Source organism: Mustela nivalis (assembly GCF_964662115.1).
Source record: "Mustela nivalis genome assembly, chromosome: 3".
Taxonomy (NCBI): domain Eukaryota; kingdom Metazoa; phylum Chordata; class Mammalia; order Carnivora; family Mustelidae; genus Mustela; species Mustela nivalis.
Window position 1 is genome coordinate 19,140,226 of NC_139022.1, and position 144,179 is coordinate 19,284,404.

Below are 144,179 nucleotides of genomic sequence, written 5' to 3' on the forward strand. Positions count from 1 at the left end.
CATGTTTACTATTGTTTTGACTATTACTTGAAACCTATAGTAGTACTTGGGATATGTGTTGTGTATTCTGTGAACATGTGCTATTTTTAGATTAGATAATTCCTGTCTCGAACCCCTGTTAATTTGTTTGCTTTTGTTTATTTGATAGTGCTTTCAGTAAATGGATATATCTGAAAAATTGCAAAGCCATTATTAAAATAAGTTATTATTATATATAGCATGGAATTGCACATTCCTCCTTTGAATCCGACAGAGCTTCACCATATCCTTAACAATTTGGGAAAAACATGCTATTATTTTTCTTCATAAAAATTCTCCTGTTAGGCTGTGATGGTTGTCATCAGCAGTAACTCCTCTGAAGGCTTTGTCAAAAGAGTTGAAAAAAATTGGAAAGGTGTGAATGAAGCTGTTTGCTGAATATAAAGAAAAGAGCATTGAAGTACAATTCACACTCTTACTTCTCCTTCTATGCTTTCAGATGTTTGACATTTGAAAATTTTGCTTCTAGAAGAGATGCCCTATATAATTCTTACTTTAAGGAGCAAGTTGCTTTTATAATTTTTTTTATTATTCTACCATTCAAGTATTTCCATTTAAATTAAATTCAAAACCATTAAAAAAAATAAAAAGTGCAGCCAGTATTCAATTCCTGGGCTAAATAATTTTAGAAAGCTTTGTGTTATTGAACCTACGGGGTATTTCTGTAGTTTTAACTCTTTCTTTCTGTGATTTTTCCCATTAGTCACATAAGTGACTGCAATATAACAGACATTGAGGATAAAGGACTGAATAGAACAATCCTTGGCCTCATGAAGTTGAGAATCTAGCAAGGGAGTCAAACAATTCAATCATTCAGAGACAATTTATTGAGTGCCTGGCCTAAGATGAGCACAGCAAAACCCCATCCCAGAGGAATCATTTTTTTTAAGAGTTCTACCTTATTTTTTTCAAGATTTTATTTATTTATTTGACAGAGAGAGTAGGCAGAGAGGCAGGCAGAGAGAGAGAAGAGGAAGCAGGCTCCCTGCTGAGCAGAGAGCCCGATGCGGGACTCGATCCCAGGACTCTGAGATCATGACCTGAGCCGAAGGCAGCAGCTTAACCCACTGAGCCACCCAGGTGCCCCCCAGAGGAATCATTTTAATGGGAGAGATAGATAATAGGGAAGCCAACTTTAAAAAGAAAAAAAATCGTACTGGTTTTTCTTTAATAGTGATGCATATTTGAACTAAATAAGCACATTTTAATAAGAGCAGTGATTGAGAAGAGGTTTTGTAACTGAGTGGTCTGAAAGGGCCTCTCTGAAAAAGTCTGTTTTGAACAGATTTCTGAATAATATCAGCCAGGAAGCTGCGTAAAAATCTCAGGGATGGGTGATTTTTCCAGTCAAAAAACTGTAAAGGCTCCAAAGTCACAATACAGCTGTAAGTTTCTCTAATAAAGTAACTTTCTACAAAGAATGAGAAGAAATAACTAACCCAGGTTTGAAAGAAAAGGGACAGACTTTCTATGGAATTCATATTTAATTAAAGCTCTAAAGGACAAAAATACAATAGAGCAAAATTCTGGTCCCTCTGATATATCTAATGAAAGTTCATAAACAAGGTGTGGGTAGCAAAGAGTGTGTGGGAATGTTGGTAAGGACAGTGGGGAAGAGTCATCCGTGAACATGTTCTTAAATGAAGCAATTCTTGTGTTGTTTTAAAGGGTAACTTGGAGTTTGCCTAAGTGATTAGAGAAGGATGCCTCGGCTTATGGAAGTTCAAAGCCATAAAGATGTGACAAACTACTGCAGATATTTTCATGTATATTTGTTGTTGCTTCTAGTAATGGTGATCTAAAAACTCCTACTTAAGACAACTTAAAAATCCAGACAAAATAGCTTTAAAAGTTAAAAATATCAGAATGATTATAAAAATAAGTGAGGGATTACTGGGCCAAAATACGAAACACAATGAGAGCCTAGAGATATATGCCCTGAAGCCATTTTAGCTATGAGAGCATTAGAAACTGCTAAAACACACTGAGCTGTGTTTTTAATAGACACTTGATACTAGAGAAAAAAAAATTCAAAATCCAGCAGCAATCAAATTTGAGGACTTTGGTACAACCCAAATTTAAGTTGAGATCCCCAAAGCACAAGGAGAAGCAGAAATAAGACTAGAGCCTACCTTGCCTTCTGTGTAAACTGAGAAAGTCAACCACTGAATTTGGAGTATGATTGTCTTGTAGAGTCTCAGATATAAGAGAAAATCCTGCCAGGGAGGACCATACCATTATTATAGCTCTTAATTATTCCTACTCAATAAGAGTTTCAAATATAATGTCTTGAACATACCAAAATGTAACAAAGCACACAAAGAAAAACCATTAACAAGATTTGATAGACAAAATGGGATTAAGTATGATATTAAAATGATCAATAAAGATTGTAAAATGGCTTGAGTACTCTGCTCAAAGAAATGAGAGGGGAAGCAAATTGAACAAAAAACTGAAACTAAAAAATGATATTGAGAAAGATTTTATAAATGAACCAAATGGATACTCTAGAACTTTAAAGATATGACAGCCAATTTAAGATACCACAGGGGTGCCTGGGTGGCTCACTTAATTAAACCTCCAATTCTTTTTCCTTTTTTTTTTAACACCTTAATTTTATTTTATTTCTTTCATTTTGGCTCAGGTCATGATGTCAGGGTTGTGAAATAGAGCCCAGAGATGGGCTCTGTGCTGAGCCTGGAGCCTGCTTAAGATTCTTTTCCCTTCTTTTTCTATCCCTTCCTGCGCTCTCACTCGCTCGCTCTCTCTTGCTTGCAAATAAATAAATAAATAGATAGATAATAGACAAAGCAAAATAAAAGCAGATTATGAAAATAAATATAAAGTTTTTGAAATGAAAGCAAGTTCAAAATAAAATAGAGAAGACCTACACAGCTAAAAGTTCATTCAGGAAATCTATTATTAAAGAAGTCAGTATGACACAATGTTAAGATATCAAAAGATTGGAGCATGTACTTTACAGAATGGGTAATCCAAATGGCCACTCATAGGTAAAAACTGTTTATCTTTACTATGAATCTGGAATTAAATTAAATTTTAAATGAATTAAAACCTAAAATGACATACTATTACACACTTACTATATTGGGCAACAGTAAAATTGTCTTGCAAGGATTTGAAAGAATGAAAGTGCCCATAATAAAAACATTTGAGGTAAGTTGGACAATATTTAGAAAACTTAAAAATAAAAATAAAGATTTGGTCCATTCCTAGAAATACAACATGGAACTTAATGAATATTTTCACCAGGATATGCAAACAGATGATTATAGCTATTTCATTCATAACGGCAGATCAGTAGTGGTCTAATTGCACAATGTTACATTAAATAAGAGAGAATATTAACAAACTAGGAGGAGGGGCTAGGTTGTTATCATAAACAGATCTTCTATGGTGCTGATTATGTTTTATTTCTCAAAATCTTTAAGTTAAAAAAGTTTTCAAATTTATATCTAGATAGATAGATGATAGATGGACATATCCCAGAAGCTGCAATGCTAGTCTAAGACCAGGCTTTCAAGGGCTTTTCTATACTCTACTAAATACTTGAAACCATTCATTATATCATAGCTCAGTGTTCAAATCTCCATTTGTTTCCTCAGTTTCCTAATATTTATCTTAAGGTGACCTGATGCAGACTTTTGATGACCTTTGTCTAAATATTTCTATTTTCACAAAGTCCTTTTTAAGACTGAGAGACTAAAACTTAGAAAAATACTCTGATTGTTATCTCACTAGGGTGGAAAATATATAGTTACCCATTAACTAATGATATCCATGTCTACATTAGATCCATGACATTTTTAATTCTTGGGAGCTTTTGGTTAAATGAATTTTTAAGCTTCCTTTAAATGAAGCTTTAAGCCATCACCACATGAATAAAATTAAAGAACTAAATGAAAACAGGCCAAGTATTTACAGAGTAATAGAATGTGCAGTGGAAAGAGTACAATTCTGAAATCATAAAGCCTAAATTAGTGTGATGCATCTTTACTAGCCATGTAATCATAAACCAGTTATCTAAATGTGTTAGCCTCAGTTTTTCACCCATGAAATGGTGATGATAATACTTATTATGCAGAGTTGTTGTGTGGATGTGATGAAGCATGGAGCATGAGAGTCTCATATTCCATGCTAAAATGATAGCTATTTTTATACTTATAATAATTCTAATAATAGTAATTAAATTGTTCAAAATGGTAATATTCATTTATATTGAGGCATTGTATTGACTATTCATAGACACATTTACCAAAATAAATTTCATTTTACGTTACCCCCTCTGAGGATATGTATTCCCTAATTCAATATGAATCTCATTATGAATAATAATTATCATAATAAATATGCTGATTTTTCTTCTATTTATTTTTAGGGAAGTATCCTTTACTGTTGAACATAAAGAAACTTAAGCAAGTCTGTCTTATTCAAAATTTGCATGCTGCTTTCTTATGAAACTAGATTATAGAGTTGTATGAAATAAATTCATGCAGTTAAGACATTTGGAAAACTGGGTGGTCAGTTTAGTATTTCAAAAGAAGATTTTAAATTTAAACCTTAAAACTGAGCTCTTTCAGCCTTATTTATAGACCATACTTTATGCTTCCTAAGTACTCCTTCATTGTAAACTAAGTAATAGTTTTTGTCACAGTGTATATAATGAAAATGGATTTTATATTCTATTATTTCAGAGTTAGTTGCAGTTTCTACTTCCTTACTTCCTTCTTTGAAAAATAGATTAATTCTACAAAAAGTTTTTGCCAGCTTTATTGAAAAAAAATCGACATATTATAATTTGTAAATTTAAGAAATGATTTCTTATAACATTGCAAACTTTTAACATTGTGTAAATTTTGTACAATTTGATAAATCGGTATACATCTTTATTGCAATATAATCTACATAAAAATGTTAATACATCTACTATCTCGTATAGTTGCCACTGTTTTTTATGCATGTATCGTAAGGAATTTTAAGATCTACTCTCTTAGCAACTTCTATGTATATAGTATAGTAGAGATAAACTTTAGAGGTCTTGTGGGTTTTGTTTTAGACCGCCTCAATAAAGTGATTATCTCAATAAACTAAGTCAAATTATTATTATTATTATTATTTTTTGGTTTCCCAGTGCATATAAAAAATAAACACTATACTGTACTGTTCAAAAGCATTATGTTTTTAAAGAAAAACAATGTATATACCTTAAGTAAACTAGTTCTGAGTTTTCAGTGGGTCATAATTACTGATCACAGATCACCATAACAAATACAATAATAATGAAAAAACTTGAAATATTGCAAGAATTACCAACATGTGACAGAGAGACACAAAATGAACAAATGGTGTTAGAAAAATGGTGGCAGCAGACCTCTTTTATACAAGATTGCTATAAACTTTCAACTTGTAAGAATGTGATATATGCAAAATTTAATAAAGGGAAGCACAATAAAAAAAGTATGTATATTTTATTAACTATGATCATCATGCTGTACATTAGATCCCCAGAACTTTTTCGTATTATAGTTGCAAGAATGCACACTTTGACCACCTTACTCCACCCCAGGTTCACCCCTTGTCAACTCAACTCTAAGTTTCCATTAGTTTGCCTTTTCCTCAGATTCTGTATGTAAGGGATATCACAATACATAAATTTAAAAAATATATAAAATCTTTGAAATATTTCACTTAGTATAACACCTTCAAGATCCATCCATGGTATTGTAAATGGCAGTATTTCTTAATTTTTCATGGGTAAGTAGTATTCCATAGTGTATATTTACCATACTTATTTTATTCATTCATTTATTAATGGATACTGAAGTTATTTCCATCTCTTGCTTAGAGTTAATAATTTTATAATAAACATAAGAGTGCAGATATGTCTTTGAACAGTGACTTCGTTTCCTTTAGATATATTCCTAGAAGTGGGATTAATGAATCATATGGTAATTTTACTTTTAATAATATGAATAGTCTCCATACTGTTTTCCATACAAATTTATATCCCTATCACAGTGCATAAGTTCCCCATTTTCCCTAATATTTACCAAAATTTCTGGTAGTATATATTCTAATAGGTAGTAATATCTTGCTGTGTTTTTCAGAGGTAAACAACAACAACATCATAATGACTTTGCCCTGAGTTTTTTACATTGAGCACTTTTTAATGCTCCTGTTGGTCATTTATATAACTTTTTTGAAAAAAAAAGTCTATTGAGATCCTTTTGATATTTTTTTAATTATATATTTTTTCTATTTGTATCTGTTGGTTATTAACCTCTTTTCAGATATAAGATTTGTAAGTATTTTTTTACATTCTGTGGATTGTGTTTTCATTCTCTCTCTCCCTTTTTTTTGGCAATGCAGAAACTTTAGTTTCATGTAATACGATTTATTTATTTTTGCTTTTTTTGCTTGTGTTTTTGGTCTGGTATCCAAAAAACTATTGGCAAGACCAATGTCAAGGAGAATTTTTCCTATGTTTTCCTTTAGGAAATGTAGTTTCATGCATCACCTTTAAGTCTTTAATCTATTTCAAGTTAAGCCTTATGAGTGATATAAGGTTCCAGTTTCATACTGTTTATGTGACTATTCAGTTTTAAATATCATTTATTGAACAGACTATCTTAACCCATTACATATGTTGGCCCCTGTCAAATATTAGGTGACTGTATGAAAGGATTTATTTCTGTTCTACTTGTTTATTGCTCTGTTTTTATGCCAGTATACTTTATTGTTTTGAGCATGAGGGCTTTGTAGTATAGTTTCAAATCAAGAAGTGTAATTTCTCTTCTTCATTCTTTCTCAGAACTGCTTTGATTATTTGTTGTCTTTTATGGTCTCATATAAATTTTAGGATTCTTTACTTACTTCTGTAAAAAAATAATATTGGATTTTATAAAGATTTTTAATTTATTTATTTGACAGAGAGAGATGACAAGCAGGCAGAGAGGCAGGCAGACAGAGAAGAGGAAGCAGGCTTCCTGCTGAGCAGAGAGCCTGATGCGGGGCTCGATCCCAGGACCCTGGAATCATGACCTGAGTCGAAGGCAGCGGCTTAACCCACTGAGCCACCCAGGCGCCCCTAACATTGGATTTTTGATAGGAATTGGATTTACAGATGGTTTTCAGTAGTATGGACATTTTAACAATGTTAATTCTTACCATTTATAAATATGAGCTATCTTTCCATTTGTGTCTCCTTCAATTTCTTTATCAATGTCATAGTTTATGGAGTACAGATCTTTCATCTTCTTAGTTAAATCTATTCCTAAGTATTTTATTATTTTTGATGCTATTGTGAATTAGATTGTTTTCTTTATTTTTTCAGGTAGTTCATCATTAGAATGTTAAAATGCTCCTGTCTTTTGCTTACTTTGGCTTACTTTGGATGATATGAAAAACAGGGAAGCATTCCATTTTAAAAAAATGAAACAAAACAAAATTCTTGTCTTTTATATATTGATCTTGTATTTGGCGGCTTTACTAAATTTGTTTATTCAAATTTTTTTTTGTAAAGTTTTTAGGATTTTTAACATGTAAGTCTTCCCCAGGGACAGGTGGCCAAGGAGCTGCTGTCTCCTTGGGCCCAGAGGCTCAGGACAGGCATGCTTTCTGCCCCGACTCCTTCCTAAGAGTGGAGCATGCGCACTTCTCTACACATCCCCTCCTTTCTCTGTAGCAGAAAGGCTTCCGTCTCTGCACAGGGAGCAGGTGGCACTTGCATTACCACCGGCCGCTGTGCCTGCCGGGTCTGGCTCTCCTGTTTCGCAACCGTTTCCAGAGCAGAAAGCCAACGACTCCTGCTCTTCTCCCTGGGCAGCGTGCTGCAACTTCTACAGACATGCTCCTGGGGAGCACAGTGATAGACGTGTCCCTTTCCTTAAGGCTCTTTCCACAGGCGCAACCGCGCTTCTCTCTCAGGCCAAGGGGTTCTAGGGCAAAGAGGATTTTGCTCCATGCGGGTATCTTCCACCGTGCTGCGGAGACGAGCTCAGGCAAGCAGCAGCAGCATCCCCAAACCCAAATCACATTTCCCAACGAATGCTGTGATTTCCCAGGGTAGATGACAAGGAAAGAGGCTTTCGCTGTATGCGGGTTTCTCCAGCCGCGAGACTGGGCTCAGGCAAGCAGCAGTAGCCCGCAGAACATTTCTCAGAGAATGCTGTGCATTCTCAGAGACTTTGGCTTGGAGCGAACAGCACTTCACCACTGCTTCCTCAGCAAGGCTTCAGTCGCGTCAGGGAAGCAGAGCTGCGGGAGAGCTGGTGCCTTTTGGCCCTTGCTTTCCCGGGGTCCATGTTCGCCTCCTGGGTTCACCCTGCCAGGCCGAATTAAGCAGACACAGCCACAACCCTGCAGTAGCGTGCGGAGCCTAAAATGGCAACCAATGCACACTATCATCTCCCGGTGTAGGCATCGCTTGGCCTTTTACTCTGGCGCTCAGGCGTTCACGCGGACTAGCCCAGTGCTTTCCCCACAGGAAAGGAGACGTGACAGGATGCCTGCACACTGCCCGTGCACTAAATAGGGAGCTTTCGGGGACTGTCCTCACCCCATCCCCTTAAACCCCATGCCACCTCCAAGCTTCCACATCCTGAAGGAAGACGGCATCTGACTCCCTGTTATTTCAGGGAGCTGTTTCTGCGAGTTCAGCGTAGGCTCCTGGTGGCTAGCGCATGTCTTCCCCAGGGACAGGTGGCCAAAAAGCTGCTGTCTCCTTGGGCCCAGAGGCTCAGGACAGGCATGCTTTCTGCCCAGACTCCTTCCTAAGAGTGGAGCACGCGCCATGCCCTACACATCCCCTCCTCTCTCCGTAGCAGAAAGACTTCCGTCTCTCTGCACAGGGAGCGGGTGACACTTGTATTGCCACCGGCCGCGGTGCCTGCCAGGGCCGGCTCTCCTGTTTCCCAACCGTTTCCAGACCAGAAAGCCAACGTCTCCTGCTCTTCTACCTGGGCAGCGTGCTGCACCTTCCACAAACATGCTCCTGGGGAGTGCAGTGATAGACGTGTCCCTTTCCTTAAGGCTCTTTCCACCGGCGCAACCGCGCTTCACTCTCAGGCAGAGGGGTGCTAGGGCAAAGAGGATTTCGCTCCATGCGGGTGTCTTCCACCATGCTGCGGAGACTAGCTCAGGCATTAAGCTGCAGCATCACACACATCCGATTCGGATTTCCCAACGGATGCTGTGCTTTCCTAGAGGTGATGACCGGGCAAAGGGGTTTCGCTGTATGCGGGTTTCTCCCACCTCGAGACTGGGCTCAGGCAAGCAGCAGAAGAGATCGCAGAACCGACTCTGATTTCCCAGCGACTGCTATGCTTTCCCAGAGGTTTTCAACTTGGCAGGAACCGCACTACGCTGCTGTCCTCAGCAAGGCTTGGTCTTTCACTCTTTCGCGGCAGGGAAGAAGAACAGCGGGAGAGCTGGTGCCTCGTGGGCCTTGCTTTCCCGAGCTCCAAGACCGCACCTGGCGTTCACCTTGCTAAGCCGAACTAAGCAGACACAGTCACAGCCCTGCATCAGCTTGCGTGGCCTAGCATGGCACTCTATGCCTATTACCATCTCCTGGAGTAAGTATGGCTTTGCCTTTTGCTCCGGCGCTCTGGCAGACTCGGGGTCTAGGCCAGTGCCTTCAGCACAGGAGAGAGGTGGCGACAGGATCCCTGCACACGGCCCGTGCACTTGGATGGGGAACTGTGGGGGACAGTCTCCACTTCTTCCCCTGCACACCCCTGCCACCCACATCGCTGCCACATCTTGGCGGAAGACGGCATCTGACTGCCCGTTTCCCCATGGGGTTGTTTCTGCGAGGTGCGGGCATGGCACCTGGTGGCAAACCCACGACTCCCTTGGGACAGGTGGCCAAGGAGATGCTGTCCCCTTGGGACGGGAGGCACAACACAGGCCTGCCTTCTGCCCAGACTCCTTCCTCAGAGGATAGCACGCGCCCCTGCGCTAGTCGTCCTCTCATGACTCCTTAGCAGCCAGGCTTCCATCTCTCCGCACAGGGAGCGGGTGACACTTGTCTTGCTACCGGCCTGCTGTTCGTGCCATGGCAGCCTATCCTGCTTCCCGAGCGTTTCCCGATCCCAGACCAAGGGCTCCTTCTCTTCCCCGCGAGCGGCGTGCGGCGCCTTCCCCACACTTGCTCCTGGGGAGCGCGGTGACAGACGTGTGCAACCACGCTTCCCTCTCAGGCAGAAGGGGTGCTAGGGCAGAGTATTTTGCTCCATGCGGGTATCTTCCACCGTGCTGCGGAGACGAGCTCAGGCAGGTAGCAGCAGCATCCCCAAACCCAAATCACATTTCCCTACAAATGCTGTGATTTCCCAGTGTAGATGACAAGGCAAAGAGGCTTTCGCTGTATGCGGGTTTCTCCAGCCGCGAGACTGGGCTCAGGCAAGCAGCAGTAGCCCGCAGAACATTTCTCAGCGAATGCTGTGCTTTCTCAGAGGCTTTGGCTTGGAGCGAACAGCACTTCGCCGCTGCTTCCTCAGCAAGGATTCAGACGCGTCAGGTAAGCAGAGCTCCGTGAGAGCTGGTGCCTTTTGGGCCTTGCTTTCCCGGGCTCCATGTTTGCCTCCTGGGTTCACCCTGCCAGGCCGAATTAAGCAGACACAGCCACAACCCTGCAGTAGCGTGCGGAGCCTAGGATGGCACCCAATGCACACTATCATCTCCCGGTGTAGGCATCGCTTGTCCTTTTACTCTGGCGCTCAAGCGTTCTTGCGGACTAGTCCAGTGCTTTCCCCACAGGAAAGGAGACGTGACAGGATCCCTGCACACCGCCCGTGCACTAAATAGGGAGCTTTCGGGGACTGTCCTCACCCCATCCCCTTAAACCCCATGCCACCTCCAAGCTTCCACATCCTGAAGGAAGACGGCATCTGACTCCCTGTTATTTCAGGGAGCTGTTTCTGCGAGTTCAGCGTAGGCTCCTGGTGGCTAGCGCATGTCTTCCCCAGGGACAGGTGGCCAAAAAGCTGCTGTCTCCTTGGGCCCAGAGGCTCAGGACAGGCATGCTTTCTGCCCAGACTCCTTCCTAAGAGTGGAGCACGCGCCATGCCCTACACATCCCCTCCTCTCTCCGTAGCAGAAAGACTTCCGTCTCTCTGCACAGGGAGCGGGTGACACTTGTATTGCCACCGGCCGCGGTGCCTGCCAGGGCCGGCTCTCCTGTTTCCCAACCGTTTCCAGACCAGAAAGCCAACGTCTCCTGCTCTTCTACCTGGGCAGCGTGCTGCACCTTCCACAAACATGCTCCTGGGGAGTGCAGTGATAGACGTGTCCCTTTCCTTAAGGCTCTTTCCACCGGCGCAACCGCGCTTCACTCTCAGGCAGAGGGGTGCTAGGGCAAAGAGGATTTCGCTCCATGCGGGTGTCTTCCACCATGCTGCGGAGACTAGCTCAGGCATTAAGCTGCAGCATCACACACATCCGATTCGGATTTCCCAACGGATGCTGTGCTTTCCTAGAGGTGATGACCGGGCAAAGGGGTTTCGCTGTATGCGGGTTTCTCCCACCTCGAGACTGGGCTCAGGCAAGCAGCAGAAGAGATCGCAGAACCGACTCTGATTTCCCAGCGACTGCTATGCTTTCCCAGAGGTTTTCAACTTGGCAGGAACCGCACTACGCTGCTGTCCTCAGCAAGGCTTGGTCTTTCACTCTTTCGCGGCAGGGAAGAAGAACAGCGGGAGAGCTGGTGCCTCGTGGGCCTTGCTTTCCCGAGCTCCAAGACCGCACCTGGCGTTCACCTTGCTAAGCCGAACTAAGCAGACACAGTCACAGCCCTGCATCAGCTTGCGTGGCCTAGCATGGCACTCTATGCCTATTACCATCTCCTGGAGTAAGTATGGCTTTGCCTTTTGCTCCGGCGCTCTGGCAGACTCGGGGTCTAGGCCAGTGCCTTCAGCACAGGAGAGAGGTGGCGACAGGATCCCTGCACACGGCCCGTGCACTTGGATGGGGAACTGTGGGGGACAGTCTCCACTTCTTCCCCTGCACACCCCTGCCACCCACATCGCTGCCACATCTTGGCGGAAGACGGCATCTGACTGCCCGTTTCCCCATGGGGTTGTTTCTGCGAGGTGCGGGCATGGCACCTGGTGGCAAACCCACGACTCCCTTGGGACAGGTGGCCAAGGAGATGCTGTCCCCTTGGGACGGGAGGCACAACACAGGCCTGCCTTCTGCCCAGACTCCTTCCTCAGAGGATAGCACGCGCCCCTGCGCTAGTCGTCCTCTCATGACTCCTTAGCAGCCAGGCTTCCATCTCTCCGCACAGGGAGCGGGTGACACTTGTCTTGCTACCGGCCTGCTGTTCGTGCCATGGCAGCCTATCCTGCTTCCCGAGCGTTTCCCGATCCCAGACCAAGGGCTCCTTCTCTTCCCCGCGAGCGGCGTGCGGCGCCTTCCCCACACTTGCTCCTGGGGAGCGCGGTGACAGACGTGTGCAACCACGCTTCCCTCTCAGGCAGAAGGGGTGCTAGGGCAGAGTATTTTGCTCCATGCGGGTATCTTCCACCGTGCTGCGGAGACGAGCTCAGGCAGGTAGCAGCAGCATCCCCAAACCCAAATCACATTTCCCTACAAATGCTGTGATTTCCCAGTGTAGATGACAAGGCAAAGAGGCTTTCGCTGTATGCGGGTTTCTCCAGCCGCGAGACTGGGCTCAGGCAAGCAGCAGTAGCCCGCAGAACATTTCTCAGCGAATGCTGTGCTTTCTCAGAGGCTTTGGCTTGGAGCGAACAGCACTTCGCCGCTGCTTCCTCAGCAAGGATTCAGACGCGTCAGGTAAGCAGAGCTCCGTGAGAGCTGGTGCCTTTTGGGCCTTGCTTTCCCGGGCTCCATGTTTGCCTCCTGGGTTCACCCTGCCAGGCCGAATTAAGCAGACACAGCCACAACCCTGCAGTAGCGTGCGGAGCCTAGGATGGCACCCAATGCACACTATCATCTCCCGGTGTAGGCATCGCTTGTCCTTTTACTCTGGCGCTCAAGCGTTCTTGCGGACTAGTCCAGTGCTTTCCCCACAGGAAAGGAGACGTGACAGGATCCCTGCACACCGCCCGTGCACTAAATAGGGAGCTTTCGGGGACTGTCCTCACCCCATCCCCTTAAACCCCATGCCACCTCCAAGCTTCCACATCCTGAAGGAAGACGGCATCTGACTCCCTGTTATTTCAGGGAGCTGTTTCTGCGAGTTCAGCGTAGGCTCCTGGTGGCTAGCGCATGTCTTCCCCAGGGACAGGTGGCCAAAAAGCTGCTGTCTCCTTGGGCCCAGAGGCTCAGGACAGGCATGCTTTCTGCCCAGACTCCTTCCTAAGAGTGGAGCACGCGCCATGCCCTACACATCCCCTCCTCTCTCCGTAGCAGAAAGACTTCCGTCTCTCTGCACAGGGAGCGGGTGACACTTGTATTGCCACCGGCCGCGGTGCCTGCCAGGGCCGGCTCTCCTGTTTCCCAACCGTTTCCAGACCAGAAAGCCAACGTCTCCTGCTCTTCTACCTGGGCAGCGTGCTGCACCTTCCACAAACATGCTCCTGGGGAGTGCAGTGATAGACGTGTCCCTTTCCTTAAGGCTCTTTCCACCGGCGCAACCGCGCTTCACTCTCAGGCAGAGGGGTGCTAGGGCAAAGAGGATTTCGCTCCATGCGGGTGTCTTCCACCATGCTGCGGAGACTAGCTCAGGCATTAAGCTGCAGCATCACACACATCCGATTCGGATTTCCCAACGGATGCTGTGCTTTCCTAGAGGTGATGACCGGGCAAAGGGGTTTCGCTGTATGCGGGTTTCTCCCACCTCGAGACTGGGCTCAGGCAAGCAGCAGAAGAGATCGCAGAACCGACTCTGATTTCCCAGCGACTGCTATGCTTTCCCAGAGGTTTTCAACTTGGCAGGAACCGCACTACGCTGCTGTCCTCAGCAAGGCTTGGTCTTTCACTCTTTCGCGGCAGGGAAGAAGAACAGCGGGAGAGCTGGTGCCTCGTGGGCCTTGCTTTCCCGAGCTCCAAGACCGCACCTGGCGTTCACCTTGCTAAGCCGAACTAAGCAGACACAGTCACAGCCCTGCATCAGCTTGCGTGGCCTAGCATGGCACTCTATGCCTATTACCATCTCCTGGAGTAAGTATGGCTTTGCCTTTTGCTCCGGCGCTCTGGCAGACTCGGGGTCTAGGCCAGTGCCTTCAGCACAGGAGAGAGGTGGCGACAGGATCCCTGCACACGGCCCGTGCACTTGGATGGGGAACTGTGGGGGACAGTCTCCACTTCTTCCCCTGCACACCCCTGCCACCCACATCGCTGCCACATCTTGGCGGAAGACGGCATCTGACTGCCCGTTTCCCCATGGGGTTGTTTCTGCGAGGTGCGGGCATGGCACCTGGTGGCAAACCCACGACTCCCTTGGGACAGGTGGCCAAGGAGATGCTGTCCCCTTGGGACGGGAGGCACAACACAGGCCTGCCTTCTGCCCAGACTCCTTCCTCAGAGGATAGCACGCGCCCCTGCGCTAGTCGTCCTCTCATGACTCCTTAGCAGCCAGGCTTCCATCTCTCCGCACAGGGAGCGGGTGACACTTGTCTTGCTACCGGCCTGCTGTTCGTGCCATGGCAGCCTATCCTGCTTCCCGAGCGTTTCCCGATCCCAGACCAAGGGCTCCTTCTCTTCCCCGCGAGCGGCGTGCGGCGCCTTCCCCACACTTGCTCCTGGGGAGCGCGGTGACAGACGTGTGCAACCACGCTTCCCTCTCAGGCAGAAGGGGTGCTAGGGCAGAGTATTTTGCTCCATGCGGGTATCTTCCACCGTGCTGCGGAGACGAGCTCAGGCAGGTAGCAGCAGCATCCCCAAACCCAAATCACATTTCCCTACAAATGCTGTGATTTCCCAGTGTAGATGACAAGGCAAAGAGGCTTTCGCTGTATGCGGGTTTCTCCAGCCGCGAGACTGGGCTCAGGCAAGCAGCAGTAGCCCGCAGAACATTTCTCAGCGAATGCTGTGCTTTCTCAGAGGCTTTGGCTTGGAGCGAACAGCACTTCGCCGCTGCTTCCTCAGCAAGGATTCAGACGCGTCAGGTAAGCAGAGCTCCGTGAGAGCTGGTGCCTTTTGGGCCTTGCTTTCCCGGGCTCCATGTTTGCCTCCTGGGTTCACCCTGCCAGGCCGAATTAAGCAGACACAGCCACAACCCTGCAGTAGCGTGCGGAGCCTAGGATGGCACCCAATGCACACTATCATCTCCCGGTGTAGGCATCGCTTGTCCTTTTACTCTGGCGCTCAAGCGTTCTTGCGGACTAGTCCAGTGCTTTCCCCACAGGAAAGGAGACGTGACAGGATCCCTGCACACCGCCCGTGCACTAAATAGGGAGCTTTCGGGGACTGTCCTCACCCCATCCCCTTAAACCCCATGCCACCTCCAAGCTTCCACATCCTGAAGGAAGACGGCATCTGACTCCCTGTTATTTCAGGGAGCTGTTTCTGCGAGTTCAGCGTAGGCTCCTGGTGGCTAGCGCATGTCTTCCCCAGGGACAGGTGGCCAAAAAGCTGCTGTCTCCTTGGGCCCAGAGGCTCAGGACAGGCATGCTTTCTGCCCAGACTCCTTCCTAAGAGTGGAGCACGCGCCATGCCCTACACATCCCCTCCTCTCTCCGTAGCAGAAAGACTTCCGTCTCTCTGCACAGGGAGCGGGTGACACTTGTATTGCCACCGGCCGCGGTGCCTGCCAGGGCCGGCTCTCCTGTTTCCCAACCGTTTCCAGACCAGAAAGCCAACGTCTCCTGCTCTTCTACCTGGGCAGCGTGCTGCACCTTCCACAAACATGCTCCTGGGGAGTGCAGTGATAGACGTGTCCCTTTCCTTAAGGCTCTTTCCACCGGCGCAACCGCGCTTCACTCTCAGGCAGAGGGGTGCTAGGGCAAAGAGGATTTCGCTCCATGCGGGTGTCTTCCACCATGCTGCGGAGACTAGCTCAGGCATTAAGCTGCAGCATCACACACATCCGATTCGGATTTCCCAACGGATGCTGTGCTTTCCTAGAGGTGATGACCGGGCAAAGGGGTTTCGCTGTATGCGGGTTTCTCCCACCTCGAGACTGGGCTCAGGCAAGCAGCAGAAGAGATCGCAGAACCGACTCTGATTTCCCAGCGACTGCTATGCTTTCCCAGAGGTTTTCAACTTGGCAGGAACCGCACTACGCTGCTGTCCTCAGCAAGGCTTGGTCTTTCACTCTTTCGCGGCAGGGAAGAAGAACAGCGGGAGAGCTGGTGCCTCGTGGGCCTTGCTTTCCCGAGCTCCAAGACCGCACCTGGCGTTCACCTTGCTAAGCCGAACTAAGCAGACACAGTCACAGCCCTGCATCAGCTTGCGTGGCCTAGCATGGCACTCTATGCCTATTACCATCTCCTGGAGTAAGTATGGCTTTGCCTTTTGCTCCGGCGCTCTGGCAGACTCGGGGTCTAGGCCAGTGCCTTCAGCACAGGAGAGAGGTGGCGACAGGATCCCTGCACACGGCCCGTGCACTTGGATGGGGAACTGTGGGGGACAGTCTCCACTTCTTCCCCTGCACACCCCTGCCACCCACATCGCTGCCACATCTTGGCGGAAGACGGCATCTGACTGCCCGTTTCCCCATGGGGTTGTTTCTGCGAGGTGCGGGCATGGCACCTGGTGGCAAACCCACGACTCCCTTGGGACAGGTGGCCAAGGAGATGCTGTCCCCTTGGGACGGGAGGCACAACACAGGCCTGCCTTCTGCCCAGACTCCTTCCTCAGAGGATAGCACGCGCCCCTGCGCTAGTCGTCCTCTCATGACTCCTTAGCAGCCAGGCTTCCATCTCTCCGCACAGGGAGCGGGTGACACTTGTCTTGCTACCGGCCTGCTGTTCGTGCCATGGCAGCCTATCCTGCTTCCCGAGCGTTTCCCGATCCCAGACCAAGGGCTCCTTCTCTTCCCCGCGAGCGGCGTGCGGCGCCTTCCCCACACTTGCTCCTGGGGAGCGCGGTGACAGACGTGTGCAACCACGCTTCCCTCTCAGGCAGAAGGGGTGCTAGGGCAGAGTATTTTGCTCCATGCGGGTATCTTCCACCGTGCTGCGGAGACGAGCTCAGGCAGGTAGCAGCAGCATCCCCAAACCCAAATCACATTTCCCTACAAATGCTGTGATTTCCCAGTGTAGATGACAAGGCAAAGAGGCTTTCGCTGTATGCGGGTTTCTCCAGCCGCGAGACTGGGCTCAGGCAAGCAGCAGTAGCCCGCAGAACATTTCTCAGCGAATGCTGTGCTTTCTCAGAGGCTTTGGCTTGGAGCGAACAGCACTTCGCCGCTGCTTCCTCAGCAAGGATTCAGACGCGTCAGGTAAGCAGAGCTCCGTGAGAGCTGGTGCCTTTTGGGCCTTGCTTTCCCGGGCTCCATGTTTGCCTCCTGGGTTCACCCTGCCAGGCCGAATTAAGCAGACACAGCCACAACCCTGCAGTAGCGTGCGGAGCCTAGGATGGCACCCAATGCACACTATCATCTCCCGGTGTAGGCATCGCTTGTCCTTTTACTCTGGCGCTCAAGCGTTCTTGCGGACTAGTCCAGTGCTTTCCCCACAGGAAAGGAGACGTGACAGGATCCCTGCACACCGCCCGTGCACTAAATAGGGAGCTTTCGGGGACTGTCCTCACCCCATCCCCTTAAACCCCATGCCACCTCCAAGCTTCCACATCCTGAAGGAAGACGGCATCTGACTCCCTGTTATTTCAGGGAGCTGTTTCTGCGAGTTCAGCGTAGGCTCCTGGTGGCTAGCGCATGTCTTCCCCAGGGACAGGTGGCCAAAAAGCTGCTGTCTCCTTGGGCCCAGAGGCTCAGGACAGGCATGCTTTCTGCCCAGACTCCTTCCTAAGAGTGGAGCACGCGCCATGCCCTACACATCCCCTCCTCTCTCCGTAGCAGAAAGACTTCCGTCTCTCTGCACAGGGAGCGGGTGACACTTGTATTGCCACCGGCCGCGGTGCCTGCCAGGGCCGGCTCTCCTGTTTCCCAACCGTTTCCAGACCAGAAAGCCAACGTCTCCTGCTCTTCTACCTGGGCAGCGTGCTGCACCTTCCACAAACATGCTCCTGGGGAGTGCAGTGATAGACGTGTCCCTTTCCTTAAGGCTCTTTCCACCGGCGCAACCGCGCTTCACTCTCAGGCAGAGGGGTGCTAGGGCAAAGAGGATTTCGCTCCATGCGGGTGTCTTCCACCATGCTGCGGAGACTAGCTCAGGCATTAAGCTGCAGCATCACACACATCCGATTCGGATTTCCCAACGGATGCTGTGCTTTCCTAGAGGTGATGACCGGGCAAAGGGGTTTCGCTGTATGCGGGTTTCTCCCACCTCGAGACTGGGCTCAGGCAAGCAGCAGAAGAGATCGCAGAACCGACTCTGATTTCCCAGCGACTGCTATGCTTTCCCAGAGGTTTTCAACTTGGCAGGAACCGCACTACGCTGCTGTCCTCAGCAAGGCTTGGTCTTTCACTCTTTCGCGGCAGGGAAGAAGAACAGCGGGAGAGCTGGTGCCTCGTGGGCCTTGCTTTCCCGAGCTCCAAGACCGCACCTGGCGTTCACCTTGCTAAGCCGAACTAAGCAGACACAGTCACAGCCCTGCATCAGCTTGCGTGGCCTAGCATGGCACTCTATGCCTATTACCATCTCCTGGAGTAAGTATGGCTTTGCCTTTTGCTCCGGCGCTCTGGCAGACTCGGGGTCTAGGCCAGTGCCTTCAGCACAGGAGAGAGGTGGCGACAGGATCCCTGCACACGGCCCGTGCACTTGGATGGGGAACTGTGGGGGACAGTCTCCACTTCTTCCCCTGCACACCCCTGCCACCCACATCGCTGCCACATCTTGGCGGAAGACGGCATCTGACTGCCCGTTTCCCCATGGGGTTGTTTCTGCGAGGTGCGGGCATGGCACCTGGTGGCAAACCCACGACTCCCTTGGGACAGGTGGCCAAGGAGATGCTGTCCCCTTGGGACGGGAGGCACAACACAGGCCTGCCTTCTGCCCAGACTCCTTCCTCAGAGGATAGCACGCGCCCCTGCGCTAGTCGTCCTCTCATGACTCCTTAGCAGCCAGGCTTCCATCTCTCCGCACAGGGAGCGGGTGACACTTGTCTTGCTACCGGCCTGCTGTTCGTGCCATGGCAGCCTATCCTGCTTCCCGAGCGTTTCCCGATCCCAGACCAAGGGCTCCTTCTCTTCCCCGCGAGCGGCGTGCGGCGCCTTCCCCACACTTGCTCCTGGGGAGCGCGGTGACAGACGTGTGCAACCACGCTTCCCTCTCAGGCAGAAGGGGTGCTAGGGCAGAGTATTTTGCTCCATGCGGGTATCTTCCACCGTGCTGCGGAGACGAGCTCAGGCAGGTAGCAGCAGCATCCCCAAACCCAAATCACATTTCCCTACAAATGCTGTGATTTCCCAGTGTAGATGACAAGGCAAAGAGGCTTTCGCTGTATGCGGGTTTCTCCAGCCGCGAGACTGGGCTCAGGCAAGCAGCAGTAGCCCGCAGAACATTTCTCAGCGAATGCTGTGCTTTCTCAGAGGCTTTGGCTTGGAGCGAACAGCACTTCGCCGCTGCTTCCTCAGCAAGGATTCAGACGCGTCAGGTAAGCAGAGCTCCGTGAGAGCTGGTGCCTTTTGGGCCTTGCTTTCCCGGGCTCCATGTTTGCCTCCTGGGTTCACCCTGCCAGGCCGAATTAAGCAGACACAGCCACAACCCTGCAGTAGCGTGCGGAGCCTAGGATGGCACCCAATGCACACTATCATCTCCCGGTGTAGGCATCGCTTGTCCTTTTACTCTGGCGCTCAAGCGTTCTTGCGGACTAGTCCAGTGCTTTCCCCACAGGAAAGGAGACGTGACAGGATCCCTGCACACCGCCCGTGCACTAAATAGGGAGCTTTCGGGGACTGTCCTCACCCCATCCCCTTAAACCCCATGCCACCTCCAAGCTTCCACATCCTGAAGGAAGACGGCATCTGACTCCCTGTTATTTCAGGGAGCTGTTTCTGCGAGTTCAGCGTAGGCTCCTGGTGGCTAGCGCATGTCTTCCCCAGGGACAGGTGGCCAAAAAGCTGCTGTCTCCTTGGGCCCAGAGGCTCAGGACAGGCATGCTTTCTGCCCAGACTCCTTCCTAAGAGTGGAGCACGCGCCATGCCCTACACATCCCCTCCTCTCTCCGTAGCAGAAAGACTTCCGTCTCTCTGCACAGGGAGCGGGTGACACTTGTATTGCCACCGGCCGCGGTGCCTGCCAGGGCCGGCTCTCCTGTTTCCCAACCGTTTCCAGACCAGAAAGCCAACGTCTCCTGCTCTTCTACCTGGGCAGCGTGCTGCACCTTCCACAAACATGCTCCTGGGGAGTGCAGTGATAGACGTGTCCCTTTCCTTAAGGCTCTTTCCACCGGCGCAACCGCGCTTCACTCTCAGGCAGAGGGGTGCTAGGGCAAAGAGGATTTCGCTCCATGCGGGTGTCTTCCACCATGCTGCGGAGACTAGCTCAGGCATTAAGCTGCAGCATCACACACATCCGATTCGGATTTCCCAACGGATGCTGTGCTTTCCTAGAGGTGATGACCGGGCAAAGGGGTTTCGCTGTATGCGGGTTTCTCCCACCTCGAGACTGGGCTCAGGCAAGCAGCAGAAGAGATCGCAGAACCGACTCTGATTTCCCAGCGACTGCTATGCTTTCCCAGAGGTTTTCAACTTGGCAGGAACCGCACTACGCTGCTGTCCTCAGCAAGGCTTGGTCTTTCACTCTTTCGCGGCAGGGAAGAAGAACAGCGGGAGAGCTGGTGCCTCGTGGGCCTTGCTTTCCCGAGCTCCAAGACCGCACCTGGCGTTCACCTTGCTAAGCCGAACTAAGCAGACACAGTCACAGCCCTGCATCAGCTTGCGTGGCCTAGCATGGCACTCTATGCCTATTACCATCTCCTGGAGTAAGTATGGCTTTGCCTTTTGCTCCGGCGCTCTGGCAGACTCGGGGTCTAGGCCAGTGCCTTCAGCACAGGAGAGAGGTGGCGACAGGATCCCTGCACACGGCCCGTGCACTTGGATGGGGAACTGTGGGGGACAGTCTCCACTTCTTCCCCTGCACACCCCTGCCACCCACATCGCTGCCACATCTTGGCGGAAGACGGCATCTGACTGCCCGTTTCCCCATGGGGTTGTTTCTGCGAGGTGCGGGCATGGCACCTGGTGGCAAACCCACGACTCCCTTGGGACAGGTGGCCAAGGAGATGCTGTCCCCTTGGGACGGGAGGCACAACACAGGCCTGCCTTCTGCCCAGACTCCTTCCTCAGAGGATAGCACGCGCCCCTGCGCTAGTCGTCCTCTCATGACTCCTTAGCAGCCAGGCTTCCATCTCTCCGCACAGGGAGCGGGTGACACTTGTCTTGCTACCGGCCTGCTGTTCGTGCCATGGCAGCCTATCCTGCTTCCCGAGCGTTTCCCGATCCCAGACCAAGGGCTCCTTCTCTTCCCCGCGAGCGGCGTGCGGCGCCTTCCCCACACTTGCTCCTGGGGAGCGCGGTGACAGACGTGTGCAACCACGCTTCCCTCTCAGGCAGAAGGGGTGCTAGGGCAGAGTATTTTGCTCCATGCGGGTATCTTCCACCGTGCTGCGGAGACGAGCTCAGGCAGGTAGCAGCAGCATCCCCAAACCCAAATCACATTTCCCTACAAATGCTGTGATTTCCCAGTGTAGATGACAAGGCAAAGAGGCTTTCGCTGTATGCGGGTTTCTCCAGCCGCGAGACTGGGCTCAGGCAAGCAGCAGTAGCCCGCAGAACATTTCTCAGCGAATGCTGTGCTTTCTCAGAGGCTTTGGCTTGGAGCGAACAGCACTTCGCCGCTGCTTCCTCAGCAAGGATTCAGACGCGTCAGGTAAGCAGAGCTCCGTGAGAGCTGGTGCCTTTTGGGCCTTGCTTTCCCGGGCTCCATGTTTGCCTCCTGGGTTCACCCTGCCAGGCCGAATTAAGCAGACACAGCCACAACCCTGCAGTAGCGTGCGGAGCCTAGGATGGCACCCAATGCACACTATCATCTCCCGGTGTAGGCATCGCTTGTCCTTTTACTCTGGCGCTCAAGCGTTCTTGCGGACTAGTCCAGTGCTTTCCCCACAGGAAAGGAGACGTGACAGGATCCCTGCACACCGCCCGTGCACTAAATAGGGAGCTTTCGGGGACTGTCCTCACCCCATCCCCTTAAACCCCATGCCACCTCCAAGCTTCCACATCCTGAAGGAAGACGGCATCTGACTCCCTGTTATTTCAGGGAGCTGTTTCTGCGAGTTCAGCGTAGGCTCCTGGTGGCTAGCGCATGTCTTCCCCAGGGACAGGTGGCCAAAAAGCTGCTGTCTCCTTGGGCCCAGAGGCTCAGGACAGGCATGCTTTCTGCCCAGACTCCTTCCTAAGAGTGGAGCACGCGCCATGCCCTACACATCCCCTCCTCTCTCCGTAGCAGAAAGACTTCCGTCTCTCTGCACAGGGAGCGGGTGACACTTGTATTGCCACCGGCCGCGGTGCCTGCCAGGGCCGGCTCTCCTGTTTCCCAACCGTTTCCAGACCAGAAAGCCAACGTCTCCTGCTCTTCTACCTGGGCAGCGTGCTGCACCTTCCACAAACATGCTCCTGGGGAGTGCAGTGATAGACGTGTCCCTTTCCTTAAGGCTCTTTCCACCGGCGCAACCGCGCTTCACTCTCAGGCAGAGGGGTGCTAGGGCAAAGAGGATTTCGCTCCATGCGGGTGTCTTCCACCATGCTGCGGAGACTAGCTCAGGCATTAAGCTGCAGCATCACACACATCCGATTCGGATTTCCCAACGGATGCTGTGCTTTCCTAGAGGTGATGACCGGGCAAAGGGGTTTCGCTGTATGCGGGTTTCTCCCACCTCGAGACTGGGCTCAGGCAAGCAGCAGAAGAGATCGCAGAACCGACTCTGATTTCCCAGCGACTGCTATGCTTTCCCAGAGGTTTTCAACTTGGCAGGAACCGCACTACGCTGCTGTCCTCAGCAAGGCTTGGTCTTTCACTCTTTCGCGGCAGGGAAGAAGAACAGCGGGAGAGCTGGTGCCTCGTGGGCCTTGCTTTCCCGAGCTCCAAGACCGCACCTGGCGTTCACCTTGCTAAGCCGAACTAAGCAGACACAGTCACAGCCCTGCATCAGCTTGCGTGGCCTAGCATGGCACTCTATGCCTATTACCATCTCCTGGAGTAAGTATGGCTTTGCCTTTTGCTCCGGCGCTCTGGCAGACTCGGGGTCTAGGCCAGTGCCTTCAGCACAGGAGAGAGGTGGCGACAGGATCCCTGCACACGGCCCGTGCACTTGGATGGGGAACTGTGGGGGACAGTCTCCACTTCTTCCCCTGCACACCCCTGCCACCCACATCGCTGCCACATCTTGGCGGAAGACGGCATCTGACTGCCCGTTTCCCCATGGGGTTGTTTCTGCGAGGTGCGGGCATGGCACCTGGTGGCAAACCCACGACTCCCTTGGGACAGGTGGCCAAGGAGATGCTGTCCCCTTGGGACGGGAGGCACAACACAGGCCTGCCTTCTGCCCAGACTCCTTCCTCAGAGGATAGCACGCGCCCCTGCGCTAGTCGTCCTCTCATGACTCCTTAGCAGCCAGGCTTCCATCTCTCCGCACAGGGAGCGGGTGACACTTGTCTTGCTACCGGCCTGCTGTTCGTGCCATGGCAGCCTATCCTGCTTCCCGAGCGTTTCCCGATCCCAGACCAAGGGCTCCTTCTCTTCCCCGCGAGCGGCGTGCGGCGCCTTCCCCACACTTGCTCCTGGGGAGCGCGGTGACAGACGTGTGCAACCACGCTTCCCTCTCAGGCAGAAGGGGTGCTAGGGCAGAGTATTTTGCTCCATGCGGGTATCTTCCACCGTGCTGCGGAGACGAGCTCAGGCAGGTAGCAGCAGCATCCCCAAACCCAAATCACATTTCCCTACAAATGCTGTGATTTCCCAGTGTAGATGACAAGGCAAAGAGGCTTTCGCTGTATGCGGGTTTCTCCAGCCGCGAGACTGGGCTCAGGCAAGCAGCAGTAGCCCGCAGAACATTTCTCAGCGAATGCTGTGCTTTCTCAGAGGCTTTGGCTTGGAGCGAACAGCACTTCGCCGCTGCTTCCTCAGCAAGGATTCAGACGCGTCAGGTAAGCAGAGCTCCGTGAGAGCTGGTGCCTTTTGGGCCTTGCTTTCCCGGGCTCCATGTTTGCCTCCTGGGTTCACCCTGCCAGGCCGAATTAAGCAGACACAGCCACAACCCTGCAGTAGCGTGCGGAGCCTAGGATGGCACCCAATGCACACTATCATCTCCCGGTGTAGGCATCGCTTGTCCTTTTACTCTGGCGCTCAAGCGTTCTTGCGGACTAGTCCAGTGCTTTCCCCACAGGAAAGGAGACGTGACAGGATCCCTGCACACCACCCGTGCACTAAATAGGGAGCTTTCGGGGACTGTCCTCACCCCATCCCCTTAAACCCCATGCCACCTCCAAGCTTCCACATCCTGAAGGAAGACGGCATCTGACTCCCTGTTATTTCAGGGAGCTGTTTCTGCGAGTTCAGCGTAGGCTCCTGGTGGCTAGCGCATGTCTTCCCCAGGGACAGGTGGCCAAAAAGCTGCTGTCTCCTTGGGCCCAGAGGCTCAGGACAGGCATGCTTTCTGCCCAGACTCCTTCCTAAGAGTGGAGCACGCGCCATGCCCTACACATCCCCTCCTCTCTCCGTAGCAGAAAGACTTCCGTCTCTCTGCACAGGGAGCGGGTGACACTTGTATTGCCACCGGCCGCGGTGCCTGCCAGGGCCGGCTCTCCTGTTTCCCAACCGTTTCCAGACCAGAAAGCCAACGTCTCCTGCTCTTCTACCTGGGCAGCGTGCTGCACCTTCCACAAACATGCTCCTGGGGAGTGCAGTGATAGACGTGTCCCTTTCCTTAAGGCTCTTTCCACCGGCGCAACCGCGCTTCACTCTCAGGCAGAGGGGTGCTAGGGCAAAGAGGATTTCGCTCCATGCGGGTGTCTTCCACCATGCTGCGGAGACTAGCTCAGGCATTAAGCTGCAGCATCACACACATCCGATTCGGATTTCCCAACGGATGCTGTGCTTTCCTAGAGGTGATGACCGGGCAAAGGGGTTTCGCTGTATGCGGGTTTCTCCCACCTCGAGACTGGGCTCAGGCAAGCAGCAGAAGAGATCGCAGAACCGACTCTGATTTCCCAGCGACTGCTATGCTTTCCCAGAGGTTTTCAACTTGGCAGGAACCGCACTACGCTGCTGTCCTCAGCAAGGCTTGGTCTTTCACTCTTTCGCGGCAGGGAAGAAGAACAGCGGGAGAGCTGGTGCCTCGTGGGCCTTGCTTTCCCGAGCTCCAAGACCGCACCTGGCGTTCACCTTGCTAAGCCGAACTAAGCAGACACAGTCACAGCCCTGCATCAGCTTGCGTGGCCTAGCATGGCACTCTATGCCTATTACCATCTCCTGGAGTAAGTATGGCTTTGCCTTTTGCTCCGGCGCTCTGGCAGACTCGGGGTCTAGGCCAGTGCCTTCAGCACAGGAGAGAGGTGGCGACAGGATCCCTGCACACGGCCCGTGCACTTGGATGGGGAACTGTGGGGGACAGTCTCCACTTCTTCCCCTGCACACCCCTGCCACCCACATCGCTGCCACATCTTGGCGGAAGACGGCATCTGACTGCCCGTTTCCCCATGGGGTTGTTTCTGCGAGGTGCGGGCATGGCACCTGGTGGCAAACCCACGACTCCCTTGGGACAGGTGGCCAAGGAGATGCTGTCCCCTTGGGACGGGAGGCACAACACAGGCCTGCCTTCTGCCCAGACTCCTTCCTCAGAGGATAGCACGCGCCCCTGCGCTAGTCGTCCTCTCATGACTCCTTAGCAGCCAGGCTTCCATCTCTCCGCACAGGGAGCGGGTGACACTTGTCTTGCTACCGGCCTGCTGTTCGTGCCATGGCAGCCTATCCTGCTTCCCGAGCGTTTCCCGATCCCAGACCAAGGGCTCCTTCTCTTCCCCGCGAGCGGCGTGCGGCGCCTTCCCCACACTTGCTCCTGGGGAGCGCGGTGACAGACGTGTGCAACCACGCTTCCCTCTCAGGCAGAAGGGGTGCTAGGGCAGAGTATTTTGCTCCATGCGGGTATCTTCCACCGTGCTGCGGAGACGAGCTCAGGCAGGTAGCAGCAGCATCCCCAAACCCAAATCACATTTCCCTACAAATGCTGTGATTTCCCAGTGTAGATGACAAGGCAAAGAGGCTTTCGCTGTATGCGGGTTTCTCCAGCCGCGAGACTGGGCTCAGGCAAGCAGCAGTAGCCCGCAGAACATTTCTCAGCGAATGCTGTGCTTTCTCAGAGGCTTTGGCTTGGAGCGAACAGCACTTCGCCGCTGCTTCCTCAGCAAGGATTCAGACGCGTCAGGTAAGCAGAGCTCCGTGAGAGCTGGTGCCTTTTGGGCCTTGCTTTCCCGGGCTCCATGTTTGCCTCCTGGGTTCACCCTGCCAGGCCGAATTAAGCAGACACAGCCACAACCCTGCAGTAGCGTGCGGAGCCTAGGATGGCACCCAATGCACACTATCATCTCCCGGTGTAGGCATCGCTTGTCCTTTTACTCTGGCGCTCAAGCGTTCTTGCGGACTAGTCCAGTGCTTTCCCCACAGGAAAGGAGACGTGACAGGATCCCTGCACACCGCCCGTGCACTAAATAGGGAGCTTTCGGGGACTGTCCTCACCCCATCCCCTTAAACCCCATGCCACCTCCAAGCTTCCACATCCTGAAGGAAGACGGCATCTGACTCCCTGTTATTTCAGGGAGCTGTTTCTGCGAGTTCAGCGTAGGCTCCTGGTGGCTAGCGCATGTCTTCCCCAGGGACAGGTGGCCAAAAAGCTGCTGTCTCCTTGGGCCCAGAGGCTCAGGACAGGCATGCTTTCTGCCCAGACTCCTTCCTAAGAGTGGAGCACGCGCCATGCCCTACACATCCCCTCCTCTCTCCGTAGCAGAAAGACTTCCGTCTCTCTGCACAGGGAGCGGGTGACACTTGTATTGCCACCGGCCGCGGTGCCTGCCAGGGCCGGCTCTCCTGTTTCCCAACCGTTTCCAGACCAGAAAGCCAACGTCTCCTGCTCTTCTACCTGGGCAGCGTGCTGCACCTTCCACAAACATGCTCCTGGGGAGTGCAGTGATAGACGTGTCCCTTTCCTTAAGGCTCTTTCCACCGGCGCAACCGCGCTTCACTCTCAGGCAGAGGGGTGCTAGGGCAAAGAGGATTTCGCTCCATGCGGGTGTCTTCCACCATGCTGCGGAGACTAGCTCAGGCATTAAGCTGCAGCATCACACACATCCGATTCGGATTTCCCAACGGATGCTGTGCTTTCCTAGAGGTGATGACCGGGCAAAGGGGTTTCGCTGTATGCGGGTTTCTCCCACCTCGAGACTGGGCTCAGGCAAGCAGCAGAAGAGATCGCAGAACCGACTCTGATTTCCCAGCGACTGCTATGCTTTCCCAGAGGTTTTCAACTTGGCAGGAACCGCACTACGCTGCTGTCCTCAGCAAGGCTTGGTCTTTCACTCTTTCGCGGCAGGGAAGAAGAACAGCGGGAGAGCTGGTGCCTCGTGGGCCTTGCTTTCCCGAGCTCCAAGACCGCACCTGGCGTTCACCTTGCTAAGCCGAACTAAGCAGACACAGTCACAGCCCTGCATCAGCTTGCGTGGCCTAGCATGGCACTCTATGCCTATTACCATCTCCTGGAGTAAGTATGGCTTTGCCTTTTGCTCCGGCGCTCTGGCAGACTCGGGGTCTAGGCCAGTGCCTTCAGCACAGGAGAGAGGTGGCGACAGGATCCCTGCACACGGCCCGTGCACTTGGATGGGGAACTGTGGGGGACAGTCTCCACTTCTTCCCCTGCACACCCCTGCCACCCACATCGCTGCCACATCTTGGCGGAAGACGGCATCTGACTGCCCGTTTCCCCATGGGGTTGTTTCTGCGAGGTGCGGGCATGGCACCTGGTGGCAAACCCACGACTCCCTTGGGACAGGTGGCCAAGGAGATGCTGTCCCCTTGGGACGGGAGGCACAACACAGGCCTGCCTTCTGCCCAGACTCCTTCCTCAGAGGATAGCACGCGCCCCTGCGCTAGTCGTCCTCTCATGACTCCTTAGCAGCCAGGCTTCCATCTCTCCGCACAGGGAGCGGGTGACACTTGTCTTGCTACCGGCCTGCTGTTCGTGCCATGGCAGCCTATCCTGCTTCCCGAGCGTTTCCCGATCCCAGACCAAGGGCTCCTTCTCTTCCCCGCGAGCGGCGTGCGGCGCCTTCCCCACACTTGCTCCTGGGGAGCGCGGTGACAGACGTGTGCAACCACGCTTCCCTCTCAGGCAGAAGGGGTGCTAGGGCAGAGTATTTTGCTCCATGCGGGTATCTTCCACCATGCTGCGGAGACGAGCTCAGGCAGGTAGCAGCAGCATCCCCAAACCCAAATCACATTTCCCTACAAATGCTGTGATTTCCCAGTGTAGATGACAAGGCAAAGAGGCTTTCGCTGTATGCGGGTTTCTCCAGCCGCGAGACTGGGCTCAGGCAAGCAGCAGTAGCCCGCAGAACATTTCTCAGCGAATGCTGTGCTTTCTCAGAGGCTTTGGCTTGGAGCGAACAGCACTTCGCCGCTGCTTCCTCAGCAAGGATTCAGACGCGTCAGGTAAGCAGAGCTCCGTGAGAGCTGGTGCCTTTTGGGCCTTGCTTTCCCGGGCTCCATGTTTGCCTCCTGGGTTCACCCTGCCAGGCCGAATTAAGCAGACACAGCCACAACCCTGCAGTAGCGTGCGGAGCCTAGGATGGCACCCAATGCACACTATCATCTCCCGGTGTAGGCATCGCTTGTCCTTTTACTCTGGCGCTCAAGCGTTCTTGCGGACTAGTCCAGTGCTTTCCCCACAGGAAAGGAGACGTGACAGGATCCCTGCACACCGCCCGTGCACTAAATAGGGAGCTTTCGGGGACTGTCCTCACCCCATCCCCTTAAACCCCATGCCACCTCCAAGCTTCCACATCCTGAAGGAAGACGGCATCTGACTCCCTGTTATTTCAGGGAGCTGTTTCTGCGAGTTCAGCGTAGGCTCCTGGTGGCTAGCGCATGTCTTCCCCAGGGACAGGTGGCCAAAAAGCTGCTGTCTCCTTGGGCCCAGAGGCTCAGGACAGGCATGCTTTCTGCCCAGACTCCTTCCTAAGAGTGGAGCACGCGCCATGCCCTACACATCCCCTCCTCTCTCCGTAGCAGAAAGACTTCCGTCTCTCTGCACAGGGAGCGGGTGACACTTGTATTGCCACCGGCCGCGGTGCCTGCCAGGGCCGGCTCTCCTGTTTCCCAACCGTTTCCAGACCAGAAAGCCAACGTCTCCTGCTCTTCTACCTGGGCAGCGTGCTGCACCTTCCACAAACATGCTCCTGGGGAGTGCAGTGATAGACGTGTCCCTTTCCTTAAGGCTCTTTCCACCGGCGCAACCGCGCTTCACTCTCAGGCAGAGGGGTGCTAGGGCAAAGAGGATTTCGCTCCATGCGGGTGTCTTCCACCATGCTGCGGAGACTAGCTCAGGCATTAAGCTGCAGCATCACACACATCCGATTCGGATTTCCCAACGGATGCTGTGCTTTCCTAGAGGTGATGACCGGGCAAAGGGGTTTCGCTGTATGCGGGTTTCTCCCACCTCGAGACTGGGCTCAGGCAAGCAGCAGAAGAGATCGCAGAACCGACTCTGATTTCCCAGCGACTGCTATGCTTTCCCAGAGGTTTTCAACTTGGCAGGAACCGCACTACGCTGCTGTCCTCAGCAAGGCTTGGTCTTTCACTCTTTCGCGGCAGGGAAGAAGAACAGCGGGAGAGCTGGTGCCTCGTGGGCCTTGCTTTCCCGAGCTCCAAGACCGCACCTGGCGTTCACCTTGCTAAGCCGAACTAAGCAGACACAGTCACAGCCCTGCATCAGCTTGCGTGGCCTAGCATGGCACTCTATGCCTATTACCATCTCCTGGAGTAAGTATGGCTTTGCCTTTTGCTCCGGCGCTCTGGCAGACTCGGGGTCTAGGCCAGTGCCTTCAGCACAGGAGAGAGGTGGCGACAGGATCCCTGCACACGGCCCGTGCACTTGGATGGGGAACTGTGGGGGACAGTCTCCACTTCTTCCCCTGCACACCCCTGCCACCCACATCGCTGCCACATCTTGGCGGAAGACGGCATCTGACTGCCCGTTTCCCCATGGGGTTGTTTCTGCGAGGTGCGGGCATGGCACCTGGTGGCAAACCCACGACTCCCTTGGGACAGGTGGCCAAGGAGATGCTGTCCCCTTGGGACGGGAGGCACAACACAGGCCTGCCTTCTGCCCAGACTCCTTCCTCAGAGGATAGCACGCGCCCCTGCGCTAGTCGTCCTCTCATGACTCCTTAGCAGCCAGGCTTCCATCTCTCCGCACAGGGAGCGGGTGACACTTGTCTTGCTACCGGCCTGCTGTTCGTGCCATGGCAGCCTATCCTGCTTCCCGAGCGTTTCCCGATCCCAGACCAAGGGCTCCTTCTCTTCCCCGCGAGCGGCGTGCGGCGCCTTCCCCACACTTGCTCCTGGGGAGCGCGGTGACAGACGTGTGCAACCACGCTTCCCTCTCAGGCAGAAGGGGTGCTAGGGCAGAGTATTTTGCTCCATGCGGGTATCTTCCACCGTGCTGCGGAGACGAGCTCAGGCAGGTAGCAGCAGCATCCCCAAACCCAAATCACATTTCCCTACAAATGCTGTGATTTCCCAGTGTAGATGACAAGGCAAAGAGGCTTTCGCTGTATGCGGGTTTCTCCAGCCGCGAGACTGGGCTCAGGCAAGCAGCAGTAGCCCGCAGAACATTTCTCAGCGAATGCTGTGCTTTCTCAGAGGCTTTGGCTTGGAGCGAACAGCACTTCGCCGCTGCTTCCTCAGCAAGGATTCAGACGCGTCAGGTAAGCAGAGCTCCGTGAGAGCTGGTGCCTTTTGGGCCTTGCTTTCCCGGGCTCCATGTTTGCCTCCTGGGTTCACCCTGCCAGGCCGAATTAAGCAGACACAGCCACAACCCTGCAGTAGCGTGCGGAGCCTAGGATGGCACCCAATGCACACTATCATCTCCCGGTGTAGGCATCGCTTGTCCTTTTACTCTGGCGCTCAAGCGTTCTTGCGGACTAGTCCAGTGCTTTCCCCACAGGAAAGGAGACGTGACAGGATCCCTGCACACCGCCCGTGCACTAAATAGGGAGCTTTCGGGGACTGTCCTCACCCCATCCCCTTAAACCCCATGCCACCTCCAAGCTTCCACATCCTGAAGGAAGACGGCATCTGACTCCCTGTTATTTCAGGGAGCTGTTTCTGCGAGTTCAGCGTAGGCTCCTGGTGGCTAGCGCATGTCTTCCCCAGGGACAGGTGGCCAAAAAGCTGCTGTCTCCTTGGGCCCAGAGGCTCAGGACAGGCATGCTTTCTGCCCAGACTCCTTCCTAAGAGTGGAGCACGCGCCATGCCCTACACATCCCCTCCTCTCTCCGTAGCAGAAAGACTTCCGTCTCTCTGCACAGGGAGCGGGTGACACTTGTATTGCCACCGGCCGCGGTGCCTGCCAGGGCCGGCTCTCCTGTTTCCCAACCGTTTCCAGACCAGAAAGCCAACGTCTCCTGCTCTTCTACCTGGGCAGCGTGCTGCACCTTCCACAAACATGCTCCTGGGGAGTGCAGTGATAGACGTGTCCCTTTCCTTAAGGCTCTTTCCACCGGCGCAACCGCGCTTCACTCTCAGGCAGAGGGGTGCTAGGGCAAAGAGGATTTCGCTCCATGCGGGTGTCTTCCACCATGCTGCGGAGACTAGCTCAGGCATTAAGCTGCAGCATCACACACATCCGATTCGGATTTCCCAACGGATGCTGTGCTTTCCTAGAGGTGATGACCGGGCAAAGGGGTTTCGCTGTATGCGGGTTTCTCCCACCTCGAGACTGGGCTCAGGCAAGCAGCAGAAGAGATCGCAGAACCGACTCTGATTTCCCAGCGACTGCTATGCTTTCCCAGAGGTTTTCAACTTGGCAGGAACCGCACTACGCTGCTGTCCTCAGCAAGGCTTGGTCTTTCACTCTTTCGCGGCAGGGAAGAAGAACAGCGGGAGAGCTGGTGCCTCGTGGGCCTTGCTTTCCCGAGCTCCAAGACCGCACCTGGCGTTCACCTTGCTAAGCCGAACTAAGCAGACACAGTCACAGCCCTGCATCAGCTTGCGTGGCCTAGCATGGCACTCTATGCCTATTACCATCTCCTGGAGTAAGTATGGCTTTGCCTTTTGCTCCGGCGCTCTGGCAGACTCGGGGTCTAGGCCAGTGCCTTCAGCACAGGAGAGAGGTGGCGACAGGATCCCTGCACACGGCCCGTGCACTTGGATGGGGAACTGTGGGGGACAGTCTCCACTTCTTCCCCTGCACACCCCTGCCACCCACATCGCTGCCACATCTTGGCGGAAGACGGCATCTGACTGCCCGTTTCCCCATGGGGTTGTTTCTGCGAGGTGCGGGCATGGCACCTGGTGGCAAACCCACGACTCCCTTGGGACAGGTGGCCAAGGAGATGCTGTCCCCTTGGGACGGGAGGCACAACACAGGCCTGCCTTCTGCCCAGACTCCTTCCTCAGAGGATAGCACGCGCCCCTGCGCTAGTCGTCCTCTCATGACTCCTTAGCAGCCAGGCTTCCATCTCTCCGCACAGGGAGCGGGTGACACTTGTCTTGCTACCGGCCTGCTGTTCGTGCCATGGCAGCCTATCCTGCTTCCCGAGCGTTTCCCGATCCCAGACCAAGGGCTCCTTCTCTTCCCCGCGAGCGGCGTGCGGCGCCTTCCCCACACTTGCTCCTGGGGAGCGCGGTGACAGACGTGTGCAACCACGCTTCCCTCTCAGGCAGAAGGGGTGCTAGGGCAGAGTATTTTGCTCCATGCGGGTATCTTCCACCGTGCTGCGGAGACGAGCTCAGGCAGGTAGCAGCAGCATCCCCAAACCCAAATCACATTTCCCTACAAATGCTGTGATTTCCCAGTGTAGATGACAAGGCAAAGAGGCTTTCGCTGTATGCGGGTTTCTCCAGCCGCGAGACTGGGCTCAGGCAAGCAGCAGTAGCCCGCAGAACATTTCTCAGCGAATGCTGTGCTTTCTCAGAGGCTTTGGCTTGGAGCGAACAGCACTTCGCCGCTGCTTCCTCAGCAAGGATTCAGACGCGTCAGGTAAGCAGAGCTCCGTGAGAGCTGGTGCCTTTTGGGCCTTGCTTTCCCGGGCTCCATGTTTGCCTCCTGGGTTCACCCTGCCAGGCCGAATTAAGCAGACACAGCCACAACCCTGCAGTAGCGTGCGGAGCCTAGGATGGCACCCAATGCACACTATCATCTCCCGGTGTAGGCATCGCTTGTCCTTTTACTCTGGCGCTCAAGCGTTCTTGCGGACTAGTCCAGTGCTTTCCCCACAGGAAAGGAGACGTGACAGGATCCCTGCACACCGCCCGTGCACTAAATAGGGAGCTTTCGGGGACTGTCCTCACCCCATCCCCTTAAACCCCATGCCACCTCCAAGCTTCCACATCCTGAAGGAAGACGGCATCTGACTCCCTGTTATTTCAGGGAGCTGTTTCTGCGAGTTCAGCGTAGGCTCCTGGTGGCTAGCGCATGTCTTCCCCAGGGACAGGTGGCCAAAAAGCTGCTGTCTCCTTGGGCCCAGAGGCTCAGGACAGGCATGCTTTCTGCCCAGACTCCTTCCTAAGAGTGGAGCACGCGCCATGCCCTACACATCCCCTCCTCTCTCCGTAGCAGAAAGACTTCCGTCTCTCTGCACAGGGAGCGGGTGACACTTGTATTGCCACCGGCCGCGGTGCCTGCCAGGGCCGGCTCTCCTGTTTCCCAACCGTTTCCAGACCAGAAAGCCAACGTCTCCTGCTCTTCTACCTGGGCAGCGTGCTGCACCTTCCACAAACATGCTCCTGGGGAGTGCAGTGATAGACGTGTCCCTTTCCTTAAGGCTCTTTCCACCGGCGCAACCGCGCTTCACTCTCAGGCAGAGGGGTGCTAGGGCAAAGAGGATTTCGCTCCATGCGGGTGTCTTCCACCATGCTGCGGAGACTAGCTCAGGCATTAAGCTGCAGCATCACACACATCCGATTCGGATTTCCCAACGGATGCTGTGCTTTCCTAGAGGTGATGACCGGGCAAAGGGGTTTCGCTGTATGCGGGTTTCTCCCACCTCGAGACTGGGCTCAGGCAAGCAGCAGAAGAGATCGCAGAACCGACTCTGATTTCCCAGCGACTGCTATGCTTTCCCAGAGGTTTTCAACTTGGCAGGAACCGCACTACGCTGCTGTCCTCAGCAAGGCTTGGTCTTTCACTCTTTCGCGGCAGGGAAGAAGAACAGCGGGAGAGCTGGTGCCTCGTGGGCCTTGCTTTCCCGAGCTCCAAGACCGCACCTGGCGTTCACCTTGCTAAGCCGAACTAAGCAGACACAGTCACAGCCCTGCATCAGCTTGCGTGGCCTAGCATGGCACTCTATGCCTATTACCATCTCCTGGAGTAAGTATGGCTTTGCCTTTTGCTCCGGCGCTCTGGCAGACTCGGGGTCTAGGCCAGTGCCTTCAGCACAGGAGAGAGGTGGCGACAGGATCCCTGCACACGGCCCGTGCACTTGGATGGGGAACTGTGGGGGACAGTCTCCACTTCTTCCCCTGCACACCCCTGCCACCCACATCGCTGCCACATCTTGGCGGAAGACGGCATCTGACTGCCCGTTTCCCCATGGGGTTGTTTCTGCGAGGTGCGGGCATGGCACCTGGTGGCAAACCCACGACTCCCTTGGGACAGGTGGCCAAGGAGATGCTGTCCCCTTGGGACGGGAGGCACAACACAGGCCTGCCTTCTGCCCAGACTCCTTCCTCAGAGTGGAGCTCACGCCCCTGCCCTAGTCATCCCCTCATGTCTCCTTAGCAGCCAGCCTCCATCTCTCCGCACAGGGAGCGGGTGACACTTGTCTTGCTACCGGCCTGCTGTTCGTTCCATGGCAGGCTATCCTGCTTCCCGAGTGTTTCCCGATCCCAGTCCAAGGTCTCCTTCTCTTCTCCAGGGGCGGCGTGCTGTGCCTTCCCCACACTTGCTCCTGGGGAGCGCAGTGTCACACGTGTGCAACCACGCTTCTCTCTCAGGCAGAAGGGATGCTAGGGCAAACAATATTTCTCTCCATGCAGGTATCTTCCACCGTGCTGCGGAGACTAGCTCAGGCATTCAGCTGCTGCATCCCACACATCCGATTCTGATTTCCCAATGAATGCTGTGCTTTCCCAGAGGAGATGCCCGGGCAAAGAGGCTTTTGCTGTATGCGGGTTTCTCCCACCGAGAGACTGGGCACAGGCAAGCAGCAGAAGAGCCCGCAGAACCGAATTCTGATTTCTCAGCAAATGCTCTTCTTTCGCAGAGGCTTTGGCTTGAAGCGAACAGCACTTCGCCGCTGCTTCCTCAGCAAAGCTTCAGTCATGTCAGGGAAGAAGTGCTGCCAGAGAGCTGGTGCCTTTGGGGCCTTGCTATCCCGGGTTCCAAGTTCCCATCCTGGGTTCATTCTGCCAAGCTGAAATAAGCAGACACAGCCTCGACCCTGCGTGGCCTAGGATGGCACTCTGCTCACAATGCCATCTCTCAGCATATGCACGGCCGGCCCTTTTGCTCTGGCGTTCAGGTGGACAGGGGACTAGGCCAGTGCCGTCTCCATCCTTGAGGAGACGTGAGAGGAGCACTGCACATCGCCCGTGCCCTGGAATGGGGAGTAATCGGTAACTGTCCCTGTTTCCCCGGGACATCCCCTGCCTCCGCCAATGCTGCCACATCCTGGAGGAAGACGTCATCTGATTGCCCGTTCCTCCAGGAGGTGTTTCTGCGAGTTCAGGGCTGGGAGCTTGGTGACAAGCCCACGTCTGCCCTCTGGACAGGTGGCCAAGGTGATGCTTTCCACTTGGGACCAGAGGCACAGGAAAGGCCTTCCTTCTGCCCAGACTCCTTCCTCAGATTGGAGCACGTTCCCCGGCCCAATCGCCCCCTCAAGTCTCCTTAGCAGCCAGGCTTCGTCTCTCTGCACAGGGAGTGGGTGACACTTGTCTTGCCACCGGCCCGCTGTTCCTGCCAGGGCCAGCTCTCCAGCTTCGCGACCATTTCCCGACCACAAGGCCAATGGCTCCTTCTCTTCTCCTGGGAAGCTTGCTGCACTTTCCCCAGACAGGCTCCTGGGGAGCCCAGTGACAGACATTTCCCCTTCCTTAAGGCTCTTTCCACAGGCGCAACCACAGTTCTCTCTCAGGCAGTGGGGATGCCCAGGCAAAGAGGATTTCGCCCCATGCGGGTTTATTACACCGTGCTGTGGGGTCTTGCTCAGGCAAGCAGCAGCAGCGTCCCACAGACCCGACTCTGATTTCCCAAAGAATGCTGTGCTTTCCCAGAGGAGATGCCCAGGCAAAGACCCTTTCGCTGTATGACGGTTTCTCCCGCCGTGCTGCGAATACTAGGCTAAGGCAAGCAGCAACAGCAGCCCACAAAAACGACTCTGATTTCCCAGCGACTGCTATGCTTTCACAGAGGTTTTTAGCTTGGCGCGAACGGCACTTCGCTGCTGCTTCCTCAGCAAGGCTTTCGGTGTTTGCTCTGTCGCATCAGGGAAGAAGAGCTGCGGGAGAGCTGGTCCCTCTTGGGCCTTGCTTTCCCGGGCTCTATGTTGGCACCCTGGGTTCATCCTGCCAGTCCGAACTAAGCAAACACAGCCACAACGCTGTACCAGCGTGCGTGGCCTAGGATGGCACTCAATGCACACTACATTCTCTCAGTGTGGGCAACAACCCTGTATCTGACTGACTTGTTAATTCTGGGAATGTCTTGCAGATTAATTTGCTTGCCAGAGGTGGTTCCTCTAATTGATGTCTAAGAACCCTAATTAGTTAAGAAAACTTTTTTTAACATTTTCATTGCTATTTATTATTATTATTATTATTATTATTGCTAATATCTCTATTATAAATAATTTACAAGGGCATCTTTCTGACAAAAGACAAAGAGCTGGCTACTAGTAGAAAAAGTACATTTGACTCTGTCAGTGAAAGTGGTAAAGGGATTTGAGAAAATAAGGCAAAGCACTGGAATTATGTGTTAAACTTTAAATATTATAGACACATTTACTTAATTTCTAATACCGTTGTTGCTTATAATTAAATAAGATGTTTTCCATGAACCACGCATTACAGCAAATATATTGTTTATACAGATTAAATTTTCATCAAAAGGGACGCCTGGGCGGCTCAGTTGGTTAAGCAGCTGGCTTTGGCTCAGGTCATGATCCCAGCATCCTGGGATCGAGTCCCACAATGGGCTCCTTGCTCGGCCGGGAGCCTGCTTCTCCCTCTGCCTCTGCCTGCCATTCTGTCTGCCTGTGCTTGCTCTCTCGCCCACTTTCTCTGATAAATAAATAAAATCTTAAAATAAATAAATAAATTTTCATCAAAAAATAGTAAGTGTATTTTATTGTAGGATCATGATCAGCACTTTGCAGATGAGAAAAGTGAAATTTAGAAAAGTATGTCTCTTCAAATCCCTCATACAATATCTGGCCTAGATAGAAGGATATACTATCACAATTGAGGAAGATAATTGAGATTACTTAAAATGATAAACTTTACTGTATAGGGTTTTTAAAAGTTTGCCACAGATTCAGATTCTTTTAAAATATATATCTATTTTGTGTAAAGAGAATGCACTGAGAAGTAAAAAGAAAGTGATATATCAGTGCTACCAACTAATGGCTATAATATCATCACCTTATTTATGAACAATGAAACAGTGTGCAATATTTAAATAAATTTAAATAAATTCCTATTTATTTTATATATTTATAAATTTAAATAAATTCCTATTTATTTATTATTAAAGAAATTCCCCTACAAAGAGTATGTTTTGAAGGTTGCTAGCAGGAAAGTGTTGTACTTCATGGATGTAATCAGAAAATGTGATCTAAAAGTCTGCTTTCAAGGGCGCCTGGGTGGCTCAGTGGGTTAAAATTCTGCTTTCAAGAAGCTATAACAGTAAGTACTGAGCATTAGCTATTATATGCTATGGATGAATAACTGAAATCTACATTTGAAACTAATGGTACACTATATGTTAACTAATTGAACTTTAAAAAGTTAATAAAAAAACACGATTTTGTAAAAGAATATTCCCAACAGGCTCATTTGCTTTAAAATACTCACTCTGTAATGAGAGTCATTACTTTTGTCCAGCAAATTCTTACATCACTGTTTATCCCTTCCCTGCTTTATCCCTTCCCAGTATCAATAAAGGCTCACTTGGATTACCTAGAAGCCATGAGAAAGCTTGTAATAGATCTGGCTGGTTTTCACCAGCAATTTGACCACCATGTGCACAGGGAAGTCTATTGATAAAGGCTTTATTGCAATAAGTTGCAAATACATGGATGATTTTGAATTCTCTTTCTTGAGGTCTTGTTTCATGATAATAAATTTAGGGTGGCTTATTGGAATGGATGTTATTAACATATTTTCATAGTTCTAAGTACATGGAATTGTAAAATAGATTAATGAATGTGGCATTACTGACAACCGTCCTCATTTTGAAATCAAATTAGAGTGTACTGAGCTGAGGAGGCAAAGCAGATTTGGGATTATGAGTGAAATAATTTTAAAAAGTCTTAGGGGTATGATCAGACTATTGGGTAATTCAGTAGAAAAATATCAACTGATTGAGATTCTGTGTTCCCTGATTTCAGAGAGACGTTAAGATAAATAAGTAGCACGAGGAGACTAGGAAGCCAAACATAAGTGATACTTTTGTGCCAGGGTGTGTATACATCTGTTTATCTTCTTGCTTTACCACTAAGGTTGCTCCTAGAGGAGAGTTTAAATATGTGTTGGAGCTAATCTCTGTGGATTACACAAGAAACCACATCCTACAGCTCTCCCTGAAACACCGCTTATGATTTCAATGTAATTTGGTTTTTGCATTTTTAGAAATAACAAAATACTTTGCAAACTCATCTACTTTATTACCACCACAAGTGAGTCAGCTGACTCCACATTTTAACACAGTGACAGTCACAGAGGAATGGAGGAGTGAGTAGAGTTATCGATATATGTGCTTTAAAGAAGTATGACAGGGTAGCAGCTATTTCCAGGAACCAAAACATGGGTCAGCAGCTGTGCAGGAAAAGTGATGGAATAAATGACTCATTTCAGAGGAGTTCTATAACATATTAGTTCTATAATGTATCTTCAGCACCCAATTACCCGCTTTGATCTAAAGATAAGGATTTACAGTTAAGATCCCATTTATGATTCGTCTGGTAGGGTCTGAATCACGTTTACTATTGTTTTGACTATTACTTGAAACCTATAGTAGTACTTGGGATATGTGTTGTGTATTCTGTGAACATGTGCTATTTTTAGATTAGATAATTCCTGTCTCGAACCCCTGTTAATTTGTTTGCTTTTGTTTATTTGATAGTGCTTTCAGTAAATGGATATATCTGAAAAATTGCAAAGCCATTATTAAAATAAGTTATTATTATATATAGCATGGAATTGCACATTCCTCCTTTGAATCCGACAGAGGTCCACCATATCCTTAACAATTTGGGAAAAACACGCTATTATTTTTCTTCATAAAATTTCTCCTGTTAGGCTGTGATGGTTGTCATCAGCAGTAACTCCTCTGAAGGCTTTGTCAAAAGAGTTGAAAAAAATTGGAAAGGTGTGAATGAAGCTGTTTGCTGAATATAAAGAAAAGAGCATTGAAGTACAATTCACACTCTTACTTCTCCTTCTATGCTTTCAGATGTTTGACATTTGAAAATTTTGCTTCTAGAAGAGATGCCCTATATAATTCTTACTTTAAGGAGCAAGTTGCTTTTATAATTTTTTTATTATTCTACCATTCAAGTATTTCCATTTAAATTAAATTCAAAACCATTTAAAAAAATAAAAAGTGCAGCCAGTATTCAATTCCTGGGCTAAATAATTTTAGAAAGCTTTGTGTTATTGAACCTACGGGGTATTTCTGTAGTTTTAACTCTTTCTTTCTGTGATTTTTCCCATTAGTCACATAAGTGACTGCAATATAACAGACATTGAGGATAAAGGACTGAATAGAACAATCCTTGGCCTCATGAAGTTGAGAATCTAGCAAGGGAGTCAAACAATTCAATCATACAGAGACAATTTATTGAGTGCCTGGCCTAAGATGAGCACAGCAAAACCCCATCCCAGAGGAATCATTTTTTTTAAGAGTTCTACCTTTTTTTCAAGATTTTATTTATTTATTTGACAGAGAGAGTAGGCAGAGAGGCAGGCAGAGAGAGAGAGGAGGAAGCAGGCTCCCTGCTGAGCAGAGAGCCAGATGCGGGACTCGATCCCAGGACTCTGAGATCATGACCTGAGCCGAAGGCAGCGGCTTAACCCACTGAGCCACCCAGGTGCCCCCCAGAGGAATCATTTTAATGGGAGAGATAGATAATAGGGAAGCCAACTTTAAAAAGAAAAAAATCGTACTGGTTTTTCTTTAATAGTGATGCATATTTGAACTAAATAAGCACATTTTAATAAGAGCAGTGATTGAGAAGAGTTTTTGTAACTGAGTGGTCCGAAAGGGCCTCTCTGAAAAAGTCTGTTTTGAACAGATTTCTGAATAATATCAGCCAGGAAGCTGCGTAAAAATCTCAGGGATGGGTGATTTTTCCAGTCAAAAAACTGTAAAGGCTCCAAAGTCACAATACAGCTGTAAGTTTCTCTAATAAAATAACTTCTGACAAAGAATGAGAAGAAATAACTAACCCAGGTTTGAAAGAAAAGGGACAGACTTTCTATGGAATTCATATTTAATTAAAGCTCTAAAGGACAAAAATACAATAGAGCAAAATTCTGGTCCCGCTGATATACCTAATGAAAGTTCATAAACAAGGTGTGGGTAGCAAAGAGTGTGTGGGAATGTTGGTAAGGACAGTGGGGAAGAGTCATCCGTGAACATGTTCTTAAATGAAGCAATTCTTGTGTTTTTTAAAGGATAACTTGGAGTTTGCCTAAGTGATTAGAGAAGGATGCCTCGGCTTATGGAAGTTGAAAGCCATAAAGATGTGATAAACTACTGCAGATATTTTCATGTATATTTGTTGTTGCTTCTAGTAATGGTGATCTAAAAACTTTTACTTAAGACAACTTAAAAATCCAGACAAAATAGCTTTTAAAGTTAAAAATATCAGAATGATTATAAAAATAAGTGAGGGATTACTGGGCCAATACGAAACACAATGAGAGCCTAGAGATATATGCCCTGAAGCCATTTTAGCTATGAGAGCATTAGAAACTGCTAAAACACACTGAGCTGTGTTTTTAATAGACACTTGATACTAGAGAAAAAAAATTCAAAATCCAGCAGCAATCAAATTTGAGGACTTTGGTACAACCCAAATTTAAGTTGAGATCCCCAAAGCACAAGGAGAAGCAGAAATAAGACTAGAGCCTACCTTGCCTTCTGTGTAAACTGAGAAAGTCAACCACTGAATTTGGAGTATGATTGTCTTGTAGAGTCTCAGATATAAGAGAAAATCCTGCCAAGGAGGACCATACCATTATTATAGCTCTTAATTATTCCTACTCAATAAGAGTTTCAAATATAATATCTTGAACATACCAAAATGTAACAAAGCACACAAAGAAAAACCATTAACAAGATTTGATAGACAAAATGGGATTAAGTATGATATTAAAATGATCAATAAAGATTGTAAAATGGCTTGAGTACTCTGCTCAAAGAAATGAGAGGGGAAGCAAATTGAACAAAAAACTGAAACTAAAAAATGATATTGAGAAAGATTTTATAAATGAACCAAATGGATACTCTAGAACTTTAAAGATATGACAGCCAATTTAAGATACCACAGGGGTGCCTGGGTGGCTCACTTAATTAAACCTCCAATTCTTTTTTCTTTTTTTTTTTAACACCTTAATTTTATTTTATTTCTTTCATTTTGGCTCAGGTCATGATGTCAGGGTTGTGAAATAGAGCCCAGAGATGGGCTCTGTGCTGAGCCTGGAGCCTGCTTAAGATTCTTTTCCCTTCTTTTTCTATCCCTTCCTGCGCTCTCACTCGCTCGCTCTCTCTTGCTTGCAAATAAATAAATAAATAGATAGATAATAGACAAAGCAAAATAAAAGCAGATTATGAAAATAAATATAAAGTTTTTGAAATGAAAGCAAGTTCAAAATAAAATAGAGAAGACCTACACAGCTAAAAGTTCATTCAGGAAATCTATTATTAAAGAAGTCAGTATGACACAATGTTAAGATATCAAAAGATTGGAGCATGTACTTTACAGAAAGGGTAATCCAAATGGTCACTCATAGGTAAAAGCTGTTTATCTTTATTATGAATCTGGAATTAAATTAAATTAAATTAAAAATAAATTAAAACCTAGAATGGCATACTATTACACACTTACCATATTGGGAAACAGTAAAAATGTCTTGCAAGAATGTGAAAGAATGACAGTGCCCATAATAAAAACATTTGAGGTAGGTTGGACAAAATTTAGAAGACTTAAAAATTAAAAAAAAATTTGGTCCATTCCTGGAAATACAACATTGAATTAAATGAATATTTTCACCAGGATATGAAAACAGATAATTATAGTTATTTCATTCATAACGGCAGATCAGCAGTGGTCTATTTGCACAATGTTACATTAAATAAGAGAGAATATTAACAAACTGGGAGAAGGGGCTAGGTTGTTATCATAAACAGATCTTCTATGGTGCTGATTATGTTCTATTTCTCAAAATCTTTAAGTTAAAAAATTTTCAAATTTATATCTAAATAGATAGATAGATAGATGATAGATAGACAGATATCCCAGAAGCTGCAATGCTAGGCTAAGACCAGGCTTTAAAGGGCTTTTCTATATTCTACTAAATACTTTAAACCATTCATTATATCATAGCTCAGAGTTCGAATCTTCATTTGTTTCCTCAGTTTTCTAATCTTTATCTTAAGGTGACCTGATGCAGACTTTTGATGACCTTTGTCTAAATATTTCTATTTTAACAAAGTCCTTTTTAATACTCAGAGACTAAAACTTAGAAAAACACTCTGATTTTTATCTCACTAGAGTGGAAAATATATGGTTACCCATTAACTAATGATATCCATGTCTACATTAGCTCCATGACATTTTTAATTCTTGGGAGCTTTTGGTTAAATGAATTTTTTTAAGCTTCCTTTAAATGAAGCTTTAAGCCATCACCACATGAATAAAATTAAAGAACTAAATGAAAACAGGCCAAGTATTTACAGAGTAATAGAATGTGCAGTGGAAAGAGTACAATTCTGAAATCATAAAGCCTAAATTAGTGTGATGCATCTTTACTAGCCATGTAATCATAAACCAGTTATCTAAATGTGTTAGCCGCAGTTTTTTCACCCATGAAATGGTGATGATAATACTTATTATGCAGAATTGTTGTGTGGATGTAATGAAGCATGGAGCATGAGAGTCTCATATCTAATTCACACTAGCATCAAAACTAATATAATACTTAGGATAAGATTTAACTAAGACTATGAAACATCTGTACCCCATAATCTATGACATTGATAAAGAAATTGAAGGAGACACAAATGGAAAGATAGCTCATATTTATGAATGGTAAGAATTAACATTGTTAAAATGTCCATACTACCGAAAACCATCTGTAAATTCAATTCCTATCAAAAATCCAATGTTAGGGGCACCTGGGTGGCTCAGTGGGTTAAGCTGCTGCCTACGGCTCAGGTCATGATCCCAGGGTCCTGGGATCGAGCCCCGCATCAGCCTCTCTGCTCAGCAGGAAGCTCCTACCTCTTCTCTCTCTGCCTGCCTCTCTGCCTGCTTGTCATCTCTCTCTCTCAAATAAATAAATAAATAATCTTTTAAAAAATCCAATATTGTGTTTTTTACAGAAGTAAGTAAAGAATCCTAAAATTTATATGAGACCATAAAAGACAACAAATAATCAAAGCAGTTCTGGGAAAGAAAGAAGAAGCGAAATTACACTCTTGATTTGAAACTATACTACAAAGCCCTCATGCTCAAAACAATAAAGTATACTGGCATAAAACAGACCAATAAACAAGTAGAACAGAATTGAGAGTCCAGAAATAAATCCTTTCATACAGTCACCTAATATTTGACAGGGGCCAACATATGTAATGGGTAAAGATAGTCTGTTCAGTAAATGATATTTAAAACTGAATAGTCACATAAACAGTATGAAACTGGAACCTTATATCACTCATAAATCTTAACTTGAAATAGATTAAAGACTTAAATGTGATGCATGAAACTAAATTTCCTAAAGGAAAACATAGGAAAAATTCTCCTTGTCATTGGTCTTGCCAATAGTTTTTTGGATACCAGACCAAAAACACAAGCAAAAATAAATAAATGGTATTACATCAAACTAAATTTTCTGCATTGCCAAAAAAAAAGGGGGGAATGAAAACACAATCCACAGAATGAAAGAAAATACTTACAAAACTTATATCTGAAAAGAGGTTAATAACTAACAGATACAAAAAGAAAAAAATATATAATTAAAAAAATAGCAAAAGGATCTCAATAGACTTTTTTTTCAAAAAAGTTATATAAATGACCAACAGGAGCATTAAAAAGTGCTCAACGTAAAAAACTCAGGGCAAAGTCATTATGTTGTTGTTTTTGTTTACCTCTGAAAAACACAGCAAGATATTACTACCTATTAGAATATATACTACCAAAAAATTAAAACTAACAAATTCTGGTAAATATTGGGGAAAATGGGGAACTTATGCACTGTGATAGGGATATAAATTTGTATGGAAAACAGTATGGAGACTATTCATACTATTAAAAGTAAAATTACCATATGATTCAGTAATCCCACTTCTAGGGATATAGCTAAAGGAAACGAAGTCACTATTCGAAGACATCTCTGCACTCTTATGTTCATTATAAAATTATTAACTCTAAGCAAGAGATGGAAATAACTTCAGTATCCATTAATGGATGAATGAATAAAATAAGTATGGTAAATATATACTATGGAATACTACTTAACCATGAAAAATTAAGAAATACTGCCATTTACAATACCATGGATGGATCTTGAAGGTATTATACTAAGTGAAATATTTCAAAGATTTTATATATTTTTTAATTTATGTATTACGATATCCCTTACATACAGAATCTGAAGAAAAAGCAAACTAATGGAAACTTAGAGTTGAGTTGACAAGGGGTGAACCTGGGGTGGAATAAGGTGGTCAAAGGGTACAAACTTGCAACTATAATAGGAAAAAGTTCTGGGGATCTAATGTACAGCATGATGATCATAGTTAATAAAATATACATACATTTTTTATTGTGCTTCCCTTTATTAAATTTTGCATATATCACATTCTTACAAGTTGAAAGTTTATAGCAATCTTGTATAAAATAGGTCTGCTGCCACCATTTTTCTAACACCATTTGTTCATTTTGTGTCTCTCTGTCACATGTTGGTAATTCTTGCAATATTTCAAGTTTTTTCATTATTATTGTTTTTGTTATGGTGATCTGTGATCAGTATTTATGACCCACTAAAAACTCAGAACTAGTTTACTTAAGGTATATACATTGTTTTTCTTTAAAGACATAATGCTTTTGAACAGTACAGTATAGTGTTTATTTTTTATATGCACTGGGAAACATAATTAATTTTTTGCACTGGGAAACTAAAAAATAATAATAATGATTTGACTTAGTTTATTGAAATAATCACTTTATTGAGGCGGTCTGGAACAAAACCCACAAGACCTCTGAAGTTTATCTCTACTGTACTATATACATAAAAGTTGCTAAGAGAGTAGATCTTAAAATTCCTTACAATACATGCATAAAAAACTGAGGCAACTATATGAGATAGTAGATGTATTAACATTTTTATGTAGATTATATTGCAATGCAGATGTATACCAATTTATCAAATGGTACAAAATTTACACAATGTTAAAAGTTTGCAGTGTTATAAGAAATCATTTCTTAAATTTACAAATTATAATATGTCAATTATTTTTCAATAAAGCTGGAAATAACCTTTTGTAGAATTAATCTATCTTTCAAAAGAGGAAGTAAGGAAGTAGAAACTGCAACTAACTCTGAAATAATAGAATACAAAATCCATTTTAGTTATATACACTGTGACAAACACTATTAGTTAGTTTACAATGAAGGAATACTTATGAAGCATGAAGGATGGTCTATAAATAAGGCTGAAAGAGCTCAGTTTTAAGGTTTAAATTTAAAATCTTCTTTTGAAATACTAAACTGACCACCCAGTTTTCCAAACATAAATGTCTTAACTGCATGAATTTATTTCATACAACTCTATAATCTAGTTTCATAAGAAAGCAGCATGCAAATTTTGAATAAGACAGACTTGCTTAAGTTTCTTTATGTTCAACAGTAAAGGATACTTCCCTAAAAATAAATAGAAGAAAAACCAGCATATTTATCATGATAATTATTATTCATAATAAGATTCATATTGAATTAAGGAATATATAGCCTCAGAGGGGGTAAAGTAAAATGAAATTTATTTTGGTAAATGTGTCTATGAATAGTCAATACAATGCCTCAATATAAATGAATATTATCATTTTGAACAATTTAATTACTATTATTAGAATTATTATAAGTATAAAAATAGCTATCATTTTAGCATGGAATATGAGACTCTCATGCTCCATGCTTCATTACATCCACACAACAATTCTGCATAATAAGTATTATCATCACCATTTCATGGGTGAAAAAACTGCGGCTAACACATTTAGATAACTGGTTTATGATTACATGGCTAGTAAAGATGCATCACACTAATTTAGGCTTTATGATTTCAGAATTGTACTCTTTCCACTGCACATTCTATTACTCTGTAAATACTTGGCCTGTTTTCATTTAGTTCTTTAATTTTATTCATGTGGTGATGGCTTAAAGCTTCATTTAAAGGAAGCTTAAAAAAATTCATTTAACCAAAAGCTCCCAAGAATTAAAAATGTCATGGAGCTAATGTAGACATGGATATCATTAGTTAATGGGTAACCATATATTTTCCACTCTAGTGAGATAAAAATCAGAGTGTTTTTCTAAGTTTTAGTCTCTGAGTATTAAAAAGGACTTTGTTAAAATAGAAATATTTAGACAAAGGTCATCAAAAGTCTGCATCAGGTCACCTTAAGATAAATATTAGAAAACTGAGGAAACAAATGGAGATTCGAACTCTGAGCTATGATATAATGAATGGTTTAAAGTATTTAGTAGAATATAGAAAAGCCCTGTAAAGCCTGGTCTTAGCCTAGCATTGCAGCTTCTGGGATATCTGTCTATCTATCATCTATCTATCTATCTATTTAGATATAAATTTGAAAATTTTTTAACTTAAAGATTTTGAGATATAGAACATAATCAGCACCATAGAAGATCTGTTTATGATAACAACCTAGCCCCTTCTCCCAGTTTGTTAATATTCTCTCTTATTTAATGTAACATTGTGCAAATAGACCACTGCTGATCTGCCGTTATGAATGAAATAACTATAATCATCTGTTTTCATATCCTGGTGAAAATATTCATTTAATTCAATGTTGTATTTCCAGGAATGGACCAAATTTTTTTTTAATTTTTAAGTCTTCTAAATTTTGTCCAACCTACCTCAAATGTTTTTATTATGGGCACTGTCATTCTTTCACATTCTTGCAAGACATTTTTACTGTTTCCCAATATGGTAAGTGTGTAATAGTATGCCATTCTAGGTTTTAATTTATTTTTAATTTAATTTAATTTAATTCCAGATTCATAATAAAGATAAACAGCTTTTACCTATGAGTGGCCATTTGGATTACCCTTTCTGTAAAGTACATGCTCCAATCTTTTGATATCTTAACATTGTGTCATACTGACTTCTTTAATAATAGATTTCCTGAATGAACTTTTAGCTGTGTAGGTCTTCTCTATTTTATTTTGAACTTGCTTTCATTTCAAAAACTTTATATTTATTTTCATAATCTGCTTTTATTTTGCTTTGTCTATTATCTATCTATTTATTTATTTATTTGCAAGCAAGAGAGAGCGAGCGAGTGAGAGCGCAGGAAGGGATAGAAAAAGAAGGGAAAAGAATCTTAAGCAGGCTCCAGGCTCAGCAAAGAGCCCATCTCTGGGCTCTATTTCACAACCCTGACATCATGACCTGAGCCAAAATGAAAGAAATAAAATAAAATTAAGGTGTTAAAAAAAAAAGGAAAAAGAATTGGAGGTTTAATTAAGTGAGCCTCCCAGGCACCCCTGTGGTATCTTAAATTGGCTGTCATATCTTTAAAGTTCTAGAGTATCCATTTGGTTCATTTATAAAATCTTTCTCAATATCATTTTTTAGTTTCAGTTTTTTGTTCAATTTGCTTCCCCTCTCATTTCTTTGAGCAGAGTACTCAAGCCATTTTACAATCTTTATTGATCATTTTAATATCATACTTAATCCCATTTTGTCTATCAAATCTTGTTAATGGTTTTTCTTTGTGTGCTTTGTTACATTTTGGTATGTTCAAGACATTATATTTGAAACTCTTATTGAGTAGGAATAATTAAGAGCTATAATAATGGTATGGTCCTCCCTGGCAGGATTTTCTCTTATATCTGAGACAATCATACTCCAAATTCAGTGGTTGACTTTCTCAGTTTACACAGAAGGCAAGGTAGGCTCTAGTCTTATTTCTGCTTCTCCTTGTGCTTTGGGGATCTCAACTTAAATTTGGGTTGTACCAAAGTCCTCAAATTTGATTGCTGCTGGATTTTGAATTTTTTTTCTCTAGTATCAAGTGTCTATTAAAAACACAGCTCAGTGTGTTTTAGCAGTTTCTAATGCTCTCATAGCTAAAATGGCTTCAGGGCATATATCTCTAGGCTCTCATTGTGTTTCGTATTGGCCCAGTAATCCCTCACTTATTTTTATAATCATTCTGATATTTTTAACTTTAAAAGCTATTTTGTCTGGATTTTTAAGTTGTCTTAAGTAAAAGTTTTTAGATCACCATTACTAGAAGCAACAACAAATATACATGAAAATATCTGCAGTAGTTTATCACATCTTTATGGCTTTCAACTTCCATAAGCCGAGGCATCCTTCTCTAATCACTTAGGCAAACTCCAAGTTACCCTTTAAAACAACACAAGAATTGCTTCATTTAAGAACATGTTCACGGATGACTCTTCCCCACTGTCCTTACCAACATTCCCACACACTCTTTGCTACCCACACCTTGTTTATGAACTTTCATTAGGTATATCAGCGGGACCAGAATTTTGCTCTATTGTATTTTTGTCCTTTAGAGCTTTAATTAAATATGAATTCCATAGAAAGTCTGTCCCTTTTCTTTCAAACCTGGGTTAGTTATTTCTTCTCATTCTTTGTCAGAAGTTATTTTATTAGAGAAACTTACAGCTGTATTGTGACTTTGGAGCCTTTACAGTTTTTTGACTGGAAAAATCACCCATCCCTGAGATTTTTACGCAGCTTCCTGGCTGATATTATTCAGAAATCTGTTCAAAACAGACTTTTTCAGAGAGGCCCTTTCGGACCACTCAGTTACAAAAACTCTTCTCAATCACTGCTCTTATTAAAATGTGCTTATTTAGTTCAAATATGCATCACTATTAAAGAAAAACCAGTACGATTTTTTTCTTTTTAAAGTTGGCTTCCCTATTATCTATCTCTCCCATTAAAATGATTCCTCTGGGGGGCACCTGGGTGGCTCAGTGGGTTAAGCCGCTGCCTTCGGCTCAGGTCATGATCTCAGAGTCCTGGGATCGAGTCCCGCATCTGGCTCTCTGCTCAGCAGGGAGCCTGCTTCCTCCTCTCTCTCTCTGCCTGCCTCTCTGCCTACTCTCTCTGTCAAATAAATAAATAAAATCTTGAAAAAAAGGTAGAACTCTTAAAAAAAATGATTCCTCTGGGATGGGGTTTTGCTGTGCTCATCTTAGGCCAGGCACTCAATAAATTGTCTCTGTATGATTGAATTGTTTGACTCCCTTGCTAGATTCTCAACTTCATGAGGCCAAGGATTGTTCTATTCAGTCCTTTATCCTCAATGTCTGTTATATTGCAGTCACTTATGTGACTAATGGGAAAAATCACAGAAAGAAAGAGTTAAAACTACAGAAATACCCCGTAGGTTCAATAACACAAAGCTTTCTAAAATTATTTAGCCCAGGAATTGAATACTGGCTGCACTTTTTATTTTTTTAAATGGTTTTGAATTTAATTTAAATGGAAATACTTGAATGGTAGAATAATAAAAAAATTATAAAAGCAACTTGCTCCTTAAAGTAAGAATTATATAGGGCATCTCTTCTAGAAGCAAAATTTTCAAATGTCAAACATCTGAAAGCATAGAAGGAGAAGTAAGAGTGTGAATTGTACTTCAATGCTCTTTTCTTTATATTCAGCAAACAGCTTCATTCACACCTTTCCAATTTTTTTCAACTCTTTTGACAAAGCCTTCAGAGGAGTTACTGCTGATGACAACCATCACAGCCTAACAGGAGAAATTTTATGAAGAAAAATAATAGCGTGTTTTTCCCAAATTGTTAAGGATATGGTGGACCTCTGTCGGATTCAAAGGAGGAATGTGCAATTCCATGCTATATATAATAATAACTTATTTTAATAATGGCTTTGCAATTTTTCAGATATATCCATTTACTGAAAGCACTATCAAATAAACAAAAGCAAACAAATTAACAGGGGTTCGAGACAGGAATTATCTAATCTAAAAATAGCACATGTTCACAGAATACACAACACATATCCCAAGTACTACTATAGGTTTCAAGTAATAGTCAAAACAATAGTAAACGTGATTCAGACCCTACCAGACGAATCATAAATGGGATCTTAACTGTAAATCCTTATCTTTAGATCAAAGCGGGTAATTGGGTGCTGAAGATACATTATAGAACTAATATGTTATAGAACTCCTCTGAAATGAGTCATTTATTCCATCACTTTTCCTGCACAGCTGCTGACCCATGTTTTGGTTCCTGGAAATAGCTGCTACCCTGTCATACTTCTTTAAAGCACATATATCGATAACTCTACTCACTCCTCCATTCCTCTGTGACTGTCACTGTGTTAAAATGTGGAGTCAGCTGACTCACTTGTGGTGGTAATAAAGTAGATGAGTTTGCAAAGTATTTTGTTATTTCTAAAAATGCAAAAACCAAATTACATTGAAATCATAAGCGGTGTTTCAGGGAGAGCTGTAGGATGTGGTTTCTTGTGTAATCCACAGAGATTAGCTCCAACACATATTTAAACTCTCCTCTAGGAGCAACCTTAGTGGTAAAGCAAGAAGATAAACAGATGTATACACACCCTGGCACAAAAGTATCACTTATGTTTGGCTTCCTAGTCTCCTCGTGCTACTTATTTATCTTAACGTCTCTCTGAAATCAGGGAACACAGAATCTCAATCAGTTGATATTTTTCTACTGAATTACCCAATAGTCTGATCATACCCCTAAGACTTTTTAAAATTATTTCACTCATAATCCCAAATCTGCTTTGCCTCCTCAGCTCAGTACACTCTAATTTGATTTCAAAATGAGGACGGTTGTCAGTAATGCCACATTCATTAATCTATTTTACAATTCCATGTACTTAGAACTATGAAAATATGTTAATAACATCCATTCCAATAAGCCACCCTAAATTTATTATCATGAAACAAGACCTCAAGAAAGAGAATTCAAAATCATCCATGTATTTGCAACTTATTGCAATAAAGCCTTTATCAATAGACTTCCCTGTGCACATGGTGGTCAAATTGCTGGTGAAAACCAGCCAGATCTATTACAAGCTTTCTCATGGCTTCTAGGTAATCCAAGTGAGCCTTTATTGATACTGGGAAGGGATAAAGCAGGGAAGGGATAAACAGTGATGTAAGAATTTGCTGGACAAAAGTAATGACTCTCATTACAGAGTGAGTATTTTAAAGCAAATGAGCCTGTTGGGAATATTCTTTTACAAAATCGTGTTTTTTTATTAACTTTTTAAAGTTCAATTAGTTAACATATAGTGTACCATTAGTTTCAAATGTAGATTTCAGTTATTCATCCATAGCATATAATAGCTAATGCTCAGTACTTACTGTTATAGCTTCTTGAAAGCAGAATTTTAACCCACTGAGCCACCCAGGCGCCCTTGAAAGCAGACTTTTAGATCACATTTTCTGATTACATCCATGAAGTACAACACTTTCCTGCTAGCAACCTTCAAAACATACTCTTTGTAGGGGAATTTCTTTAATAATAAATAAATAGGAATTTATTTAAATTTATAAATATATAAAATAAATAGGAATTTATTTAAATTTATTTAAATATTGCACACTGTTTCATTGTTCATAAATAAGGTGATGATATTATAGCCATTAGTTGGTAGCACTGATATATCACTTTCTTTTTACTTCTCAGTGCATTCTCTTTACACAAAATAGATATATATTTTAAAAGAATCTGAATCTGTGGCAAACTTTTAAAAACCCTATACAGTAAAGTTTATCATTTTAAGTAATCTCAATTATCTTCCTCAATTGTGATAGTATATCCTTCTATCTAGGCCAGATATTGTATGAGGGATTTGAAGAGACATACTTTTCTAAATTTCACTTTTCTCATCTGCAAAGTGCTGATCATGATCCTACAATAAAATACACTTACTATTTTTTGATGAAAATTTATTTATTTATTTTAAGATTTTATTTATTTATCAGAGAAAGTGGGCGAGAGAGCAAGCACAGGCAGACAGAATGGCAGGCAGAGGCAGAGGGAGAAGCAGGCTCCCGGCCGAGCAAGGAGCCCATTGTGGGACTCGATCCCAGGATGCTGGGATCATGACCTGAGCCAAAGCCAGCTGCTTAACCAACTGAGCCGCCCAGGCGTCCCTTTTGATGAAAATTTAATCTGTATAAACAATATATTTGCTGTAATGCGTGGTTCATGGAAAACATCTTATTTAATTATAAGCAACAACGGTATTAGAAATTAAGTAAATGTGTCTATAATATTTAAAGTTTAACACATAATTCCAGTGCTTTGCCTTATTTTCTCAAATCCCTTTACCACTTTCACTGACAGAGTCAAATGTACTTTTTCTACTAGTAGCCAGCTCTTTGTCTTTTGTCAGAAAGATGCCCTTGTAAATTATTTATAATAGAGATATTAGCAATAATAATAATAATAATAATAATAAATAGCAATGAAAATGTTAAAAAAAGTTTTCTTAACTAATTAGGGTTCTTAGACATCAATTAGAGGAACCACCTCTGGCAAGCAAATTAATCTGCAAGACATTCCCAGAATTAACAAGTCAGTCAGATACAGGGTTGTTGCCCACACTGAGAGAATGTAGTGTGCATTGAGTGCCATCCTAGGCCACGCACGCTGGTACAGCGTTGTGGCTGTGTTTGCTTAGTTCGGACTGGCAGGATGAACCCAGGGTGCCAACATAGAGCCCGGGAAAGCAAGGCCCAAGAGGGACCAGCTCTCCCGCAGCTCTTCTTCCCTGATGCGACAGAGCAAACACCGAAAGCCTTGCTGAGGAAGCAGCAGCGAAGTGCCGTTCGCGCCAAGCTAAAAACCTCTGTGAAAGCATAGCAGTCGCTGGGAAATCAGAGTCGTTTTTGTGGGCTGCTGTTGCTGCTTGCCTTAGCCTAGTATTCGCAGCACGGCGGGAGAAACCGTCATACAGCGAAAGGGTCTTTGCCTGGGCATCTCCTCTGGGAAAGCACAGCATTCTTTGGGAAATCAGAGTCGGGTCTGTGGGACGCTGCTGCTGCTTGCCTGAGCAAGACCCCACAGCACGGTGTAATAAACCCGCATGGGGCGAAATCCTCTTTGCCTGGGCATCCCCACTGCCTGAGAGAGAACTGTGGTTGCGCCTGTGGAAAGAGCCTTAAGGAAGGGGAAATGTCTGTCACTGGGCTCCCCAGGAGCCTGTCTGGGGAAAGTGCAGCAAGCTTCCCAGGAGAAGAGAAGGAGCCATTGGCCTTGTGGTCGGGAAATGGTCGCGAAGCTGGAGAGCTGGCGCTGGCAGGAACAGCGGGCCGGTGGCAAGACAAGTGTCACCCACTCCCTGTGCAGAGAGACGAAGCCTGGCTGCTAAGGAGACTTGAGGGGGCGATTGGGCCGGGGAACGTGCTCCAATCTGAGGAAGGAGTCTGGGCAGAAGGAAGGCCTTTCCTGTGCCTCTGGTCCCAAGTGGAAAGCATCACCTTGGCCACCTGTCCAGAGGGCAGACGTGGGCTTGTCACCAAGCTCCCAGCCCTGAACTCGCAGAAACACCTCCTGGAGGAACGGGCAATCAGATGACGTCTTCCTCCAGGATGTGGCAGCATTGGCGGAGGCAGGGGATGTCCCGGGGAAACAGGGACAGTTACCGATTACTCCCCATTCCAGGGCACGGGCGATGTGCAGTGCTCCTCTCACGTCTCCTCAAGGATGGAGACGGCACTGGCCTAGTCCCCTGTCCACCTGAACGCCAGAGCAAAAGGGCCGGCCGTGCATATGCTGAGAGATGGCATTGTGAGCAGAGTGCCATCCTAGGCCACGCAGGGTCGAGGCTGTGTCTGCTTATTTCAGCTTGGCAGAATGAACCCAGGATGGGAACTTGGAACCCGGGATAGCAAGGCCCCAAAGGCACCAGCTCTCTGGCAGCACTTCTTCCCTGACATGACTGAAGCTTTGCTGAGGAAGCAGCGGCGAAGTGCTGTTCGCTTCAAGCCAAAGCCTCTGCGAAAGAAGAGCATTTGCTGAGAAATCAGAATTCGGTTCTGCGGGCTCTTCTGCTGCTTGCCTGTGCCCAGTCTCTCGGTGGGAGAAACCCGCATACAGCAAAAGCCTCTTTGCCCGGGCATCTCCTCTGGGAAAGCACAGCATTCATTGGGAAATCAGAATCGGATGTGTGGGATGCAGCAGCTGAATGCCTGAGCTAGTCTCCGCAGCACGGTGGAAGATACCTGCATGGAGAGAAATATTGTTTGCCCTAGCATCCCTTCTGCCTGAGAGAGAAGCGTGGTTGCACACGTGTGACACTGCGCTCCCCAGGAGCAAGTGTGGGGAAGGCACAGCACGCCGCCCCTGGAGAAGAGAAGGAGACCTTGGACTGGGATCGGGAAACACTCGGGAAGCAGGATAGCCTGCCATGGAACGAACAGCAGGCCGGTAGCAAGACAAGTGTCACCCGCTCCCTGTGCGGAGAGATGGAGGCTGGCTGCTAAGGAGACATGAGGGGATGACTAGGGCGGGGGCGTGAGCTCCACTCTGAGGAAGGAGTCTGGGCAGAAGGCAGGCCTGTGTTGTGCCTCCCGTCCCAAGGGGACAGCATCTCCTTGGCCACCTGTCCCAAGGGAGTCGTGGGTTTGCCACCAGGTGCCATGCCCGCACCTCGCAGAAACAACCCCATGGGGAAACGGGCAGTCAGATGCCGTCTTCCGCCAAGATGTGGCAGCGATGTGGGTGGCAGGGGTGTGCAGGGGAAGAAGTGGAGACTGTCCCCCACAGTTCCCCATCCAAGTGCACGGGCCGTGTGCAGGGATCCTGTCGCCACCTCTCTCCTGTGCTCTCCCCGAGTCTGCCAGAGCGCCGGAGCAAAAGGCAAAGCCATACTTACTCCAGGAGATGGTAATAGGCATAGAGTGCCATGCTAGGCCACGCAAGCTGATGCAGGGCTGTGACTGTGTCTGCTTAGTTCGGCTTAGCAAGGTGAACGCCAGGTGCGGTCTTGGAGCTCGGGAAAGCAAGGCCCACGAGGCACCAGCTCTCCCGCTGTTCTTCTTCCCTGCCGCGAAAGAATGAAAGACCAAGCCTTGCTGAGGACAGCAGCGTAGTGCGGTTCCTGCCAAGTTGAAAACCTCTGGGAAAGCATAGCAGTCGCTGGGAAATCAGAGTCGGTTCTGCGATCTCTTCTGCTGCTTGCCTGAGCCCAGTCTCGAGGTGGGAGAAACCCGCATACAGCGAAACCCCTTTGCCCGGTCATCACCTCTAGGAAAGCACAGCATCCGTTGGGAAATCCGAATCGGATGTGTGTGATGCTGCAGCTTAATGCCTGAGCTAGTCTCCGCAGCATGGTGGAAGACACCCGCATGGAGCGAAATCCTCTTTGCCCTAGCACCCCTCTGCCTGAGAGAGAAGCGCGGTTGCGCCGGTGGAAAGAGCCTTAAGGAAAGGGACACGTCTATCACTGCACTCCCCAGGAGCATGTTTGTGGAAGGTGCAGCACGCTGCCCAGGTAGAAGAGCAGGAGACGTTGGCTTTCTGGTCTGGAAACGGTTGGGAAACAGGAGAGCCGGCCCTGGCAGGCACCGCGGCCGGTGGCAATACAAGTGTCACCCGCTCCCTGTGCAGAGAGACGGAAGTCTTTCTGCTACGGAGAGAGGAGGGGATGTGTAGGGCATGGCGCGTGCTCCACTCTTAGGAAGGAGTCTGGGCAGAAAGCATGCCTGTCCTGAGCCTCTGGGCCCAAGGAGACAGCAGCTTTTTGGCCACCTGTCCCTGGGGAAGACATGCGCTAGCCACCAGGAGCCTACGCTGAACTCGCAGAAACAGCTCCCTGAAATAACAGGGAGTCAGATGCCGTCTTCCTTCAGGATGTGGAAGCTTGGAGGTGGCATGTGGTTTAAGGGAATGGGGTGAGGACAGTCCCCGAAAGCTCCCTATTTAGTGCACGGGCGGTGTGCAGGGATCCTGTCACGTCTCCTTTCCTGTGGGGAAAGCACTGGACTAGTCCGCAAGAACGCTTGAGCGCCAGAGTAAAAGGACAAGCGATGCCTACACCGGGAGATGATAGTGTGCATTGGGTGCCATCCTAGGCTCCGCACGCTACTGCAGGGTTGTGGCTGTGTCTGCTTAATTCGGCCTGGCAGGGTGAACCCAGGAGGCAAACATGGAGCCCGGGAAAGCAAGGCCCAAAAGGCACCAGCTCTCACGGAGCTCTGCTTACCTGACGCGTCTGAATCCTTGCTGAGGAAGCAGCGGCGAAGTGCTGTTCGCTCCAAGCCAAAGCCTCTGAGAAAGCACAGCATTCGCTGAGAAATGTTCTGCGGGCTACTGCTGCTTGCCTGAGCCCAGTCTCGCGGCTGGAGAAACCCGCATACAGCGAAAGCCTCTTTGCCTTGTCATCTACACTGGGAAATCACAGCATTTGTAGGGAAATGTGATTTGGGTTTGGGGATGCTGCTGCTGCCTGCCTGAGCTCGTCTCCGCAGCACGGTGGAAGATACCCGCATGGAGCAAAATACTCTGCCCTAGCACCCCTTCTGCCTGAGAGGGAAGCGTGGTTGCACACGTCTGTCACCGCGCTCCCCAGGAGCAAGTGTGGGGAAGGTGCCGCACGCCGCTCGCGGGGAAGAGAAGGAGCCCTTGGTCTGGGATCGGGAAACGCTCGGGAAGCAGGATAGGCTGCCATGGCACGAACAGCAGGCCGGTAGCAAGACAAGTGTTACCCGCTCCCTGTGCGGAGAGATGGAAGCCTGGCTGCTAAGGAGTCATGAGAGGACGACTAGCGCAGGGGCGCGTGCTATCCTCTGAGGAAGGAGTCTGGGCAGAAGGCAGGCCTGTCTTGTGCCTCTGGTCCCAAGGGGACAGCATCTCGTTGGCCACCTGTGGAAGGGCAGACGGGCTTGCCCCCAGGTGCCATACCCGCAACTCGCAGAAACAACCCCATGGAGAAATGGCCAGTCAGATGCCGTGTTCCACCAAGATGTGGCCACGTTGTGGCTGGCAGGGGGTGTGCCGTGGAAGGAGTGGTGACAGTCCCCCACAGTTCCCCATCCCGGTGCACGGGCCGTTTGCATGCATCCTGTTTCCTCCTCTCTCCTGTGGTGAAGGCACTGGCCTAGTCCCCGAGTGTGCCTGAGCGCCTGAGCAGAAGGCAAAGCTTTACCATCACCAGGAGGTTGTAATAGGCATAGAGTGCCATGCTAGGCCAGGCTCGCTGCTGCAGGGCTGTGACTGTGTCTGCTTAGTTCGGCTTAGCAAGGTGAACCCCGGGCGCGAACTTGGATCCCAAGAAAGCAAGGCCCAAGAGGCACCAGCTCTCCCGCGGCTCTTCTTCCCTGCTGCGATAGAGCGAACGACCAAAGCCTTGCTGAGGAAGCAGCAGCGAAGTGCGATTCGTGCCAAGCTGAAAACCTCTACAAAAGCAGAGCAGTCGCTGGGAAATCAAAGTCGATTCTGAGGAGGCAGCAGCGAAGTGCTGTTCGCTCCAAGCCAAAGCTTCTGCGAAAGCACAGCATTCGCTGAGAAATGATCTGCGGGCTGTTGCTGCTTGCCTGAGCCCAGTCTTGCGGTGGGAGAAACCCTCATACAGCGAAAGCCTCTTTGCCGGGGCATCCCTTCTGGGAAAGCACAGCATTCTTTGGGAAATCAGAGTCTGGTCTTTGGGATGCTGCCTGCTGCTTGCCTCCGCTAGTCTCCACAGCACGGTGGACTAAACCCGCATGGAGCGAAATCCTCTTTGCCTGGGCATCCCCTCTGCCTGAGAGAGAAGCGCGGTGGCACCTGTGGAAAGAGCCTTAAGGAAAGGGACTCGTCTGTCACTGCAGAGCGACGGAAACCTGCCTGCTAAGAGACAGGAGGGGTAGATTAGGGCAGGGGAAAGGGCTCCACTCTGAGGAAGGTGTCTGGGCAGAAAGCATGCCCGTCCTGACCTTTGGGCACAAGGAGACAGCAGCTCCTTGGCCACCTGTCCGTGGTGGAGACATGGGCTTGCTACCAGGTGCCTACCCTGAAGTCGAGAAACAACTCCCAGAAAGAACTGGCCATCAGATGCCTTCTTCCTCCAGGATGTCGAAGCTTGGAGGAGGCATGGGGTTTAAGGGGAAGGAGTGGGGACAGTCCCCCAAAGCTCCCTATTCAGTGCACACAGCGGTGTGCAGGGATCCTGTCACCTCTCCTTTCCGGTGGGGAAAGCACTGGCCTAGTCCCCGAGTCCGCCTGAGCGCTAGAGTAAAAGGCCTAGCGATGCCTAAACCGGGAGATGGTAGTGTGCATAGAGTGCCACCCTAGGCTATGCACGCTACTTCACGGTTGTGGCTGTGTCTTCTTAGTTCAGCCTGGCAGGGTGAACCCAGGACTCGAACATGGAGCCCGGGAAAGCAAGGCCCAAGAGGCACCAGCTGACCTGCAGCTCTTCTTCCCTAACGCGACTGAAGCCTTGCTGAGGAGGCAGCGGCGAAGTGCTGTTCGCTCCAAGCCAAAGCTTCTGTGAAAGCACAGCATTCGCTGAGAAATGATCTGCGGGCTGCTGCTGCTTGCCTGAGCCCAGTCTTGTGGTGGGAGAAACCCGCATACAGCGAAAGTCTCTTTGCCTGGGCATCTCCCCTGGGAAAGCACAGCATTCGTTGGGAAATCAGAGTTGGGTTTGTGGATGCTGCTGCTGCTTGCCTGAGCTCGTCTCCGCAGCACGGTGGAAGATACCCGCATGGAGCGAAATACTTTTTCCCTAGCATCCCCTCTGTCTGAGAGAGAAGCATGGTCGCACACGTCTGACACCGCGGTCCTCAGGAGCACATGGGGGAAGGCACAGCACGCCGCCCCCAGAGTAGAGAAAGAGCCTCTGGCCTTAGGGTCGGGAAAATTGAACAGCCACATGCAGAAAAATGAAATTCGACCATTTCCTTACACCATACATGAAAATAGACTGGAAATGGATGAAGAAGCATAATGTGAGAAAGAAATCCATCAAAATCCTTGAGGAGAGAACAGGTAGCAACCTCTTTGACCTCAGCAGCAGCAACTTCTTCCTAGGAACATCGCCAAAGGCAAGGGAAAAAAGGGCAAGAATGAACTCTTGGGATTTCATCAGATCAAAAAGGTTTTGCCCAGCAAAGGAAACAGTTAACAAAGCCAAAAGATGACTGTCAGAAGTTATCTGGGAGAAGATATTTGCAAATGACATACCAGGTAAAGAACCAGTATCCAAAATCTATAAAGAGCTTATCAAACTCAACACCCTAAGAACAAATAATCCAATGAAGAAATGGGCAGAGGACATGAACAGACATTTCTGCAAAGAATACATCCAAATGGCCAACAGACACATGAAAAAAAGCTCCACATTACTCGGCATCAGGGAAATACAAATCAAAACCAGAATGAGATACCACCTCACACCTTTCAGAATGGCTAAAATGAACAAGTCAGTCAATGACAGATGCTGGCGAGGATGTGGAGAAAGGGCAACCCTCCTACACTGTACGTGGGAATGCAAGCTGGTGCGACCACTCTGGAAAACAGCGTGGAGGTGCCTCAAAAAGCTGAAAATAGAACTAGCCTATGACCCAGTGATTGTAGTACTGGGTACCCTACAGATACAAACGTGGCATTCTGAAGGGGCACATGCACCCAAATGTTTATAGCAGCAATGTCCACAATAGTTAAACTATGGAAAGAACCTAAATGTCCTTCAACAGATGAATCAATAAATAAGATGTGGTATATATGTACAATGGAATACTATGCAGCCATCAAAAAAAATGAAATCCTGCTATTTGTGATGACGTGGATGGAACTAGAGGGTATTATGCTTGGCAAAATAAATCAATCTGAGAAAGACAACTATCCTATGATCTCCCTGATATGATGAAGTGGAGATGCAACATAGGCGGTTTCGGGAGTACGAAAAGAAAAATACAAGAAGATGGGATTGGGAGGGAGACAAACCATAAAAGACTGAATCTCACAAAACAGACTGAGGGTTGCTGGGGGGAGGTGTGTTGGGAGAGGATGGTGGGGGTATGGACATTGGGGAGGGCAGGTGCTATGTGAGTGATGGTGAGTGCTGTGAAATGTGTAAACCTGGTGATTTACAGACCTGTACCGCTAGGGATAAAAACACATTATATGTTTATAAAAATTTTTAAAAAAATAATTTAAAAAATCCATTAAAGAGAAACCACATATTGCAAGCCCAGAGCTAATCTCATATTCAATCAAAAAAGTTTGAAAGTTTTCCCCTTAAAGATCAGAAAAAAGACAAGTGTGTCCACTTTCACTACTCTCATTTGACATAGTACTGGATGTCTAGCCAGAGAAACAAGGAACACAAAGAAATAAGAGACTCCAAATAAAAAAGGAAGAAGTAAAATTTTCTTTTTTTGGATAACATGAACTTACATGTTAAAAATCCTAAAAACTTTACAAAAAAAAATTTGAATAAACAAATTTAGTAAAGCCGCCAAATACAAGATCAATATATAAAAGACAAGAATTTTGTTTTGTTTCATTTTTTTAAAATGGAATGCTTCCCTGTTTTTCATATCATCCAAAGTAAGCCAAAGTAAGCAAAAGACAGGAGCATTTTAACATTCTAATGATGAACTACCTGAAAAAATAAAGAAAACAATCTAATTCACAATAGCATCAAAAATAATAAAATACTTAGGAATAGATTTAACTAAGAAGATGAAAGATCTGTACTCCATAAACTATGACATTGATAAAGAAATTGAAGGAGACACAAATGGAAAGATAGCTCATATTTATAAATGGTAAGAATTAACATTGTTAAAATGTCCATACTACTGAAAACCATCTGTAAATCCAATTCCTATCAAAAATCCAATGTTAGGGGCGCCTGGGTGGCTCAGTGGGTTAAGCCGCTGCCTTCGACTCAGGTCATGATTCCAGGGTCCTGGGATCGAGCCCCGCATCAGCCTCTCTGCTCAGCAGGAAGCCTGCTTCCTCTTCTCTGTCTGCCTGCCTCTCTGCCTGCTTGTCATCTCTCTCTGTCAAATAAATAAATTAAAAATCTTTATAAAATCCAATATTATTTTTTTACAGAAGTAAGTAAAGAATCCTAAAATTTATATGAGACCATAAAAGACAACAAATAATCAAAGCAGTTCTGAGAAAGAATGAAGAAGAGAAATTACACTTCTTGATTTGAAACTATACTACAAAGCCCTCATGCTCAAAACAATAAAGTATACTGGCATAAAAACAGAGCAATAAACAAGTAGAACAGAAATAAATCCTTTCATACAGTCACCTAATATTTGACAGGGGCCAACATATGTAATGGGTTAAGATAGTCTGTTCAATAAATGATATTTAAAACTGAATAGTCACATAAACAGTATGAAACTGGAACCTTATATCACTCATAAGGCTTAACTTGAAATAGATTAAAGACTTAAAGGTGATGCATGAAACTACATTTCCTAAAGGAAAACATAGGAAAAATTCTCCTTGACATTGGTCTTGCCAATAGTTTTTTGGATACCAGACCAAAAACACAAGCAAAAAAAGCAAAAATAAATAAATCGTATTACATGAAACTAAAGTTTCTGCATTGCCAAAAAAAAGGGAGAGAGAGAATGAAAACACAATCCACAGAATGTAAAAAAATACTTACAAATCTTATATCTGAAAAGAGGTTAATAACCAACAGATACAAATAGAAAAAATATATAATTAAAAAAATATCAAAAGGATCTCAATAGACTTTTTTTTTCAAAAAAGTTATATAAATGACCAACAGGAGCATTAAAAAGTGCTCAATGTAAAAAACTCAGGGCAAAGTCATTATGATGTTGTTGTTGTTTACCTCTGAAAAACACAGCAAGATATTACTACCTATTAGAATATATACTACCAGAAATTTTGGTAAATATTGGGGAAAATGGGGAACTTATGCACTGTGATAGGGATATAAATTTGTATGGAAAACAGTATGGAGACTATTCATATTATTAAAAGTAAAATTACCATATGATTCATTAATCCCACTTCTAGGAATATATCTAAAGGAAACGAAGTCACTGTTCAAAGACATATCTGCACTCTTATGTTTATTATAAAATTATTAACTCTAAGCTAGAGATGGAAATAACTTCAGTATCCATTAATGGATGAATGAATAAAATAATTATGGTAAATATACACTATGGAATACTACTTACCCATGAAAAATTAAGAAATACTGCCATTTACAACAGCATGGATGGATCTTGAAGGTGTTATACTAAGTGAAATATTTCAAAGATTTTATATATTTTTTAAATTTATGTATTGTGATATCCCTTACATACAGAATCTGAGGAAAAGGCAAACTAATGGAAACTTAGAGTTGAGTTGACAAGGGGTGAACCTGGGGTGGAGTAAGGTGGTCAAAGTGTGCATTCTTGCAACTATAATACGAAAAAGTTCTGGGGATCTAATGTACAGCATGATGATCATAGTTAATAAAATATACATACTCTTTTTATTGTGCTTCCCTTTATTAAACTTTGCATATATCACATTCTTACAAGTTGAAAGTTTATAGCAATCTTGTATAAAAGAGGTCTGCTGCCACCATTTTTCTAACACCATTTGTTCATTTTGTGTCTCTCTGTCACATGTTGGTAATTCTTGCAATATTTCAAGTTTTTTCATTATTATTGTATTTGTTATGGTGATCTGTGATCAGTAATTATGACCCACTGAAAACTCAGAACTAGTTTACTTAAGGTATATACATTGTTTTTCTTTAAAGACATAATGCTTTTGAACAGTACAGTATAGTGTTTATTTTTTATATGCACTGGGAAACCAAAAAATAATAATAATAATAATAATTTGACTTAGTTTATTGAGATAATCACTTTATTGAGGCGGTCTAAAACAAAACCCACAAGACCTCTAAAGTTTATCTCTACTATACTATATACATAGAAGTTGCTAAGAGAGTAGATCTTAAAATTCCTTACGATACATGCATAAAAAACAGAGGCAACTATACGAGATAGTAGATGTATTAACATTTTTATGTAGATTATATTGCAATAAAGATGTATACCGATTTATCAAATTGTACAAAATTTACACAATGTTAAAAGTTTGCAATGTTATAAGAAATCATTTCTTAAATTTACAAATTATAATATGTCGATTTTTTTTCAATAAAGCTGGCAAAAACTTTTTGTAGAATTAATCTATTTTTCAAAGAAGGAAGTAAGGAAGTAGAAACTGCAACTAACTCTGAAATAATAGAATATAAAATCCATTTTCATTATATACACTGTGACAAAAACTATTACTTAGTTTACAATGAAGGAGTACTTAGGAAGCATAAAGTATGGTCTATAAATAAGGCTGAAAGAGCTCAGTTTTAAGGTTTAAATTTAAAATCTTCTTTTGAAATACTAAACTGACCACCCAGTTTTCCAAATGTCTTAACTGCATGAATTTATTTCATACAACTCTATAATCTAGTTTCATAAGAAAGCAGCATGCAAATTTTGAATAAGACAGACTTGCTTAAGTTTCTTTATGTTCAACAGTAAAGGATACTTCCCTAAAAATAAATAGAAGAAAAATCAGCATATTTATTATGATAATTATTATTCATAATGAGATTCATATTGAATTAGGGAATACATATCCTCAGAGGGGGTAACGTAAAATGAAATTTATTTTGGTAAATGTGTCTATGAATAGTCAATACAATGCCTCAATATAAATGAATATTACCATTTTGAACAATTTAATTACTATTATTAGAATTATTATAAGTATAAAAATAGCTATCATTTTAGCATGGAATATGAGACTCTCATGCTCCATGCTTCATCACATCCACACAACAACTCTGCATAATAAGTATTATCATCACCATTTCATGGGTGAAAAAACTGAGGCTAACACATATAGATTACTGGTTTATGATTACATGGCTAGTAAAGATGCATCACACTAATTTAGGCTTTATGATTTCAGAATTGTACTCTTTCCACTGCACATTCTATTACTCTGTAAATACTTGGCCTGTTTTCATTTAGTTCTTTAATTTTATTCATGTGGTGATGGCTTAAAGCTTCATTTAAAGGAAGCTTAAAAATTCATTTAACCAAAAGCTCCCAAGAATTAAAAATGTCATGGATCTAATGTAGACATGGATATCATTAGTTAATGGGTAACTATATATTTTCCACCCTAGTGAGATAACAATCAGAGTATTTTTCTAAGTTTTAGTCTCTCAGTCTTAAAAAGGACTTTGTGAAAATAGAAATATTTAGACAAAGGTCATCAAAAGTCTGCATCAGGTCACCTTAAGATAAATATTAGGAAACTGAGGAAACAAATGGAGATTTGAACACTGAGCTATGATATAATGAATGGTTTCAAGTATTTAGTAGAGTATAGAAAAGCCCTTGAAAGCCTGGTCTTAGACTAGCATTGCAGCTTCTGGGATATGTCCATCTATCATCTATCTATCTAGATATAAATTTGAAAACTTTTTTAACTTAAAGATTTTGAGAAATAAAACATAATCAGCACCATAGAAGATCTGTTTATGATAACAACCTAGCCCCTCCTCCTAGTTTGTTAATATTCTCTCTTATTTAATGTAACATTGTGCAATTAGACCACTACTGATCTGCCGTTATGAATGAAATAGCTATAATCATCTGTTTGCATATCCTGGTGAAAATATTCATTAAGTTCCATGTTGTATTTCTAGAAATGGACCAAATCTTTATTTTTATTTTTAAGTTTTCTAAATATTGTCCAACTTACCTCAAATGTTTTTATTATGGGCACTTTCATTCTTTCACATCCTTGCAAGACAATTTTACTGTTGCCCAATATAGTAAGTGTGTAATAGTATGTCATTTTAGGTTTTAATTCATTTAAAATTTAATTTAATTCCAGATTCATAGTAAAGATAAACAGTTTTTACCTATGAGTGGCCATTTGGATTACCCATTCTGTAAAGTACATGCTCCAATCTTTTGATATCTTAACATTGTGTCATACTGACTTCTTTAATAATAGATTTCCTGAATGAACTTTTAGCTGTGTAGGTCTTCTCTATTTTATTTTGAACTTGCTTTCATTTCAAAAACTTTATATTTATTTTCATAATCTGCTTTTATTTTGCTTTGTCTATTATCTATCTATTTATTTATTTATTTGCAAGCAAGAGAGAGCGAGCGAGTGAGAGCGCAGGAAGGGATAGAAAAAGAAGGGAAAAGAATCTTAAGCAGGCTCCAGGCTCAGCACAGAGCCCATCTCTGGGCTCTATTTCACAACCCTGACATCATGACCTGAGCCAAAATGAAAGAAATAAAATAAAATTAAGGTGTTAAAAAAAAAAAGAAAAAAGAATTGGAGGTTTAATTAAGTGAGCCACCCAGGCACCCCTGTGGTATCTTAAATTGGCTGTCATATCTTTAAAGTTCTAGAGTATCCATTTGGTTCATTTATAAAATCTTTCTCAATATCATTTTTTAGTTTCAGTTTTTTGTTCAATTTGCTTCCCCTCTCATTTCTTTGAGCAGAGTACTCAAGCCATTTTACAATCTTTATTGATCATTTTAATATCATACTTAATCCCATTTTGTCTATCAAATCTTGTTAATGGTTTTTCTTTGTGTGCTTTGTTACATTTTGGTATGTTCAAGACATTATATTTGAAACTCTTATTGAGTAGGAATAATTAAGAGCTATAATAATGGTATGGTCCTCCTTGGCAGGATTTTCTCTTATATCTGAGACTCTACAAGACAATCATACTCCAAATTCAGTGGTTGACTTTCTCAGTTTACACAGAAGGCAAGGTAGGCTCTAGTCTTATTTCTGCTTCTCCTTGTGCTTTGGGGATCTCAACTTAAATTTGGGTTGTACCAAAGTCCTCAAATTTGATTGCTGCTGGATTTTGAATTTTTTTTCTCTAGTATCAAGTGTCTATTAAAAACACAGCTCAGTGTGTTTTAGCAGTTTCTAATGCTCTCATAGCTAAAATGGCTTCAGGGAATATATCTCTAGGCTCTCATTGTGTTTCGTATTTTGGCCCAGTAATCCCTCACTTATTTTTATAATCATTCTGATATTTTTAACTTTAAAAGCTATTTTGTCTGGATTTTTAAGTTGTCTTAAGTAGGAGTTTTTAGATCACCATTACTAGAAGCAACAACAAATATACATGAAAATATCTGCAGTAGTTTGTCACATCTTTATGGCTTTGAACTTCCATAAGCCGAGGCATCCTTCTCTAATCACTTAGGCAAACTCCAAGTTACCCTTTAAAACAACACAAGAATTGCTTCATTTAAGAACATGTTCACGGATGACTCTTCCCCACTGTCCTTACCAACATTCCCACACACTCTTTGCTACCCACACCTTGTTTATGAACTTTCATTAGGTATATCAGAGGGACCAGAATTTTGCTCTATTGTATTTTTGTCCTTTAGAGCTTTAATTAAATATGAATTCCATAGAAAGTCTGTCCCTTTTCTTTCAAACCTGGGTTAGTTATTTCTTCTCATTCTTTGTAGAAAGTTACTTTATTAGAGAAACTTACAGCTGTATTGTGACTTTGGAGCCTTTACAGTTTTTTGACTGGAAAAATCACCCATCCCTGAGATTTTTACGCAGCTTCCTGGCTGATATTATTCAGAAATCTGTTCAAAACAGACTTTTTCAGAAGGCCCTTTCAGACCACTCAGTTACAAAACCTCTTCTCAATCACTGCTCTTATTAAAATGTGCTTATTTAGTTCAAATATGCATCACTATTAAAGAAAAACCAGTACGATTTTTTTCTTTTTAAAGTTGGCTTCCCTATTATCTATCTCTCCCATTAAAATGATTCCTCTGGGGGGCACCTGGGTGGCTCAGTGGGTTAAGCCGCTCCCTTCAGCTCAGGTCATGATCTCAGAGTCCTGGGATCGAGTCCCGCATCGGGCTCTCTGCTCAGCAGGGAGCCTGCTTCCTCCTCTCTCTCTCTGCCTGCCTCTCTGCCTACTCTCTCTGTCAAATAAATAAATAAAATCTTGAAAAAAATAAGGTAGAACTCTTAAAAAAAATGATTCCTCTGGGATGGGGTTTTGCTGTGCTCATCTTAGGCCAGGCACTCAATAAATTGTCTCTGAATGATTGAATTGTTTGATTCCCTTGCTAGATTCTCAACTTCATGAGGCCAAGGATTGTTCTATTCAGTCCTTTATCCTCAATGTCTGTTATATTGCAGTCACTTATGTGACTAATGGGAAAAATCACAGAAAGAAAGAGTTAAAACTACAGAAATACCCCGTAGGTTCAATAACACAAAGCTTTCTAAAATTATTTAGCCCAGGAATTGAATACTGGCTGCACTTTTTATTTTTTTTAATGGTTTTGAATTTAATTTAAATGGAAATACTTGAATGGTAGAATAATAAAAAAAATTATAAAAGCAACTTGCTCCTTAAAGTAAGAATTATATAGGGCATCTCTTCTAGAAGCAAAATTTTCAAATGTCAAACATCTGAAAGCATAGAAGGAGAAGTAAGAGTGTGAATTGTACTTCAATGCTCTTTTCTTTATATTCAGCAAACAGCTTCATTCACACCTTTCCAATTTTTTTCAACTCTTTTGACAAAGCCTTCAGAGGAGTTACTGCTGATGACAACCATCACAGCCTAACAGGAGAAATTTTATGAAGAAAAATAATAGCGTGTTTTTCCCAAATTGTTAAGGATATGGTGAAGCTCTGTCGGATTCAAAGGAGGAATGTGCAATTCCATGCTATATATAATAATAACTTATTTTAATAATGGCTTTGCAATTTTTCAGATATATCCATTTACTGAAAGCACTATCAAATAAACAAAAGCAAACAAATTAACAGGGGTTCGAGACAGGAATTATCTAATCTAAAAATAGCACATGTTCACAGAATACACAACACATATCCCAAGTACTACTATAGGTTTCAAGTAATAGTCAAAACAATAGTAAAAATGATTCAGACCCTACCAGACGAATCATAAATGGGATCTTAACTGTAAATCCTTATCTTTAGATCAAAGCGGGTAATTGGGTGCTGAAGATACATTATAGAACTAATATGTTATAGAACTCCTCTGAAATGAGTCATTTATTCCATCACTTTTCCTGCACAGCTGCAGACCCATGTTTTGGTTCCTGGAAATAGCTGCTACCCTGTCATACTTCTTTAAAGCACATATATCGATAACTCTACTCACTCCTCCATTTCTCTGTGACTGTCACTGTGTTAAAATGTGGAGTCAGCTGACTCACTTGTGGTGGTAATAAAGTAGATAAGTTTGCAAAGTATTTTGTTATTTCTAAAAATGCAAAAACCAAATTACATTGAAATCATAAGCAGTGTTTCAGGGAGAGCTGTAGGATGTGGTTTCTTGTGTAATCCACAGAGATTAGCTCCAACACATATTTAAACTCTCCTCTAGGAGCAACCTTAGTGGTAAAGCAAGAAGATAAACAGATGTATACACACCCTGGCACAAAAGTATCACTTATGTTTGGCTTCCTAGTCTCCTCGTGCTACTTATTTATCTTAACGTCTCTCTGTAATCAGGGAACACAGAATCTCAATCAGTTGATATTTTTCTACTGAATTACCCAATAGTCTGATCATAGCCCTAAGACTTTTTAAAATTATTTCACTCATAATCCCAAATCTGCTTTGCCTCCTCAGCTCAGTACACTCTAATTTGATTTCAAAATGAGGACGGTTGTCAGTAATGCCACATTCATTAATCTATTTTACAATTCCATGTACTTAGAACTATGAAAATATGTTAATAACATCCATTCCAATAAGCCACCCTACATTTATTATCATGAAACAAGATCTCAAGAAAGAGAATTCAAAATCATCCATGTATTTGCAACTTATTGCAATAAAGCCTTTATCAATAGACTTCCCTGTGCACATGGTGGTCAAATTGCTGGTGAAAACCAGCCAGATCTATTACAAGCTTTCTCATGGCTTCTAGGTAATCCAAGTGAGCCTTTATTGATACTGGGAAGGGATAAAGCAGGGAAGGGATAAACAGTGATGTAAGAATTTGCTGGACAAAAGTAATGACTCTCATTACAGAGTGAGTATTTTAAAGCAAATGAGCCTGTTGGGAATATTCTTTTACAAAATCGTGTTTTTTTATTAACTTTTTAAAGTTCAATTAGTTAACATATAGTGTACCATTAGTTTCAAATGTAGATTTCAGTTATTCATCCATAGCATATAATAGCTAATGCTCAGTACTTACTGTTATAGCTTCTTGAAAGCAGAATTTTAACCCACTGAGCCACCCAGGCGCCCTTGAAAGCAGAAATTTAGATCATATTTTCTGATTACTTCCATGAAGTACAACACTTTCCTGCTAGCAACCTTCAAAACATACTGTTTGGTAGAGGAATTTCTTTAATAATAAATAAATAGGAATTTATTTAAATTTATAAATATATAAAATAAATAGGAATTTATTTAAATTTATTTAAATATTGCACACTGTTTCTTTGTTCATAAATAAGGTGCCTTGTCCGGGATTCTGTATCACATCACAACATGTCTTCTGTTATTTCCTTCTTGCAAGCTAGTTTTGTTTTCTCGATCTAAAAAAATCAACAATCATTGTGTATTTCAATTCCCATTTTCCTCAAATGCATTGATTCTTCTTATCTATTACTCTTTTCTCATACTCAGTGTCTTTGTCTTTATGGGGTTTGTACTTTGCTTTTCCCCATCCTTTACTGCCATTATATAATCAAATCTAATAACTTCTTAGAGAAAGTTAAAAATTCCTGCATAGCCACACGTGAATATAAAGTCACTGATTTTTAGCAAACCTAGAAGATAGTCAGACATCCATTCAATTTCTTTTTTTTAAAGATTTTATTTATTTATTTGACAGAGAGAGATGACAAGCAGGCAGAGAGGTAGGCAGAGAGAGAGGAGGAAGCAGGCTTCCTGCTTAGTAGAGAGCCCGACTTGGGGCTTGGTCCCAGGACCCTGGGATCATGACCTGAGCCAAAGACAGTGGCTTAACCCACTGAGCCACCCAGGCGTCCCTCCATTCAATTTCTTAACTGAGTCTCAAATGCATCCTGAGTTCTAACCTAAACCTAAGTTCTACTTCTTACACGTTGTTCTATGACCAAATCCTTTCTGTTCAGTATTTTGTAACATTTAAATATTAATCAATTGATGCTTTGTCTGTGTATTTCTATGATAATAATTTGAATACTGTAGATTTATTGTTATATTTATAGATTTATAATCAAAGTTTCATCAGTTGAAGTTTTTGGAAATTTCAGATATAATGATTAACCTAAAATGATACTGCCTCAAATCCCTCTGATATCAAGGCCCAACACTTGATTATAGCCAAACCTGTGGTGGATAGTTCCATGGGAAATTGCAGTTACTTAACACTGATAGCATCTCGTGTTCTCTCTCTCATTTTAGAATGTCTCCAACACAACCCAAAAGTGTAGGAGAGTTAATGTCCTCTGAGGACAGCTCTCAGTGAAGTGGAAATAAGAGCCATAGATAAAATTGTCAGTTTTCAGGTCTTCATGAGGACAACTTAAAGAAGTTTCTCAGGACCTTTCAGTAAAAGCAAGCCTTCATTTTCTATCCACAACAATTATATCAACAATGTACCTCTTTGACAAAGTTGTTTCTTCACTGTATCACTTTCCCATTCTTTTCTACCTTGGATAATCTCTCAGATAAACTAACAGTACTCAAATCCTTTGTCCTACTCTTTGCTCTCAGGATAAATGGAGCCAAAAGACTTAGATTAATATCAAGTTCTGAATGGGATCTTAGAGCTATTTCTGTCCAGATTTTCATAAACATAGGGACATTTGAATTATCAGGCTATAAATAAGTTCTAAATGGAGGGGGCAAAAGCAAAAAGTAGAAATTTTTATGTTTGATTTTTAATCATGATTAAAAAGAATGTTAGTACATTATAAAAGTGTGGATCTTTGTAAAACAATGTCATAATGTAAGAAATAGGTTGCATAGTCCTTTTGGGAATATTAAACCAAGTGTTCAGGTGCCATCTAATTTCTTGTTTAATCCAGAACTTTGGTGTGCATTATCTTGAGGAATAGAATTTTGAAGTCCAGACAGACTAACAGAAAACTGACCCAAATGTGTGTGTTTATATTTCTGCTTTTGTTGTAAAAATCAAAGTGTGATTGCTGGTTTAAAATGGTAAAACTAATAATGTTCATGGACTCTATTATAAATTTTCTAATTGTATAGGAAGAATCCAAGAAACATATAATTAATTGATTTGCAAATCCTCAAAGAGCTACAGGAACAGGTAGTGGTATGTTCTGATTCAACAGCATCATAATGCAGCATTTTATGTGTGTGGCTAATGGATATTTTCATGAATGTTTGCTAGCTAGTCAGCCAATACAGAGAAATATTAGGTAGGGTAATTACTCACAGTTGTGTTTAATAAAATGAGAGAAAATTATCAAATGACACTAATAATAATAATCCTATAGCAGGCTAAATAATTCAATGATAATTACAAGTATTAATCTACCTTTCTTCCCTGATTATGACTCTTCTCTCCTTTATCATAATGGGAGTAGCAGATTGTCTGCAATGAATTGTGAAAACCCAGCAGTGACTTTGGCAGTGAAGGCCTCCCATCAATTTTGATAGGTTAAAATGATTCTGGATGGTTTGGGCAAATGTGTCATTTTTTTTTCTCTGTGTGTAATAAAAGAAAGAAGCAATAATAAATTCTTGCTGTTATTCCATGGAGCCAATAAAATCATACTGCCAACAAGAGGCTGTTGACACCGTAAGTGTGGTTAACTGTCTTGAAATAATAGGCCTCGAAATAAAATTCCAATATTTCACATAACCTCTTTTTTTTTAAAGAACAAAAACAAAACAAAACAAAGAAACTATACTGCTTACATTTAGGGCCCTGCTGTTGTGTAACTATTTTTGAACATGTCTACTGTAAGTGTATATATATATATATTTTTTCTGTTCAATGAATTCATTTAGAGATAAATTTAGATTGCAAATTATTTGGGGGGAGGCATGGTATTTGTGGCTAGTCTTACAAGTAAAAAGGACTAAAAGAAAGAAGAAAAACATTTTTTATTACAGCATATTTACATCTTCCAAAGTACTTATTTACTTTCATACTGACTAATGTATAATACTGTACACAAAGAAAGAAGTTAAATGAGTTATAATTCAGTCGAAGTATAGCTGGCCATTTTAAAACTTACCACTGAATCTTTCTGGTATGAAATGTGATATCTGGTGATCTGGTCCAGTTCATTACATCAGGTCATTTGTATGCTCTTATTACCATTGTGATAGCATAGCACATTTTATAACCCAGACATTTTACAATGGAACTATGATGCATGTATTTTCAAAAGTATAGACATACATGAAGCTATGAGGTCAAAAAAGATGAATGTCCGTAGTACCATATAGACTAAACAAATAAAAATGTCCAAGGCTCTGAGTGAGATTTATGAATATTGTATAAGATTAGGCCAACATGTGGTTTTGATATAAATCATCTGTTCTTAAATTAGAATTCCAATCGTTGAGTACAGTGTTGAAAATGGCAGATAGATTTTAGCTATCTTTGCTCAGTAGGGAAAATGGAAAAATGTTTAGTTTGGTCAGATTTTCACTTAACTTCTGAAAAATCTTACGTTTGAGAGAACCCTTCTGAAATAAGAATCCTTAAAGACATAACCCCTTTGGCACAAGTTTTCAAGAAACTTGTTGGATGTTGTAGACAATTATATGGCACACGTACTGTTCTAGATGTTTCATGCCAATAATATGTAAGCCATACCAAGGCTACATATACATATAGAGATGTTCCTCAGCTTACAAGGGGGCTATGTACAGAGAAACACATAAAAAACTGAAAATGCATTTAATACCCCTAAACTATCAAATATCATAGCTTACCTTAAGCTTATTTCAACATACTCAGAACACTTACATTTGCCTGCATTTGGGCAAAATCATCTTAAGCAAAGCCTATTTTATAACAAAGTATCAAATATCACATGCAATTTATTAAACATTACACTAAAAAAAAGAAGAATGGTTATATATAGAATGGTTGTAAGAATATCAGGTGTTCACCCCTGTAATCTTCTAGCTGACTGGGAGCTGTGGCTCACTGCCCCTGCCCAGCATCACAAGACGGCACCATACCACATGTCACTGGCCCTTTTTATAAAGACCCAAATTCAAAATTCAAAGTACAGTTTCTACTGAATCACTTTCACTTTCACATCTTTGCCAAATATATTGTAAGTTGAATCATTGTAAATCAGGAGCCATCATATTTGAAAGTTAAATCACAGTCACCCGTATACACACAAAAAAAGGCCTTCATGTAGGGCCATCTATGTATCTCTAAACAACATAGCATGACCTATCAACAGCAAAAAATGGATGTGAAGGGGACAATTGCTTTGTGTCAGTACTATGAGCAGTAACCTACATGGCCTTACTCACCTAGCAGAACTCCAGAGCTAGCTGATGGCAAGGAATTTTACAAATGTTTGCTGAACAGCTTAAGCACTATTATTTTTAAATTAGTGTGCATATCTGTTTTCTAAAGATATGTTAATTTATTTTATTGACTTATTACAAAACCAAATAATTTCCTCTTATTTAAGTGGCAGGTAAATAGAATTCTTTTTAATTTAAATCAAATGGCTTTTTAGGGAAAATATACTAAAAATTCTGAAACTTGTATTGCTTATGAATCTTTTATTGGAATCCTTATCAAGTTGTATTTTTCAAGTTTTTCCTAAATAATCTTCAATGAATTGAAAATATTTTTTGGATTTTATTCAAGGCTATTAACTCACAATTTCACTTTGTTAAATATAGTGCTAAACGTTCAACCAAAACGTTGTGTCTTTTTTTTTTCCACTACCACATCCTCCATCTACTGACTGGATTCTCTCCCCAACTAGCACATATATACCATTGTCTATCTTTAGGATAAGTAAGGGTCATCTTTTGTCTTTATTCTATTCCTCGCATGCTTCTGAACTTGTTGAATTTTAATATAGTCACACCATAAGCATCACATATTTGATTCCCCTTTCAATAGTAAACAGTGCACAACCAGAGCATACCTTCAAAGCTATCAATAGACTTACTCTGATATATTATTTTTGTATTTTTGTAAATTAAAATAATTAAATTATAGAACAAGACTTTCAGGTGGTAGGTGTTGTAAGTTTTACCCAAACTGACTTTTGTCAAACTCGTTTTTGTCATCATATATGACAAGTAGTTTTCTCACGTTTGTTTTTAGAATATCCTTGTATAATGAATATTTACACTGATATCTAGTATAAAAATCTTGCAATTTATTTTAGAAACATTAAAATATTGAAAATCAATCTATTTCTTTGATTCATTAAAGACATTTTTGGCTTGTTTCCAGTACTTTCTTACTGGTTAAAAAATGAATTTGAAGTAGTCTGAATTTCATTATTATATGGCACTTTCCCTTTGATGAATACAAAGACGATATTCTATATTAGCTATCTGAGAAGAATTTGTTTTTTTAATTTTATTTATTTGTGAGTGAGAGAGAGCACAAGCAGGGGGAGCAGCAGGGTGAGGGAGAAGCAAACTCCCGGCTAAGCAGGGATTCTGTTGCAGAACTGAGTCCCAGGACCCTAAGATCATGACCTGAGCTAAAGGCTCAGGCGTTTAACTGACTGAGCCACCCAGGTGTCCCAATCTGAGAAGAGTTCTGTATGTTATTCCTATTAATATGCAGTTTAAAGTCTAGGTGATTAACTTAATATTTTAGTGGCTATTACATAGATAGCAGAGAGTAAGAAAGAAATAGTAAATCAACCATATTCTATGCATTCTAAATGAAAATAATTAATCAATCATAATAAATCCTTCTATTTATGGAATATCAACTTATAAGCTTTCCTCCATATGAACAATGCCAAATACCAGAATAAAGGGTCATCTAATACAAATAAAGGATAGAATTAAAGAATTCTGGTAAGCCATTTAATTTTGAAAAATGGTGCTATATTGTTGCTGAGTTGTGGTTTTCAGTTACATAATATCTGATAAGTGTAGAAGTAACATGAGTGTTACGTGAGATGAGAAATGGTTTATAATTAAGATAATTTTAAAAGTACAGATAAATACAAATTTGTAAACATAGCATTATGGAGGAATAAAAATAAATGATAGCTACACACTCTAAAGTGAATAAATCTTGGAAAGTTAATAGAGAAGTAAAACAAGGGCAGTGCAAAAAGTATGGTACATTTTTATGAAGTTCAAACAAATTCTGTGAAACCATAGATGGACTTAAAGATACTATTATGTATCAAATATTGTAAAAATTAAGCAAGGAAATAGCAAACATAAAATAACCAAAGCATACAAACTTGGGTAGATACAATAGGTGTGATCATGTTCTACTTCAAAAAGAGATGAGTTAATAGATAAATAGAAGTAACTAGACTTTTTAGAAGTTAATAAAACTTTGCCTGTCATTTCTTAGTAATATAAAATATATGGTTTTCTAACAAAAACGTTTATCTTAAAAATATTTAAAAATAAATTTCAGGCTACTCATAAGGTTATATTTACTTTTCCACTGAAGGAAAAGCTGGTTGTTGTAGTTGTAGTTGTTTGTTTGTTTTAGTCTCCTCCTGGTTTTTATTATTATAATGTGGAATAAGGAATGTTAGATTGAAAAGTGAATTATTTTATAGACAAAATCATTACTTGATTCACCTCCTGGTACAGCAGATGGAACTCCTGAAAATATGCCCTTTTGCCTTACAGAAGAGTAACAGTTATGCTTACTTCTGAAACATACTTGGTGGTGGCCCTAAATAGTGACACCATAGTAAACATTTTGAATATTTGCAATTAATTTTTATAGTCATAGGGCTCCAAAAGGCACTGCTGGTATCTTAGCAGGTATTTCAATAAAGCTAAAAGTTGCCTGACTGTTTAAAAATATTAACAAGGCACAAAACGGCAGAAGTATTGTCCTCAGATATTATTTTTTCCATATGCTCCTGATTCCAGACATGACAAGTTATTTTTTTAAAATTTTTTTATAAAAGATTTTATTTATTTATGTGACAGAGATCACAAGTAGGCAGAGTCAGGCAGAGAGAGAGGAAGAAGCAGGAACCCTGATGAGCTGAGAGCTCAATGTGGGACTCGATCCAAGGATCCTGGGATCATGACCTGAGCCGAATGCAGAGGCTTTAACCCACTGGGCCACCCAGGCGCCCCCATGACAAGTTATTTTTGATAGATATATATACAATGTATTTTCCAGTTATAAGAAAAATGGTTCTGCTATTTTTAAACTTTTTTAAAAATGACATAATTTTTTAAATTAAAATATTATGTTTTAATGTTTTAATTTTATTTTCTTTTTTTTAAAGATTTTATTTATTTATTTGAAAGACGGAGATCACAAGTAGGCAGAGAGTCAGGCAGAGAGAGAGAGAGAGGGAAGCAGGCTTCCTGCGGTGCAGGGAGCCCGATGCGGGGCTCGATCCCAGGACCCTGAGATCATGACCCGAGCCAAAGGCAGCAGCCCAAACCACTGAGCCACCCAGGCCCCCCAATGATTTACTGTTCAATATACTACTTAGAATATAAAACCTATTCCATTTGGTAAGATATTTACCATTTAAAAAATGGTAATTTTCTCATAGTGTGTTCCCCTCACATTGCTTTATTTTGAATAAAAAAATTTCACAATAAACATAACTGATGCTTTCCTTTTGATTGTCCCTCTGTTGGTCATACTGTATATGAGCCATGACAATTAGTTTTACAAAATTTATTCATGTTTGTTGATATGTTTTATCATCACTAATTTTCCCTTTCTTATCTAGATTCCCCAGCTTTCAGACAGGTGGACACTTCAATAAACCATACCCAAGGGATGTATCAAGTACTTCTTAGACATCTCTCAGATCCTTGAGGTCTCATTTTACCTAGGGATTTGCAAAAGGTTCTGCCAGAGGCACCACTGTGACAACTGATGACCCTGGTCTATCTCCTGCTAAGCTCAAGAGGTCACTGGTTTCCAAGTTTATCTATACAATTAATGCATTCCAGCAAGTTCTTTGTTTTTTAATATTAACAAACTTACTTTAAAGTTTATATGAAGAGGCAAAGACTCACAATAGTCAACATAGTGTTGAAGAAGAACAAAGACTGAGGACTGACTTCAAAGTTTACCATAACGATGGGGCACCTGGGTCGCTCAGTGGGTTAAGCCTCTACCTTCGGCTCAGGTCATGATCCCAGGGGCCTGGGATCGAGTCCTGAATTGGGCTCTCTGCTCAGCAGGGAGCCTGCTTCTACTCATCTCTCTCACTGTCTGTCTCTCTGCCTATTTGTGATCCCTCTCTGTGAAATAAATAAATAAAATCTTTTAAAAAAAGTTGACCATAACGATAATTGTAAGCAAGATATTGTAATACCACAGAAAGACTAGATTAAAGGAACAGAATATATATTATCAATTATATTTTATATTTAATATAAAATCAAAAGCAATACAAGAGAGCAAAATACAATCTTTTAAACAAATGGTTCTGGAGTAATGGTGAAGCTAAATGTAAAAATATAAAATAAAAATAAAATAAAATAATAAAATAAAATAAATCCAGGCAGATATCATACACTCTTCACAAAAATTAACTGAGATTGGATTATAACCCTAAACATGAAACATGTAGAAGGTAATATAGAAGAAAATTTAAATGACCTTGGTTTTGGCAATAACTTTAGCTACAAAAGCCCAAGCACTGAATTTTAAAGTGTCTACTCTGTGAAACACAATGCCAAGAGAATGAAAAGGCAAAGCACAGACTATGAGAAAAAATTTGCAAAATACACATCTGGCAAAGGACTGTTAATCAAAAATACACAAAGACCCCTTAAAACTCAACAATGGGGGAAAAACCTGATTAAAAATGAGCCAAAGACCTTAGCAGATACCTCACAAAAGAAAATATTACAGATGGCAAATAAGCATATAAAAAGATGCTTCACATCATATGTCAGCAGGAAAATGCAAATTAAAACAAAAAAGAGACCCCCGTACATACCCAGAATTCAGAACACTGAAAACAGAACACGAAATGTTGGTGAGGATGTGGAGAAACAGGAATGTTCTTCCATGTCTATTGAGAATAAAGAATGGAAAAAACTTGGCAGTTTCTTACAAAACTAAACATATTCTTGCCAGATGATTCAGCAGTAGCAGTTCTTGGTATTTATCCAAAGAAGATGAAATCTATACCCACAAAGAGGTCTATAGTACTTTTATTCATAACTGACAAAAGCTTGGAAGCAACCAAGATATCCTTCCATAGGTGCAAGGTCAAATAAAGTGTGGTACATGCAAACAATGGAATATTATTTAATGCTAGAGAAATGAATTACCAAGCCATGAAAAGATATGGATATAAATATTTAATAAATATTTGATTTTAGGCTTCTACCAGTCTATCAATAGTATTAGTATATTTTAACAGTGAATGCTCAGCATTCATGAATTTACCTAATAAAATATTTTGGGTTCAATATTTAAAATACTTCAACCTCTATGATTATATTCCTAATAATTTTGAATTGGGGTAAATAAACCTTAACTTTTTGTAACTTGTTTCAATATGCAAAAGAGCTCAATGAAATTTTAGAAAATAAAAATTTTCAAAAAAAGTTTAGTTTACTATTGCCAAATAATTTAAAACTTTATCTTATATTCAAATACATATATTTTTCTAAATTGATTTATAGGCTACTAAAACCAAAAACTATTAGTTATACTAGATTTCATATCATGCCATCAATGCCAGAAAGCCATCTGTTGATGACTTGTCTTAAACAGAGTTAAGATGGGCGTTATTACAATGCAAGATGGAAACAAAGATAGTATAACAATTGAGTGTTGCATAACTTTTCTGTTTTGATCAAGTTACTAATCTACAAAAGGCTTTTATCGGTGACAGACTTGGGAATTTAACAAAACTTTTAAACTAGCATGTGCGACTCATTCCTAGAAAACAACACAATCAATAACAATTTAGATTAAATCATGACTATTTCTCCATTTGAATAAAAAAGGTAACAACCCCAATAAGTTTATTGAACGTGAAAAGTTGAAATGCTGTAATGCTCCTAAGGAATCAAATGATCCAGTCATGAATTACAAAAAAATGATATAAATACCAAAGTGTTTGTATAATTGTAATGTACAACTGCCCATTATCGTTCAATAGTGTAGGCTTGTACAAGAACTCTATAAAAGAACTCCACTTCTAAACTGTGGAAAATATGTTCCCTTTCTCCCTATATACAACTATTAAGCCATTCATTTAGCTTTTAAAATATCCACTTAATACAGGCTTTTTACTCATTTGAACCCGGCAGCAGGGTTCTATTCTTATTGCTTACATCTGAAGGATAGACTTCTAGCGTAAGAGGTAAAGCCCATAAAGGAGCCCAATAATAACAACAAAATACAGTTTAGTGATCCCTTACAATCTGCCAGCTACGTTTCTGAGAATACTTCAATTAATAAAACATATAAAATAGCTGACCACAAAGAGCTTACATTCTTTTGAAATATAATAGTGAAATAAACCAATAATAGAGGGGCGCTTCGGTGGCTCAGTCCATTGAGTGACTGCCTCTGGCTTGGGTCATGATCTCAGGGTCCTGGGATGTAACTCCCCAGCAGGCTTTCTAGGCAGTGGGGTGTTTTCTTCTTCCTCTGCGCACCCTCCCAATTCTCTCTCTCTCTGTCTCAAATAAGGAAATAAACCAGTAATAGAATAATGATTGATGGTTGATGGCGATAAGTGTTACAAAGAAATACAAGAAAGGTAAAAGCCATTGGAGGATGCTGGGATGAAAGTTAATTTTATTTTTTGTTGGGTGGTTATATCTCATTTAGGAGATGTTATTTGCACAAAGACCCAGGAAGTGAAGGAGGGTGTTATACAAATATTAAAGGAAAAGATTGCTCTAGGCAGAGCAAGTAAGTATATAGACTCTGTGTGAACAGCTTGTCTGTTACTTTTGAGGAAAAGCAAGGAGGCCAATGAGGAGTTTATAGTGGTGGAGAGAGGAAGAACGTATTGTACCTTCTAGTACATTGAAACACCTTCAGTTTTTATTTAATATGAAAGGGGAAGATACCAAAAGACTTTCAACAGCAGAATAAAATCATCTGACTTGATTTTTAGGTTAAGTTGCTGTACCAAAATAAATTTGCAGGGAGAAAGGAGTGCAGTATGTGTGGAAGTGGGGCTATCAATCAAGTCAATAATTCAGGAACATATGATGGTGTTTTTAGCATGCTGGGTGGTAATAGAAGTGGTGAGGTATGGTTTTTATTTTGTATATATTTTGATGGTGAATATTCCGGTGAACAGGATGGGGTATGTGCAGGACAGACAATATCAACATTTATTTTACCTGCACAAACAGAAGCGTGGAGTCTTCATTCCCTGATATGGAGAGAACTCTGAGTTCAATTGTTCTTTGTCATTAAATGGCATAGTGATGATGAGGATTTAGTCAGACAGTGAAAGAGAACAGTAAGCATAGTGTTAAGCGGTAAGACATTATAATACATTTGAACAACAAAAAACGTTGTGTTGGATCATGTGTTTGTGTGAGTAAATAAATAAATAAGCTTACTGGGCTTCTGATAGAGGTAAAGAAGACTAGTATATGATCCAAAGGGGCACGTGCACCAAATGTTTATAGCAGCAATATCCACAATAGCCAAACTATGGAAAGAACCTAGATGTCCATCAACAAATGAATGGTATATATATATATATACGATGGAATACTATGCAGCCATCAAAAGAAATGAAATCTTGCCATTTGCGATGACATGGATGGAACTAGAGGGTATTATGCTTAGCAAAATAAGTCAACCAGAGAAAGAAACTATCATATGATCTCTCTGATATGAGGAACTGGAGGTGCAATGTGGGTGCTTGGGGGACAGGAAAAGAGTAAATGAAACAAGATGGGATCAGGAGGGAGACAAACCATAAGAGACTCTTAATCTCACAAAACAAACTGAGAGTTGCCGGGGGGTGGGGAGGGTAGGGAGAGGGTGGTGGGGTTATGAACATTGGGGAGGGTATGTGCTGTGGTGAGTGCTGTGAAGTGTGTAAACCTGGCGATTCACAGACCTGTGCCCCTGGGGCTAATAATACATTATATGTTAATTTAAAAAAAAGAGCTTTTCAGCAAAGAGTGTGTAATCAGGCATATTTTATTAAAGTAACCATGTAAAATGATGGTTGAAAATTGGAATAACAGAAAACATAAAAATTAGAGATTTTAAAAAGAGATCTGGGACAGTGTAGAGAATATAATCAATGATATTATAATAGTGTTATATGGTGACAGATGGTGGCTATATTTATAGTGATCATAGAATAATGTATGGAGATATTGAAAACCTGAAACCAATGTAACAATGAATATCACTATACTCAAATAAAAAAATAGTAAAAATAAAACATTTTATTTTAAAAAGATAAAAAGAGGGACAAGAATTTGTAAAGTGAATTTCAAAAAGCTTAAAGATGAGGCTAAGACATACTCTGAACCTTGAGGAAAACACCATTTTGAAAATTCTTCCCATTTTGAGAAAACTCAAATGAATCAATACCATAAAAGAACCCATTTTAACTGAGAGATGTAATGAATGCTCAAGAAATAATTTTATGACAGGATAATTCTTCCCTATTAAACAGCATACAGAAACCAGGGGAAACACCTGGAAGCAAAATAAACTATACTGAAAATAAGAATTAGGAAAAAGATAAATGATGAAAGATAAGAAAATTAGAACTGCGAGAGAGACCTAGTGAATAGAATTTTTAGCTTGTGGTTTAATGTTTTTGAGGATAATCTAGAGTTCATAACTGCCTTGAGACAGGCTGGTTGTAGGCAGTTTAGGCAGACCCCTAAGACAGGCCTACTTTGGGCAGATGGTGTTGGAGGAGGCCATTGGGCTGGACAAAGACAAATCCAACCATTTGACTAAAGTGTCTGTGAAGATGTTGAAGTCAGATGCTACAGAGAAAGACCTGTTAAACCTAATCTCAGAAATGGAGATGATGAAGATGATTGGACAGCACAAGGACACCATCAACCTGCTGGGTTCTGCACACAGGATGGTCCTTCGTACACTCTCATGGAATATGCCTCCAAAGACAACATACAGGAGTACCTGCAGGCCCAGAGGCCTCCTGACCTGGAGTACTGTTACAATATCAGCCACAATGCAGCAGAGCAACTCTCCTCCAAGGACCTGGTATCCTGTGCCTATCAGGTAGCCTGAGGCATGGAGTACCTTGCCTCCAAGAAGTGCATACACCAAGACCTGGCCACCAGGGAAGTGCTGGTGACAAAGGACAACATGATGAAGATCTCAGACTTCAGCCTTGCCAGAGATATCACCACATCAGTTACTATAAAAGGACAACCAACAGTGGACTGCCTGTGAAGTGGATGGTCCCTAAGGCCATGTTTGACCAGAGCTACATCCACCAGAGTGACTTCTGGTCTTTTGGGGTGATCCTGTGCAAAATCTTCAATCTGGAAGCCTCCCATATCCTGGAGTGCCTGTGGAGGTGGCTTTCAAGTTGCTGAAGGAGTCATTTGATGGATAAGCCAATAAGTGCACCAGAGAGTTATACACAATAATGAGGGGTGGCTGGCATGTGGTTCCTTCAAGCTGCTGGTAGAAGACCTGGATCATACTGTGGCCTTGACCTCCAACCAGGAGTACCTGGACCTGTCCTTGGCCCTGGAACAATACTGTCTATGCTTTCCCAACACCTGAAGCTCCACCTGCTCCTCAGAGAAGAATTCCACCTTCTCTCATGTGCCGTTGCCCAGGGAGGCCTATCTGCCCTGACACCCAGCCCAGCTTGCCAATGGTGGACTCAAATGACTAGTATCCCTATTACTCCTGTCCAGATTCCGTCATAAGCTGTAACCCTTACCCCCCACCCTCCCTGCAAGACTCACTGCCTTCTCCTTTGTCCCTTTCCTACTGGCAGGAGCCAGCTGCCTACCTGAGGCCTTCACCCCTTGAAGTTCACCTCTCTTCCCCTTCCTCTTCCTCCTCCTTACAACCTGCTCATGAAAGAAAGGCACAGAGAGGCAGGTACTTGCTCGTGGCTACTTCCTTCCCGCCCATATGTTGGACCAAGACCCCTCCCTGGCATCTGGTACTGCCTGGACGTTGAGGGAGTGGGAGATGAGGCATGCCAGTGAAAGCTGTTGGAGCTTTCCTGTTTTGGTTTTGTCTGCTTAGCATAACATGTAAGACTGAGTTCTGGTGGCAGGGACCTAGTCCTTGGGGCTATAGCACTAGTGAGGGGAGGTCAACTGCTGTGGGCCTTGGCTAAGAGCAACCCCTGCTCCAGAGATATGGTGCCAAGGGCTTATTAATTTTGATACTAATTTGCTTTGCTGACCAAATACCTGGTATCAAAAGATGGGAAGGCAAAGACTGAAAGCAGTGTTGTGACCATGGGGTCCAGCCCCAAACTATGAAGAAAACACAAAGTGTATAAATCTGAGTAAGTATATATTTACACACCTTTTTAAATAGGTTGTTATCAAAGATTTAATCAATGGGTAATATGCTCCTCGTGGCTGGGAAGCATCAGTTGCCATATATTAAAAACAAAGAAAAGAGGTGTCTGGGTGGCTTCCTCCATAAGTGTCCCTTCTTTTCAGGTCATGATCCCAGGGTCCTGGGATGGAGCCCCACATCAGGCTCTCTGCTCAGTGGGAAACCTGCTTCTCCTTTTCCCTCTGCCCTGCTTATATTTCCTCTTCCTATCTCTCTGTCTCTCAAATAAATAAAATATTTTAAAAAAAGAAAGAAACAAAATGTTTTTAAAAGGTCTTTTTTTAAAAAAATTTTCTAGGGGTGCCTGGATGTCTCAGCTGTTTAAGCACATGTTTGCCTTTGGCTGAGGTCATGATTCCAGTGTACAGGGCTCCAGCCCTGCATGGGACTACTTGCACCCCAAGGAGCTTGCTTCTTCCTCTCCCTTTGCACGTGATTCCCCCCGCTTGTGCGCTTCCTCTCTCTCTCTCTCTTTCTCTCTCTTGCTGTCAATAAACAAAATAAAATCTTTTCTTAAATAAATAAATAAATAAATAAATAAATAAATAAATAAATTTCTAAACGTACTTTCAGGTTAGGTCCCTTAACAATAATTGCTACTGCTTCATTTTAAAAAAAAAAGATAATTTAGAAATGTGCTTCCAGAGCTAAAAAGCTGTTTTTTTTTTTTTTTTTTTTTTTTTGGTCAGGATTAAATATAGAAGTGCTTTAAAAAGAAAAAGAAAAAATATGCTATATTAACACTAATCACACTATAACTTTGGTGGTTATATCAAGATAATGAAAAGTGATTTTAAAGCAAATTTCATTATCAGACATAAAGATCAAGTAAAAATTACAGAATAGTAAAAGGATGAATTCCTCAGGGAGTATAATAATTCTTGACTTTTAATACTTAATAACAGATTTGGGGATATATAGGGAAAAACTAAGAACAAAAATCATAACTTCTACCTTAGAAGAGAAATGGAAAAAATTTCAACAACTTTATTTTAAGATTATATAGACAAATGGTCATCAAATTGGTAATATATGTAAGACTTGAACAAAATTATCAACTAACTAGATATGCTTGATATTACAGAACACTCCCAACAACCGCAGACTACATATATCTTAAGCCATGATTTTCTTTGCAAAGGTCAACATTGATAATGTTCTAGTCATTCCTCCGTGTACCAGGAAAGAAGTAGCACTTTCTTGAAAGACACAGCTATCAAAGCTCCAATGAGAAACCGTAAAGATGGAGAAGGGATTTGCAAATTATATATCTGATAATGGACATCTATTCTGATTATTAAAAAAATGAATAAAAATAAAAAACCTTACTAATAACCAAACAGAGTATCCAATTTTACATGTGAAGAAAATTATTGCAGAGACATGTCACCAAAAGGATATGGATGGCTTATAAGTACATGACAAATTTCTCAACATTTAGACATTAAAGAAATACAAATTAAAATCATAATGAGACATGCTTACATATCTATTAGAATGGCTAAAATTATAAAGGCTAATTGTACTTCGTCGGAGCTAGATTGAGAAGCAACAAAAAATCTAAACTGTTGTTGGCATATATCATGATACCACCACTTTGGAAAATATCTGCCATATAATAGGTTCAGTAGACAATTTGTAAATTTCAGAAAAAAATAATGTTGAGAGTATACTGAATTTCATAAGTCATTTCAATATTTTTTTCCAAAATAGAAACTAGGTAAAACATGCCTTAAATTTACTTTCAAAATATTTTATAGCATATAATGGACAATATACATAAGCCTTAAAAAAACAATCATATAAATAACCATTTCATACCTACTTAAAAATTGCATAATACCACACTCCTAGATCCTCTCTGAATGCTCTAAAATAGCCCTTCAAAGGAAATACATTTTTAAAAATAACAGACTTTTTTTGGCAAATAATTTAATAAATAAAAGTTTCATTCATCTACGTAGATCATAATAAATGTTTTTAATAAGCATGAAATTATAACTCTGAAGTGTGCTAAAATGAAACCACCTGCTAAGGATGAGAGAACAAAAATAAACATCATTTTTCCAAATAAGAGGAATTTATTACCTTTGAATCAAAGCATGTGGATTTGTTCAAACTGGCAATAAAGGAATATGGAAACACAAACCATAGAAAGTCATATTTTAGATTTCTAAAAGACTTCAAAGTAAAGAGTATACATTTTTTAAATGTTACATAATGCTACATAATGACAAGATGACAGGTTGTGACAAATAGCATTTAAAAGCTCTACTCATAATGGAATGGAAGGTGTCATTTCCCTATAATTTTATATATGTCATTAATTTACTATATCTGGATACAACATATTACCAAACAGATGTTCATCAAAGAATAAATCATTTTTAATGGAACATAATAATTTGAACCTACATCTATTAATCATTATTTTCGATCAAACATTTATCATCTCGCTAAACTTTTTATCAGTTGTCGACAAAATTAAAAAACAATAGGATAAAAGTCGTGTTTGGAAAAGTAGATTTTCTTTGAAATTTGCATTTAAATGAAAATATTTGCTGATATATTTATTTATTTATTTATTTATTTATTTATTTTAAAGATTTTATTTATTTGTCAGAGAGAGAGGGAGAGAGAGTGAGAACAGGCGGACAGAATGGCAGGCAGAGGCACAGGGAGAAGCAGGCTCCGTGCCGAGCAAGGAGCCGGATGCGGGACTCGATCCCAGGATGCTGGGATCATGACCTGAGCCGAAGCCAGCTGCTTAACCAACTGAGCCACCCAGGCGTCCCTTGCTGATATTTTTAAAACTTTAAATGTAATTTTATATATATCTGACCTATCAAATAATATAAAATTTTGGAGACAATATAGTTTGGGGCACATGGTAAGCAATAATCAATTTTTTTGTTGATCCAAGTGTTCTTGTATTATTTTTCTTAATTATTCTAGTACCACAATTTATAGTTCTAAAATTTTTCCATCCCCCCCATTTTAATATCTCTTAAGGTGGCACTCACCTTGCACTTGATGACATATCCTAGTTTAACTGACAGCATTTCACTTTCTTAGTCGAACATAAACTATAGTGCATCTTACCCTTGATGAAAGCTAGGATGCAATTAAATACTCTATTATGGTTACGATTCTGATAGTTGAAAACCTCCGGTAGCTCCCTGTGCCCCCACAGTGTAGTACCTCACCTCCTCGCCATAGTATACAAACCATCTCACTCCCAGTGTTAACCCCGGGGCTCAGCCTCCATCCCCAGGTGATGCTGCCAGATCAGCTGTCGGTTGTCATGAACTTGCTGTAGTTTCCCGAATGCACTGTGCTGCCTCCTGGCACTTTGAAACTTGACACACTCATCCTCAATCTTCGCTTTGCCCTTGTCTATCACCTCCCCTGAAAATCTGTTCCTAAGTGGTTTTTCCTAGCTCCAACCTACCCTTGGCAGTCTTTTATCTCCCTGTGGTAAAGCCTGTCACACTGCACCATGGACATGCCCATTGTCCCCCTAAGAAGAGAAAAGGGACAATGAGGGCCCCCCAGCAATTGCAGCTCTAGTGCAGAGCCCCATGCCTTGCTTGTAGGAAATGCCAGATCATGAAGACAAACGGAGATCATCCTCTGGCTAAAACCAGCTCTTCTTTGCCTACCGTAGGATCTGGACCAATAAAGGGCAGCCAGTTATTATTGCTGTTTGTCCAAAGATTTTTCCCCATATATTTCCCAGGTCTTTACTCTTTTTATAGCACTTTAATTCAGGCTTCAACCACTTCCTAGTCAGATCAGGTGAAATCATTTTCCTTCCCATACCCTCGATGTATTTCACATCTAGTAATTCTTTTTTTAAAGATCTTATTTACCCATTTGACAGACAGATCACAAGTAGGTAGAGAGGGAGGCAGAGAGAGAGGGGGGAAGCAGGCTCCCCGCTGAGCAGAGAGCCCGATGTGGGGCTCCATCCCAGGACCCTGAATTCATGACCTGAGCCGAAGGCAGAGGCCTAAACCACTGAGCCACGCAGGGGACCCCATATCTGGTAATTTTTAACCAACGTGGATTTGCTGCATCAAATAGTTCCTTCTTCTTCAAATATAAATATATAAATATATTGATCAAGTCACTCGCATGTCTTAGGAGAATGTCATGCCTTTAGTAGCAAGCTTGAAATCTTGGCAATTGGTTTTGATTTTTGATTTTTGTTTTGGTTAGATTTGGTTCGGTTTTTGTAATTTTAAAAATGCCTCCAGCCGTTGGCTCTGTCTGACCTGATTGCTTTCAGCTATTTCTGCAACAAAATCGTCCCGGCAGCGAAAACTCTCATTGTTTACAATGGCGCCCCCTTCTGAACACTTTGTTAATAAAAAGCTTTTTTTTTTTTTTTTTGGCTATGATAAATATGGAACAACAATGAGGTATTTCAAAGAGGTGAACCACAGATAAATTTCTCTAAGGGAGTAGTGAGGGTTACTCAAAAAGGAACTTGACAAGGCTTTTAAAGATATCGACAATCATTATAACATAATGTGACTGATTGTTACCGTGCTCTTAACTGGGCAAACACTTGTTGGCTTCCAAGAAAGACTAACATAGTTGAGATGGTTCTAGCGGCCTTCTAGCACAGGGTCTCATGAGGCAAGGATTCTAGCCTCTGGCTGTGCAAGGCATGAGGCCTGTTAGTGATTCTATTTTTTCCTCTGCAGAATGGGTCTTTTACATTCCAGGTCCTTTCTACCCCAATAAATAATGCCCCAGTTCTCACAGTGAGTTGTACTTTTGGTTTAAACACCCAACTGTCTCTTAAAAAGGACTTTTGTTTAAATTCCTTAAAAAAAAAGGTCTTTTTTAAAAAAATCTTTTTCTTATTTTTTATTTTTTAATCCCATAGGTTTACTGTGATCGTGGAACTTTGTCATTATGACCTTCTTGGCTGATTAAAATATTCACCATTATCAGCTACTGCTCTCCTCTCCTGGTGGTCTCTCCAGAAGGGGACTTCTCTAGCTCTTCTAGCAGGAGATGGGCACTTCCCCTCTACCCCTGTTGCCGGACCAGCCTTACCTATTCTGCAGGGTCAGGTCGTTCTGGCCTTTTATCTGTTGTTCTCTTCTGAGTGGTTAGTTTTTCATAGATACCGTGCTTTCCTTTTGTCAGGATTTACCTTGGACTATCAAAACCCTTTTCTTGTGCCAGTGAGGCCTAAGAAACAGTCCTGATGAGAGAACCAGGAACTCGAACAGATCATATTTATCCTGAATGTTCTGTCCAAAATGAAAAATACATTTCTGAGGACCCTCAAGATCTCTGAGAAGGGAAGTTTCACCAGCTCTGTCATGTAGGGGCATCAATTCCGATTCTTTGTCAATTTTCCTACTTTCCCAGCTAATAATTCTCTACCTCATAAAGCCCAATCTCAACCGTTTCCTCTCTCAAAGGCAGTTACTCTTAGAGTCTTCACATGGCACTTGGGGCCTGCTGGTCATTGGCTAATGCGCTCTGTACTTTGGGTCTAACAGCTGCGGGGCATCAAGATGAGAACGTCTCTTGTTCTAAGACTTAATATAGTTTGGGGCACATGGTAAGCAATAATCACTTTTTTAGTTGATCCAAGTGATCAAACTTTTCTTAATTATTCTAGTACCACAATTTACAGTTCTAAGATTTTTCCACCCCCACATTTTAATATCTCTTAAGATGGCACTCACCTTGCACTTGATGACATATCCTAGTTTAACTGACAGCATTTCTCTTTCTTCGTCGAATATAAACTATAGGGCATCTTACCCTTGATGAAAGCTAGGATGCAATTAAATACACTATTATGGTTACGATTCTGATATTTGAAATCCTCCCGTAGCTCCCTGTGCCCCCACAGTGTAGTACCTCACCTCCTCGCCATAGTATACAAACCATTTCACCCCCATTGTTAACCCCGGGGCTCTGCCTCCATCCCCAGGTGATGCTGCCAGATCAGCTGTCGGTTGTCATGAACTTGCTGTAGTTTCCCGAATGCACTGTGCTGCCTCCTGGCACTTTGAAACTTGACACACTCATCCTAATTCTTCGCTTTGCCCTTGTCTATCACCTCCCCTGAAAATCTGTTCCTATGTGGTTTTTCCTAGCTCCAACCTACCCTTGGCAGTCTTTTATCTCCCTGTGGTAAAGCCTGTCACACTGCACCATGGACATGCCCATTGTCCCCCTAAGAAGAGAAAAGGGACAATGAGGGCCCCCCAGCAATTGCAGCTCTAGTGCAGAGCCCCATGCCTTGCTTGTAGGAAATGCCAGATCATGAAGACAAACGGAGATCATCCTCTGGCTAAAACCAGCTCTTCTTTGCCTACCGTAGGATCTGGACCAATAAAGGGCAGCCAGTTATTATTGCTGTTTGTCCAAAGATTTTTCCCCATATATTTCCCAGGTCTTTACTCTTTTTATAGCACTTTAATTCAGGCTTCAACCACTTCCTAGTCAGATCAGGTGAAATCATTTTCCTTCCCATACCCTCGATGTATTTCACATCTAGTAATTCTTTTTTTAAAGATCTTATTTACCCATTTGACAGACAGATCACAAGTAGGTAGAGAGGGAGGCAGAGAGAGAGGCGGGAAGCAGGCTCCCGCTGAGCAGAGAGCCCGATGTGGGGCTCCATCCCAGGACCCTGAATTCATGACCTGAGCCGAAGGCAGAGGCCTAAACCACTGAGCCACGCAGGGGACCCCATATCTGGTAATTTTTAACCAACGTGGATTTGCTGCATCAAATAGTTCCTTCTTCTTCAAATATAAATATATAAATATATTGATCAAGTCACTCGCATGTCTTAGGAGAATGTCATGCCTTTAGTAGCAAGCTTGAAATCTTGGCAATTGGTTTTGATTTTTGATTTTTGTTTTGGTTAGATTTGGTTCGGTTTTTGTAATTTTAAAAATGCCTCCAGCCGTTGGCTCTGTCTGACCTGATTGCTTTCAGCTATTTCTGCAACAAAATCGTCCCGGCAGCGAAAACTCTCATTGTTTACAATGGCGCCCCCTTCTGAACACTTTGTTAATAAAAAGCTTTTTTTTTTTTTTTTTGGCTATGATAAATATGGAACAACAATGAGGTATTTCAAAGAGGTGAACCACAGATAAATTTCTCTAAGGGAGTAGTGAGGGTTACTCAAAAAGGAACTTGACAAGGCTTTTAAAGATATCGACAATCATTATAACATAATGTGACTGATTGTTACCGTGCTCTTAACTGGGCAAACACTTGTTGGCTTCCAAGAAAGACTAACATAGTTGAGATGGTTCTAGCGGCCTTCTAGCACAGGGTCTCATGAGGCAAGGATTCTAGCCTCTGGCTGTGCAAGGCATGAGGCCTGTTAGTGATTCTATTTTTTCCTCTGCAGAATGGGTCTTTTACATTCCAGGTCCTTTCTACCCCAATAAATAATGCGGCAATTCTCTCAGTGATTTGTACTTTTGGTTTAAACAGCCAACTGTCTCTTAAAAAGGACTTTTGTTTAAATTCCTTAAAAAAAAGGTCTTTTTTAAAAAAATCTTTTTCTTATTTTTTATTTTTTAATCCCATAGGTTTACTGTGATCGTGGAACTTTGTCATTATGACCTTCTTGGCTGATTAAAATATTCACCATTATCAGCTACTGCTCTCCTCTCCTGGTGGTCTCTCCAGAAGGGGACTTCTCTAGCTCTTCTAGCAGGAGATGGGCACTTCCCCTCTACCCCTGTTGCCGGACCAGCCTTACCTATTCTGCAGGGTCAGGTCGTTCTGGCCTTTTATCTGTTGTTCTCTTCTGAGTGGTTAGTTTTTCATAGATACCGTGCTTTCCTTTTGTCAGGATTTACCTTGGACTATCAAAACCCTTTTCTTGTGCCAGTGAGGCCTAAGAAACAGTCCTGATGAGAGAACCAGGAACTCGAACAGATCATATTTATCCTGAATGTTCTGTCCAAAATGAAAAATACATTTCTGAGGACCCTCAAGATCTCTGAGAAGGGAAGTTTCACCAGCTCTGTCATGTAGGGGCATCAATTCCGATTCTTTGTCAATTTTCCTACTTTCCCAGCTAATAATTCTCTACCTCATAAAGCCCAATCTCAACCGTTTCCTCTCTCAAAGGCAGTTACTCTTAGAGTCTTCACATGGCACTTGGGGCCTGCTGGTCATTGGCTAATGCGCTCTGTACTTTGGGTCTAACAGCTGTGGGGCATCAAGATGAGAACGTCTCTTGTTCTAAGACTTAATATAGTTTGGGGCACATGGTAAGTAATAATCACTTTTTTAGTTGATCCAAGTGATCAAACTTTTCTTAATTATTCTAGTACCACAATTTACAGTTCTAAGATTTTTCCACCCCCCCATTTTAATATCTCTTAAGATGGCACTCACCTTGCACTTGATGACATATCCTAGTTTAACTGACAGCATTTCTCTTTCTTCGTCGAATATAAACTATAGGGCATCTTACCCTTGATGAAAGCTAGGATGCAATTAAATACACTATTAAGGTTACGATTCTGATACTTGAAATCCTCCCGTAGCTCCCTGTGCCCCCACAGTGTAGTACCTCACCTCCTCGCCATAGTATACAAACCATCTCACCCCCATTGTTAACCCCGGGGCTCTGCCTCCATCCCCAGGTGATGCTGCCAGATCAGCTGTCGGTTGTCATGAACTTGCTGTAGTTTCCCGAATGCACTGTGCTGCCTCCTGGCACTTTGAAACTTGACACACTCATCCTCATTCTTCGCTTTGCCCTTGTCTATCACCTCCCCTGAAAATCTGTTCCTAAGTGGTTTTTCCTAGCTCCAACCTACCCTTGGCAGTCTTTTATCTCCCTGTGGTAAAGCCTGTCACACTGCACCATGGACATGCCCGTTGTCCCCCTGAGAAGAGAAAAGGGACATTGAGGGCCCCCCAGCATTTGCAGCTATAGTGCAGAGCCCCATGCCTGGCTTGCAGGAAATGCCAGATCATGAAGACAAACGGAGATCATCCTCTGGCTAAAACCAGCTCTTCTTTGCCTACCACAGGATCTGGATCTATAAAGAGCAGCCAGTTATTATAGCTGTTTTTCTAGGGATATTTCCCCCATATATTTCAGGGGTTTCTGGTTAGCCCCAGAGGGCAATGTTTTTTCTTCTGGAGGGCAGGCAGAGGGCTGCATTGTAGTTCTGGAATTGCCAAACTGGAGGGCTTGTGGGCCAGGAGTTGAGAACAGAAGTCTGAGAACCCAAGCAACCTTATGGTCTGGGCAAGGGCATGGCAGGTACGCTCTGCAGATGAAACAAAATCTCGTATATCTGAAATCAGGTGAGGATCTGACAAACGCTCAGGTTGGAGTTTTTGTCCCTTATGGCCCTCTTCATGAAGAGGTGGTGGATCACGAGGCCATGGAATTTTTCCCACGATGGGAGTTGTGAGATGCTCCAAACCGTAAAGATTCTTCTGCAGGGCGATTGAGACCTGTTGGTTGGCTCCAGGACTTCCCATACGGATCGATTCCGAGTAGGGTTCTAAGGATGGATGGCTGGGAAACCCGACTCTTATTCCTCTTGTGTCCTAGTGACAAGACAGGTTAGATCTGCTGGATCTGGGGGAGAAACTGAGAGGGTTGAGTTGAAATGGACTCTCTTGTGGATGGGTCCTAATGTGGGTTTGTGTCCATGGAGAACTTGGAATGAGGCAGTGGCACAGGGTCCCTGAAGGGTTCTCCTAACCAGAGGCTTTGACTCAGCTCCAACGTGCAAGATTCCCACGTGGAGACGAGATTTCTTCTGATGGGTGCCTCAAGAAACAGCCATATGCTGCTATTGGAATCCAGGCCTCTGAGGAGAGATGCCTGGACAACAAAGCAATGGATCCGATTAGGATCTAGGGGCCTGCTCACTGCAATTTACCTCTGGGGACATCTGTCCACGGGTCTAAGTGCAGGTAGATGCTCAGCTGGTGTCAGACCGCCCTTGTTTTTCCTGGGCAGTCAACACTATTGGGGTGGCCCCGGGCACTTTGGAGGTTTATCATCCTATTTCTAGGTTTGTGGCCAATGGAATGGGAAGAATTCCCAGGTACAGTCCTCAGGTTTGGCTCCAAGAACCTGTGCCTGTAGGTTTTGTGGGCCAGGGCTGTGGGGACAGTTGTCTGAAAACACAAACTCGGCTTAGGTTTCGGGTCGTAGGTATTGCAGGACTGATCTACAGACAGTGAGGAGAACTCTTCAGGATATGAACAAGGGGGCAAGTGTAAGACGCTTGCTCAAGATTTTGTCTCTGGATATTGTGTCACTGATGGCCGTGGAATGTCCGGGTGGCCTCATGGGCCATGGACGAGTCTTCGTCTCTGGGCATTTGGCCCGATCCGAAGAGTTTGGGGTTATTCTTTGAGATGGGAGGAGTTGGTTTTGTTTTGTTTTTACCTCAGGTGTCCCACCAAAACAGAGTTTCCAGAGCAGAGCCCTGGGGAGGGGTGAGGGGACAACCAGAAAGGTGGTTAAAACTTGGGTCCTAGGGGCATGGCAAGCCCATTATGACGTCTAATGGTCCAGCCACTGAGAGGACTTACTAGAGGACAGGACTCACGCTGAAGGTCACAATGCGTGTTTGTGCCCTCTTCGTACTTAAGCAATCGCGGGGCATAATGTGTCAGGGTCAGGGTCAGTGTCAGCGTTTGGGTTAGGGTTTGGGGCAGGCTCACAGTCAGTGTCAGGGTCAGGATTAGTGGTTACTGTTAGGGTTAGCCCCGCTCCTGGGTCATGGACCCATCCGTTCAGGCTCTCAGGATAAACCCTGTGCAGAAGGGTGTAGACCCTCCACCCGATCCCACTTAACCAGCCTTAAACTGGTGTGTGAACATAACTTGCCCACCAGACATCTAAACCCTCATCAGCCTGATCCTGCTTGGGGCATCTCCTCCCACGATGGCATGGTAGGTCCTCTTTACACACAGACACACAGACACCCAGAGGCACACACACACACACAAAAACGGGGAAGAGACCTAGGGCTACACCCGTGGATCAGAAGGTGTGGGACTCTCTGACTCTGAGCCCCCTGGTGTCACCTTTTGATTTTATTAGCCAAAGGGTCTGAGGCATTGGGGAAACCTGATATGACCTGAATGGAGGCGACGTGTCTGGCGGGCGAGCTCTCTTCTCCCTGCATCCTCTCGGCTTCAGTACAGCAGAAGAACATGTCGCTTCCTTTAGGATGTGCCTAGAAATGAGCTGGGCAGGGGGTTTTTCTCTGTAATGGGTTGCCTGGATACATGGGTTGCAATTCCGTTGGGCTCTGTCGTCAGGGTAGTGAGGTCACCACTACCTGGGGGCTCCTTACCGAACTTCCTGCTGTACCAGACCTCCCTGAGCCACCGGTGCGCAAGCTGCTCAGGCTCACACTCCACTCAATGCAGTGCCCATCCAGTGACTCCCATTCAGACTCCACCCAGCCCTTGGGAGGCCTGGGTGCAGCTGTTGTCCTCGCTGGAGGCAACAGAGCTGGGTTTAGACTAGGTTAGTGTTAGGGTTAGGTTTTAGAAAGACTTAGGGTCAGGGTTAGGTTTAGACGTCGTTGGGGTCAGGGTTAGCGTAAGGCTTAGGGTAGGGGTCAGGGTTAGGGTTAGGTTCATGGTTAGGTTTAGGGTCAGGCTCACAGTAGGGTCACGGTTAGCGTAACGGTCAGAGTCAGGGTCAGGGTCAGTGTTAGGGTGACGGTTAGGTTTAGAGTCTGGTTCAGGGTCATGGTCAGATTTAGGGTCAGGTTCAAGTTTTGGTTTGGGGGCAAGGTTCATGTCAGGGTTAGGGTTAGGTTTGGGACAGGTTTAGTGTCAGGGTTAGGGTCAGGGTCAGGGTTAGGTTCATGGTTATGGTAAGGTCAGCTTTATGTTTAGGATCTGTTTTATGAGTAGGTTCAGAATCAGGGTTTGCTTTAGGGTTACGATTATGTTCAGGATCTTGGATTGGGTCAGAGTTAGGTGTACATTCAGGATTAGGGTCAGTGTTAAGGTCAAGGCCAGGGTCAGGTTTAAGGTTAAGCTCTGACATAGGCAAAGTTCAGAGATAGGGGTATGATATGATCAGGGTCAGGTAGAGGGTCAGGATTATTGTTAAAGTGGGGTTAGGGTTAGGGTTAGAGGTAGGTTGAGGGTTAGGGTTAGACCGGGTTAGGGTCAGGGTCAGTGATAATGTTAGGGGTTAGTTTTAGGGTTAGGTTCAGCGTTAGGTTTCGGGTTAGGGCCCGTGTTAGTGTCAGGGTCAGGGTTACGTTTAGGGTTAGAGTTAGGGTCAGGCTCACAGTCAGGGTCAGGTTCAGTGTTCATGTCAGTGTCAGGTCACTGTTTGGGTCAGTGTAAGATTTATGGTCATGGTCTGGTTCAGGGTCAGGGTGAAGTCTTGGGCCAGTGTCAGGGTTACGGTCAGGATCTGGTATTTGTTTAAAGTCCACATTCGGGTCAGCGACAGGGTTATGTAGTGGTCAGTGTTAGGGTCATGGTTAGGTTTAGGCTCAGGGCCAGGGTCACGTATAGGGTCAGGTTCTGGTATAGGCAATGTTCAGGGTTAGGGTTATGATCATAGTCAGGTATAGGGTCAGGGTTATTGTTAAAGTTAGGGTTAGTGTTAGGGTTAGCGTTTGGTTGATGTTTAGGGTTAGAGCTTATTAGGATCAGGGTCCGTGGTAGGTTTAGTGGTTAGTGTTAGGGTTGGGTTCAGCGATAGGATTCTGGGGAGGGCCCGTGTTAGTGTCAGGGTCAGGATTACATTTAGGGTTAGTGTTAGGGTCAGGCTCACAGTCAGGGTCAGTTTGTTGTTCAGGTCAGGGTCGGGGTCACTGTAAGGGTCAGGGCTAGGTTTATGGTCATGGTCTGGGTCAGGGTCAGGGTGAAGTTTAGCGCCAGTGTCAGGTTTAGGGTCAGGTATAGGTATTGGTTTAAAGTCCACATTCGGGTCAGGGACAGGATTATGTAGTGGTCAGTGTTAGTGTCATGGTTAGGATTAGGGTCAGGGTCTGGATCAGGTGAAGGTCAGGGACAGGGTCAGGTTTAGGGTCAGATTTGGTTTAGGGTCAATGTTCGGTTCAGTGTCACAGTTAGGTTTTGGTGGTAGGGTTTGGGATTGGGGTTAGGGTTAGAGTTAGAAGTAGGGTTATGGTTAGGGTTAGGGTTAGACAGCGTAAGGTCAGTGTTAGAGTTTGGTTTAGGGTAGGGGTTAGTGTTAGGGTCAGGGTCAGCGTTAGGTTTAGGTTCAGGGTCCGTATTAGGGTCATGGTTAGAGTTACCTTTAGGTTTAGCGTAAGGGTCAGGCTCACAGTCACGGTCTGTGTTAGGGTTAGTGTCAGGGTTAGGTCAGCATCAGGGTTAGGATTAGGGTCAGGGTCTGTGTCATGATTAGGTTTGAGTCATGGTTACGGTAAGGTCAGATTTAAGTTTAAGTTCAGGGTCCACATCAGGGTGAGTGTCAGGCTAAGGTTTAGGTTTAGGGTTCAGGTCAGGATCACAGTCAGTGTCAGGGTCAGGGCTTGGGTTAGGGTTTGGCATAGGCTCACAGTCAGTGTCAGGGTCAGGGTTAGTGGTTACTGTTGGGGTTAGCCCCGCTCCTGGCTATGGACCCATCTCTTCAAGGTCTCAGGATAAGCCCTGAGCAGAAGGGTGTAGACCCTCCACCCGATCCCACTTAACCAGCCTTAAACTGGGGTGTGAACATGACTTGCCCACCAGACATCTAACCCCTAATCAGCCTGATCCTGCTTGGGTCATCTCCACCCATGATGGCATGGCCAGGTCCTCTATACACACAAAGACACAGACACTCAGAGGCACACACACACACACACACACACACACACACAAACACACACACACACACAGTGAGAGAGAGACTGCGAAGAGACCTAGGGCTACACCAGTGGATCAGAAGGTGTGGGACTCTCTGACTCTGAGCAGCCTGGTGTCACCTTTTGATTTTATTAGCCAAAGGGCCTGAGGCGTTGGTGAAACCTGATATGACCTGCCAGGGAGGGGACATGTCAAGCGGCGAGCTCTCTTCTCCCTGCATCCTCTCGGCTTCAGTACAGCAGAAGAACATGTTGCTTCCTTTAGGATGTGCCTAGAAATGAGCTGGGCAGGAGGGTTTTCTCTTTATGGGGTGCCTGGATATGTGGGTTCGAATTCTGTTGGGCTTTGTCATCAGGGAAGTGAGGTCACCACTGCCTGGGGGCTCCTTACCAACCTTTCTGCTCCACCAGAGCTCCCTGAGCCGCTGGTCCCCAAGCTGCTCAAGGCTCACACTTCACTCAATGCAGTGCCCATCCAGTGACCCCCATACAGCCTTCCCCCAGCCCTTGGGAGGCCTGGGTGCAGCTCTTGTCCCCACTGGAGGTAACAGAGCTGGGTTTAGACAAGGTTAGTGTTAGGGTTAGGGAGAAGAAAGACTTAGGGTCAGGTTTAGGTTTAGACCTCGTTGGAGTCAGGGTTAGCGAGGCTTAGGGTAGGGGTCAGGGTTAGGGTTAGGTTCATGGTTAGGTTTAGGGTCATGCTCACAGTAGGGTCAGGGTTAGGGTTATGGTCAGAGTCAGGGTCAGGGTCAGTGTTAGGGTGACTGTTAGGTTTAGTGTCAGGTTCAGGATGATGGTCAGATTTAGGGTCAGGTTCAAGTTTTTGTTTGGGGGCAAGGTCATGTCAGTTCAGGGTTAGGTTTAGGACAGGTTTAGTGTCACGGTAGGGACAGGGTCAGGGTTAGGTTCATGGTTATGGTAAGGCCAGCTTTATGTTTAGGTTCTGTTTTATGAGTAGGTTCAGGATCAGGGTTAGCTTTAGGGTTACGATTCTGTTCAGGATAACGGTTTGCATCAGAGTTAGGTTTACAGTCTGGGATAGGGTCAGTGTTAAGGTCAAGGCCAGGGTCAGGTTTAAGTTTAAGATCTGACAAAGGCAAATTTCAGAGTTATGGTTATGATCATGGTCAGGGAGAGGTTCGGGATTATTGTTAAAGTGTGGTTAGTGTTAGGGTAGAGGTAGGTTGAGGGTTAGGGTTAGACCGGGTTAGGGTCAGTGTCACGGATAATGTTAGGGGTTAGTTTTAGGGTTAGGTTCAGCGTTAGGTTTCGGGTAGGGCCCGTGTAAGTGTCAGGGAGGCTTAGGTTTAGGGTTAGAGTTAGGGTCAGGCTCACATCAGTTTCAGGGTTAGTGTTAGGGTCAGGGTCAGGGTCACTTTTAGGTTCAGGGTTAGGTTTCTGGTGTTTGCCTGAGTCAGGGTCAGGTGAAGTCTAGAGCCAGTGTCAGGTTTACGGTCAGGATCAGGTATTGGATTAAAGTCCACATTAGTGTCAACGACAGGGTTATGTAGTAGTCAGTGTTAGAGTAATGAAATGGACTAGGATCGTAACCATAATAGAGTATTTAATTGCATCCTAGCTTTCATCAAGGGTAAGATGCACTATAGTTTATGTTCGACTAAGAAAGAGAAATGCTGTCAGTTAAACTAGGATATGTCATCAAGTGCAAGGTGAGTGCCACCTTAAGAGATATTAAAATGGGGGGGACAAATCTTAGAACAAGTAAATTGTGGTAGTAGAATAATTAAGAAAGATCCAACACTTGGATCAACTAAAGAAGTGATTATTGCTTACCATGTGCCCCAAACTATATTAAGTCCTAGAACAAGAGACGTGCTCATCTTGATGCCCCGCAGCTGTTAGACCCAAGGTACAGAGGGGAGTAGCCAACGACCAGCAGGCCCCAAGTGCCATGTGCAGACTATAAGAGCAACTGCCTTTGAAAGAGGAAACGGTTGAGAGTGTGCTTTGAGAGGTAGAGAATTACTAGCTGGGAAAGTAGAACAATTGACACAGAATCGGAATTGATGCCCCTACATGACAGAGTTGGTGAAACTTCCCTTCTCAGAGATCTTGAGGCTCCTCAGAAATGTATTTTTCATTTTGGACAGAACATTCAGGATAAATATGATCTGTTCGAATTCCAGGTTCTCTCATCCGGAATGTTTCTTAAGCTTCACTGGCACAAGAAAAGGGCTTTGATAGTCCAGGGTAAATCCTGACAAAAGCAAAGCAAGGTATCTATGAAAACTAACCACTCAGAAGAGAACAACAGATAACAGGCCAGGGCGACCTGACCCTGCAGGATAGGTAAGGCTGGTCTGGAAACAGGGGTAGAGGGGAAGCGCCCATCTCCTGCTAGAAGTGCTAGAGAAGACCCCTTCCAGAGAGACCACCAGGAGAGGAGAGCAGTAGGTGCTGATGATGAAGAATATTTTAATCAGCATAGAAGGTCAAAATGACAAAGTTCCATGATCGGAGTAAAAGTATGGGATTAAAAAATAAAAAATTAAAAAAAAGATTTTTTTGAAAGGTCTTTTGTTTAAAGGAATTTAAACAAAAGTCCTTTTAAAGAGACAGTTGCCTGTTTAAACCAATAGTACAACTCACTGAGAGAATCGCCGCATTATTTATTGGGGTAGAAAGGACCTGGAATGTAGAAAGACCCATTCTGCAGAGGAAAAAATAGAATCACTAACAGGCCTCATGCCTTGCACAGCCTGTGGCTAGAATCCCTGCCTCATGAGACCCTGTGCTAGAAGGTCGTTAGAACAATCTCAACTATGTTAGTCTTTCTTGGAAGCCAACAAGTGTTTCCCAGTTAATTGCACGGTAAGAATCAGTCACGTTATGTTATAATGATTGTCAATATCTTTAAGAGCCTTGTCAAGTTCCTTTTTGGGTAACCTTCACCCACCCTTAGAGAAATTTATCTGTGGTTCACCTCTTTGAAATACCTCATGGTTGTTCCACATTTTCCGTAGCGGAAAAACAAAAAAACAAACAAACAAACAAACAAAAAAAACTTTTTATTAACAAAGTGTTCAGAAGGGGGCGCCACTGTAAACAATGAGTTTTCGCTGCCCAGACAATTTTGTGGCAGAAACAGCTGAAAGCAATCAGGTCAGACAGAGCCAAGGGCTGGAGGGATTTTTAAAATGACAAAAACCGAACCAAATCTAACCAAAACAAAAATCAAAACCAATGGCCAAGATTTCAAGTTTGCTACTAAAGGTATGACATTCTCCTAAGACATGCGAGTGACTTGATTACTTTATATATATATTTATATTAGAAGAAGAAGGAACTATTTGATGCAGCAAATCCACGTTGGTTAAAAATTACCAGATATGGGGGCTCCTGGGTGGCTCAGTGGTTTAGGCCTCCTCCTTCGGCTCAGGTCATGATTTCAAGGTCTTGGGATGGAGCCCCACATTGGGATCTCTGCTCAGCGGGGAGCCTGCTTCCCCCCTCTCTCTCTGCCTCCATCTCTACCTACTTGTGATCTGTTTGTCAAATGGGTAAATAAGATATTTAAAAAAGAAATTCCTAGATGTGAAATACATCGAGGGTATGGGAAGGAAAATGATTTCACCTGATCTGACTAGGAAGTGGTTGAAGCCTGAATTAAAGTGCTATAAAAAGAGTAAAGACCTGGGAAATATATGGAGCAAAAATCCCTAGAAAAACAGCAATAATAACTGGCTGCTCTTTATTGACCAGATCATGCGGTAGGCAAAGAAGAGCTGGTTTTAGCCAGAGGATGATCTCTGTTTGTCCTCATGATCTGGCATTTCCTGCAAGCCAGGCATGGGGCTCTGCACTAGAGCTGCAAATGCGGGGTGCCCTCATTGACCCTTTTCTCTTCTCAGGGGACAACGGGCATGTCCATGATGCAGTGTGACAGGCTTTACCACAGGGAGATAATAGACTGCAAAGGGTAGGTGGGAGCTGGGAAAAGCCACTTAGGAACAGATTTTCAGGGGAGGTGATAGACAAGGGCAAAGCGAAGAATGAGGATGAGTGTGTCAAGTTTCAAAGTGCCAGGAGGCAGCACAGTGCATTCGGGAAACTACAGCAAGTTCATGACAACCGACAGCTGATCTGGCAGCATCACCTGGGGATGGAGGCTGAGCCCCGGGGTTAACAATGGGGGTGAGATGGTTTGTATACAATGCCGAGGAGGTGAGGTACTACACTGTGGGGGCACAGGGAGCTACCGGAGGATTTCAAATATCAGAATCATAACTATAATAGAGTATTTAATTGCATCCTAGCTTTCATCAAGGGTAAGATGCACTATAGTTTATGTTCGACTAAGAAAGAGAAATGCTGTCAGTTAAACTAGGATATGTCATCAAGTGCAAGGTGAGTGCCACCTTAAGAGATATTAAAATGGGGGGGACAAATCTTAGAACAAGTAAATTGTGGTAGTAGAATAATTAAGAAAGATCCAACACTTGGATCAACTAAAGAAGTGATTATTGCTTACCATGTGCCCCAAACTATATTAAGTCCTAGAACAAGAGACGTGCTCATCTTGATGCCCCGCAGCTGTTAGACCCAAGGTACAGAGGGGAGTAGCCAACGACCAGCAGGCCCCAAGTGCCATGTGCAGACTCTAAGAGCAACTGCCTTTGAAAGAGGAAACGGTTGAGAGTGGGCTTTCTGATGTAGAGAATTACTAGCTGGGAAAGTAGGACAATTGACACGGAATCTGAATTGATGCCCCTACATGACAGAGTTGGTGAAACTTCCCTTCTCAGAGATCTTGAGGCTCCTCTGAAATGAATTTTTCATTTTGGACAGAACATTCAGGATAAATATGATCTGTTTGAGATCCTGGTTCTCTCATTAGGACTGTTTCTTAGGATTCACTGGCACAAGAAAAGGGTTTTGATAATCCAGGTAAATCCTGACAAAAGCCTAGCACGGGATCTATGAAAATCTAACCACTCAGAGGAGAACAACAGATAAAGGGCCAGGCCGACCTGACCCTGCAGGATAGGTAAGGCTGGTCTGGCAACAGGGGTAGAGGTAATGTGCCCATCTCCTGCTAGAAGAGCTAGAGAACACCCCTTCCGGAGAGACCACCAGGAGAGGAGAGCAGTAGGTGCTGATGATGAAGAATATTTTAATCAGCAGAGAAGGTCAAAATGACAAAGTTCCACGATCAGAGTAAACATATGGGATAAAAAATAAAAAATAAAGAAAAAAGATTTTTTTGAAAGGACTTTTTTTTAAAGGAATTTAAACCAAAGTCCTTTTAAAGAGACAGTTGGCTGTTTAAACCAATAGTACAACTCACTGAGAGAATCGCCACATTATTTATTGGGGTAAAAAGGACCTGGAATGTAGAAAGACCTATTCTGCAGAGGAAAAAATAGAATCACTAACAGGCCTCATGCCTTGCACAGCCAGTGGCTAGAATCCCTGCCTCATGAGACCCTGTGCTAGAAGGCCGCTAGAACCATCTCAACTATGTTAGTCTTTCTTGGAAGCCAACAAGTGTTTGCCCAGTTAAGAGCGCGGTAACAATCAGTCACGTTATGTTATAATGATTGTCGATATCTTTAAAACCCTTGTCAAGTTCCTTTTCGAGTAACCCTCACCCCACCCTTAGAGAAATTTATCTGTGGTTCACCTCTTTGAAATACCTCATTGTTGTTCCACATGTACCATAGCCGAAAAAAAAAAAAAAAAAAAAGCTTTCTATTAACAAAGTGTTCAGAAGGGGGCGCCACTGTAAACAATGAGAGTTTTCGCTTCCGGGACAATTTTGTTGCAGAAACAGCTGAAAGCAATCAGGTCAGACAGAGCCAAGGGCTGGAGGGATTTTTAAAATGACAAAAACCGAACCAAATCTAACCAAAACAAAAATCAAAAACAATGGCCAAGATTTCAAGTTTGCTACTAAAGGTATGACATTCTCCTAAGACATGCGAGTGACTTGATCACTTTATTTATATATTTATATTTGAAGAAGAAGGAACTATTTGATGCAGCAAATCCACGTTGGTTAAAAATTACCAGATATGGGGGCTCTTGGGTGGCTCAGTGGTTTAGGCCTCTGCCCTCGGCTCAGGTCATGAATTCAGGGTCCTGGGATGGAGCCCCACATTGGGATCTCTGCTCAGCGGGGAGCCTGCTTCCCCCCTCTTTCTCTGCCTCCATCTCTACCTACTTGTGATCTGTCTGTCAAATGGGTAAATAAGATCTTTAAAAAAAGAATTACTAGATGTGAAATACATCGAGGGTATGGGAAGGAAAATGATTTCACCTGATCTGACTAGGAAGTGGTTGAAGCCTGAATTAAAGTGCTATAAAAAGAGTAAAGACCTGGGAAATATATGGGGTAAAAATCCGTAGAAAAACAGCAATAATAACTGGCTGCTCTTTATTGACCAGATCATGCGGTAGGCAAAGAAGAGATGGTTTTAGCCAGAGGATGATCTCCGTGTGTCTTCATGATCTGGCATTTCCTGCAAGCCAGGCATGGGGCTCTGCACTGCAGCTGCAAATGCTGGGGGCCCTCATGTCCCTTTTCTCTTCTCAGGGGGACAACGGGCATGTCCATGATGCTGTGTGACAGGCTTTACCACAGGGAGATAATTGACTGCTAAGGGTGGGTGGGAGCCGGGAAAAGCCACTTAGGAACAGATTTCCAGGGGAGGTGATAGACAAGGGCAAAGCGAAGAATGAGGATGAGTGTGTCAAGTTTCAAAGTGCCAGGAGGCAGCACAGTGCATTCGGGAAAAGACAGCAAGTTCATGACAACCGACAGCTGATCTGGCATCATCACCTGGGGATGGAGGCTGAGCCCCGGGGTTAACACTGGGGATGAGATGGTTTATATACTATGGCGAGGAGGTGAGGTACTACACTGTGGGGGCACAGGGAGCTACCGGAGGATTTCAAATATCAGAATCGTAACCGTAATAGAGTATTTAATTGCATCCTAGCTTTCATCAAGGGTAAGATGCACTATAGTTTATGTTCGACTAAGAAAGAGAAATGCTGTCAGTTAAACTAGGATATGTCATCAAGTGCAAGGTGAGTGCCACCTTAAGAGATATTAAAATGGGGGGGACAAATCTTAGAACAAGTAAATTGTGGTAGTAGAATAATTAAGAAAGATCCAACACTTGGATCAACTAAAGAAGTGATTATTGCTTACCATGTGCCCCAAACTATATTAAGTCCTAGAACAAGAGACGTGCTCATCTTGATGCCCCGCAGCTGTTAGACCCAAGGTACAGAGGGGAGTAGCCAACGACCAGCAGGCCCCAAGTGCCATGTGCAGACTCTAAGAGCAACTGCCTTTGAAAGAGGAAACGGTTGAGAGTGGGCTTTCTGATGTAGAGAATTACTAGCTGGGAAAGTAGGACAATTGACACGGAATCTGAATTGATGCCCCTACATGACAGAGTTGGTGAAACTTCCCTTCTCAGAGATCTTGAGGCTCCTCTGAAATGAATTTTTCATTTTGGACAGAACATTCAGGATAAATATGATCTGTTTGAGATCCTGGTTCTCTCATTAGGACAGTTTCTTAGGATTCACTGGCACAAGAAAAGGGTTTTGATAATCCAGGTAAATCCTGACAAAAGCCTAGCACGGGATCTATGAAAATCTAACCACTCAGAGGAGAACAACAGATAAAGGGCCAGGCCGACCTGACCCTGCAGGATAGGTAAGGCTGGTCTGGCAACAGGGGTAGAGGTAATGTGCCCATCTCCTGCTAGAAGAGCTAGAGAACACCCCTTCCGGAGAGACCACCAGGAGAGGAGAGCAGTAGGTGCTGATGATGAAGAATATTTTAATCAGCAGAGAAGGTCAAAATGACAAAGTTCCACGATCAGAGTAAACATATGGGATAAAAAATAAAAAATAAAGAAAAAAGATTTTTTTGAAAGGACTTTTTTTTAAAGGAATTTAAACCAAAGTCCTTTTAAAGAGACAGTTGGCTGTTTAAACCAATAGTACAACTCACTGAGAGAATCGCCACATTATTTATTGGGGTAAAAAGGACCTGGAATGTAGAAAGACCTATTCTGCAGAGGAAAAAATAGAATCACTAACAGGCCTCATGCCTTGCACAGCCAGTGGCTAGAATCCCTGCCTCATGAGACCCTGTGCTAGAAGGCCGCTAGAACCATCTCAACTATGTTAGTCTTTCTTGGAAGCCAACAAGTGTTTGCCCAGTTAAGAGCGCGGTAACAATCAGTCACGTTATGTTATAATGATTGTCGATATCTTTAAAACCCTTGTCAAGTTCCTTTTCGAGTAACCCTCACCCCACCCTTAGAGAAATTTATCTGTGGTTCACCTCTTTGAAATACCTCATTGTTGTTCCACATGTACCATAGCCGAAAAAAAAAAAAAAAAAAAGCTTTCTATTAACAAAGTGTTCAGAAGGGGGCGCCACTGTAAACAATGAGAGTTTTCGCTTCCGGGACAATTTTGTTGCAGAAACAGCTGAAAGCAATCAGGTCAGACAGAGCCAAGGGCTGGAGGGATTTTTAAAATGACAAAAACCGAACCAAATCTAACCAAAACAAAAATCAAAAACAATGGCCAAGATTTCAAGTTTGCTACTAAAGGTATGACATTCTCCTAAGACATGCGAGTGACTTGATCACTTTATTTATATATTTATATTTGAAGAAGAAGGAACTATTTGATGCAGCAAATCCACGTTGGTTAAAAATTACCAGATATGGGGGCTCTTGGGTGGCTCAGTGGTTTAGGCCTCTGCCCTCGGCTCAGGTCATGAATTCAGGGTCCTGGGATGGAGCCCCACATTGGGATCTCTGCTCAGCGGGGAGCCTGCTTCCCCCCTCTTTCTCTGCCTCCATCTCTACCTACTTGTGATCTGTCTGTCAAATGGGTAAATAAGATCTTTAAAAAAAGAATTACTAGATGTGAAATACATCGAGGGTATGGGAAGGAAAATGATTTCACCTGATCTGACTAGGAAGTGGTTGAAGCCTGAATTAAAGTGCTATAAAAAGAGTAAAGACCTGGGAAATATATGGGGTAAAAATCCGTAGAAAAACAGCAATAATAACTGGCTGCTCTTTATTGACCAGATCATGCGGTAGGCAAAGAAGAGATGGTTTTAGCCAGAGGATGATCTCCGTGTGTCTTCATGATCTGGCATTTCCTGCAAGCCAGGCATGGGGCTCTGCACTGCAGCTGCAAATGCTGGGGGCCCTCATGTCCCTTTTCTCTTCTCAGGGGGACAACGGGCATGTCCATGATGCTGTGTGACAGGCTTTACCACAGGGAGATAATTGACTGCTAAGGGTGGGTGGGAGCCGGGAAAAGCCACTTAGGAACAGATTTCCAGGGGAGGTGATAGACAAGGGCAAAGCGAAGAATGAGGATGAGTGTGTCAAGTTTCAAAGTGCCAGGAGGCAGCACAGTGCATTCGGGAAAAGACAGCAAGTTCATGACAACCGACAGCTGATCTGGCATCATCACCTGGGGATGGAGGCTGAGCCCCGGGGTTAACACTGGGGATGAGATGGTTTATATACTATGGCGAGGAGGTGAGGTACTACACTGTGGGGGCACAGGGAGCTACCGGAGGATTTCAAATATCAGAATCGTAACCGTAATAGAGTATTTAATTGCATCCTAGCTTTCATCAAGGGTAAGATGCACTATAGTTTATGTTCGACTAAGAAAGAGAAATGCTGTCAGTTAAACTAGGATATGTCATCAAGTGCAAGGTGAGTGCCACCTTAAGAGATATTAAAATGGGGGGGACAAATCTTAGAACAAGTAAATTGTGGTAGTAGAATAATTAAGAAAGATCCAACACTTGGATCAACTAAAGAAGTGATTATTGCTTACCATGTGCCCCAAACTATATTAAGTCCTAGAACAAGAGACGTGCTCATCTTGATGCCCCGCAGCTGTTAGACCCAAGGTACAGAGGGGAGTAGCCAACGACCAGCAGGCCCCAAGTGCCATGTGCAGACTCTAAGAGCAACTGCCTTTGAAAGAGGAAACGGTTGAGAGTGGGCTTTCTGATGTAGAGAATTACTAGCTGGGAAAGTAGGACAATTGACACGGAATCTGAATTGATGCCCCTACATGACAGAGTTGGTGAAACTTCCCTTCTCAGAGATCTTGAGGCTCCTCTGAAATGAATTTTTCATTTTGGACAGAACATTCAGGATAAATATGATCTGTTTGAGATCCTGGTTCTCTCATTAGGACTGTTTCTTAGGATTCACTGGCACAAGAAAAGGGTTTTGATAATCCAGGTAAATCCTGACAAAAGCCTAGCACGGGATCTATGAAAATCTAACCACTCAGAGGAGAACAACAGATAAAGGGCCAGGCCGACCTGACCCTGCAGGATAGGTAAGGCTGGTCTGGCAACAGGGGTAGAGGTAATGTGCCCATCTCCTGCTAGAAGAGCTAGAGAACACCCCTTCCGGAGAGACCACCAGGAGAGGAGAGCAGTAGGTGCTGATGATGAAGAATATTTTAATCAGCAGAGAAGGTCAAAATGACAAAGTTCCACGATCAGAGTAAACATATGGGATAAAAAATAAAAAATAAAGAAAAAAGATTTTTTTGAAAGGACTTTTTTTTAAAGGAATTTAAACCAAAGTCCTTTTAAAGAGACAGTTGGCTGTTTAAACCAATAGTACAACTCACTGAGAGAATCGCCACATTATTTATTGGGGTAAAAAGGACCTGGAATGTAGAAAGACCTATTCTGCAGAGGAAAAAATAGAATCACTAACAGGCCTCATGCCTTGCACAGCCAGTGGCTAGAATCCCTGCCTCATGAGACCCTGTGCTAGAAGGCCGCTAGAACCATCTCAACTATGTTAGTCTTTCTTGGAAGCCAACAAGTGTTTGCCCAGTTAAGAGCGCGGTAACAATCAGTCACGTTATGTTATAATGATTGTCGATATCTTTAAAACCCTTGTCAAGTTCCTTTTCGAGTAACCCTCACCCCACCCTTAGAGAAATTTATCTGTGGTTCACCTCTTTGAAATACCTCATTGTTGTTCCACATGTACCATAGCCGAAAAAAAAAAAAAAAAAAAGCTTTCTATTAACAAAGTGTTCAGAAGGGGGCGCCACTGTAAACAATGAGAGTTTTCGCTTCCGGGACAATTTTGTTGCAGAAACAGCTGAAAGCAATCAGGTCAGACAGAGCCAAGGGCTGGAGGGATTTTTAAAATGACAAAAACCGAACCAAATCTAACCAAAACAAAAATCAAAAACAATGGCCAAGATTTCAAGTTTGCTACTAAAGGTATGACATTCTCCTAAGACATGCGAGTGACTTGATCACTTTATTTATATATTTATATTTGAAGAAGAAGGAACTATTTGATGCAGCAAATCCACGTTGGTTAAAAATTACCAGATATGGGGGCTCTTGGGTGGCTCAGTGGTTTAGGCCTCTGCCCTCGGCTCAGGTCATGAATTCAGGGTCCTGGGATGGAGCCCCACATTGGGATCTCTGCTCAGCGGGGAGCCTGCTTCCCCCCTCTTTCTCTGCCTCCATCTCTACCTACTTGTGATCTGTCTGTCAAATGGGTAAATAAGATCTTTAAAAAAAGAATTACTAGATGTGAAATACATCGAGGGTATGGGAAGGAAAATGATTTCACCTGATCTGACTAGGAAGTGGTTGAAGCCTGAATTAAAGTGCTATAAAAAGAGTAAAGACCTGGGAAATATATGGGGTAAAAATCCGTAGAAAAACAGCAATAATAACTGGCTGCTCTTTATTGACCAGATCATGCGGTAGGCAAAGAAGAGATGGTTTTAGCCAGAGGATGATCTCCGTGTGTCTTCATGATCTGGCATTTCCTGCAAGCCAGGCATGGGGCTCTGCACTGCAGCTGCAAATGCTGGGGGCCCTCATGTCCCTTTTCTCTTCTCAGGGGGACAACGGGCATGTCCATGATGCTGTGTGACAGGCTTTACCACAGGGAGATAATTGACTGCTAAGGGTGGGTGGGAGCCGGGAAAAGCCACTTAGGAACAGATTTCCAGGGGAGGTGATAGACAAGGGCAAAGCGAAGAATGAGGATGAGTGTGTCAAGTTTCAAAGTGCCAGGAGGCAGCACAGTGCATTCGGGAAAAGACAGCAAGTTCATGACAACCGACAGCTGATCTGGCATCATCACCTGGGGATGGAGGCTGAGCCCCGGGGTTAACACTGGGGATGAGATGGTTTATATACTATGGCGAGGAGGTGAGGTACTACACTGTGGGGGCACAGGGAGCTACCGGAGGATTTCAAATATCAGAATCGTAACTATAACAGAGTATTTAATTGCATCCTAGCTTTCATCAAGGGTAAGATGCACTATAGTTTATGTTCGACTAAGAAAGAGAAATGCTGTCAGTTAAACTAGGATATGTCATCAAGTGCAAGGTGAGTGCCACCTTAAGAGATATTAAAATGGGGGGGGACAAATCTTAGAACAAGTAAATTGTGGTAGTAGAATAATTAAGAAAGATCCAACACTTGGATCAACTAAAGAAGTGATTATTGCTTACCATGTGCCCCAAACTATATTAAGTCCTAGAACAAGAGACGTGCTCATCTTGATGCCCCGCAGCTGTTAGACCCAAGGTACAGAGGGGAGTAGCCAACGACCAGCAGGCCCCAAGTGCCATGTGCAGACTCTAAGAGCAACTGCCTTTGAAAGAGGAAACGGTTGAGAGTGGGCTTTCTGATGTAGAGAATTACTAGCTGGGAAAGTAGGACAATTGACACGGAATCTGAATTGATGCCCCTACATGACAGAGTTGGTGAAACTTCCCTTCTCAGAGATCTTGAGGCTCCTCTGAAATGAATTTTTCATTTTGGACAGAACATTCAGGATAAATATGATCTGTTTGAGATCCTGGTTCTCTCATTAGGACAGTTTCTTAGGATTCACTGGCACAAGAAAAGGGTTTTGATAATCCAGGTAAATCCTGACAAAAGCCTAGCACGGGATCTATGAAAATCTAACCACTCAGAGGAGAACAACAGATAAAGGGCCAGGCCGACCTGACCCTGCAGGATAGGTAAGGCTGGTCTGGCAACAGGGGTAGAGGTGAAGTGCCCATCTCCTGCTAGAAGAGCTAGAGAACACCCCTTCCGGAGAGACCACCAGGAGAGGAGAGCAGTAGGTGCTGATGATGAAGAATATTTTAATCAGCAGAGAAGGTCAAAATGACAAAGTTCCACGATCAGAGTAAACATATGGGATAAAAAATAAAAAATAAAGAAAAAAGATTTTTTTGAAAGGACTTTTTTTTAAAGGAATTTAAACAAAAGTCCTTTTAAAGAGACAGTTGGCTGTTTAAACCAATAGTACAACTCACTGAGAGAATCGCCACATTATTTATTGGGGTAGAAAGGACTTGGAATGTAGAAAGACCTATTCTGCAGAGGAAAAAATAGAATCAATAACAGGCCTCATGCCTTGCACAGCCAGTGGCTAGAATCCCTGCCTCATGAGACCCTGTGCTAGAAGGCCGCTAGAACCATCTCAACTATGTTAGTCTTTCTTGGAAGCCAACAAGTGTTTGCCCAGTTAAGAGCGCGGTAACAATCAGTCACGTTATGTTATAATGATTGTCGATATCTTTAAAACCCTTGTCAAGTTCCTTTTCGAGTAACCCTCACCCCACCCTTAGAGAAATTTATCTGTGGTTCACCTCTTTGAAATACCTCATTGTTGTTCCACATGTACCATAGCCGAAAAAAAAAAAAAAAAAAGCTTTCTATTAACAAAGTGTTCAGAAGGGGGCGCCACTGTAAACAATGAGAGTTTTCGCTTCCGGGACAATTTTGTTGCAGAAACAGCTGAAAGCAATCAGGTCAGACAGAGCCAAGGGCTGGAGGGATTTTTAAAATGACAAAAACCGAACCAAATCTAACCAAAACAAAAATCAAAAACAATGGCCAAGATTTCAAGTTTGCTACCAAATGTATGACATTCTCCTAAGACATGCGAGTGACTTGATCACTTTATTTATATGTTTATATTTGAAGAAGAAGGAACTATTTGATGCAGCAAATCCACGTTGGTTAAAAATTACCAGATATGGGGGCTCATGGGTGGCTCAGTGGTTTAGGCCTCTGCCCTCGGCTCAGGTCATGAATTCAGGGTCCTGGGATGGAGCCCCACATTGGGATCTCTGCTCAGCGGGGAGCCTGCTTCCCCCCTCTTTCTCTGCCTCCATCTCTACCTACTTGTGATCTGTCTGTCAAATGGGTAAATAAGATCTTTAAAAAAAGAATTACTAGATGTGAAATACATCGAGGGTATGGGAAGGAAAATGATTTCACCTGATCTGACTAGGAAGTGGTTGAAGCCTGAATTAAAGTGCTATAAAAAGAGTAAAGACCTGGGAAATATATGGGGTAAAAATCCGTAGAAAAACAGCAATAATAACTGGCTGCTCTTTATTGACCAGATCATGCGGTAGGCAAAGAAGAGATGGTTTTAGCCAGAGGATGATCTCCGTGTGTCTTCATGATCTGGCATTTCCTGCAAGCCAGGCATGGGGCTCTGCACTGCAGCTGCAAATGCTGGGGGCCCTCATTGTCCCTTTTCTCTTCTCAGGGGGACAACGGGCATGTCCATGATGCTGTGTGACAGGCTTTACCACAGGGAGATAATGGACTGCTAAGGGTGGGTGGGAGCCGGGAAAAGCCACTTAGGAACAGATTTCCAGGGGAGGTGATAGACAAGGGCAAAGCGAAGAATGAGGATGAGTGTGTCAAGTTTCAAAGTGCCAGGAGGCAGCACAGTGCATTCGGGAAAAGACAGCAAGTTCATGACAACCGACAGCTGATCTGGCATCATCACCTGGGGATGGAGGCTGAGCCCCGGGGTTAACACTGGGGATGAGATGGTTTATATACTATGGCGAGGAGGTGAGGTACTACACTGTGGGGGCACAGGGAGCTACCGGAGGATTTCAAATATCAGAATCGTAACTATAACAGAGTATTTAATTGCATCCTAGCTTTCATCAAGGGTAAGATGCACTATAGTTTATGTTCGACTAAGAAAGAGAAATGCTGTCAGTTAAACTAGGATATGTCATCAAGTGCAAGGTGAGTGCCACCTTAAGAGATATTAAAATGGGGGGGGGACAAATCTTAGAACAAGTAAATTGTGGTAGTAGAATAATTAAGAAAGATCCAACACTTGGATCAACTAAAGAAGTGATTATTGCTTACCATGTGCCCCAAACTATATTAAGTCCTAGAACAAGAGACGTGCTCATCTTGATGCCCCGCAGCTGTTAGACCCAAGGTACAGAGGGGAGTAGCCAACGACCAGCAGGCCCCAAGTGCCATGTGCAGACTCTAAGAGCAACTGCCTTTGAAAGAGGAAACGGTTGAGAGTGGGCTTTCTGATGTAGAGAATTACTAGCTGGGAAAGTAGGACAATTGACACGGAATCTGAATTGATGCCCCTACATGACAGAGTTGGTGAAACTTCCCTTCTCAGAGATCTTGAGGCTCCTCTGAAATGAATTTTTCATTTTGGACAGAACATTCAGGATAAATATGATCTGTTTGAGATCCTGGTTCTCTCATTAGGACAGTTTCTTAGGATTCACTGGCACAAGAAAAGGGTTTTGATAATCCAGGTAAATCCTGACAAAAGCCTAGCACGGGATCTATGAAAATCTAACCACTCAGAGGAGAACAACAGATAAAGGGCCAGGCCGACCTGACCCTGCAGGATAGGTAAGGCTGGTCTGGCAACAGGGGTAGAGGTGAAGTGCCCATCTCCTGCTAGAAGAGCTAGAGAACACCCCTTCCGGAGAGACCACCAGGAGAGGAGAGCAGTAGGTGATGATGATGAAGAATATTTTAATCAGCAGAGAAGGTCAAAATGACAAAGTTCCACGATCAGAGTAAACATATGGGATAAAAAATAAAAAATAAAGAAAAAAGATTTTTTTGAAAGGACTTTTTTTTTAAGGAATTTAAACAAAAGTCCTTTTAAAGAGACAGTTGGCTGTTTAAACCAATAGTACAACTCACTGAGAGAATCGCCACATTATTTATTGGGGTAGAAAGGACCTGGAATGTAGAAAGACCTATTCTGCAGAGGAAAAAATAGAATCACTAACAGGCCTCATGCCTTGCACAGCCAGTGGCTAGAATCCCTGCCTCATGAGACCCTGTGCTAGAAGGCCGCTAGAACCATCTCAACTATGTTAGTCTTTCTTGGAAGCCAACAAGTGTTTGCCCAGTTAAGAGCGCGGTAACAATCAGTCACGTTATGTTATAATGATTGTCGATATCTTTAAAACCCTTGTCAAGTTCCTTTTCGAGTAACCCTCACCCCACCCTTAGAGAAATTTATCTGTGGTTCACCTCTTTGAAATACCTCATTGTTGTTCCACATGTACCATAGCCGAAAAAAAAAAAAAAAAAAGCTTTCTATTAACAAAGTGTTCAGAAGGGGGCGCCACTGTAAACAATGAGAGTTTTCGCTTCCGGGACAATTTTGTTGCAGAAACAGCTGAAAGCAATCAGGTCAGACAGAGCCAAGGGCTGGAGGGATTTTTAAAATGACAAAAACCGAACCAAATCTAACCAAAACAAAAATCAAAAACAATGGCCAAGATTTCAAGTTTGCTACCAAATGTATGACATTCTCCTAAGACATGCGAGTGACTTGATCACTTTATTTATATGTTTATATTTGAAGAAGAAGGAAATATTTGATGCAGCAAAACCACGTTGGTTAAAAATTACCAGATATGGGGGCTCATGGGTGGCTCAGTGGTTTAGGCCTCTGCCCTCGGCTCAGGTCATGAATTCAGGGTCCTGGGATGGAGCCCCACATTGGGATCTCTGCTCAGCGGGGAGCCTGCTTCCCCCCTCTTTCTCTGCCTCCATCTCTACCTACTTGTGATCTGTCTGTCAAATGGGTAAATAAGATCTTTAAAAAAAGAATTACTACTTGTGAAATACATCGAGGGTATGGGAAGGAAAATGATTTCACCTGATCTGACTAGGAAGTGGTTGAAGCCTGAATTAAAGTGCTACAAAAAGAGTAAAGACCTGGGAAATATATGGGGTAAAAATCCCTAGAAAAACAGCAATAATACCTGGCTGCTCTTTATTGACCAGACCATGCGGTAGGCAAAGAAGAGCTGGTTTTAGCCAGAGGATGATCTCCGTTTGTCTTCATGATCTGGCATTTCCTGCAAGCCAGGCTTGGGGCTCTGCACTACAGCTGCAAATGCTGGGGGCCCTCATTGTCCCTTTTCTCTTCTCTGGGGGACAACGGGCATGTCCATGATGCTGTGTGACAGGCTTTAACACAGGGAGATAATTGACTTCCAAGGGTAGGTGGGAGCTGGGAAAAGCCACTTAGGAACAGATTTTCAGGGGAGGTTATAGACAAGGGCAAAGCGAAGAATGAGAATGAGTGTGTCAAGTTTCAAAGTGCCAGGAGGCAGCACAGTGCATTCGGGAAAAGACAGCAAGTTCATGACAACCGACAGCTGATCTGGCAGCATCACCTGGGGATGGAGGCTGAGCCCCGGGGTTAACACTGGGGATGAGATGGTTTGTATACTATGGCGAGGAGGTGAGGTACTACACTGTGGGGGCACAGGGAGCTACCGGAGGATTTCAACTATCAGAATCGGAACCATAATAGAGTATTTAATTGCATCCTAGCTTTCATTTAGTGTAAGATGCACTATAGTTTATGTTCGACTAAGAAAGTGAAATGCTGTCAGTTAAAATAGGATATGTCATCAAGTGCAAGGTGAGTGCCACCTTAAGAGATATTAAAATGGGGGGGACAAATCTTAGAACAAGTAAATTGTGGTAGTAGAATAATTAAGAAAGATCCAACACTTGGATCAACTAAAGAAGTGATTATTGCTTACCATGTGCCCCAAACTATATTAAGTCCTAGAACAAGAGACGTGCTCATCTTGATGCCCCACAGCTGTTAGACCCAAGGTTCAGAGGGCCGTAGCCAACGACGAGCAGGCCCCAAGTGCCATGTGCAGACTCTAAGAGCAACTGCCTTTGAAAGAGGAAACGGTTGAGAGTGGGCTTTCTGATGTAGAGAATTACTAGCTGGGAAAGTAGGACAATTGACACGGAATCTGAATTGATGCCCCTACATGACAGAGTTGGTGAAACTTCCCTTCTCAGAGATCTTGAGGCTCCTCTGAAATGAATTTTTCATTTTGGACAGAACATTCAGGATAAATATGATCTGTTTGAGATCCTGGTTCTCTCATTAGGACTGTTTCTTAGGATTCACTGGCACAAGAAAAGGGTTTTGATGATCCAGGTAAATCCTGACAAAAGCCTAGCACGGGATCTATGAAAATCTAACCACTCAGAGGAGAACAACAGATAAAGGGCCAGGCCGACCTGACCCTGCAGGATAGGTAAGGCAGGTCTGGCAACAGGGGTAGAGGGGAAGTGCCCATCTCCTGCTAGAAGAGCTAGAGAACACCCCTTCCGGAGAGACCACCAGGAGAGGAGAGCAGTAGGTGCTGATGATGAAGAATATTTTAATCAGCAGAGAAGGTCAAAATGACAAAGTTCCACGATCAGTGTACATATGGGATAAAAAATAAAAAATAAAGAAAAAAGATTTTTTTGAAGGGACTTTTTTTTAAAGGAATTTATACAAAAGTCCTTTTAAAGAGACAGATGGCTGTTTAAACCAATAGTACAACACACTGAGAGAATCGCCACAGTATTTATTGGGGTAGAAGGGACCTGGAATGTAGAAAGACCTATTCTGCAGAGGAAAAAATAGAATCACTAACAGGCCTCATGCCTTGCACAGCCAGTGGCTAGAATCCCTGCCTCATGAGACCCTGTGCTAGAAGGCCGCTAGAACCATCTCAACTATGTTAGTCTTTCTTGGAAGCCAACAAGTGTTTGCCCAGTTAAGAGCGCGGTAACAATCAGTCACGTTATGTTATAATGATTGTCGATATCTTTAAAACCCTTGTCAAGTTCCTTTTCGAGTAACCCTCACCCCACCCTTAGAGAAATTTATCTGTGGTTCACCTCTTTGAAATACCTCATTGTTGTTCCACATGTACCATAGCCGAAAAAAAAAAAAAAAAAAAAGCTTTCTTTTAACAAAGTGTTCAGAAGGGGGCGCCACTGTAAACAATGAGAGTTTTCGCTTCCGGGACAATTTTGTTGCAGAAACAGCTGAAAGCAATCAGGTCAGACAGAGCCAAGGGCTGGAGGGATTTTTAAAATGACAAAAACCGAACCAAATCTAACCAAAACAAAAATCAAAAACAATGGCCAAGATTTCAAGTTTGCTACTAAAGGTATGACATTCTCCTATGACATGCGAGTGACTTGATCACTTTATTTATATATTTATATTTGAAGAAGAAGGAACTATTTGATGCAGTAAATCCACGTTGGTTAAAAATTACTAGATATGGGGGCTCCTGGGTGGCTCAGTGGTTTAGGCGTCTGCCTTTGGCTCAGGTCATGAATTCAGGGTCCTGGGATGGAGCCCCACATTGGGATCTCTGCTCAGCGGGGAGCCTGCTTTCCCCCTCTCTCTCTGCCTCCCTCTCTACCTACTTGTGATCTGTCTGTCAAATGGGTAAATAAGATCTTTAAAAAAAGAATTACTAGATGTGAAATACATCGAGGGTATGGGAAAAAAAATGATTTCACCTGATCTGACGAGGAAGTGGTTGAAGCCTGAATTAAAGTGCTACAAAAAGAGTAAAGACGTGGGAAATATATGGGGTAAAAATCCCTAGAAAAACAGCAATAATATCTGGCTGCTCTTTATTGACCAGATCATGCGGTAGGAAAAAAGAGCTGGTTTTAGCCAGAGGATGATCTCCGTTTGTCTTCATGATCTGGCATTTCCTGCAAGCCAGGCATGGGGCTCTGCACTACAGCTGCAAATGCGGGGGGCCCTCATTGTCCCTTTTCTCTTCTCAGGGGGACAACGGGCATGTCCATGATGCTGTGTGACAGGCTTCACCACAGGGTGATAATTGACTTCCAAGGGTAGGTGGGAGCTGGGAAAAGCCACTTAGGAACAGATTTTCAGGGGAGGTGATAGACAAGGGCAAAGCGAAGAATGAGGATGAGTGTGTCAAGTTTCAAAGTGCCAGGAGGCAGCACAGTGCATTCGGGAAACTACAGCAAGTTCATGACATCAGACAGCTGATCTGGCAGCATCACCTGGGGATGGAGGCTGAGCCCCGGGGTTAACACTGGGGATGAGATGGTTTGTATACTATGGCGAGGAGGTGAGGTACTACACTGTGGGGGCACAGGGAGCTAACGGAGGATTTCTACTATCAGAATCGTAACCATAATAGAGTATTTAATTGCATCCTAGCTTTCATCAAGTGTAAGATGCACTATAGTTTATGTTCGACTAAGAAAGTGAAATGCTGTCAGTTAAAGTAGGATATGTCATCAAGTGCAAGGTGAATGCCACCTTAAGAGATATTAAAATGGGGGGGGGACAAATCTTAGAACAAGTAAATTGTGGTAGTAGAATAATTAAGAAAGATCCAACACTTGGAACAATTTAATAAGTGATTATTGCTTACCATGTGCCCCAAACTATATTAAGTCCTAGAACAAGAGACGTGCTCATCTTGATGCCCTGCAGCTGTTAGACCCAAGGTACAGAGGGGAGTAGCCAACGACCAGCAGGCCCCAAGTGCCATGTGCAGACTCTAAGAGCAACTGCCTTTGAAAGAGGAAACGGTTGAGAGTGTGCTTTGAGATGTAGAGAATTACTAGCTGGGAAAATAGGCAATTGACACAGAATCGGAATTGATGCCCCTACATGACAGAGTTGGTGAAACTTCCCTTCTCAGAGATCTTGAGGCTCCTCTGAAATGAATTTTTCATTTTGGACAGAACATTCAGGATAAATATGATCTGTTTGAGTTCCTGGTTCTCTCATTAGGACTGTTTAATAAGCTTCACTGGCACAAGAAAAGGGTTTTGATAATCCACGTAAATCCTGACAAAAGCAAAGCACGGGATCTATGAAAATCTAACCACTCAGAGGAGAACAACTGATAAAGGGCCAGGCTGACCTGACCCTGCAGGATAGGTAAGGCTGGTCTGGCAACAGGGGTAGAGGGGAAGTTCCCATCACCTGCTAGAAGAGCTAGAGAAGACCCCTTCCGGAGAGACCACCACGAGAGGAGAGCAGTATGTGCTGATGATGAAGAATATTTTAATCAGCAGAGAAGGTCAAAATGACAAAGTTCCACGATCAGAGTAAACATATGGGATAAAAAATAAAGAAAAAAGATTTTTTTGAAAGGACTTTTTCTTAAAGAATTTAAACAAAAGTCCTTTTAAAGAGACAGTTGGCTGTTTAAACCAATAGTCCAACTCACTGAGAGAATCGCCACATTATTTATTGGGGTAGAAAGGACCTGGAATGTAGAAAGACCTATTCTGCAGAGGAAAAAAAAGAAGCACTAACAGGCCTCATGCCTTTCACAGCCAGTGGCTAGAATCTCTGCCTCATGAGACCCTGTGCTAGAAGTCCGCTAGAACCATCTCAACTATGTTAGTCTTTCATGGAAGCCAAGAAGTGTTTGCCCAGATAGGAGCGCGGTAACAATCAGTCATGTTATGTTATAATGATTGTCCATATCTTTAAAAGCCTTGTCAAGTTCCTTTTTGAGTAACCCTCACCCCACCCTTAGAGAAATTTATCTGTGGTTCACCTCTTTGAAATACCTCATGGTTGTTCCACATTTACCATAGCCAAAAACAAAAACAAACAAACAAAAAAAAGCTTTTTATTAAGAAAGTGTTCAGAAGGGGGCGCCACTGTAAAAAATGAGAGTTTTCGCTGCCCGGACAATTTTGTTGCAGAAACAGCTGAAAGCAATCAGGTCAGACGGAGCCAAGGGCTGGAGGGATTTTTAAAATGACAAAAACCAAACCAAATCTAACCAAAACAAAAATCAAAACCAATGGCCAAGATTTCAAGTTTGCTATTAAAGGTATGACATTCTCCTAAGACATGCAAGTGACTTGATCACTTTATTTATATATTTATATTTGAAGAAGAACGAACTATTTGTTGCAGCAAATCCACTTTGGTTAAAAATTACCAATTATGTGGGCTAATGGGTGCTCAGTGGTTTAGGCCACTGCCTTTGACTCAGGTCATGATAACAGGGTCCTGGGATGGAGCCCCACATGGGCTCTCTGCTCATTGGGGAGCCTGCTTCCCCCCTCTCTCTCGGCCTCCCTCTCTACCTACTTGTGATCTATCTGTCTAATGGGTAAATAATATCTTTAAAAAAAGAATTACTAGATGTGAAATACATCAAACGTATGGAAAGGAAAATGATTTCACCTGATCTGACTAGGAAGTGGTTGAAGCCTGAATTAAAGTGCTACAAAAAGAGTAAAGACCTAGGAAATATATGGGGTAAAAATCCCTAGAAAAACAGCAATAATAACTGGCTGCTCTTTATTGATCCAGATCCTGCGATAGGCAAAGAAGAGCTGGTTTTAGCCAGAGGATGATCTCCGTTTGTCTCCATGATCTGGCCTTTCATGCAAGCCAGGCATGGGGCTCTGCACTAGAGCTGCAAATGCTGGGGGCCCTCATTGTCCCTTTTCTCTTCTCAGGTGGAAATCGGGCATGTCCATGATGCAGTGTGACAGGCTTTACCACAGGGAGATAAAAGACTGCCAAGGGTAGGTGGGAGCTGGGAAGAGGGCACTAAGGAAGCGGGAACCTAGAGACACCGAGTACATCCACGTTTGCTAGTGATAGGCGTATTCGGTGCATGGACCACCTATGAGAATTCACACACCTTGCACATTTTTAAGTTGACATCTGAAACTTTTTAATCATAAACTTTTCATCACAATATATGTATATTTTATTAACTAGGTTTTGAAAATATTAAACATTTAAAAAATGAGATAGAGGGCACCTGGGTGGCTCAGTCACTAAGCAGCTGCCTTTGGCTCAGGTCATGATCCCAGGGGCCTGGGATGAAGGCCCACATTCCTGATCAGCAGGAAGCCTGCTTCTCCCTCCCCCGCTCTCCCTACTTGTGTTCTCTGTGTGTGTGTGTGTGTCTACCAAATAAATAAATAAATCTTTAAAAAGAAAATGAGATAAGAAAGGATCGACTTCATTGGAATAACATTTGCCTGCTACAAGTTGTTTTTTTTTTTTAAAGCAGAACAGTCTCATTTCCTGTTATTTTATTTCCCAAACCACACTGGAATGGAATGAAACCATTAAAATCCTTACTTGTGCTTTTTCCTATTATGTCCCTAAAAATATGTAGTTTAATTTAAATATGAAGGAATGAGTGTCACTAACCAAAACTGATTGTTATTCTGATGTCAGAGCACTTCCAACATCTGCCCTAATCCCCTTTCCGATGTTAACCTTTACCCTTAATAAGGAGAGGAAGCTCTAAAGGCAGAGCCCCAGGATTGCCCACAGAAGGGCATTATTTGAAACAAAACTGGTATTTCAACTTTGGTATCAGCCCAAGTCCTACACTCTAATAAGATCTGAGAGGAGTGTCTTGATCTTCCAGGAAGTAGAGGAGTATCCTGATATCAGACCCAAGAATGGGCATATGACCTATCCTACAGAGCACACATGGAGTTTGGATCTGGAAATGGACTCCCTTAAAATGATCTGCACATAAGGATCTTTATAGAGATTTTTCAACTACCCTTGGGGACACGGTACCCTACACCCACAGGTGTAGACAAATATTTTACAAGCTATGCTGGGAATGAGGTGGGGAGAGAAATATGGAGGTTGTTATAGGAAGGTCGAAGGTTAAAGGAAGTCTTTGTTTTGGGCTTTTACCTTTTGTTTTTAAGAAAAAGGTCATTTGTATTCTGACTGGAAGGATCCATTGGGACAAGAACTTGATATTGACCCTGGGAGTGGAGTCCTGGAGAGGGTTGGAGGGAACAAATCTCAGGCACAAGGAAGAACAAACCCCAGCTGGGGATGTCTGCTCTTCTCAATAAACCTGCTCTGTCTTCAACTCTTTCTGTGTTTCTTGTACATTTCTCCAATTACCATGTAAATTCCATGATGCCAGGGACTTTTCTGTGTCGTTCACCACAGATTTACAAATACTCAGGGCAGTGTGTAGCACACAGTAGGTACCGACTAAATATTTGTTGAGTAAATGTCTAAAAACAAATTAAAAATGGATACAAATGTAGGTATAGATTTGATTGGGTGGTGGTAAGATAAGGGAATTCCTGCACAAGGGGCTTTTATTTTCTTGAAGTGTGACACTAGTGATGAAGTTTTGGAACACAGGTGAGGTTTGGTGGGGTGAGGTCCAGAGCCGATGACCAAGAAAGGATTCTTGAGACGTCTTAGGTGCAAATGGTGGTTTTATTAAAACACAGGGACAGGACCCAGGGTCAGAAAGAGCTGCTCAGACAGAGGCATGGTTGACTGGGAGCTGAGGAAGGTGAGGACAAAGGGGGTGTCCAGAAGGACTGTCATATGCTAAAGAAGAATTTCAGGATAAGGGAGACCTGGTTATTGTCAAGTCAAGGCTGTTTTTGCCTCTAATGAGGGAAAGCATGAAGACAGCTGGGAGTTTCCTGGAGATATGTTACATTCCTCCTATCACACATCCTTGTCAGTGGGCTTTGGGCTTAGAAGAAATGCAGTTTTATTACACTTCCCTCCCCCTTAGCCTCCCTCAATTTTATGAAGGGGAGGGTGATGTTAGGGCTTCCGGAAACTGAGGTATGGGTGTCTGGAAGTCAGGCTATTGATGAGAAAGCTTCTTCCTTCCTTGTAAGTCGCTAGGACATTTGTAGATGGAGGGAAACTCCTGTCCTGCAAGACTGGGATCTCTATCAGTTAAGAATCGTTTTTCCTTTAGGGCAGCCGGGAGTGCATGAGGAATGTTACACATATGGCATGGGGAGAGGGTGTAGGGCGCCAGCTTCTGCTTTGTCCTCAGCTTGCCTTCTGCTCCCTCATCCTTAGGACAGGAGCTGGGAGTGAGGTGACATAGTTCAGAAGAGGTAGGGGTAGGGATTGTTGAGGCAAGTCTTGAAGGTGTGAAACGGTCATCCATTAGAGGGAAAGCAAACTCACCAGAGAGACAAGGGAGTTTGAAGCCAGAGTTGAGTATCCACTGTAGAATTGTGGTCAAGTGTTTTAAAGTACAGCAGGTTGGCTCAGCTGTATGATTCCTTCCTGGTTTCTGGTGCATGCCGCTGGCATTGGTAGAATCATTTCTAAAGAAACAAAACAAAAGAGGATAAGCCATTCTTTCAGAAATGACGATGAATCAAGTTTTGAACATGCTGGGTTTTGAGGCACAGGTGGGATATCAGTGAAATAGCATGAGTAGGTAGTCAGTTACACGGGCCTGGTGGGTAGGAAAGAAACAGATGGTCATGTATCAGTGGGAGAGATGTTGGCTAGGGAATGGGAGCTGAAACCAAGGGCACAGTTGATAGCACTACAAGAGAGGGTAGCTTGGAAGAGAAAGGTTAACTGAACCCCCGGGGAAACCCTGATGGGAAAGTCACATGCATTTCTCAGGCATGTCAATGTTGACACATATTATTGTAACTTCTGGAGGCCAGAAGCCATGGCTTTGAGACTCATTCATTCTCTGCCTCTGGCATAGCATGGGCCACATTAAAGGTAATTCTAAAATTCATTCCGATTTGATTTCATTGCACTTCTCATTTACTAGAATCTTGTCATGGTTTGCTAGTGTATCATTTTCTCGAAAAGATTAAATAAGGACCATTTTACAAATATGAGATGAATGCGTGAAGGGATTTTGTTTAATTCATTCATTAGCTCGGGAACCACTAAGATGTTACCACCATTTCAAGCAAAAATCTCCAGGCAGACACATATACAATCAGTAATACTTAAACGAATTTGCTTTGATATTTGCAAATAGATAGGCAAATAGAATGCAAATGAATGCAAAACTGCCTTCTACCAAAGGAAAAGGGGTCAACTCTACTTCCAGTGGACAAAATTCATTTACATATAGCTAGACAAGATCATCTACATCCACATCAATTATGTACAATCTATAGAGTTGCAAAATAGCTCAAAGACAAGAAAGGCACAGTATATCCCATAGAATTGGTCATCCCAGAAGGTTACATGAGACAACACGTGTTTTCCCTTGGAAGACACTATAATCTTTTAGGTTCATTTCAATGTCTTTCGTGATTTTGCCTATGCTTTAAAAAAAAAAAAGTTACCCTTATTCTTATTAGTTTGAAAAAAAACTAATAAAATACTAGTCTGTTATAAAATACACATGGAAGAATGTTCTGGCACTATCATACCCAATTTGGGGTACTAACTGATTAGGAAGATGAGGCAGAATTTGGGAGCCCCTAGAATGAGTCTGTTTCCGGTTGGAATGGAAAATATTTAAGAATCAAATTAAATGATCTCAAATCCACTCTGGAATGAAACAGGTTATAAGGAAAATACAGAAGATGTTGAAATGGACCTGTTGGCTCATTGTGAGCTTTCCTGGTCGAATGGAGACCTCTACCATGATGCTTGTCCTCCATGTCCCACCCGTCCCATACCTGCTATCCTGGCACCAAAGGGCCATCAGACTTTAGGCTCAGTCTGCAGTTCCAAATGGAAACCCTCTGTTCCCACAGTAGTGGACAGGATGACTCTGGTTGCTGGTGGAAGCGTCAGCTGCTTTAGTCCAACAGTTCAAGAGAGGATCAGAAGAGCATAAGGACGATATTGGAAAAAAATGCTCGGACGAATTTCCAGAACACAATATTTCTCTTTGCAATTTTTGAGTGTTCTGTAGCCAACCTGCCAAAAAAATGTGAAAACTATAAATAGAGAGGAGTGGGAAGGAGAAATGAGGACCTGTCACAGTGCCAGCGAAAATAGGGAACTGAGAATCTTCCAGAGATTCAGAGTCAAAGGGGGTTAATATTTACTTAGAAAAGAAGTCGTGGGCACAAGTTCTAGGATGAAATGAAGGCAAGAGAGGGAAGTTAGGGAATCGAGAGAGAGAGAGAGACTTGAAGATAAAAAAAAGTCAACTTAAAGTCTCATTCCTCATTAAGGAAAGTACGTATCAGAGAAGAGGGGAGAGACTGGGATATAGTTGATCGCCGATTGTGTCTGGCTCTGATTAGAAGCTTTGTATCCACTTTTTAATTTAATCTTCCAGCCTGTTTCCTGGATTCCAGCTTCTATTTCCTATGAAATAGGTACAATCACCAAAGACAAGAGTCAAACATGTAACAGTAGTCAAATCTTTAACAGCGCGGACAACTAACCAACCAAAAGCTGGCCCGGGGACCCCTGCAGAGTCAAGTGTTACACGCCCAGTGCCTGGATCACGAGGCCATGGTAGGGATCTTGGGAAGGGTTTAGGGTAGGGAGACACACAGCAGGTTCTGGCCAGAGGCTAGTCACCAAACTTTGTGTGGCTGAAGGGGTGTGTACCAGCTGAATGTCAGCTTCCAGATGAAACTGAGGGAAATGTACTTTGGGAAGGTTTCCGCTGACTCTCTGCCTTTCCTTCATCCTCCCCAGGGTGTTCCATTAGCATTTGGGGTCTGGGGTCTTGCCTGTTGCTCCTGGCTTTGGTGGGCCACGCCATTGCCACAGCCAGGGCTCCAAGTGGCAGTGCACTGTATGGGCTCTTGACTGTTCCCTCCTTACTCTTGGAAGGAGAACAGGCAGCAGGGATTTTCATTCTTTGTTGGCACCTACTCTCTTCAGCAACCCCAAGATCAGTACCCCAGGCTGCACAAGCTCAGGTTCATGTCTTTACCAAAGGCCGGCAATAATTTCAGAAAGGAATGACAATGAAGGTAAAAAACAGTTCAACTACTCGCTCATCTGGACTTCTAGGGCAGGTGGGGTTCCCAGACAACTTTATTCCATCGGTCTGGCACCCTTGCCCCCCCGTCTCGGTGCCTTGGTGATGAGTGTGGGCCTTGCTGTTTGCGCTGCCTGAATTTGCCCTTGTCGCTTATTAGTACTGTGGCCCTGGGCTAAAAGTCATGCCTCTCAGAGCCAATCGGAATAGCTTATTACACCTATTGATTCTGGCATAGTGGGCCTGTGCGGAAATCTCTCTTCTTCATCCCTCCTCCTTCTCAGTCTTCCCCTCCTCCACCTCTTCCTCCTCCTTCTTTGATGTGTAAACCAAGGTATTTGGGGAGCAGGGAATGATGTGATGTTTGGGATTTACTTTAAAATATATTCCAGACCTCCCCCCTCCCCAAAAACAAAAATACAGGTACTTCGGGGGCAGTAGAAGGAGGAGGGCCTATGAAACAGTGGGGGAAGCAGAGTGATAAGTACTCGGAAGGGGCGGGATCCTTCTGCTCTACACATTTTGGTGTATGCTTGAGAATTTTCATAATAAGAGTAAACAAACAAAGACCAAATAATGAGGCTTTCATTCCCTATATCCAAATGACCACAACAGGGCATAGAATGCAATTTCATAGTTGTTCCCCTGGCAATTTATTCTGATTCTCCAAATAAGATTCCAGCTCTCATTCTACCTGTCATAGTCTCTGGATATTGACTGGGAACGTTTTCCTCAACAAGGCCTTGCCAGGCCCACTGCTAGGGAATGTATTGTTTCAGATTCTGTACTCAGGTTTTAAAGATTTTTTTTTATTTATTTATCAGAGGAGGGGGAGAGCGAGCACAGGCAGATAGAATGGCAGGCAGAGGCAGAGGGAGAAGCAGGCTCCCTGCCGAGCAAGGAGCCCTTGTGGGACTCCATCCGAGGACGCTGGGATCATGACCTGAGCCAAAGGCAGCTGCTTAACCAACTGAGCAACCCAGGCGTCCCTGTACTCACGTTTTTAAAAAAGTGACCAGTTTCCCGTTTGGAGTGACTCGAATGCAAGACTCACTGTAAGCCATTGTCTTGCTGTGTCCCATCCCTTTCTAAGGACTGCTTGTGCTATCTCTGGGAGATCACAGCATTGGGAGGGGCAGCCCAGGCCTGGGCTATTACAGCAAAGCTGCAGCCTGAAGGGCACGCGTGAGATCTGTGGTTTGAGCTGTCAGAGTCTTACGGAGAAAAAAAAGAGAAATGAATCATCATTTGACCATGACATTCCCACTAAAGGGGAGGACAGTGGGAGAAAGAGCAAGGGAAGAGGAAAGAAAAATCTCAAAATAAATGTGGGGTGGACGGCAGGAGGAGGGGGGGCAGGTGTGGCGATTGAACCAACGCTAGCCAAACACACGATTCCGCCCATTCTAGAGCGGACTGGACATAAACATGCTCCCACATCTAATTGTCGGCTGCGTTTTGTCAGCCAGTAGCGAGGTGATTCTTTAAGAGCTCTGAGAACCCAGACTTGTGGCCTCCCAGCAGCTGAGCCGAAGTGGAGCTGGGAGCTACCCAGACGACCCGAGGCTGCCAGCTGACCACCTTCCTCCCTACTGATCGCTGGAGCCAAGCTTGGCAGGGGAGAAGCCACGTTCGCGGGTGGGTGCGGGGGCTAAGGGCGGAAGCCGGGTTCCCACAGAGGACTCCGCGCCCAGGCGGCTGCAGCGGCGGCGCAAGGGGACCGGAGGCCTGACACCGGGACGCGCCCCCCACTCTGGACAACCGGCCGCAGAAGTAAAGGGCCAGCATCCCGCCACAGCTATGCTTCCCACGGGACAATCTCGGGAGAAGGTCCTGGAAGAGGCTCGCAGGCCGATTTTCCGAGGGAAACGGCGAGGTGGGGAGGGAGCGCCCCTGACCCTACCCGCCCTCCCCTCTCCCGCTCACCCCGCATCACCAGCGGCGGGGCTGCTCCGCAGAAACTTACTCAAGGTTGTAGTGTCGCCCTCCGCCGCATGGGGGCCGCATCACCTGCTGGCTCGGCGTTAGCGGTCCGCACCCCTCTCTTGGCGGAGGCAGGCGGAGGCGGGCCTGCGGAGTCCTCTTTCATTGGCCGGGGCACAGACGCTGCCATGTTGGAGGAAGCAGTGCCTTCTGTTCGGTGGAAACGCCGTGGCTTCACCGGTAGCGTTGGTAGGAGCGCAGCCTCCTACCTTTCCTCCTCGCTCGAGTGTCGGTGCTGAGAGGCGGCGGCCGGCGGAATGGAGAGAAGTAGGATGAACCTGCCCAAGGGGCTGGACAGGCTCTGCTTCAACAAGGACGTGTTCATGAAGGTGCGCGCCTGGGCTCTGCTCCCCGGAGCTGGGCTGTGGGTGGCCTGCCCTCCTTGGCCCTCCGGGGCCTCTCCTCGGGCTTCTCCTGCGGGCTTCCTGGGCCGTCCCCGCCCCGGACGGGTCCTCGGCAGGGACCTCACTGCACTTCGCAATGAGTCTCTTGGCCTCGGGTGGGCTAGGTGCAACCTGGAGAAAGCACTCCTGTGAAATCATGCACATTGAATGAAAAAGCCTGAAAGTTCAGGGCAAGTGGTTTTGAGCTAAACGTAAAAGCCCCGGACCCCTAGGACCCGCCTCTGGTACCGTGCGGCACAGTAAGACCGCCGCTCCCCCAGCCTGACAGAAGCCTCCCAGTGCCTTGTGCCTAGAAGCTCAGCGACTGTGAGTTGAACACATCTCTGAACACACGTACTTACCAGGAATCGGGTCAAAAAGGCACTTAAGCTAACGTTTATGCCTGACTTTCGTCTTAAGCTCAGAATGAGAAATCTGAAAGACTGTACTGTCCTTACTGGTTCTGGTCCAGTACTACAAAGCATACCAAGCTCCTTTTCTAATGTTGCCCTACTTCTCTTGGTGAAGTCAGCCTCAAGCTGGCAGCAGATAACTGTAGGACATAAACTTACAGAATAGAAATTTAAACTGAAAAGACTTTACTGACAGGAAAGGTTCATCAGACATAGCCTTGAAAATGTCCCAAGGTTTGAATCAGAGCCAGGAGGAGCTTTATCTGTTTTCTGTATCCCTCTGGGTCTGTACTTAAACTATCAAAACGTATATGTTTAATTTCTAAGGATTGGGATTTAGTAGCTGGTTTCAGTGTTAAAAAGTTTTGGCTCTGTAGGTACCTAAAATTCTGAAGAGTTTGAATTTCTTACTTTTTTATGGCTTCAAGTCATAATATGTTTTTTTCTTTTTTGGGTTAACCAGCTAGTTCCTTTTTGATACTTGCATTCAGATCACATCTCCCAAACTCTGGCTTTAAAAGTGCTTATGTCTGGATCCTCTGCGGTGTGGCCATATCATTTTTAATATGTAGGGATGTCTAGACGAAGGTATATTGTACTCTTGTTCTTGTATGGTGATGTTAAGCCACTGTAATAAAAGGTGTTAAAGTGAATGGAGTGTCTGAAGGAGAGCACAGAGTGAATTCTCTGATCCAGAAACCTTTTGTTAATGAAGGACACGTGATGAGGAGAGAGGTCATTGGAAGAAGAAAAGGCACACACATAGACTTAAAGAATCTCAAAGCACGGAAGTCTCTTTAGCTTGTCTGTCTTTGGACTTCGTCAGGCTTTCTTTGGGCCTAACACTAGCATTTTCTAACACTTCCTAGCCCTGCCGTCTTTCTCACTCTGAGCTGACAGAATGCCTTTGGTCAAAGCAGCTTCGGAAAACAGAAATCTCAAAATAGCAGTTCTAAAGTAGGACTTAGAGGTAGGAAGAGAGCAAACTGGGAAAGTGGCTAGAATGCCAGCAATTCCATATTCTTTCAAAGCTCTGAAATTTCTGAATATAATGTACAATTTGTAGTGTTAATGAACATGACCCCTTCATACATAGAAGGAAAATACATGGAACAGCTGTTCTGTGTAAAGTGGTATTGATCTTCTATGTGGGAGCTGGAGATAAAGGTTATTTGCAATTTCTGTTTCCATCAGAGAGATGTTTTGTTAAGTTACAGTTCCGAGGCAGAAATGAGCGGAGAGCTTGCTGTCGGGGTTGTATTTCTACATAGGTGTCTTGTTTGGCACATTTTGGAATGAGGCTGGGATGGTAGAAAGGGAGATGGGGTGGGGCTGCGGGTTGCACCTTGGACACTGCATACATTGAGGGGTCCACGTTGATGCAGTCTTCATGGTAGAGCTGCAGTCAGGTTTACAGCAGGAAGTTGCATGGTCATATCTGTTGAGTTCGAGCTGACTGGTGGCAGGAGACTACTTAAAAAGTCATGTTTATGAGATCTAATAAGAAATAGAAGGGGAAAGGTATGCAAAAGAGGTAGGTGATCAAAGTGCAGGAATGGCAGATGGGGAAGGGTCACCTGGGGCAGAGGCACTGGCAACATCATACTTTGTCGGCTTAGAAATCCGAAAATCCTTTGGGTTGACATCCAACTAATAGATGAGCAGGACATAAGGTATTGGTAGTAGGGGGAGAAAGTGGCATAACAGATAAATTAGACCATTTACATGGGTGTGCTATTGACACCACAAGTAGCCTTCCTCTTTCATCTCCAGTCGTACAGAAAAATTAGCAGCCATCCCACGGGACCTCTTCCATCCTGCTGATCATGATCCCATTCTTGTATTTGTCCCCTTCTCCTCTTCGCCTGGTACGGGGAGGGGCTCTCCTTCCTCCTCGGGTTCAGTCTCCACTCTGGCGAAGTCCATGCCCTCCCGCCCTTCCAGGAGCCTGCAAGGATCCTCTCCCCTGCACTCCTTCCCATCACGCGCTCCTGTTTGATCCTCTCCCACTTGACTGCCCCACCTCTAGGTATTGCCCTGTCACTGTCGTGCATCACAGCCAGTGCTCAGGGGTTGACTTGACTTTCCCACCTTCCACCCTTCAGGCCCTGTCATTCCACTAAAGAGTTCTTACCAAAACTGTTTCTAAGTCAGCACACCTGACCTTTCTCTGTCTCCTTACTCGACATCGCAGTAGACCAAATGCTCTGCATTGCTTCCTGTCTTTCTTCTACCTCTCTGATGTGTCTCCTGTGCAAAGTCATGCTCCTGGTAGCCACTGAATGCTGATTATGGGCTCAGCCCCGTGTTCCTTTCTTTCCCTAGATGACCTTTTGTGCAGCTTCATGACCACCTATCAGCAGGTAAGGCAGATTCCTGTCTCTGGTCCACACGCCTCCTGAGCACCAGTTCTGTGTATCGGACTTGCTGACCTTTCTTCTCGGATGTGTCTGTGGCCCCTCAGACTCATCAGGTTCAAGACGGAATTCATGAGCACCTCCTCCACGGAAAACCACCTTTCTTATTCTATTGCCTCTCTCGGTAAACACTTCATCCGTTTAGCCTGGAGTCGGGAAACCAGAAGTCAACTCCTACTCTGTCACCTTTCCAAAATCTAGTCTGTTACACCAAGTCCTGTGGATTTTGCTTACTAAACCTTTTGAGTCCATATACTTCTTTCCATCTCTTCTCGTACCTTTGCAGTGCGCCCTTGCCATCACACCGTAGAAGCTTCTCACCCAGTCTCCATGTGCCTTCCTTGTCTTTCTGGCCCCTGGTCTACACTGCAGGCAAGCCACTCTTGTCAGAATGCGGATGTGATCTTGTATGTACCAGGTGACTGGTCAGTCCACCAGCTCTTGAAAAACCATTTTCCCACACACTCGAACGTATTTCAAAGAGAATCAGTCCCCCATGGGGTAGTTTTCCTTGGTAGACAGTTTGTTTCTGCAATTAGCCATCTGCCTCCTTCAAACTTCTCTGTGTCAGTTCCTCTCTGGAACCTGTGGCTTCGTTGGCACCCTGGGTAGGCACATGATGACCTTTTCCATGAGAAGTGAAGGCAGGAGCCCTCTGGACAGTGAATGTATGTACCCTCATGTTCCATAGGTAAAAGAACCGTGTGTGGGGGTGGGGGGGTAAGTCCTTGAGGCTCCTCCCTGTTCTAATTGGGTGAACTGGGAATTTTGAGGCAGGAAGCAGGTCCTGTGTGTCCTTGTTTGCAGGGAGCATGCATTCTGATGGACAAAACGGAAAAGGGGAAGAATGAGCAGCTGCTCAGATCTGTTTGTACTGTGCTGGCTGATTAGCTGTGACCTGCAGATGTGGGTCCCATCCTCGGCTCTGCTCTCTGCCTGCTTATGTCTGACTTGGGGCAAATCACTCGCCTCCGGCCTTCTGTTTGCTTGTTAGTATAATGAGGTGGTGCTTATCTATGTGATCTTTGCGGGCTCCTCTGAAAAGACTCTAGTCCATCCTGGCTTGCAGATAAGGAAACTGAGGCCTGAGGTGTGATGACTTCCTTTAAAGCCACACAGCTAGTTGGGGCCAATCACAGGCCAGATCTCCTGACCCCCACGCATCAGTCCTTGGAAATCCTACTGTAATATGTTCCTTTCCAGAGGCCACAGGTGGGAACTGAGGGAAGTGGGACAATCAGAACATTAAGAATAGCGCAGAAGATGGCACAATGTCCGCATGCCTTGGCACCTGCATTTCACCAATAGGGCCACCTCTTACCTTAGAAGAAGTTCCCACAGAGCTGGTGATCTGGATGCCTGGCCTGGAGCTTAGCTATGGTAAATGGGACCAGAGGGAAGTGATGGCTGTTTGAGGGGGACTTTGTTGACAGCAGCTGGAGATAGCAGCTGACAGAGGAGGAACAGGGAAGAGTGACAGACGGCAGATAGCCGCAGGCCCGCAGGTCAGCCACTGTTGCCCAGGGTTGCCCATCCCCAGGAGCCGACTTCGTATCACAGGATCTGAGTGCTTACCCTGTGGGTTCTTAGTTCGATGTCACGTCTTGATGACAAGATTCCATTCTCTTCCGCATCAGTGTGAGACAGACATCGTAATGAAATTCTAATTAGCCAAATATGGAATGTAAGCCTGGGACTCATTTTATAGAGAAATTTTCTTATGTGAACTACTTTCCCTGATGATAGAGGAGTTGTGACGATGTAACATCAGATAAAGTTTATCTGATTGGCACTTGTAAGAAGGGTTCCCGGCAAAAAAGAACTGTTTTTTTGTTGTTGTTGTCCTCCCTTTTGATCTTTCCTTTCCATTACTTTTTTTTTTTTTTGTCTTGTGAGTGGTCATCTGATTTATAAAAAGATGCAACAAAAAGTAAAATGGTACAAGATAATCAGTTTCAAAACATAAAAAAGTGAGTGTCTTTAGCCATAGCTCAGAACAGAGGAACTGGGTAAGGAGAATTGCTTGTATGAACTGGCAACAGGAAAAGTTGGTAAAGGAGAGCTGAGGAACTCTATTAAGACATAGGAGTGAGGGGCTCCATCATCATCTGGCATTTGCTCAGTGTCGTCTATATGGTTAGAGATGTCCATGATGGGAACTCCAGCAATTTTCTGGGTCTGGGTCAGCTGATGCCACAGTGTAACACTCTGAAGTACTTCCATACTGAGCAGTCATCTGCATAGTTTGTCTTGTGTGTATGTGGTAATCATTTGAATCTTGGCTCTTTCGCAATCTTTAGAGCCTCTTGATACTTTCACCCCGGTTTCTCAGTTTCAGCCATTACACAGTCAGTTGTACAACTGGTAAACTTGGCACACAGCCCATCCATCATTGACCGGTCAAGTTTGGCTTAAATAGAAAAGTTGATAACATCGGTACCAACCAGGATGTGGTAAGTCGGCCCAGCTGTGTGTTTATATTGGAAAAAGCAGGAGGGATGTTGGGGGACTTCTCTTTCCTTGAGTGCATGGGATCCTTCTTTTCTTTTTTTTTAGGTTTTAATCTGTCCTTCTCTCAGAGAAGGATCTCAGAGCTAAGCATTCGCTTCCCGGTCACATACTTTCTTGCTTTCTCTTGCTTCCCCATGTTCACATCATGCCCATTTCTCCTTGCTTTTGATTTTCTAATTCACTCTTTGTAGTACCATAAAACTTATTTAAATAAAATGTTGGCCTACTAAGTCATTGATTATTAGTAAGTTCTTTGTTCAAAATTTGAGAGCAAGAAGTATTATGTAAATATATCTTTTTGTTATTTAACTAGTCTTACAACATTTAGCATCAAATTTCTTGAAACATTTAAACAAATTAATCACAACCTGGGGCTTGGGCTCTTTCTTTCTTTTTTTTTTTTTTAAGTAATCTCTATACCCAACATGGGACTTGAACTCACAACCCTGAGATCAAGACCTGCACACTCCAGTGACTGAACAAGCCAGGTGCCCTTTGGGCTTTTTGTTTTTAAGTTCCTCAGGTGAGGGGGTGCCTTAGTGGCTCAGAGGTTTAAGCTTCTGCCTTCAGCTCAGGTCATGGTTTCAGGGTCCTGGGGTCGAGCCCTGCATGGGACACTCTGCTCAGCATGGAGCATGATTCCCTCCCTCTCTGCCTACTTGTGATCTCTCTCTCTGTGTCAAATAAATAAATAAAATCTTAAAAAAAAAAGTTCCTTAAGTGATTCTAATGTGTGACCAGTGTTGAGAACTCTAGCACTGGATAATTCCTTTAAATAGCTCAAGAAATTAATTTTGAAAAGCGAACGAAAAGCCTACATAGATTATGATTGGTGTTAAATTGAGGGGAAAAAAGAGATAAAGAGAAGAAATCAGCTGGAACAGAGTGTAATTAGGTACTCAAATATTTGTTAGATGGATAAATACATTACGGAATGTAGGGTTTGTTGGTTTTTTTGTCTCTTCATAAATATGTCAAATGGGTATATAAATTCAAGAAAGGAGTTTGATATAAAATTGATTAAAATGTTAGAACAGAAGTTTTTTAGAATTTTAGTGTTACTATTTCATGATGCTTTTAAGATGATCTCTCTGTAGATGGTGGGAAGATCTTGTTAGCATATGTTTTTAATTTCTCAAGCTTGAATAATTTAGTCACCGAACAAAGATTTAGAATGAGTTTTGGGAGACACAAGTCCTAGATTATGTCCCCACCTAGCTGGGTCAGAGATTTGAGAGCAGGGGCTGGAGGGAAGAGCTACAAGGACATTTTTGTATACATGCTGATACCTTGGGTGGGAACACTCTTCCCACACTTCCGGTGGCTAGCTCTTTTGTGTCATTTGGATCTCAACTCATTGTTCTATATTTCCTGGTTCATCCAAGTTAAAATACATCCCATTTGTCACTCAACCTTTACTGTGTCCTGTTTTCTTTTTAGCTGTGATCACTATTCATTAATCACTATTTGATCACTGTTCATTAATATAATGTTTGTTTACATATTTATTTTCTCATTTCTGCATTAGAATATCTGCTCCTTAAAAGCAGAGACCTTGTCTTTTCTTTTCATGACTGTGTCCCCAGATCTTAGAGCAGAGCTGGAGTTGCATGATAAATATTTGAGGAATATTTATGGGATATACAGGGACATTTATTCATCTCTGTTGTCCATTGTTTTCAAGAATGGTTGGAAACACACACATACGTGAGCTCACACAAACTTTCTATGTCTTTCAACCCCTATGTAGTGTGCAGATTAGTGCTTAACTATTTTGGTTTTTTGTCTCGATGAAATGGGACATGTTTCATAAATTTCATATGCCCTCTTAGTACTTCTCATCATTACAGAGTGATGGTTCTTGGGGATTCTGCTTCTCGTGGAGATAGTATATAGTGATTTTATAAGTCCATGTATCTGGGAAGGAGTGTTTTACTTCTTGGCAGCTTAGAGAACTTCAATCTTTCCAAATTCTATGTAATTTTCATAGCATTAAAGCTACTAATTTCAGATTATTGGTAAGTTTTAAATGATTAATTCCCAGGTTACTTTGAATTAGTCTTTGTTTGCCATCCCTGATTGCAGCTAGTTAGTAAAGTAGCTAAACTTTTAAACTCTACTTGGTTTTAATTTTGAGTGATGTCACTGCTTCTCTCATGGTTAATGGTTCTTAATTACCTGCAGCTTGTCTGGTTTGCTCATTTATTTTTCTGTGTTCCAACACCTCTTGTGATCTCCCAACTTCTGGCCTTTTGGGGGATTTGTACTATAACTGGGTTCAGATAGGAAATACCCCTGAGTACAGATATTTTTCTTCTAACTTCACTATCTCCTATTATTAATGTATTACATTGTTGTGGTACATGTGTTACAACTGATGAACCAGAATTGATACAGTATTAATTAAAATCCATGGTTTACATTAGGGTTCACTCCTCTTTCTATAGTTCTGTGGGTCTTGACAAATGTATAATGTTATTTACCTACTGTTGGTATCTTACAGCCTAGTTTCATTGCCTTGAAAAACCCTGTACCTCATCTATTAGTTTCTTCTCCTCTCTCTGCACCCTCCTTGCTCACCCCTCAGCCCAGGATCTTTTTACTGTCTAGAGATTTACCTTTTTAGAGGCACCTGGCTGGCTTAGTTGCTAGGGCATCTGACTCTTGATCTCAGGGTTGTGAGTTCTAGCCACCACATTGGGTATAGAGATGACCTAAAAAATAAATAAAAATTAAAATGTTGGTTAATTTTTACCTTTTCCAGAATGCCATAGAGTTGGAATCATATAGTATTTAGCCTTTGAGACTGGTCCTTCACTTAGCAATATGCATTTAAGGTTTTTCGAAGTCTTGTGGCTTAATAATTCATCTTTTAATTGTCTAATAATCCGTTGTGTGGGTGTGGCACAGTGTACCTGTTCACCTACTGAAGGAGATTGGATTTTTTCAAAGTTTTGGCACTTCAGAGAATAAAGCTGCTGTAAATATCCGTGTGCAGGTTTTTGTGTGGACACTAGTTTTAAGCTCTTTTGGGTAAATACAAAGGAGCACAATTACTGATCTTATAGTGAGAATGTGTTTAGTTCTGTGAGAAACTGCCAAGCTGTCTCACACAGTGCCTCCCATTTTGCATTCTGTCCAAACAGTGAATGAGAGTTCAGTTGTCCCACATCCTTGCTAGCATTTGGTATTACTAGTGCTTTGGATTTTTTATATTCTACGTGATATGTAATAGTACCTTGTTTAAATTTGCAATTTCTTAATGACATACAAAGTTGAGCATCTTTTCAGATCCTTTTTTTTTTCGTTTTTAAAGATTCTATTTATTTATTAACAGCACAAGCATACGGAGAGGTAGCAGCAGGCAGCAGGAGAGGGAAAAAAGCGGGCTCCTCGCTGAGTCGGGGGCCCAGTGTGGATTTCAGTCCCAGGACCTGAGCTAAAGGCAGATGCTTAACTGACTGGGTTTCCCAGCCACCACTCTTTTCACATTTTTAAATTAGGTTTGATTTCTTGTTGCTACTAAGACATCTTTATATTATATTTCTTATTTTAAGTCCTTTACCATGGCTGTGTTTTGCACATATTTTCTCTACTCTGTGACTGGTCTTTTCATTCTCTCTCTCTTTTTTTTTTTAAGATTTTATTTATTTATTTGTCAGAGAAAGAGCGAGCGAGAGTGAGCACAAGCAGACAGAGTGGAAGGCAGAGTCAGAGGGTGAAGCAGGCTCCCTGCGGAGCAAGGATCCCAATGTGGGACTCGATCCCAGGATGCTGGGATCATGACCTGAGCCAAAGGCAGCTGCTTAACCAACTGAGCCACCCAGTTGTCCTGTCTTTTCATTCTCTTAACAGTGTCTTTTACAGAGAAGTTTAATTTTAACAAAATCCCTCTCATCAGTTTTTTTCTTTCGTAGATCATGCTTTTGGTTTTATATCTGAAAAGTCATTGCCAAATCCAAGGATCCCTACATTTTTTCTTATGTCATCTTTAAGAAGTTTTGCATTTTACGTTTAGGTTTTGTGAAAGGTGTGAAAAGTTTGTTTTTATTCTTTTCATTTGTTTGTTTTTTCTTATCAATGTCCCATTGTTCGGTTCCATTTGTTGAAGACTGTCCTTGCCATTGAGTTGCCTTTGCCTGTGTGTGTGGATGTTGTTCTGGGCTCTCCACTCTGTTCCAAGCACCTGTCTCTTTTGCCAGGCACCTTCTGTCTTAATCACTATAGCTTTAATAGTAAGTCTTGAGATTGGGTGGTGGCAATCCTCAATTTCCTTTTTTTCCCCGCTCTTTAATATTTTGTTGACTACTCTGGGACTTTTGGTTTTCCAGTTTTCCATCCAAATTTTAGAGTCAACATGTTGGTATCCACAGAATAACTTCCTGGCATTTTGATTGGGATTGCATTGAGTCTGTCGATCAGTTTGGGAAGAACTGACCTCTTAACAGTATTGAGTGTTCTTACCCAAGATTATGGACTTTCTTTCCACTTCACATCTTACCTTGCTTGTTATCTTTCATCAGAATTTTATACTTTTTCTCATATAGATCTTGTGCATATTTCGTTAGATTTGCACCTAAGTATTAATTTTTTTGGTATGCTAATGTAAATGGTCTTGTGTTTTTAACTTCAAATTCCACTTGTACATTGCTGGTATATATAAAAGCAATTGACTTTTTAAATTTTTTAATTAAAATTCAATCTCGTTAACATACAGTGTACTTTTAGTTTCATGGTTAGAATTTCGTGATTCATTGGTTGCATACAACACCCAGAGCTCATCCCAACAAGTGCCCTCCTTAATACCCCTCACCCAGTTACCCCAACTTTCCCCTCTCCAGTAACCCTCAGTTTGTTTCCTGTAGTTAAGTCTCTTGTGATTTGCCTCCCTGTCTGTTTTTATTTTTCCTTCCCTTCTCCTATATTCATCTGTTGTTTCTTAAGTTCCACATGTGACTGAAACTATATGGTATTTGTCTTCCTCTAGTTCCATCCATGTCCTTGCAAATGGCAAGATTTTGTTCTTTTTGATGGCTGAGTAATGTGTGTGTGTGTGTGTGTGTGTGTGTGTGTGTGTGTGTGTATGTATACCACATCTTTATCCATTCATCTGTTGATGGACATCTGGGCTCTTTCAATAGTTTGACTATAAACATCGGGGTGCTTTTGCCCCTTCAAATCACTTTGTGTACTTTGGATAAACATCTAATAGGGCAATTGCTAAGTCATTGGGTTGTTACATTTTTAACTTTTTGAGGAGCCTCCATACTGTTTTCCAGAGTTGCATTCCCACCAACAGTGTAGGAGGATTCCCCTTTCTCCACATCTTCGCCAACATCTGTTGTTTCCTGACTTGTTAATTTTAGCCATTTTGACTGATATAAGGTGGTGTCTCATTGTGGTTTTGATTTGTATTTCCCTGATGCTGAGTGACGTGGAGCCCTTTTTCATGTGTCTGTTGGCCATTTGGATGTCTTCTTTGGTCTGTTCATGTCTTCTGTCCATTTCTTGACTGGATTTTTTTGTTTTTTGGATGTTGAGTTTGATAAATTCTTTATAAATTTTGAATACTGGCCCTTTGTCTGATACATCATTGGAAAGCAATTGACTTCTGTATTTTAACTGTGTATTGTGCAGACTTGCTATAATCACTTGACTAGTTTCAGGAGGGTGTGGGGTGTGAAGTCTTTGTATTTTCTGTAGACAGTCATGTCATCTGTGAACAAAGTTTTATTCTTTCCCAGGTTGTATACCTTTTGTTTCCTTTTCTTACCTTATTTCATTAGTTTGGCCTTTCAGTATAGTATTGAATAGTAGTAGTAGAAGGGACATCCTTGCCTTGATTCCTTGTCTTCTATTTTCTCAGTATTAATATCATGTTAGCTGTGAATTTTTGGAAACATTCTTTATCAAGTTGAGGAAGTCCTCCTATTCTTAGTTTCCTGAGGGTTAATAATGAAGAGGTGTGGATTTTGTTAAATGTTTTTTTTTCCTCCCTTCATTGATATGATCATGTGATTTTCTTTCTGTTGATATGATGGATCACATTGATTTTCTAATGTTGAACATTTTCTAATGTTGCATACCTGGAATAAATCCTACATGACCCTGGTGTATAATTTTTTAATATAGTGTTTGCTTTTATTTGCTAATTTTTGTTGAAGATTTTTGTGTCTGTGTTCATGAGAGATACTAGTTTGTAGTTTCTTTTCTTGTAGTATTGGTTTTGGTGTCAGGGTAATAATGATCTCCTAGAATGATTTAGGAATGATTTAGGAAGTACTCCTTCTAGTTTTACTTTCTGGAAGAGATTTTAGAGAATTGTGTAGTATTCCATAAATGTTTGGTTGAATTTACAGTGATTGGGATTGTTAGCAGTAGCCCTCCCTTCTTTCATCTGATATTAGTAATTTATGTCTTCTACCTTTTTTTCTTTGTTTGACTGGCTAAGGGTCTATCTGTTTTATTGATGTTTTCAAAGAAACAGACTTGGGGTTTATTGATTTAAAAAAAAAATTCCTGGTTTTAATTACATTGATTTCTGCTCTAATTTTTATTCTTTTTCTACTTCCTTTAGGGTTTTTTTTAATGATTTTATTTGACACAGAGAGAGTCAGTGAGAGAGGGAATACAGGCAGGAGGAATGGGAGATGGAGAAGCAGCCTCCCTGAGCAGGAAGGACCCTAGGACCATGTCCTGAGCCAAAGGCAGATGATTAACCAACTGAACCACCCAGGAGCCCCTCCTTACTTTAGATTTGATTTTGTTGTTGTTGCCTAAAATGGAAGCTTAGATTATTGACTTTAATCTTTTTTTTTCTAATATTTGCATTCAGTACTGTATTTTCCCTTTAAGCAGCATTCCACACATTTTGCTACATTGTATTTTGTTGAGACTGGTCTCCTGTCATTTAGAAGTGTGTCATTTAATCTCCATGTATTTTGGACTTCTTCAACTATCTTCTGTTACTGATTTTTAATTCCATTGCGGTCTGAGAACATACTTGGTATAATTTTTATTTTTAAAAATGTGTTGTGTTTTGTGGCCCAGAATTATTCTGTCTTGATGAGTGTTCCATATGAGCTTAAGAAAATGTGTGTGCACTATTACTGGGCGAAATAGTCTGTGTACATCTGTTGTACGGTAATTGATGGTGGTGTTAAGTGTGCCATGTCTGGACTGAATCCTTGTTGCCCTGCTGCTGGATCGGCCCATTAATGATGGAGAAGTGTTGAAGTCACCAGCTGTGATAATGGAATTGTTTATTTCTCCCTGCAGTTCTGTTAGGTTGTGTCTCACCTGTGTTGATCAGGCACACATACCTTAAGGATAATTGTGTCTTCTTGGTCAGTCGATTTCTTTATCATTATGTAATGCTGCTCTTTATGCCTGATAATTTTCCTTCTCTGAAATCTGCTTTGTCTGAAATTCATGTAGCTACACCATTGTTCCTGTGATTAGTGTTACTTTGGATTTTTTTTAATGTATCCTAGCATTTAGCTTGTTGATATTTAAGTTGTTTCATTTTTCATCAAAATATAATTCACAGGGGCGCCTGGGTGGCTCAGTGGGTTAAGCCGCTGCCTTCGGCTCAGGTCATGATCTCAGAGTCCTGGGATCGAGTCCCGCATCGGGCTCTCTGCTCAGCAGAGAGCCTGCTTCCCTCTCTCTCTCTCTGCCTGCCTCTCCATCTACTTGTGATTTCTCTCTGTCAAATAAATAAATAAAAATCTTAAAAAATATATATATAATTCACAAAGCATAATAGTTGCCATTTTAAAGTGTACTCTTCTCTGGTTTTTAGTATATTTACTGTGTATATGGTACATACGTCACTTCTGTCTAATTCCAAAATGCTTCCATCACCCGAAAAATAAACCTCTTACTTCCAATTCTCCCCTCCCCTTATTCCCTGGCAATCATGAATCTACTTTCTGTTTTTATGGATTTGCCTTTTCTGGAACATCTCATATCAGTGGAATTGTATAACACGTGACCTTTTGTGTCTGGCTTCCTTTAACCTGAGAGTAGAATGTTTTCAGACTTCACTCGTGTTGTAGCATGTAACATTTTATTCCTTTTTATGGTTGTGTAAGAGGCTCTTCCACATTTTATGTATCCATTCATCAGTTGATGGACGTTGGGTATATACTCTTTTGGCTGTTACGAGCAGCGCTGCTGTACACATTCATGTACAGGTTGTGGCAGGAACATCTGTTGTCAGTTCTGTCGGTGTCATACCCCTAGACGTAGAACTGCTGGGTAATTGTACGTGTGTAACTTCTTGAGGAGCTACTGAGCTGTTTGCTGCCTTAGCCACACTGTTTTACATTCTCACCGACAATACAGGAGGGTTCCAGCTTCTCCGCCTTCTTGCCAGCACTTTTCTTCTTCTTTTTTTTTCTTTTTCTTTTTCTTATTTTACCATAGTTGTCCTAGTGGGTGTGACGTGGCATCTGCATGTGCTTTTGATTCGCATTTCCCCAATGACTAAGGATGTCGAACATCCCGACATGTGCTCTTGACCGTCTGTGTATCATCTTTGGAGAAATGTCTATTCAAAAGTCTTTGGCTTGTTTTTAAATTAGGTTATTTGTCTTTTTGTTGTTGAGTTCTAAGAGTATATTTGCATATACTGGTTATTAGATCCTTGTCAGACAAATGATTTGCAGATACTCTCTCCCATTCTGTGGGTTGTCTTTTCACGTTCTCCGTAGTGTCCTTTGACACACGAAAGTTTTTATTTTGATCAAGTTCAGCTTATCTAATATTTCTTATTGCTTTGTGTATCATGTCTAAGAAAGCTTTTCCCGATCCAAAGTCATACAGATTTTCACCTGTTTTCTCTGAGTGTTACAGTTTTGACTCTTACATTTAAATCTTTGATCCATTTTGAGTATTTTTGTGTATGTGTGACATTGCTGTTCCAAGTTCATTCTTTTGCATGTAGATATTCACTTGTCCCAGTAGTAGGCACTCGAAAAGACTGTTCCCCCCCCCCCCCATTAAATGGTCTTGGCATCCTTGTGAAAAATCAGTTGACCATAAATGTATGGGTTGTAAATACTTTCTTTTTGAATACTTGGGGAATCTACACTATAAAGTAAAACCCATTTCTAAAGTAGTAAAACCATTCTTGGTTAAGTGAAATGGGTCTCTATCATGGCACTGTGAGTTTGGGTTTGCTTTTCACAGCAAACGCTGCCTAACCCAGTATTCACAGATGTTCCGAGTTATTTAGTCATGTGTTATGCAACTTTTGTTTATCTGAGAACAAATGCATAAATGGTAAGTTGAGTACTAATATTACCTAATAGCATTTGTTCACTGAGGCTAAGTTATATGATTTACTTATTTATTTATTTATTTAAGATTTTATTTGAGAGTGAGAGAGTGCAGGAGCAGGAGGAAGGGACAGAGGGAGAAGCAGGCTCCTTGCTCAGCAGAGCGCCTGATGTGGAACTCAAACCCAAGAGACTGGGATCATGACCTGAGCCAAAGGCAGATGCTTAACCACATAGGCACCCCAGTTATACAATTTAGAATGCCATCATGAAGTTCAAGAACTTCAACAACGTGTAACTGAGGCAGGGAAAGTGATCGACCTAAAGGTATACAGTTGATGAGTAGGATGGCCAGGATTATGAACCGAGACCCCCTCCCATGATGTAATACATAACTATGATGTAAGGTCTGAAATTGTCTCCGGAGAGAAAGGTCCAGGCTAATTTGGTCACCAGTGTAAGGAGCAGGTGGCTTTCTGTAGATGACTGTGAAATTACGGTTTTAAATTAAGTCCTTCTCTCTGACACTAGCACGGTCAGTCTTTGGTTGATTAACTAAAAAAGTCAGTTTAAACAAGTACTCTTAGGGAATGGTACATACAGTTTTTAGCATTTTATTTGGAAAAAAATATGTACATTTATTCTCCATTGAAACAGTGCCAGGTCTTTTCTCTGGAAACTGGCCTGCA